The sequence below is a fragment of the Tachypleus tridentatus genome, chromosome 13 (genome assembly GCF_004210375.1).
Source record: "Tachypleus tridentatus isolate NWPU-2018 chromosome 13, ASM421037v1, whole genome shotgun sequence".
NCBI lineage: Eukaryota > Metazoa > Arthropoda > Merostomata > Xiphosura > Limulidae > Tachypleus > Tachypleus tridentatus.
The window spans coordinates 5,152,217-5,296,395 of NC_134837.1; the positions used below are offsets into that span (position 1 = coordinate 5,152,217).

The 144,179-nt window shown below is 31.6% G+C and overlaps 1 long non-coding RNA gene across 5 annotated transcripts; it reads left to right on the forward strand.

Annotated features, from left to right (window-relative positions):
- Positions 1-14,408: 14,408 nt before the first annotated feature.
- LOC143239191 (uncharacterized) lies at positions 14,409-80,053 on the forward strand. Of its 5 annotated transcripts, XR_013021050.1 has the most exons (4): positions 14,410-14,515; positions 17,455-17,577; positions 68,678-68,759; positions 79,811-80,053. It is a non-coding gene; the product is annotated as an uncharacterized LOC143239191 (long non-coding RNA). The 5 variants fall into 5 exon arrangements; XR_013021051.1 differs by lacking the exon at positions 17,455-17,577 and having other exon boundaries at positions 14,409-14,515; XR_013021049.1 differs by lacking the exon at positions 14,410-14,515 and having other exon boundaries at positions 17,340-17,577.
- Positions 80,054-144,179: the final 64,126 nt, after the last annotated feature.

Genomic DNA, 144,179 nt, shown 5'->3' on the forward strand with positions numbered 1-144,179 from the left:
ATCAGATATTTGCAATCTCTCGGAGAATTAGAACACCAATATTTGTAAGTTTAACTGTTATTATATATTAGATATTTGATATCTCTCGGAGAATTAGAACACCAATATTTGTAAGTTTAACTGTTAATATATATCAGATATTTGCTATTTCTCGGAGAATTAGAACACCAACATTTCTAAGTTCCAACTTTTAATATATATCAGATATTCGCTATCTTTAAAACAATGAGAACACCAACATTTCTAAGTTCTAACTTTTAATATATATCAGATATTTGCAATCTCTCGGAGAATTAGAACACCAACATTTGTAAGTTTAACTGTTAATATATATCAGATATTTGCTATCTCTCGGAGAAATAGAACACCAACATTTGTAAGCTCCAACAGTTAATATATGTATGATACTTGCTATCTATCAGACAGTTAGAACACTAACATTTGTAGGTTGTGACTGTTAATATATATATATATTCGTTCTGCCAGACAGTTAGAACACCAATATCTGTAACTTTCAACTGTTAATATAGGTAAGATACTTGCTATCTATCAGACAGTTAGAACACCAACATTTCTAAGTTCCAACTTTTAATATATATCAGATATTCGCTATCTTTAAAACAATGAGAACACCAACATTTCTAAGTTCTAACTTTTAATATATATCAGATATTTGCAATCTCTCGGAGAATTAGAACACCAATATTTGTAAGTTTAACTGTTAATATATATCAGATATTTGCTATCTCTCGGAGAATTAGAACACCAATATTTGTAAGTTTAACTGTTAATATATATCAGATATCTGCTATCTCTCGGAGAATTAGAACACCAACATTTGTAAGTTTAACTGTTAATATATATCAGATATTTGCTATCTCTCGGAGAATTAGAACACCAATATTTGTAAGTTTAACTGTTAATATATATCAGATATCTGCTATCTCTCGGAGAATTAGAACACCAATATTTGTAAGTTTAACTGTTAATATATATCAGATATCTGCTATCTCTCGGAGAATTAGAACACCAACATTTGTAAGTTTAACTGTTAATATATATCAGATATTTGCTATCTCTCGGAGAATTAGAACACCAATATTTGTAAGTTTAACTGTTAATATATATCAGATATTCGCTATCTTTAAAACAATGAGAACACCAACATTTCTAAGTTCTAACTTTTAATATATATCAGATATTTGCAATCTCTCGGAGAATTAGAACACCAATATTTGTAAGTTTAACTGTTATTATATATTAGATATTTGATATCTCTCGGAGAATTAGAACACCAATATTTGTAAGTTTAACTGTTAATATATATCAGATATTTGCTATTTCTCGGAGAATTAGAACACCAACATTTCTAAGTTCCAACTTTTAATATATATCAGATATTCGCTATCTTTAAAACAATGAGAACACCAACATTTCTAAGTTCTAACTTTTAATATATATCAGATATTTGCAATCTCTCGGAGAATTAGAACACCAACATTTGTAAGTTTAACTGTTAATATATATCAGATATTTGCTATCTCTCGGAGAAATAGAACACCAACATTTGTAAGCTCCAACAGTTAATATATGTATGATACTTGCTATCTATCAGACAGTTAGAACACTAACATTTGTAGGTTGTGACTGTTAATATATATATATATTCGTTCTGCCAGACAGTTAGAACACCAATATCTGTAACTTTCAACTGTTAATATAGGTAAGATACTTGCTATCTATCAGACAGTTAGAACACTAACATTTGTAGGTTGTAGCTGTTAATATATATATATATTCGTTCTGTCAGACAGTTAGAACACCAATATCTGTAACTTCCAACTGTTAATATAGGTAAGATACTTGCTATCTATCAGACAGTTAGAACACTAACATTTGTAGGTTGTAGCTGTTAATATATATATATATTCGTTCTGTCAGACAGTTAGAACACCAATATCTGTAACTTCCAACTGTTAATATAGGTAAGATACTTGCTATCTATCAGACAGTTAGAACACTAATATTTGTAGGTTGTAACTGTTAATATATATATATATATATTTGTTCTGTCAGACAGTTAGAACACCACGATTTGTAAGTTGAACTGTTAATATCTGTAGGATACTTGCGATTTGTCAGACAGTTAGAAAACCAATATTTCTAAGTTTCAGTGTTAATATATGTAAGATACTCGCTGTCTGTTAGAACGTAAAATGTTCTAATTATTTCAGTGAAATCAGATGAATTAAAAGGTGATTATTTTCTATAACTTAGTAAGTCAAATCCATCTAACAATCAAAGTATTAATTATTATGCAATGTTTTTTTCAGTATATTATACAATCTATGTATTAATTAGCACATACAATAATTACAGTATATACTGCAATCTAAGTATTAATCAGCATATACCATATTCTCAGTTTTCATTATAATCTAAGTATTAATTAATGTACACTATATTTCAGTATATACTATAATATAAGTGTGAATTACTATACACTATATTCTCAGTATATATTATAATTTAGGTATTAATTAGTATATACTACAATCTAAGTATTAAATTATAAACTATATTCTAGTATATACTATAATCTAAGTATGAATTAACATACACTATATTCTCAGTATATACTACATTTTAAGTATTAATCAGCATATACTATATACTCAGTATCTGCTACAATCCAAGTACTAATTTCTAAACTATATTCTCAGTATATAATGTAAAATTAGAACGAATTAGTATACACTATATTCTCCGTATATACTGTAATCTAAGTATTAATTGGTATATGCTATATTCTTAGTATATACTAGCATCTAATTTTAATCAGCATATATCATATTCTCAGTATACACTATAATATAAGTATCAATAAGCATATACTATATTGGGAGAACATACTATAAGCTAAGTATTATTTGGTATATACTATATTTTCAAAATATGTTATAATCAAAGTATTAATTAGTATATACTATATTTTCACTATATACAAAAATCTGTGTATTAATAAGTATATACTATATTCTCAATATATACAATAATCTAAGAATTAATTAGAAAAAACATATTCTAAGTGAAAACTATAATCTAAGTATTAATTGCTATATACTATATACTATATTCTCAATATATACCATAACCTAAGTATTAATTAGCATACAGTCATGTGAAAAAGTTAGGACACCCTATGAAAGCCTGTGTATTTTTGTAACATTTGTGGATATACAGATATTTAATCTCAATTTTAACAATACTGAGAGATTATAGGAATATAACTAAACAATTAAAACTGAAGAAAAGACTTTTCAAGATCTTCTGTAAATGTCATGCAACAAAAATGCACATTCTAGCTGAGGAAAAAGTTAGGACACCCCACCCCCTAATAACTAGTGTTACCCCCTTTGGCTGAAATAACTGCAGTGAGACGCTTCTTGTAGCCATCTACCAGTCTCTGATATCGGTCTGAAGAAAGTTTGCCCCACTCTTCAATGCAGAATTCTGTCAGCTGTGAGATGTTTGAGGGGTTTCTTGCATGTACAGCCCGTTTCAAGTCACCCCACAGCATCCTTGGTGGATTTACTGGTATGTTTTGGGCCATTGTCGTGTGGCAGGGTCCAGTTCCGCTTCAGCTTTAATTTTCGTACAGATGGTCTCACATGATTCTCAAGCACTCTCTGATACACAGTAGAATTCATGGTGGATTCTACGATTCTATGAGCAAAGGTTTCCTCCTTGCACACCTCCCATGCAAGTTAAACTTGTGCAGTCTCTTTCTGATTGTAGAGGCATGCACTTTCACATCAACAGTAGCCAGAGACTGCTATAGGTCCCGTGATGACATGTTAGGGTGTATGGAGACCTCTGTTAGCGTGTTGCGGTCTGCTCTCGGGGTGAACTTGCTTGGACGACCAGATTTGAGCATGTTGGCAGTTGTTTTGAAAGCCCTACACTTGTTTCTCGGACAGTGGAATGGCTGATTTCAAAATATTTTGAGATCTTTTTAAATCCCTTACAAGACTCGTAAGCTGCTACAATTTTCTTTCTGAAGGCCTTAGACAGCTCTTTTGCTCTCACCATGGTGCTCACTCTCACTTCAACAATCAGTAACATGCCAAACTAAATGTCTGAGGTTTAAATAGGGCAAGCCTCATTCAAAATGCTGAGTAACGAACTTCTAATCATGTGCACCTGGCGTGATACACCTGTGTGTGAGTTGAGCCATTTTAAGTGGGAATAAATGTGGGGGTGTCCTAACTTTTTTCTCAGTTAGAATATGCATTTTTTCAGAATTATATATACAGAAGATCTTCAAAATTATTTTCTTCAGTTTTAATTATTTATTTATATTCCTATAATCTCTCAGTATTGTTAAAATTGAGATTAAATATCTATATATCCAAAAATGTTACAAAAATACACAGGTTTTCAGAGGTATCCTAACTTTTTCACATGAGTGTATACACTTTATTCTCAATATATTCTACAATTTAAGTATCAATTAGTATATATTAGTTTCTCAGTACATTATATAATCTAAGTATTAATTAATATATACTATAATTTAAGTATTAATTAGTATATTATATAATCTGAGTATCAATTAGTATGTATTATATTCTCAGTATGGTGTATAATCTAAGAATTTATTAGCAAATACAACATACTCAGTATATACTATAATCTTAGTATTAATTTATAAACTATTTTCTCAGTATATACTATAAACTAAGTATGAATTAACATACACTATATTCTTAATATAAACTGTAATCTAAGAGTTAATTTGCATATACCATATTCTCAGTGTACACTATAATCGAACTATCAATTAGCATGTAATATATTCTCAGCACATACTATTATCTAAGCTTTAATTGATATATAAATTATTCTCCGTATATGCTACGATCTATGTATTAATTAGTATACACCATATTCTCAGCTGATTATTTAAACTAAGTATTAATTAGTATAATCCCTGTTATCAGTATGTTAAATAATCTAAGTGTTAATTGGTATATGCTTTATCCAGGCAATGTGAAATAATCTATTTATTAATTATAATATATACTATAACCCAAAATTAATGAGTGTATACTATATTTTTAGTGTATTATATAATTTAAGTATTAATTAGCATATACTATATTATCAGTATATTATATATTCTAAGTATTAATTAGTATATGTTAAATTCTCAGTATATACTATAACCCAGGTATTAAATAGTATATACTATAATCTCCGTATATGCTTTTATCTAATTGTGTATTATTTAGTATTTGCTATATTCTCAGTATACACTATAGTCCAAGTATTAATTAGTATATATTGTTTTCTCGGTATATACTATAATCTTAGTATTAATTAGTATATATTGTTTTCTCGGTATATACTATAATCTTAGTATTAATTAGTATATATTGTTTTCTCGGTATATACTATAATCTTAGTATTAATTAGTATATATTGTTTTCTCGGTATATACTATAATCTTAGTATTAATTTATAAACTATATTCTTTTTGCAATGCCTTTTCAAGTTGACCCTCATGAATAATGGTGAATACCCCTTTTAATAGTTAGTACTTTTAGGGTTAGTTTGTTATAATATAATATGATTGACCTTTGGGACACATATAATATTATAACATTAACCTTTAGCTTCCCTATAACACTATAACATGAACCCTTAGATGTCATATAACACCCTATAAAAGCTATGTTTTTAATAATAATATAATCTCTTTTTAATTTTCTTGAATCAGAACGTGTGAACCACGTTGGTAATTTACTCAATATGTAACTGAAATGTGTCGACAGAAAAGCTTTACGACAAATGTTATAAATTTATTTTACAAACTCATAGAATTAAAATATTATTTAGTCAGAAATTATAGTAACTGTTAAGTGGGAGTTGAAGTTTGAACACGTGGTTAATGAACGTGTGAGGAATGTTTAACGTGTTCTGTGCAATTAAGAAATATATATATATATTTAAGAATATATTATAAATTATTTAACGAGGTGATAAAGCTCAGAGTAAGCTACACTTAAGTTCTCTATTTGTTTGTGATTAAGGGTAAAGATAGAGAATGATAATAAATACATAACTTATTGTATAACACTTGAAATATTTTAACATATAGTTGGATAACAAACATAGATCTCATGAGGCTTATACGTGATCATAAGACACTTTTCGGAACATGAGTCTACATTCCAAAGCGTATAAAACGATTCATTTCTTTAAACTATCATTGTCTGTAAGTATACTGACCAAGAACGTTAAATTAAAAAAATGTGTTTTTATGTTAAATTAACAAAGATAAATATAATAATGTGTCTGTAAGTATGCCAGTTAAGAAATTTAAACATAATAATATGTCTGTAAGAATGCTAATTAAGAAGGTTAAATGTCAAAATGTGTTTTTATGTTAAATTAACAAAACTAAATATGGTAATGTTAAATTGCCAAAATCAAATGTAAAAAAGTATTGTAAATGTTTTAATATGCCAACATTTTCTCAGAGATAATAATAATTAACTTTTAGTTTTCTATTATAAGTTTTAAAAAGCTATATTATATTTCTAGTATACCATCTTCTTGCCCGAAATACTTCAAAAGTTATTTTATTAAAGTTACACCTTTTACATTAAGGAAATATATTTATAAAACATATGACGTTTCAATCAGAAATGTCATTATTGTCATTGTCAAGCACGCGAGTTTCAGAATTTAATCTAAGGTTCATCAATATAACAATATACTTAAATTTTAATTAAATACGAGTTACATGTGCCTTATGCCTTATTTAATAAGGTAGAAAACAATAGTAATGATATTGTTAACTGGAGAATGATGAAAACCTCATAATGATATTGTTACTTGAACAATGAAGAAATATCCTTAGCAATGATATTGTTAACTGAACAAAGATGATAAAAGTAGGCAATGTTATTGTAAACTGGAAAATTAAGAGAAATGATAACAATGATATTGTTAACTGGATAATGATGAGAAAATTTAGCAATGATATTGTTAACTGGAGAATGTTGAAACATTTCTGTAATGATACTGTTAACTGAACAATGACGATGAACCTCAGTAATGATATTGTAAATTGAACAATGACGAAAACCCTTAGCAATCACATTGTTAACTAGAAAAGATGAGAAACATTAGTAATGATATTGTTAACTGAACAATGCTGAAAAATTTGATTAATGACACTGTTAACTGCACAATGATTAAATACCTTAGCAACAATATTGTTAACTGGACAATGTTCAAAAACCTCAGTAACAATGATGAAAAACATCAGTAATGATATTGTTAACTGAACAAACAACAACAACCTTAGCAATAATATTGTTTACTGGAGAATGATGAAAACCTGAGTAATGATATTGTTAGCTAAACAATGATGAAACACTTTAGCAATAATATTGTTACATTTACAATGATAAGAATCCTCAGTAATGGTATTGCTAACTGAACAATGATGAAAAATTTTAATATTTATATTGTTAAGTGGACAATGATAAAAAACTGTACTGAGGATATTTTAATTCTACAATAATAATAAGCATGGTGACAATATTTTTAACTAGATAGCGATGAAAAACCTTAGTAACTATATTGTTAACTCAACAATAATGAGAAACCTTTGCAATGATATTGTTAACAGGACAATATTGAAAATTCTCAGTAATGATATTGTTAAATGAAAAATAAAGAAAACCTTAGCAATAAAACTGTTAACTATACAATGATGAGAAACCTTAGCAATGATATTGTTAACTGGATAATGACGAAAAACTCATTAATTATATTGTTAACTGAGCAATGATAAAACACCTCAGCAATGATATCGTTAACTGGATAAAAATAAAAACCCTTGGCAATGATATTGTGAAATGTACAATGATGAGAAACCTCAGCAATATGTTGTTAACTAGACAATGATGGGAAACCTTAGCAATGATATTGATAACTGGATAATGATGAGATACATGAGCAATATTGTTAACTGGACACTGATGAACAAGCTTAGTAACTATATTGTTAAGTGGACAGTGATAAAAAAGCTTCGTAACTATATTGTTAAGTGGACAAAGATGAACAAGCTTAGTAACTATATTGTTAAGTGGACAAAGATGAACAAGCTTAGTAACTATATTGTTAAGTGGACAAAGATGAACAAGCTTAGTAACTATATTGTTAACTGGACAGTGATGAAAAAGCTTAGTAACTATATTGTTAAGTGGACAGTGATGAAAAAGCTTAGTAACTATATTGTTAAGTGGACAAAGATGAACAAGCTTAGTAACTATATTGTTAAGTGGACAGTGATGAAAAAGCTTAGTAATTATATTGTTAAGTGGACAATGATGAGAAAACGTGAGTGGAAATACTTAGGTACATTTAATTTAGTAATAACTATGTAACATTACCTCTTTCAGAATGATATTACCATGAAAAATAAATCATAATAGAGAGTGTCTTGTTATGTCAACCTAGATCCATTTACCACGACAATTTATCCTTTATTTTTAACTTTTTACTAAAGTTCAAGTGAAATCTCAGATACTGTATCCCCAACGTTTGGGTTAGATACATATATGTCCCCCAACTTACCAGTTGAAAATTTGAGACAGTGAATGAAAATAACCGCTGTGTTGTTTTACATAATGAAAATAACCGCTGTGTTGTTTTACATAATGAAAATAACCGCTGTGTTGTTTTACATAATGAAAATAACCGCTGTGTTGTTTTACATAATGAAAATAACCGCTGTGTTGTTTTACATAATGAAAATAACCGCTGTGTTGTTTTACATAATGAAAATAACCGCTGTGTTGTTTTACATAATGAAAATAACCGCTGTGTAGTTTTACATACATATTCGAAATGGAAACTGAATAAAAGTAACAATAATTTATAAACAACGGCCCCCAATGGCACAGTGGTATGTCTGCGGCTATTTGTACAGGAAACTTGGTATATATATATGATCTATAAGAACTTTCTCTCGTGCAGAGTTTACTGAAGACCTAGTATATATATGTAGTTTATATGGTGCTGTGTTTACTGAAGACCTTATATATATGTTCTATAAGTAGTTTCTCTGGTGCTGGGTTGACTAAATCTCTAGTATATGTGTTCTATTAGTAGTTTCTCTGGTGCTGGGTTGACTAAAGACTTAGGATATGTGTACTGTAAGTAGCTCCTTAGGTACTGTGTGTATGAAGACTTAGTATAAATGTTCTAAAAGTAGTTTCACTGGTCCTGTGTTTAATAAAGACTTAGGATATGTGTACTGTAAGTAGTTCCTCAGGTACTGTGTGTATGATGACTTAGTATAAATGTTCTAAAAGTAGTTTCACTGGTCCTGTGTTTACTAAAGACTTAGGATATGTGTACTGTAAGTAGTTCCTCAGGTACTGTGTGTATGATGACTTAGTATAAATGTTCTATATGTAGATTCTCTGGTCCTGTGTTTACTAAAGACTTAGGATATGTGTACTGTAAGTAGTTCCTCAGGTACTGTGTGTATGAAGACTTAGTATAAATGTTCTAAAAGTAGTTTCACTGGTCCTGTGTTTACTAAAGACTTAGGATATGTGTACTGTAAGTAGTTCCTCAGGTACTGTGTGTATGATGACTTAGTATAAATGTTCTAAAAGTAGTTTCACTGGTCCTGTGTTTACTAAAGACTTAGGATATGTGTACTGTAAGTAGTTCCTCAGGTACTGTGTGTATGATGACTTAGTATAAATGTTCTATATGTAGATTCTCTGGTCCTGTGTTTACTAAAGACTTAGGATATGTGTACTGTAAGTAGTTCCTCAGGTACTGTGTGTATGATGACTTAGTATAAATGTTCTAAAAGTAGTTTCACTGGTCCTGTGTTTACTAAAGACTTGGGATATGTGTACTGTAAGTAGTTCCTCAGGTACTGTGTGTATGAAGACTTAGTATAAATGTTCTAAAAGTAGTTTCACTGGTCCTGTGTTTACTAAAGACTTAGAATATGTGTACTGCAAGTAGTTCCTCAGGTACTGTGTGTATGATGACTTAGTATAAATGTTCTATATGTAGATTCTCTGGTCCTGTGTTTACTAAAGACTTAGGATAGGTGTACTGTAAGTAGTTCCTCAGGTACTGTGTGTATGATGACTTAGTATAAATGTTCTATATGTAGATTCTCTGGTCCTGTGTTTACTAAAGACTTAAGATATGTGTACTGTAAGTAGTTCCTCAGGTACTGTGTGTATGATGACTTAGTATATATGTTCTATATGTAGATTCTCTGGTCCTGTGTTTACTAAAGACTTAAGATATGTGTACTGTAAGTAGTTCCTCAGGTACTGTGTGTATGATGACTTAGTATAAATGTTCTATATGTAGATTCTCTGGTCCTGTGTTTACTAAAGACTTAGAATAAGTGTACTGTAAGTAGTTCCTCAGGTACTGTGTGTATGATGACTTAGTATAAATGTTCTAAAAGTAGTTTCACTGGTCCTGTGTTGACTAAAGACTTAGGATATGTGTACTGTAAGTAGTTCCTCAGGTACTGTGTGTATGATGACTTAGTATAAATGTTCTATATGTAGATTCTCTGGTCCTGTGTTTACTAAAGACTTAGGATATGTGTACTGTAAGTAGTTCCTCAGGTACTGTGTGTATGAAGACTTAGTATATATGTTCTATATGTAGATTCTCTGGTCCTGTGTTTACAAAAGACTTAGGATATGTGTACTTTAAGTAGTTCCTCAGGTACTGTGTGTATGATGACTTAGTATAAATGTTCTATATGTAGATTCTCTGGTCCTGTGTTTACTACAGACTTAGGATATGTGTACTGTAAGTAGTACCTCAGGTACTGTGTGTATGATGACTTAGTATAAATGTTCTATATGTAGATTCTCTGGTCCTGTGTTTACTAAAGACTTAGGATATGTGTACTGTAAGTAGTTCCTCAGGTACTGTGTGTATGATGACTTAGTATAAATGTTCTATATGTAGATTCTCTGGTCCTGTGTTTACTAAAGACTTAGGATATGTGTACTGTAAGTAGTTCCTCAGGTACTGTGTGTATGATGACTTAGTATAAATGTTCTATATGTAGATTCTCTGGTCCTGTGTTTACTACAGACTTAGGATATGTGTACTGTAAGTAGTTCCTCAGGTACTGTGTGTATGAATGACTTAGTATAAATGTTCTATATGTAGATTCTCTGGTCCTGTGTTTACTAAAGACTTAGGATATGTGTACTGTAAGTAGTTCCTCAGGTACTGTGTGTATGATGACTTAGTATATATGTTCTAAAAGTAGTTTCACTGGTCCTGTGTTTACTAAAGACTTAGGATATGTGTACTGTAAGTAGTTCCTCAGATACTGTGTGTATGATGACTTAGTATAAATGTTCTATATGTAGATTCTCTGGTCCTCTGTTTACTAAAGACTTAGGATACGTGTACTGTAAGTAGTTCCTCAGGTACTGTGTGTATGATGACTTAGTATAAATGTTCTATATGTAGATTCTCTGGTCCTGTGTTTACTAAAGACTTAGGATATGTGTACTGTAAGTAGTTCCTCAGGTACTGTGTGTATGAAGACTTAGTATAAATGTTCTAAAAGTAGTTTCACTGGTCCTGTGTTTACTAAAGACTTAGAATATGTGTACTGTAAGTAGTTCCTCAGGTACTGTGTGTATGATGACTTAGTATAAATGTTCTAAAAGTAGTTTCACTGGTCCTGTGTTTACTAAAGACTTAGAATATGTGTACTGCAAGTAGTTCCTCAGGTACTGTGTGTATGATGACTTAGTATAAATGTTCTAAAAGTAGTTTCAATGGTGGTTTGTTTACTGAACACCCTGTATATATCCGTATCTTATAAGTAGTTTTTCTAAAGTGGTGTTTTCCAAAGTCATAGTATTTATGTTCTATAGGTAGTGAGTATGGTGCTGTGTTTACTGAAGACCATATTTATATTTTGTGTAATGTGTTTCTTTGTTCCTATGTTTACTGTAGACCTTGTATATATGTTCTATAAGTAGTTTCTCTAGTGCTTTGTTTACTGAAGACCTAGTATATATGTACTATAATTAGTTTCTTTTTGGCTATGTTTATAAGAAGCGTAGTATAGATGTTCGATAGGTAGTTTCTTTGTGGGTGTGTTTATACGAAACATAGCATATATGTTACATAAGTAGTTCTCTGTGCCTGAATTAAGAGGAAGCCTAGAATATATATGTTCTAAATGTAGTTCTCGGTATCTGTTTTTATAGGAAACTAATATATATAATCCACAAGAAGTTTTTCTCTGGCTGCGTTTATAAGAAACCTATATAAATGTTGTATAGGTAGTTTCTCCGTGGCTTTGTTTAGTGAAGACCTAGTATATATGTTCTGTAAGTAGTTTATCTGGTTCTGTGTTTACTGAAGACCTAAAGTATAGTTCTCTAAGTAGTTTCTTTGTTGCTGTCTTTGCTGAAGAAGTTGTATATATATATGTTCCATACCTAGTGTATAGTTCTCTAAGTAGTTTTTATGGTACTGTGTTTACTGAAGACCTAGGGTGTATGCTCTATAGGAAGTTTCTCTGTGGCTGTGTTTATACGAACCTTGTATATGTGTTGTATAAGTAGTTTCTCTGGTGCTCTGTTCACTGAAGACCTAGTATATGTGTTCAAAAGTAGTTTCTCTGAAGATGTGTTTACTAAAGATAAAGTATATATATTATATACCTAGTTTCTCTGGTGCTATATGTACTGAAGACCTATTATATATGTACTATAAATAGATTCTCTTTGACTATGTTTATAAGAAACCTAGTATATATGTTCTATAGGTAGTTTCTCTGCGGCTGTGCTTATACAAAACCAGTATATTCGTTTTATTGTTAGCTCCTATTAAGCTGTATTTATACGAAACCTAGTATATTCGTTTTATTGTTAGCTTCTATTAAGCTGTATTTATACAAAACCAGTATATTCGTTTTATTGTTAGCTTCTATTAAGCTGTATTTATACGAAACCTAGTATATTCGTTTTATTGTTAGCTTCTATTAAGCTGTATTTATACGAAACCTAGTATATTCGTTTTATTGTTAGCTTCTATTAAGCTGTATTTATACAAAACCAGTATATTCGTTTTATTGTTAGCTTCTATTAAGCTGTATTTATACGAAACCTAGTATAAGTAAGTAGTTTATCTGGATGTGTTTATTGAAGATCTAGTATCTATATACATGTTCTATAAGTAGTTACTCTGGTGCTGTGTTTACTAAAGACCTTGTACATATGTTTTATAATTAGTTTCTCTGGTCCCGTATTTACGGAAGACTTAGTATATATGTTCTATAAGTAGATTCTTTGGTGGTTTTTTTACTGGTGGAGTGCTAACAACGTGCTTTCTGGAAACATTACATAAAGCCCAAAATTTCAAAACACTAACTCAGTATATGTTCGATGTAATAAAGCTTGTAAATAAATTAACTAATGATAAATAAAGTTTATTTTCCAAGAAGCTTCAAGATTTCTATTTCTTTCAATACGATATCTTTATTTGAAGCCTGTATTTTTCTTAATGTTACAGTGGAAGGATTTCTTGGGTTTGAACAGTGTGATTACAAGAAACCTTTCAGTTTCCTAGAAAATCAGGAAATAAAAGAAATAATTCCACTCACAAAACTATGAATCAAATATAAAGAATGATATTAACTAATGAGTTAAAACCTAAAACAAATGATTAGTTAATCCTACCGACGTTAATAGAACTAACATATAATGTACCTAAGGTAATCCTACTGAAGTTAATAGAACTAAAATATAACGTACCTACAAAGCGCCATAGAAACTAGGGATACTTCAGAGTAAAGATACATAAAGATAAGTCCAGGGAACTGTTTGGTTGCATGTCTTCCCACGACCCCAAACTTCCGGGGCTAGAAGGGTTGAGACACGCCCACAGGGTTACGCAAGCAGATGGTGGTAGTGACGGTGAAAGGGTTAAAGTTTTTCTTACCGTCACCTGAAGTGAGAAGAAAGGAAGAAAAGAGTTACAAAAGGACAACCAGGCAGGAAGTTATGTTACAAAAGGACAACCAGGCAGGAAGTTATGTTACACAGACTCTAGAAGTCTAGCCATAAATATAGGTGTGTGTATATGTGTGTGTGGCAGTCGCTTATCATAATGACCGCAGTTCGTGATGTCACTACGGCCTCCTGGCTGGGCCAGAAGCCCGCCACTAATGAAAGGTTTGCATGGACGTTGGTTAGTAGCTTCAGGAAAAAAAAAAAAACACACAAACGCGAAAACAGTTAGAGATGAAGCTTCCCTGAGAAATATTGGTTCAGTTGTTTTGCTTGTTTGAGGCGTCCAACAACTATAAACTAAGTGATGAAGTTGTAAGAGAAATTTTGTTAATATGCAAACAGCCATCTTGATGAGATGACGTCATATTGAGAAGGAAGAGCTGGTATCATGGGTAAGTTAATATCAATCCACTTATATTTCTTACACTAACACTGATAAGCTAATAAAACATTATTTAGCTGTCTTCTCCTTACTAAACGTGATTAACGGGTGGAGACATAAGTCAGAGCAGAAGAAAAAAGTGTGGCTAAAGTATCCAATGTATGTAATGGTAGTAACTTTTAATATTTAGACTTACATTCAGTTTACATTCTAATAACTTTTAATATCGAGACTTACATTCAGTTTGCATTGTAGTAACTTTTAATATCGAGACTTACATTCAGTTTACATTGTAGTAACTTTTAATATCGAGACTTACATTCAGTTTACATTGTAGTAACTTTTAATATCGAGACTTACATTCAGTTTACATTCTAATAACTTTTAATATCGAGACTTACATTCAGTTTATATTCTAATAACTTTTAATATCGAGACTTACATTCAGTTTGCATTGTAGTAACTTTTAATATCAAGACTTACATTCAGTTTACATTCTAATAACTTTTAATATCGAGACTTACATTCAGTTTGCATTGTAGTAACTTTTAATATCGAGACTTAAATTCAGTTTACATTGTAGTAACTTTTAATATCGAGACTTACATTCAGTTTACATTGTAAAACTCGTTTTCTTAGTAGCTGTGTAGTTGTTATTGTTTTTCGAGATTATTACCAAATGTTATAAAGTTTACGGATATAAAAAAATATCTACTCGAAGTAAAACCAGCACGTGGATGACCATTTTTAATCACCATACTTTAAAACACCAATACCACGAAGTTAATGTTTCGAAACGAAGGTGGTTATTGCATGGTAGCATTTGAATAGTTCTATATCCATCAACAGAGTCTGATGGAAGTGAAGTTGCAACAGATTTCCAGCTGTAATATCTTACATGGTAAAGGAAGAAGCCATGAACAACAAAAAGAATAATTTTTATCACAAAGCTAAACTAACACGAACGTCACCATTGTATTTTTTGAACGATTTAAGACAAGGCTATCTCTACGGCAGTAAAAGCTTATTACTAAGACAGGACAATAATAGGTACATTAGGTATATTAAGTACTATGGTGTAATGTTTGTCTTAACTAAACGTACCAGGATGTAAAATTTGTCTTAACTAAACATACTATGGTGTAAAGTTTTTCTTAGCTAAACATACCAAGGTGTGTAGTTCGTCTTAACAAAACGTACCATGTTGTTTAGTTTGTCTTAACTAAACATACCATTGTGTAAACTTTGTCTTAACTAAACGTACCATAGTGAAGAGTTTGTTTTAACTAAACGTACCATAGTGTAGAGTTTGTCTTAACTAAACGTACCATAGTGAAGAGTTTGTCTTAACTAAACGTACCATAGTGAAGAGTTTGTCTTAACTAAACGTACCATAGTGTAAAGTTTGTCTTAGCTAAACGTACCATAGTGTAGAGTTTGTCTTAACTAAACGTACCATGGTGTCAAGTTTGTCTTAACTAAACGTACCATGGTGTCAAGTTTGTCTTAGCGAAACGTACCATGGTGTCAAGTTTGTCTTAGCGAAACGTACCATAGTGAAGAGTTTGTCTTAACTAAACGTACCATAGTGAAGAGTTTGTCTTAACTAAACGTACCATAATAAAGAGTTTGTCTTAACTAAACGTACCAGAGTGAAGAGTTTGTCTTAACTAAACGTACCATAGTGTAGAGTTTGTCTTAACTAAACGTACCAGAGTGAAGAGTTTGTCTTAACTAAACGTACCATAGTAAAGAGTTTGTCTTAACTAAACGTACCATAGTGTAGAGTTTGTCTTAACTAAACGTACCATGGTGTCAAGTTTGTCTTAGCGAAACGTACCATAGTGAAGAGTTTGTCTTAACTAAACGTACCATAGTGAAGAGTTTGTCTTAACTAAACGTACCATAGTGAAGAGTTTGTCTTAACTAAACGTACCATAGTAAAGAGTTTGTCTTAACTAAACGTAGCATAGTGTAGAGTTTGTCTTAACTAAACGTACCATAGTGAAGAGTTTGTCTTAATTAAACGTACCATGGTGTAGAGTTTGTTTTAACTAAACGTACCATAGTGAAGAGTTTGTTTTAACTAAACGTAGCATAGTGTAGAGTTTGTCTTAGCGAAACGTACCAAGATGTAATGTTTGTCTTAGTTACATGAGTGGTCCATAGTTTATCAACAAGACCTAGTTTACATGTGTGGTCCATAGTTTTCCAAAAAGTCCTAGTTTACAAGTGCGGTCCATAGTTTATCAAAAGGTCCTAGTTTACATATGTGGTCAATAGTTTATCAAAAAGTCCTAGCTTACATGTGTGGTCCATTGTTTATCAGGTGAACCTCATGTTATCCCCAGCGTGTCTAACAACATCCAGAGAACGTAACATGATCCTTCAAAACGGTATTAGGGAAAAAAAAAATATTTCAGAGAAACAATATTAATAAAACAACGCGAATTTTGAAAGTTCCATTGTACTAAGCAACTGATAATAAATGTAACAGTATTTTCCTTTATTAATAAAACAACGCGAATTTTGAAAGTTCTATTGTACTAAGCAACTGATAATAAATGTAACAGTATTTTCCTTTATTAATAAAACAACGCGAATTTTGAAAGTTCCATTGTACTAAGCAACTGATAATAAATGTAACAGTATTTTTCTTAACGTATGTTACTAATATCAAACATTCCTAAATGCTACACGTGTTGTTTCTGTTCTATAAAATAGATGGCTTTACCTAATTTCCAAATCCACTTATGTAGCTAGGACTAGTTACTTACACATTTTTATACAGGAAATACAATGATAGCACTGTATTATCGTTTTGTTCTATAAACTGTAGTAAAGCAGTCACATGTATAAATGTATATATATCACGTAGCAAGATTAGTTCTTTCCGAATATAGAACTATTTGGCTTCACTAAAAACTAACTAATTTTCTCACTTTCTAGTAGAATATCGATTTTGTCTTGCACCAAGTTTCGTGAAGTACATTGATTACAAGTTTCCCGTTAAAATCTGTTAATATGTCCGCCATACGGCTTTTCCGTGGAGCTAAGCCTAGCAACGAACGGGTAAGCATACAGAGTACAATATTCTACATTCGTGGTTTACATGTAAGCGAATTAGACCGGTTTTATGTGTTTATATTAAAAATTGTAAAATGAGTAATATAGGTTTTACAATTCAGATGAATGTTAGGTATTTTTGTGTTGTGAAAAACTGCTCAATATAAATATATGACCTCGAAATAACATTTAGTAATAGCTTTCACAACACAGTAAGTCGATACAATACACTGAACATTATAACATATTATGTCTTCCAAACAGACTAAACAACACAACACATTATGTTGACACAACAGACTGATCGTTACAACATATTAAGTCCACAAATTGAATAACACAACACATTACGTCCACATACCGAACATTACATTAATGTTTTCACACTATGACAAAGTTCACACATTGTTTATATTTTAATGTTTTTCACACTATGACAAAGTTCACGCATTGTTTATGTTTTACTGTTTTTCACACTGTCACAAAGTTCACAGTGTTTATATTTTACTTTTTACACAATCACAAAGTTCACATATTGTTTACATTTTACTTTTTTCACACTATGACAAACTCCACACATTGTTTACATTTACTTTTCACACTGTGACAAAGTTCGCACATTGTTTATATTTCACTGTTTTTCACACTATCACAAAGTTCACACGTTGTTTATATTTTGCTTTCTCATACATTGTTTATATTTTACTGTTTTTCATACAATCACAATGTTCACACATTGTTTACATTTTACTTTTTTGACACTATCACAAACTTCACACACTGTTTATTGCTGTAAAAAGTTAATTTTTATTTTATGTTAATCCAGTCTTTGCATCTTTTGCTCACGTGTTAATTTAAAACATTAACTACTTTACGCAGGCCCGGCATGGCCAGGTGGGTTAAGTGCTCGACTCATAATCCGACGGTCGCGGCTTTGAATCCCGGTCACACCAAACATGCTCGCCATTTCAGTCGTAGGGTCGTTATAATGAGCTGGCGGTGGGTGGTGATGACTAGCTGACTTCGTTCTAGTCTTACATTAGTAACAGATAGAGCAAACAGCCTTCTAGTCTTACACTGCTAAATTAGTGATAGAGCAAACAGCCGTCTAGTCTTACACTGCTAAATTAGTAACAGATAGAGCAAACAGCCTTCTAGTCTTACACTGCTAAATTAGTGATAGAGCAAACAGCCTTCTAGTCTTACACTGCTAAATTAATGATAGAGCAAACAGCCTTCTAGTCTTATACTGCTAAATTAGTAACAGATAGAGCAAACAGCCTTCTAGTCTTACACTGCTAAATTAGTAACAGATAGAGCAAACAGCCTTCTAGTCTTATACTGCTAAATTAGTAACAGATTGAGCAAACAGCCTCCTAGTCTTACACTGCTAAATCAGTAACAGATAGAGCAAACAGCCTTCTAGTCTTACACTGCTAAATTAGTGATAGAGCAAACAGCCTTCTAGTCTTACACTGCTAAATTAGTAACAGATAGAGCAAACAGCCTTCTAGTCTTATACTGCTAAATTAGTAACAGATAGAGCAAACAGCCTTCTAGTCTTACACTGCTAAATTAGTAACAGATAGAGCAAACAGCCTTCTAGTCTTACACTGCTAAATTAGTAACAGATAGAGCAAACAGCCTTCTAGTCTTACACTGCTGAATTAGTAACAGTTAGACCAAACAGCCTTCGAGTAGCTTTGCGCGAAATTCAAAACAAACTATTTAAGTACAGTTGTTGAGAGTATATATCACTGGAACGAATTTTTAATAGCGTTCCTTTACACATAAAGTAAGCCTTCTTTATAGTTCTTATTTCTAGATATATATCAAATAAAATAAGTTGTATAATTGTCAAACAAACAAAACCCAGTGTAGGTTTCACGTGCTATTTGAATCTATACAGATTCCTAACATTTGCGACTGTTGTGTAATCTACTTTAGAAGTATTTAAAAATAAACGTTTAAAACACGACAACCATTTAACAAGATATACAAAATGGAGTAGAGGCAACTCGGAAGAGAAAGCTGGAACATCTTTGATTTGTGAGTTTGTAATTTATTTTCCTTATTCTACAACAACTGATTCTTTTAGTTAAAACGTAAACTTAGTTCTAAAGCTTCGTAGTTTAAAACTTATTATGATACGTTATTGAAAATACGGAAGTGTGTTGATAAGACGATATATTAAGTGGCAATTTTGAAATTTATGATTTTATGATGGTTATTATTTTACAACATTTGTCACAGAACAATAACAACTACTTTAGGATTATGTTTTGAAATTTGAATTAATAGGTTACTCTGTTCGATTGTTTTCTGTTGGTTACTTACATAAAAAATAATACATTTTCCAAGTACCTCTGAAGAATATCATTTTATAACGTATCCCAGATAAAAGTTACGATAAGCCACAATAAACACATCTTTCATGTGGGTTTTTCTCGAAAACAAATTTTCATAACTTGAAGTTGTTAATAATATTTACTTACTCGAAAAACTTTCGAAAACTAAATTACAAGTTACACCGTTAGGTGGAGGATTTCATGTTTTGTTAACAACCTTCTATTCAATCAAATCGTAATCTTTTCAGGTCAGTTTTTATCTCAATTACAAGACTCTCTTCTTTGAAATATAAATTACTGTTTTCTGAAATGCATAGTTAGCCTATTTAAGGTTTCAAACATTTATTGAGATGTATATAGCTGATGAACAAACCTACGATAACGAAAACTGGTTCGAGCCTCGGACTTCTCTTTATTGTTCCTATCTCTGACACAGAGGTAAGGTTCAGAGCTTATAATTCTAAATCTGGGTCTGACGTTAACCACAGAGTGTCATAGTTCAACTTTTTGCTTAATAACAAACGTTTATTTATCTCAGTATCGATAAGTTCGTGTTCAGGAAATAACTATTACTTCATTATCACTGCAAAAGTTTTATACTAATAACACTTGGTAAGGATAATTGAAAGGTTTTGAATAGTAAGCTGTGAGTTATGCAATGGTAAATCTAACAAATCAAAATGGACATTAGGTTTCAAGCTCAAAAAGAGAACGATAGTTAAAAACACCTTTCTACAGTACTTCCATGTATGTGACGTTATAATAATATTCAGTAATCCTCTGTAACGTTACAATCCTATTCATAGAGTTATTATGTTACATAATAAATTATCCCATTCTTCACGAACAAATATTTTTTTTCTAAAAAGCTAGAAATATTATAAACGAAAAACCACGCATGACTAGAATATTATATCACGTTATTTATATATTCTAAAATATTATATTAGTTTGCTTTGTTTTGAATTTCACGCAAAGCTACTCGAGGGCTATCTGCACTAGCCGTCCCTAATTTAGCAGTGTAAGACTAGAGGGAAGGCAGCTAGTCAGTACCACTCACGGTCAGATCATGGGCTTAACTTTTACCGACGAATAGTAGGACTGAACGTCACAATATATCGCCTCCACGGCTGAAAAGGCGAGCATATTTTATGTGACGGGGATTCGAACCCACGACCCTCGGATAACGAGTAAGTCAGTGCCTTAACCATCTGGCCTTGCCGGCACCGAATACAGTTGGAATATGAAACAACGAAAACAACAACAACAAAAAGGAAATAAAACGGATTTGTTTTATCAAAAGTAAAAACGGACAGAGTATAACAATGATTATGTGACTATAATACATCTAGAGAAGTCGTGTTTATAAACGTATTATAGATATAGAAACAAGAAAATCGCGTGTTTACAAAAAGGTAAACACTACTAACATAACTTATTATATAAAAACGTTGTTGCTTAGATTCAAAAAAACTTTTCTGTCCAATGTTTTGATTTTATGTTTAAAATTTAACGATGTAACATTACTCTCATAACACTAGGATCCAGCTGGTATAATTCTGTGTTTGAATGTTGTTGAACACTTTTGTTTTTATAACACTAAGATCTAGCTGGTATAATTCTGTGTTTGAATGTTGTTGAACAGTTTTGTTTTTTTATAACACTAAGATCTAGCTGGTATAATTCTGTGTTTGAATGTTGTTGAACAGTTTTGTTTTTTTATAACACTAGGATCTAGCTATATAATTCTGTGTTTGAACGTTGTTAAACAGTATTGTTTTTTTAAAACACTAGGATCCAGCTGGTATAGTTCTGAGTTTGAATGTTGTTGAACATTTTTTTTATAACACTAGGATCTAGCTGGTATTTTTTTTTTTGAATGTTGTTGAACAGTTTTGTTTTTATAACACAAGGATATAGCTGTTATAGTTCTGTGTTTGAATGTTGTTGAACAGTTTTGTTTTTTTATAACACTAGGATTTAGCTGGTATAATTCTATGTTTGAATGCTGTTGAACAGTTTTGTTTTTTTATAACACTAGGATCTTGCTGTTATAGTTCTGTGTTAGAATGTTGTTGAACAGTTTTGTTTTTTTATAACACTAGGATCTAGCTGGTATAATTCTGTGTTTGAATTTTGTTGAACAGTTTTGTTTTTTTATAACACTAGGATCTAGCTAGTATAATTCTGTGTTTGAATGTTGTTGAACAGTTTTGTTGTTTAAATAACACTAGGATCTAGCTGTTACAGTTCTGTGTTTGAATGTTGTTGAACAGTTTTGTTTTTTTATAACACTAGGATCTAGCTGGTGTAATTCTATGTTTGAATGTTGTTTAACAGTTTTGTTGTTTAAATAACACTAGGATCTAGCTGGTATAATACTGTGTGTGAATGTTGTTGAACAGTTTTGTTTATTTATAACACTAGGATCTAGTTGGTATAATTCTCTGTTTGAATGATGTTGAACAGTTTTGTTTTTTTATAACACTAGGATCTAGGTGGTATAATTCTGTGTTTGAATGTTGTTGAACGGTTTTGTTTTTTTAATTCTGTGTTTGATAACACTAGGATCTAGCTGGTATAATTCTGTGTTTGAATGTTGTTGAACAGTTTTGTTGTTTTAATAACACTAGTATCTATCTGGTATAATTCTGTGTTTGAATGTTGTTGAACAGTTTGTTTTTTTTTATAACACTAGGATCTAGCTGGTATAATTCTGTGTTTGAATGTTGTTGAACAGTTTTGTTGTTTTAATAACACTAGGATCTAGCTGGTATAATTCTGTGTTTGAATGTTGTTGAACAGTTTTGTTTTTTTATAACACTAAGATCTAGCTGGTATAGTTCTGTGTTTGAATGTTGTTGAACAGTTTTGTTTTTTTTAAACCTAGTTAGTGCTACGTTTTTAAGTTCTCTTATCTTTTTAATCTTGTTTTAGATTAAAGTTTTTAAGTAATACCGACATTGTGAGGTCCCTTAAATAAATGTAAACTTACTGATCGCTGACATAAGTTTTTACATATTTTTTTCGCAATATTTCTTCAGTTTGAGTTTGTTAGCAATGTAATCAGCGAGCGAATACATAAATTAGCCATATATATATATAAATTACATATTTACATAACCATATGTTACATCTCTAGTTTTATCTGAAGTATATATGTATATATACAATATTTTATGCTTTAAAATATATTATACAATATTTGTTTAAAGCTTACACGTTCATAGAATCCTGCATGTTATGTTTTCAATTGGCAACTCAAAGAACGGCGGGTTTATAATTATTTCTAAGGAAGTATTTATAGTAAATACTGAAGTATAGAGTTCACTGTGAAAAATATAATCTTTATGAAGCAAAAGTAACTGTTAACTTTCGTTAAATATACGATTTCCTTAGTATTTATAACTATAAAACCTTTCTATTATAAACACATAAAGTAAGACATTTGATGACACTTTAGTTTGTTATTCATTCAGTTAGTTTAGTCTTAACAAGTAATTAAAACCTATGAATATGTAAGGCTTTAGTTTATTATTCATTCAGTTAGTTTAGTCTTAACATGTAATTAAATCCTATGAATATGTACCGCTTTAGTTTATTATTCATTCAGTTAGCTTAGTCTTAACACGTAATTAAAACCTATGAATATGTACCGCTTTAGTTTATTATTCATTCAGTTAGTTAAGACTTAACACGTAATTAAAACATATCAATTTGCACAATTTTCACAGTTTCCTTACCACTGATACCCTTCGTCTGTAAATGTATTAAAGATATACTGAACCATATTTAAATATAGATTGTTCAGGCAGAGTATTCATGATGAAACTTTGTAGAATGGACGGCAAATGCCTGTTGAGGAAACACAAGTGCAGAGGACGAAAGGCAGAAGACTTTCGAAACGTCGTCCTCTACGCTTGTCTCTCCACAACAGGAAGTTGCCGTCTATTCTACAAATTTTCATCAGGTATATCACATTGTCACATCTAACATGTTTTATTACTTGTATAATAAGACATGAAGAATGGTATATCACACTGACACATCTAACATGGTTTAGACTGTCAAAATAATCTCTTTGCCTCTTTACAGTCATTGTTATGTTATTTTATAGACACTGTAGTGTGACTTTATGTACATTGTTATGTCACTTTATAGACACTGTTGTGTTACTTTATAGACATTGCGATGTTAATTTATAGACATTGTTGTGCTACTTTATATACATTGTTGTGTAACTTTATAGACATTGTTATGTTACTTATAGACATTGTTATGTTACTTTATAGACATTGCTATGTTACTTTATAGACATTGCTATGTTAATTTATAGACATTGTTGTGTTACTTTATAGACATTGCTGTGTTACTTTATATACATTGTAGTGTGACTTTATAAGTATTGTTGTGTTACTTTATAGACATTATGTTACTTTATATACATTGTGGTGTTGTATTATAGACATTGTTATGTTACTTTATAGACATTGCTATGTTACTTTATAGACATTGCTATGTTAATTTATAGACATTGTTATGTTACTTTATAGACATTGCTGTGTTACTTTATATACATTGTAGTGTGACTTTATAAATATTGTTGTGTTACTTTATAGACATTATGTTACTTTATATACATTGTGGTGTTGTGTTATAGACACTGTTGTGTTGCTTTATAGACATTGTTGTGTTACTTTATGGACATTGTGGTTTGACTTTATGTACATTGTTATGTTACTTTATAGACACTGTTATGTTATTTTATATATATTGTGTTGTGACTCTATAGACATTGTTATTTTACTTTGTAGACATTGTTGTGTTACTTTATAAACACTGTTGTGTTATTTTTGATTATCTTGACGTGTTTAGGGTAAATCTGTTGCTTTCTTTCTTTTATGAAAGTATTATATTATACAAAGTATGGTCACCCTTATCCGTTATATTGTAATATTTGTCAATCATATCATAGGACTCCCGATGTAACAGCGGTACGTTTAGTGACTCAGAACTCTAAAATCAGGTGTTCGATTCCTTCCATTGACATACTAGCTAGATAATAACTTAGAATAAATTGGTCAGTCCTCTAGTTTCTTATGTTAGAATGACTAATGCGATAGTTGTTATTAATAACATAAACATGGCAATTGGTAAAAACAGCCTTTCGAATATTCTTCTGATTAATGTGATAATGTCTCTGATAATTTAGTAACTTCCTACCTATTACTGTAATAATGGCTGTGATAATCCGATAATGTCCTTCTGATTACCGTAGGAAAAATCTTTGAGAATCTGATAACGTCCTTCCGATTAATGTAGAAACATCTTTGAGAATCTGATAACGTCCTTCTGATTAATATAATAACATCTGTCATAATCTGATAACATCCTTCTAATTAATGTAAAAACATAATATTGTAACGTGCTGGTAAAGTTTTAACATTAACATTCTCATTCTGAAAGGGTATAAATAATAAGAATATAACGTAATGTATATCTTTTTATTGTTTTAACATTAACATTCTCATTCTGAAAGGGTATAAATAATAAGAATATAACGTAATGTATATCTTTTTATTGTTTTAACATTAACATTCTCACACGAACTTATGGTTCTCTTTATGGTAATTAAAGCAGCCGTTAATTACCAAGTTGGTAATATATATATTGAAGTGAGTAGTAGTTACACTTATGTGTGTTATTTTTCAAACAAAACTATCCTTGGTTTACATAACATACCCTCTGGATTCTTCGGATTCTCAGTATTCCAGACAACTAAAGGAGCAGCATAGTTTACTGGATATAACTAAAGGATATATTTACTGTTTACTAGATATATCTAAAGGATATATTTACTGTTTACTAGATATATCTAAAGGATATATTTACTGTTTACTAGATATATCTAAAGGATGTATTTACTATTTACTAGATATAACTAAAGGATATATTTACTGTTTACTAGATATATCTAAAGGGTATATTTACAGTTTACTGGATATATCCAAAGGGTATATTTACAGTTTGCTGAACATGTCTAAATGATATATTTACAACATACTGGATATGTATAAAGGATACATCTACTGTTTATTAGATATATCTAAATCACGTATTTATAGAAAGTAGTAAAACATGGTTTAATATTAAATAAGGTTCATATATAAATATGAATATTACTGTCTGTTGAACGTCCATGTAAATACTTCGTAGGGTGTGGATGAATCTTCATCAAACTTTGTATGAAGGTTCATTAGGTCAATGGGGGGAGTATCTACAAAATTTCAGTTTTGCGTTTTCGTGTGTTTTGTGTTGTTTTTGGCACGAATACTTGTTGGGTTCATGCGGAGATACATGAATATTTGCATTACCACATTTTGTGTTTTGCTGTTTTACTGGTTTTTTTTTGCGCTTTCTACAATTAGTTATAAGAGAAGCAACACTTCATTCCCTAAGATAACCTTTCATTAATCAAGAAGATGCATAACCCCCGTCCAGGGTAAAGGTTCTCCAGGTTGTTTCAAATATTTCAAGTTTCTCAATAACTCCATACAGCCGTTTTAGTTCTCACTTCAGTTTTCAGTTTCTCCAGTGAGGAGACTTAGGCTTACCAGTAAAATGTGGCAACATGGGATAGATAATTATGTCAATATTTGAGTGACTATTTAGTACAGGAGATGGTTAACTTATGTAATTGATACTAACAATTCTGTTAGTTATTCTGTGTCTGAGCCATTCTGCTGAGAGAATATGTCTCTAAGATTCGACAATTTATTTAATAGCATTAAATATACATAGAACTGTCCTTTGGACAGTCTATGTGATTGTGGTATACCAAAGGTTATTAATCTTACCTGAACCGTCCTTTGGACAGTCTACGTGATTCTGGTATACCAAAAATTATTAATCTTACCTGAACCGTCCTTTGGACAGTCTACGTGATTCTGGTATACCAAAGGTTATTAATCTTACCTGAACCGTCCTTTGGACAGTCTACGTGATTGTGGTATACCAAAGGTTATTAATCTTACTTGAACCGTCCTTTGGACAGTATATGTGATTCTGGTATACCAAAGGTTATTAATCTTACCTGAACCGTCCTTTGGACAGTCTATGTGATTCTGGTATACCAAAGGTTATTAATCTTATCTGAACCGTCCTTTGGACAGTCTATGTGATTGTGGTATACCAAAGGTTATTAATCTTACCTGAACCGTCCTTTGGACAGTCTATGTGATTGTGGTATACCAAAGGTTATTAATCTTACCTGAACCGTCCTTTGGTCAGTTTATGTGATTCTGGTATACCAAAGGTTATTAATCTTACCTGAACCGCCTTTTGGACAGTCTATGTCATTGTGGTATACCAAAGGTTATTAATCTTACCTGAACCGTCCTTTGGACAGTCTATGTGATTGTGGTATACCAAAGGTTATTAATCTTACCTGAACCGTCCTTTGGTCAGTTTATGTGATTCTGGTATACCAAAGGTTATTAATCTTACCTGAACCGTTCTTTGGAATATATTAATTGGCCAAGTGATATAATTTGGATAATGGAGGCATACTAAAGGTCATTCATCTATACTAATCAAATTTTCCGGTGGTAAGAGTATTCCTCTGGACTTCGGTCTATACTGTTTAACTTTCCTTTTGGCTTATAATTACATTACCAGTGCTGCACATCTTGAGAGAAAACATTGTTTTCTGAAGCTATTACAAACAGTTATTCATACACCCAGATGGTGTAATATGATCTATGTTTACTTGTTTATATAAGTGGAATCACATTTCTCAACGTAACAAGTTTTCTTTTTCGAACAGTATATTACTGTGTCCAACATGCTTTATCTACTACGTTTATTCACTACATAAATAAAGCAAACGAACTATTTTTCTTTTTTTCTGAATTATTCAAAGCTTACTCCTGCCCAGGTTTTCGTGAACAGCCGAACTTTGTTTCATTACCTCGGCTGAAGACTTCAGCGATCAATCTTCGTATATCCGGGACGTTAATGGCACGTGTTTGTCACGTGCACATCTGTACAACTCACTTCATTAACTCATTAGACTAAACGTACAGGCTCGTTAGACTTTGCACAACTTTAAGTACAGTTACTACATTTGGTATCAACTGCCGCAAATTCTCTTTATAACTTACAAGTTGTGTTGTAATAACACTTTACACTTCGTTACGACAAACACATTTGCGTTTAAAGAGCAGAACAAGTTTCTATGTATATCACTGTAAGAATTTTGACACCTGAGTTTAATATAAACAATTATCTCTCATTTGATGTAAGTTCGATTTCATGTATACTAATGTATACTAGTAGTAAAACATGTTTGATGTCACAGAGTGATAAACAATTCTTTTAGTTTCATTATACTAGTAATAAAACGTGTTGCATGTGACAGTGTGATATACCATTATTGAAGTTTTATTATGATAGTAATAAAACATGTTGGATGTGACACTATGATATACCATTCTTCAGGTTTTATTATACTAGTTATAAAACATGTTTGATGTGACAGTGTGATATACCATTTTTCAGTTTTTATTATACTAGTTATAAAATATGTTTGATGTGACAGTGTGGTATACCATTCTTCAACGTTTATTATACTGGTAATAAAACATGTGGATGTAACAGTGTAATATGCCATTATTCAGGTTTTATTATACTAGTAATTAGACATGTTGGATGTGACAATGTGATATACCATTGGGTTTATTATACTAGTAATAAAACATGTTGGATGTGACAGTGTGATATGCCATTATTCAGGTTTTATTATACTAGTAATAAAACATGTTGGATGTGACAATGTGATATACCATTGGGTTTATTATACTAGTAATAAAACATGTTGGATGTGACACTATGATATACCATTCATCAGGTTTTATTATACTAGTAATAAAACATGTGGATGTAACAGTGTGATATGCTATTATTCAAGATTTATTATACTAGTAATAAAACATGTTGGATATGACACTATGATATACCATTCATCAGGTTTTATTACACTTGTAATAAAACATGTTGGATGTGACAATGTGATATACCATTGGGTTTATTATACTAGTAATAAAACGTGCTGGATGTGACAGTGTGATGTACCATTCTTCAGTTTTTATTATACCACTTATAAAACATGTTGCATGTGATCGTTTGATATACCATTTTTCAGGGTTTATTATATCAGTAATAAAAGATGTTGAATGTCACAATCTGATATACCATATAGACTTCACTACATAATACATGGTTTATGGTAACATATCGATATTTTGCTGTATTATTGACTTCGTGGTATATGTATGTACGGTAGCACATGAAGACGCCAAGTACATTTCTGAAACCCGATCAGTATATAAAAATAAAACGTTTATTTTTAATATTTATAATAATAAACCGTTTCAATTCCAATGAGTACTCTACAATCAAAGGCTAACAGGTAAAGGAGGTTTTAGTGAAATTGTTTTATACATCTCCAGTTGGTACAGCTGTAAGTCTACGGATTTACAATGGTTTGATTCCCCTTGACAGAACCACCATATCGCCTCATGTGACTTTGCTCTGAGAAAACACACACACATTTTAGCTCTAAGAGATGGATGAGGTCTGATGAGGGTTGTACAAACCTTGGTTTTTGAGTCCTAAATGACTGGTTTCTATGCTTGACGTCCTAAATGACTGGTTTCTATGGTTGACGTCCGAAATGACTGGTTCTATGGTTGACGTCCGAAATGACTGGTTCTATGGTTGACGTCCTGTTGCTATAAGAATGAGATTAACGAAACTAAATTAACTCGTTTTATTTATAAACAATATCTATTTATAAACAATATCTATTTATAAACAATATCTATTTATAAACAATATATATTTATAAACAATATCTATTTATAAACAATATATATTTATAAACAATATCTATTTATAAACAATATATATTTATAAGCAATATATATTTATAAACAATATCTATTTATAAACAATATCTATTTATAAACAATATCTATTTATAAACAATATTTATTTTATATGTCAATTTTTCTTCTAAATTCACAAAGTTATATCATATGTTTAAGACCCATATAGATTCATATCAACACTTCCATATCAACATTACATATAATGTTAATGGTGTTCACGTTGAAGCCACACTTTTGATGATGAAAGAAACAAACCGGTCTCAAACTGTTGGTGAGTCCTTTGTTTGTACTGTAAATCAAAGAAATGACTGGTTTCTATGCTTGACGTCCTAAATGACTCGTTTCTATGCTTGACATCCTGTTGCTTTTAGAATGAGATTAACGAAACTAAATTAACTCGTTTTATTTATAAACAATATCTATTTATAAACAATATCTATTTATAAACAATATCTATTCATAAACAATATTTATTGAAAAACAATATCTATTTATAAACAATATATATTTGTAAACAATATCTATTTATAAACAATATTTATTTATAAACAATATCTATTTATAAACAATATTTATTTATATTTATTCTACTTAAACTAAGATATAACACAATGAATCTTTGTGTTTCGTTTAATAAAATCATATTTTACAAATAAGAGTAACCTACAGGGAAAGAGAAATATAACAGGTGTTGTGTAGGGTGTTACACCTTAATTAAGGGTGTTAAACCTTAATTATAGGAATCAATTAGTTGTTTTCATGATTCTTAGATAAGAAAAACCTTTTGAATTTTTTAATTTGTCTCAAGAACCAGAGTGCTTTTACAATTTCAACATTAAATTCTGCCTATGTTTGTTTGTCCTCCTCTGGTACAGCGGCAAGTCTTTAAAACGCTAAAACCAGGGGATTCGATCCCCTTGTTGGACTTAGCAGATACCCCAATGTAGCTTTGGTATATGAAAACACACACACGTCTATGTTTGAATGAATGTTAGCTTCATCTGAGCAATATGTGCACATTGAAGGAAACTAAAAATCAACCCGGATCAGTTACAAGATTTTAAATATTGGTCGTAATAAAACATAAGGTTTTTCACTCCTATCCAGCCGTCCGGGAAATTATAGACTCGAATATTTATTAATTTACATTGTTAATCTCAACAGCAAAATAATATATTTTAAAAACAGAGAAAATGAAAGCAGAGAGTTTTAACAAGTTTCTATATACTTGACTTGTCCCAGATACGTGAAAATCAAGAGAGGTCGCTGCGAAGTGATGTGGCAGTTGGTCACGGACTGGTACACAGAACGATCAATCCACCAATATATTTTAGTTTACCGGTTTAAAGATAACAAAGACTAGCAATCACCAATGAATTGTATCATTCTTTCACCACAGCTTCCATGACGTGTATCAAATAAATACATGTATAAAATACTGGAAAACTATTCAGAAATTCTATAAAACTCTAAAAATTTATCCACAATATTTCTTTTAAAACCAAATTATTTTAGCTGAAATAAAGTAGCATTGTTTTTCAATTTCGCGCAAAGCTACTCGAGGGCTATCTGCGCTAGCCGTCCCTAATTTAGCATTGTAAGACTAGAGGGAAGGTACCTAGTCATCACCACCCACCGCCAACTCTTGGGCTACTCTTTTACCAACGCATAGTGAGACTGACAGTGACTTTATAACAACCCCACGGCTGAAAGGGCGAGCATGTTTGATATGACTGGGACTCGAACTTGCGATCCTCAGATTATGAGTCGAGCGCCTTAACCACCTAGCCATGTTGGGCCCTGAAAACAGTAACCAAAGAATAGACAGTGGTTGGTGTTGACTAGCTGTTTTTACTCTTGGTCTATCACATAAACAGTGGTTACTGTTGACAAGCTGTCTTCTCTTTTGGTCAATCACATAAACAGTGGTTGGTGTTGACAGGCTGTCTTCCCTCTTGGTTTATAACATCAACAGTGGTTGGTGTCAACTGGCTGTCTTCCCTTTTGTCTATCATTTCAAAAGTACCAACAGTTAGCGGAGATAGCCCTCTTACAGCTTTGGGCGAAATTCAATAATAAAAAAAAATCACCAACAAGTATTTAAACCTACCTATATAAATAATATAATATAATATAATATAATATAATATAATATAATATAATATAATATAATATAATATAATATAATATAATATAATATAATATAATATAATATAATGAATAATATAATATAATAGTATAAATAATAATATAATAGTATAAATAATAATATAATAGTATAAATAATAATATAATAGTATAAATAATATATAAGACAGGATGTATTTCTTGAGACGATAGGGCGTGGCTTAGAAACAGGTGTGCCAGATGATAGATCCAAAAGTTCGGGTTCGATCACGTTTTCGTCAAATAGCACTCAACACATTAAGACGAGAGGTTCGTTATAATGTATTGTAATAAAAACTACTGTGTGTTTCTGGTGTCTTTCTCTGTTCGATTCTGAATAAGATAATAAATGGTTTAGTTTTTCTTTGTTTGTTTGTGTCTATGGTAACCAGGACTACTTGTTGTTATGGTAATTAAGGCTTCCCACGGTGTAATGGATGGATGAACAAACTGCTTTCCATAATGACACTTATCTATCATGGCGTTTCGTTTCGAAATCCTGTGTGATGTATATCCATATTTTATCACGCAACTAGAATTTTCTTAAAGACTAAACTTAATAAACGATTTTAAGAATTGTAATTATAATCCACAAATAAAAAGATAAGTTTGTGGTAATTAACACTTCAAGCCGTCTGTTCGGTGTGTAATTCAATAATTATAGAACGGAACAAAACAAAGACAGTTCGTAAAGCCACCATTGTTGTAATAAACGAAATATTTGTGAAACGGTTTTGCTTGTAATAAAGCGTCAAGTTACACAATGGATGTTCTGCTCTCCACGCGTATCGGAATACGGTTTGTCGGGTTGTATGCCTGCAGACATATTGCTGTGCCACGAGTTTATATTTGTTAAAAAAAACAAAGCTACGATGCGTTACCTGCAGTATCGTGTGGGATCGAACCATAGGTTTTATCTGTCTCACTAGGGGAACATAACATTGTCTATATTTTCCTAGATTCGATAATAAGTAATTTATAATTATTACATTACTGTAGAGCTACGTACTGTGATAGTTATAAGAACGTGGATTGGCTACCAACTAGAGGACCGGCATAGCTAGGTGATTAATGCGCTCGACTCATAATCCGAGGGTCGCGGATTCGAGAGCCCGTCACAAAAACATACACACCCTTTCAGTCGTGGGAGCGTTAAAATGAGACAGTCAATCCCACTATTTGTTGATAAAAGAGTAGCCCAAGAGTTAGCTGTGGGTTGTGATGACTAGCTGTCTTCCCTCTGGTCTTACACTGCTAAATTAGGAACGGATAGCGCAGATAGCCCTCGAGTAGCTTTGCGCGAAATTAAAACAAACAAACAAACAAACAGCTACCAACTAGTAAACACTGGAAAACTAGGTTAGAAATTATCTTTCACACCATCTGGTGGTCGGGGTGTAAAACTGAATAAAATATAAACAAACAGATCTTGAAATTAAACGGATTCGTTGAATAGTTTAGGTGCTTGAATTCAGTTTGAAAAATAATAACCACTTACTTTAATATAATAAGAAAAGAGAAATTCCAGAGAAATGAACGAAAAAAATACTCACAAGACAAACATTCAAAGAACTAAACAAAAATTCGAATTGTTTTTGTTTGTTAACACAGCATTATCTGTGGTGTGTCCATCGTATGGTTATAAATTTTCACTAACCTTGCGGGTTACAATGGTTACCTGTATCGTTAAGTATGATCCGGTACGATGGACAATACTATGAGCTTTGTGTGTACGTTTCACATATTAAAACAAACCTACACAACACGTTCAGGTATAATATTAACACACAACACGTTCAGGTATAATATTAAGTCTGTGTTTAAGGAAAAGTTCATTTAGCAAAGTAAGAAAAACACAAAACCAGCAGTTCAGGTTTAAAATCTGTTATTACAAGGTATCGTTGGGTTCAAAATGACACTCTATAGCCGATTGGAGAGATATCGTTCGGTTCAAAATGACACTCTGTAGCCGATTGAAGAGATATCGTTGGGTTCAAAATTACACTTTGTAGCCGATTGAAGAGATATCGTTGGGTTCAAAATGACATTCTGTAGCCGATTCCAGTTAGTTCTATATATATATTCTATAATGCTAGTTGTATGATGTTTGGCAGGTAAAGTGCTGTTAGCTCTACACAGTGGTATGTAACTAGTTTATTACGGTCTACAAGCTGAAACTCTTGTGATTGATGGCTTGTACTAACGCATGTATGTAGCAGTGGATCTGTGAAGCACAGATAATTCAAGTTCCTTGTTTACTTTCCTTCTTTAGTGTCCTATAACCTCTGAACCTTTGTTTATACACCTCACGGGCTTGGACTGTATTATTTATTATCAATCAGCACATTACTTACGGGTGATATTTTATATCTGTGTGTATCCTAATTACTTGTAAGTTTTTAATTACTTAGAAATCCAGCGAATGACAAAGTGGGATATTTAAACTCAGACGATATTCAATCACATATTACACGGACAGTTCTCCGCAAATGAAATCACTTGTTTTTTTCCTTTCATTTCCCGTTTCCATGCCAACCTTCAACATTTCTGCTGCAAGTATTTAAATAAAAAACATAGTTGTAGAAACTACGCATGACGGATCAATAGCACGAGGGCTGAATCAGAATTCCATTACAGGCTGTGAAACAAGAAAACAGAGAAACGTCTTTAGTGTCATGAAGTGTCGTTAGGACATTTGTAGCATTATATATATATATATATAATTAATCTTTAAAATAACCAGAAATATTACTTCTAACTAAATATGGAAGTTTTCACAAAGCTTTCTACACCAACCAGTGAATTAAAGTTTCGTCGGTTTTGAAAACCTTAAAACTGGCGACTGTTCTACCCATATTCTCGCCATATGTGATTATTCTAGCGCTCTCTGTTGTTGCTGAAACGAATCTTTGCTCGTTACATCTCAACGACTTCTGAGACTTTGTTTATTAAAACAAAAGCTCTATATATGTTTATTATAATATGTAGAATATTGTTATGACACTTTCTTCTGTATATTTTAATGATATAAACTATAAATTAAAACCAATTAACAACTAGCTGGAGTACCCGTACTATAGAAGGAAATTATGTTAAATTCTTGGTTAATGACAGGTTATATTAAGATATTTAATTGGAAAAAAAAGTCCATAAAAACTGCAAAGCACAAATCTGTGAAATCTCAATGGACCTAACAAACCTTCATGTGAAATTTGGTGAAGGTCCTTCGACAGATGACGAAGTAGTCGTATAAAACACGAAAACGCAAGGCTTAAAAAATGTGTCTTATATAAATTATACCTTATATTGAAATGTGTCATTTTTTCTGATGATTAGTCGTATTTATTTAAAGTTATACAAAAACAACTCATTTTATAGAAATTCCCCCACACCTTTTCCCTGTTTTCGTAATGAAACTATTAAAACTATTGACGTTTGTTATGCCATATCTCTAGTGATAAACATCTGAAACTAGAATCAGACTTTGTCATTACAAATCACAAGTTAGGGTTAGAATCAGACTTTGTCATTATAAATCACAAGTTAGGGTTACTGTTCACAGTCAAACAGCTTATCGAAACGTCATCTTTACGAAGTAGATCTAGATAAGTTGGCAACCTGTGGATGGACAAGATGTATCATAGTTTATGTTACAGGTAGTTAGAGGTACATGTTGGAAACTGGATAGTAAATAACATCAGGAATTCGATTTCTATAATGTACAGACCCCAGATACCCTATTATATGGCTGTTTGCTAAAACAACTTCCAATTTATAACATGTACCTGAAACTGGAAATCCTGTTCAGTTATTATCATTTTAAATATATAACACATTGTATACTTATATATATAACACATTGTATACTTAGATATATAAGACATTGTATACTTAGATATATAACACATTGTATACTTAGATATATAAGACATTGTATACTTAAATATATAACACATTGTATACGTAGATATATAACATATTATATAATTAGATATATAGCACATTGTATACTTATATATACAGCATATTATATAATTAGATATATAGCATATTGTATACTTAGATATATAGCATATTATATAATTAGATATAAGCATATTGTATACTTATATATACAGCATATTATATAATTAGATATATAACACATTGTATACTTATATAAACAGCATATTATATAATTAGATATATAGCATATTGTATACTTAGATATATAGCATATTATATACTTAGATATATAACACATTGTATACTTAGATATATAGCATATTGTATACTTAGATATATAACACATTGTATACTTAGATACATAAGACATTGTATACTTAGATATATAACATATTCTATACTTAGATATATAGCATATTGTATACTTAGATATATAAGACATTGTATACTTAGAGACATAAGACATTGTATACTTAGAGATATAACATATTGTATACTTAGATATATAGCATATTGTATAGTTAGATATATAACATATTGTATAGTTAGATGTATAGTATATTGTATACTTAGATATATAACATATTGTATAGTTAGATATATAACATATTGTATACTTGTATATATAACAAATTGTATATAAGTAACATTCGACTTTCTCGATAGAACGTTTTAGTTGATTGTTAAGGTTCTGTCAGGAACTCTTGTCTCACGAGAAATCTGGTATAAAACAAATTTATAAAAAAGGTTTCTTGTTCGAGTTAAGTTTATAAATAAGGTTTCTTGTTGGTGTTAAGTTTATAAAAAAGGTTTGTTCTTGGTGTTAAGTTTATAAAAAAGGTTTCTTGTTGGTGTTAAGTTTATAAAAAAGGTTTGTTATTGGTGTTAAGTTTATAAAAAAGGTTTGTTGTTGGTGTTAAGTTTATAAATAAGGTTTGTTGTTGGTGTTAAATTTATAAATAAGGTTTGTTGTTGGTGTTAAGTTTATAAAAAAGGTTTCTTGTTGGTGTTAAGTTTATAAAAAAGGTTTCTTGTTGGTGTTAAGTTTATAAATAAGGTTTCTTGTTAGTGTTAAGTTTAGAAAAAAGGTGCGTTGTTAGTGTTAATATTCTGCATGATATGTGATTTCAGTAGATATTTATTATTTTTAATGTAATTAGTTACTTACAACTCAATTATTTATTAAAATAAATAAACTTATAGAAGTTGAACATGTTCCCTTTTTATTATTGAAAAGTCACAAAAAATCGATTACGTTATTTTTAAAGTATTATATCAAGCCTTGCTTGGCTGCTGAATTTAAAATATTTTCTGTGCAAAATTTCTGCCGGCAGGTTACTGTAAAAACAAAACACGACGAGGGAATATTGAACAACATTGGAAATGCCAGTAATCACACTTCGCTCGAGGTCTCTATTTCTCTATTGTGTGTATAGAAGGTGGTGACACGAACAAACAACAACTCTCATGAACATTAAAACCGTCATTTGTAGGTGCGTTTGTTATACCTTCAAAAAGATATTTTTATTAAATATAATTATTATTGAATCCTTTACAATATTATCAGAGGCGTTTTCTTCTTCATTGGTATTCAACGTAATGAATTCTATTATGAAATCCTCCAATTTAGATTTCTTCCATATTTATGGAAATACCACTGTTAATTAGTATGAAACGAATGTGTCACAGTTTTTCTTATTATGTTAGGTTGTTTATCGACCAGTTGTTGTTATACGAAAAACACAATGATTAGGTATCGAAACATGATTATAACTGTTATAAATCTTCAAACTGGTTCACTTGGAGAGACCAGTGTTGTAGAAGAGTTTGGAGTGTCAACAATTATTCACCAGCCTTTTGTAAGTACAAATGGATTATTATTCCATAAGACATCAATAAATGCAGTTACAACTTTGTGTTGAGAACTCTCTATTCTAATAAGCTAATGGTTTAAACTTTGTGGTTTCTTGCAAGATGGACGTTCCAAACACTTCCAACTAAAATAACTTGCATAATTCACTTGGCAAGGTCATTGAAGCTCTTTTGGTTTAGAAAACTACTGAAACGTGGTTACAAGGTGATAAATAGTTATAGTTTTAACGGGAGCTTGCTAGTTAATAAAACACGTAATGACCTTCCTTTCTAGGTGAACAGGTCATCTATAAGTTCATGTTCATTTACTTTATTATCATATGATTTAAGATTTGTTCTAAGAGTTTATAGTAGTTCACTATTCAAGTTCTGTTTGATACATGTTTCTTAAAGTCTCGCTTCGAATAAATTTACAAATCAACAATAACTTAAATAAGTATTTACATATTAGGTAAATAATACATGTTTAGATAAATAAAACATAGTAGGTAAAAAATACATATTTAAATAAGTGATACATATTAGGTAAATAATACATGTTTAGATAAATAAAACATAGTAGGTAAAAATTACATATTTAAATAAGTAATACATATTAGGTAAATAATACATGTTTAGATAAATAAAACATAGTAGGTAAAAATACATATTTAAATAAGTAATACATATTAGGTAAATAATACATGTTTAGATAAATAAAACATAGTAGGTAAAAATACATATTTATATAAGTAATACATATCAGGGAAATAATAAATGTTCAAATAAGTAATACATATTAGGTAAATAATAAATGTTTAAATAAATAATACAAATTGGGTAAATAAGATATGTTTAAATAAGTAATACATATTAGATAAATAATACATTTAAATAATTGATACATATTAGATAAATAATACATTTAAATAATTGATACATATTAGGTAAATAATACAAATTTAAATATGTAATACATATTAGTTAGATTATACATGCTTAAAAGACCAATACATACTAGTTAACTAATACGTATTTAGATAAGTAATAGATATTTGGTGAATAATACATGTTTAAATAAGTTATACATATTAGTTAAATAATACACGTTTAATTAAGTAATACGCATTAGGTAAATAATACGTGTTTAAATAAGTAATACATGTTTAAAAAAGTAATATATAATAGTAAAATAATACATGTTTAAATAAGTAATACATATTAAGTAAACAATGCGTTTAAATAAGTAATACATATTAGGTAAATATTACATGTGTAAATAAATAACACATATTAGTTAAATAACACGTTTAAATAAGTATTACATATTAGGTAAATAATCATATTAGTTAAATAATACATACTTAAATAAGCAATACATGCTAGTTACGTAATACATGTTCAAATAAGTAATCCGTATTAATAATTAGTATATGTTTAAGTAAGTAATCCGTATTAATAATTAGTATATGTTTAAGTAAGTAATAGATATTAGTTAAATAACACGTTTAAATAAGTATTACATATTAGGTAAATAATCATATTAGTTAAATAATACATACTTAAATGAGCAATACATGTTAGTTACGTAATACATGTTTAAATAAGTAATCCGTATTAATAATTAGTATATGTTTAAGTAAGTAATAGATATTAGTTAAATAATACGTTTAAATAAGTATTACATATTAGGTAAATAATACATGTAAATAAGTAATACATAATAGTTAAATAATACATGACTAAATAAGTAATATACATTAGGGGAATAATACATGTTTTAAATGTATCGAAGTGAGAATCATATTTTATACAACGTGTACACTAAAGATTAATAGTAATCACCAGTATCCAGTGTGACGTAGTCTTGGACATGTGGTTTTTCTTCGCAATGTTATACCACATTATATCATTGTAACAATGATCTTCCCCTACATAATCAAATCGGAAGTTTTGAACTAACAATGTGCTGTTGAACGCGCTGCTATTATTATTATTATTCGTTTCACTTTATTAATGTAGATTTCGTGTTGTTCGTTCTACCTGTGGTCAGCAGTTCTAAACTAGAGAAAGCTATGCCTAAAGATTGAGGTCTCAGACCTGGCTGGCTTGCTTATGTGTGGCCTAAAGGACCCTACAATCAGTAACTAGCTGGTTTAAACTAAAAAAAAATATGAGAAGAAAATATATTATTTGAATCAGTGTTTTGGAGCTGACGAGGATCTTATGGTATCCATTGTTGAATATGGATAGACGATTAAGTAATTTCTCTAGTGTTAGAATATATCAAAGAATATCATAATAATTCAACATTGGTCATAACTTTTTCTAATAAATAATGTGACTTCTGTATTGTTTAAAATCATTGTTATTTCTTTATTGTTGTCGGCGCTTATTTAAAATGAAAATATGCTATTGTTGATTATAGCATTCGTTATCTACTTTGTAACAACGTTAAAAACAACATTAAATAGGGAAAATATGTGTCAGACATACCCGAATAGAAGTATAGAAGTATATTTATATATATATTCAACATTTGTTCTCTTGTTTATTAGGACTGTATTAGATATTTAAGCAGCTGTTTTGTAGCAAGATCGAATTTGTAAAAATTAGGGAAGCTAAGGTAAACAACCAGTACATAATTTGGAAATATACATGTTACATAGTGATTGGCATTAATGTTATAATGGACAAGACTGCTTTTTGCTCCTCTTGAATTGTAATTTTCCGTATCTGAGCATGTAACGTTGTAAACATTGCACATGTCCGCCACTGTCCCATCCTCATCGAGTATCCTTTCCATCTCTAGGCGCTTGTTTGTTCTCTAATAGAATTCGGGATTTCGGAGCTGGCGACCCGAGTTTATGTACTGTATATTCCACATTTTAAGTTGTACGTGCAAGAGGTGATTAATTCTTAATGGTAAGGTGTTAAAAACAACCGAGTATAGAGATAACAGAGGAGAATAACGACAGACTGGATAACCTAGTATAGAGATAACTGAGGAGATTAACGACAGACTGGACAACCTAATATAGAGATAAATGAGGAGATTAACAACAGACTGGACAACCTAGTATAGAGATAACTGAGGAGATTAACGACAGACTGGACAACCTAATATAGAGATAAATGAGGAGATTAACAACAGACTGGACAACCTAGTATAGAGATAACTGAGGAGATAAACGACAAACTGGACAACCTAGTATAGAGATAACAGAGGAGATTAACGACAAACTGGATAACCTAGTATAGAGATAACTCAGGAGATTAACAACACATTGGATAACCTAGTATAGAAATAACTGAGGAGATTAACGACACACTAGATAACCTAGTATAGAGATAACTGAGAAGATTAACAACAGACTGGATAACCTAGTAAAGAGATAACTGAGGAGATTAACGACAAACTGGACAACCTAGTATACAGATACCTGAGGAGATTAACGACACACTGGATAACCTAGTATAGAAATAACTGAAAAGATTAACGACACACTAGATAACCTAGTATAGAGATAACTGAGGAGATTAACAACAGACTGGATAACCTAGTAAAGAGATAACTGAGGAGATTAACGACAAACTGGACAACCTAGTATAGAGATAACAGAGGAGATTAACGACAAACTGGATACCCTAGTATAGAGATAACTGAGGAGATTAACGACAGACTGGACAACCTAATATAGAGATAAATGAGGAGATTAACAACAGACTGGACAACCTAGTATAGAGATAACTGAGGAGATAAACGACAAACTGGACAACCTAGTATAAAGATAACTGGGGAGATTAACAACACACAGGATAACCTAGTATAGAAATAACTGAGAAGATTAACAACAGACTGGACAACCTAGTATAGAGATAACTGAGGAGATAAACGACAAACTGGACAACCTAGTATAAAGATAACTGGGGAGATTAACAACACACAGGATAAACTAGTATAGAAATAACTGAGAAGATTAACGACACACTAGATAACCTAGTATAGAGATAACTGAGGAGATTAACGACAGACTGGACAACCTAGTGTAGAAATAACTGAGGAAATTAAAGACAGACTGGAAATCCTAGTACAGAGATAACTGAGGAGATTATCGACAGACTGGATACCCAAGTATAGAGATAACTGAAAAGATTAACGACAGACTGGATGACCTAGTATAGAGATAACTGAGGATATTAACGACAGACTGGACAACCTAGTATAGAGATAACTGAGGAGATTAAAGACAAACTGGATAACCTAGTATAAAGATAACTGAAGAGATTAACGAAACACTGGATAACCTAGTATAGACATAATTGAGAAGATTAACGACACACTAAATAACCTAGTATACAGATACCTGAGGAGATTAACGACACACTGGATAACCTAGTATAGAGATAACTGAGGAGATTAACGACACACTGGATAACCTAGTATAGAGATTACTGAGAAGATTAAGGAAAGACTGGATAACCTAGTATAGAGATAACTGAGGAGAATAACGGCAAACTGGATAACCTAGTATAGAGATAACTGAAGAGAATAAGGAAATACTGGATAACCTAGTATAGAGATAACTGGGGAGATTAACGACAGACAGGATAACCTAGCATAGAGATAACTGAGAAGATTAACGACAGATTGGACAATCTACTATAAAGATAACTGAAAAGATTAACGACAAACTAAATAACCTAATATAGAGATAACTGAGGAGATTAACGACAGACTGGATAACCTAGTATACAGATAACTGAGGAGATTAACGATAGACTGGATAACCTAGAATACACATAACTGCGGAGATTAACGACACAATGGATAATTTAGTATAGAGATAACTGAGGAGATTAACGACAAACTGGATAACCTAGTATAGATATAAGTGAGGAGATTAACGACAGACTGGATGACGTGGTATAGAGATAACTCAGGAGATTAACGACAAACTGGATAACCTAGTATAGAGATAACTGAGGAGATTAACGACAGACTGGATAACCTAGTATAGAAATAACTTAGGAGATTAACGAGGAACTGGATGACCTATTATAGAGATAACTGAGGAGATTAACGACAGACTGGAAAACCTGGTATAGAAATAAGTGAAGAGATTAACCACAAACTGGATAATCTAGTACAGAGATAACGGAGAAGATTAACGAAAGACTGGATAACCTAGTATAGAGTTAACTGAGGAGATTAACCACAAACTGGATAACCTAGTATAGATATAAATGAAGAGATTAACCACAAACTGGATAATCTAGTACAGAGATAACTGAGAAGATTAACGACAGAATGACTAACCTAGTATAGAGATAAGTGAGGAGATTAACGACAGACTGGATAACGTGGTATAGAGATAACTCAGGAGATTAACGACAAACTGGATAACCTAGTATAGAGATAACTGAGGAGATTAACGACAGACTGGATAACCTAGTATAGAGATAACTTAGGAGATTAACGAGGAACTGGATAACCTATTATAGAGATAACTGAGGAGATTAACGACAGACTGGAAAACCTAGTATAGAGATAAGTGAAGAGATTAACCACAAACTGGATAATCTAGTACAGAGATAACGGAGAAGATTAACGAAAGACTGGATAACCTAGTATAGAGTTAACTGAGGAGATTAACCACAAACTGGATAATCTAGTTCAGAGATAACTGAGGAGATTAACGACAGACTAAATACCCTAGTATAGAGATAACTGAGGAGAATAACGACAGACTGGAGAACCTAGTATAGAGATAACTGAGGAGATTAACGACAAACTGGATAACCTAGTATAGAGATAACTGAGGAGATTAACAAACAGACTGGATAACCTAGTAAAGAGATAACTGAGGAGATTAACGACAAACTGGAGAACCTAGTATACAAATACCTGAGGAGATTAACGACACACTGGATAACCTAGTATAGAAATAACTGAAAAGATTAACGACACACTAGATAACCTAGTATAGAGAAAACTGAAGAGAATAAGGAAAGACTGGATAACCTAGTATAGAGATAACTCAGGAAATTAACGACAGACTGGATAACCTAGCATAGAGATAACTGAGAAGATTAACGTCAGATTGGACAATCTACTATATAGATAACTGAAAAGTTTAACGACAAACTGGATAACCTAATATAGAGATAACTGAGGAGATTAACGACAGACTGGATAACCTAGTATACAGATAACTGTAAAGATTAATGATAGACTGGATAACCTAGTATACAGATAACTGCGAAGATTAACGACACACTGGATAATTTAGTATAGAGATAACTGAGGAGATTAACGACAAACTGGATAACCTAGTATAGAGATAACTGAAGAGATTAACCACAAACTGGATAATCTAGTACAGAGTTAACTGAGGAGATTAACCACAAACTGGATAATCTAGTTCAGAGATAACTGATGAGATTAACGACAGACTGAATACCCTAGTATACAGATAACTGAGGAGAATAACGACAGACAGGAGAACCTAGTTGAGAGATAACTGAGGATATTAACGACAGACTGGACAACCTAGTATAGAGATAACTGAGAATATTAAAGACAAACTCGATAACATAGTATAAAGATAACTGAAGAGATTAACGAAACACTGGATAACCTAGTATAGACATAATTGAAAAGATTAACGACAGATTGGACAATCAAGGATAGAGATAACTGAGGAGATTAACGACAAACTGGATAACCTAGTATAGAGATAATTGAGGAGATTAACGACACACTAAATAACCTAGTATACAGATACCTGAGGAGATTAACGACACACTGGATAACCTAGTATAGAGATAAATGAGGATATTAACGACAGACTGGATAATCTAGAATAGAAATAACTTAGGAGATTAACGATAAACTGGATGACCTATTATAGAGATAACTGAGGAGATTAACGACAGACTGGAAAACCTAGTATAGAGATAACTGAGGATATTAACGACAAACTGGATAACCTAGTATAGAAATAACTGAGAAGATTAACGACACACTAGATAACCTAGTATAGAGATAACTGAGGAGATTAACGACAGACTGGACAACCTAGTATAGAAATAACTGAGTAAATTAAAGACAGACTGGAAATCCTAGTACAGAGATAACTGAGGAGATTATCGACAGACTGGATACCCAAGTATAGAGATAACTGAAAAGATTAACGACAGACTGGATGACCTAGTATGGAGATAACTGAGGATATTAACGACAGACTGGATAACCTAGTATAAAGATAACTGAAGAGATTAACGAAACACTGGATAACCTAGTATAGACATAATTGAGAAGATTAACGACAGATTGGACAATCTAGGATAGAGATAACTGAGGAGATTAACGACAAACTGGATAACCTAGTATAGAGATAACTGAGGAGATTAACGACACACTAAATAACCTAGTATACAGATACCTGAGGAGATTAACGACACACTGGATAACCTAGTATAGAGATAACTGAGGAGATTAACGACACACTGGATAACCTAGTATAGAGATTACTGAGAGAGATTAACGAAAGACTGGATAACCTAGTATAGAGATAACTGAGGAGAATAACGGCAAACTGGATAACCTAGTATAGAGATAACTGAAGAGAATAAGGAAATACTGGATAACCTAGTATAGAGATAACTGAGGAGATTAACGACAGACTGGATAACCTAGCATAGAGATAACTGAGAAGATTAACGACAAACTAAATAACCTAATATAGAGATAACTGAGGAGATTAACGACAGACTGGATAACCTAGAATACAGATAACTGCGGAGATTAACGACACAATGGATAATTATGTATAGAGATAACTGAGGAGATTAACGACAAACTGGATAACCTAGTATAGAGATAACTGAGGAGATTAACGACAGACTGGATAACCTAGTATAGAGATAACTGAGGAGATTAACGACAAACTGGATAACCTAGTATAGAGATAACTGAGGAGATTAACGACAGACTGGATAACCTAGTATAGAGATAACTGAGGAGATTAACCACAGACTGGATAATCTAGTACAGAGATAACTGAGGAGATTAACGAAAGACTGGATAACCTAGTATAGAGATAACTGAGGAGATTAACGACAAACTGGATAACCTAGTATAGAGATAACTGAGGAGATTAACGACAGACTGGATAACCTAGTATAGAGATAACTGAGGAGAATAACGACAGACTGGATAACCTAGTATAGAGATAACTGAGGAGATTAACGACAAACTGGATAACCTAGTATAGAGATAACTGAGGAGATTAACAAACAGACTGGATAACCTAGTATAGAGATAACTGAGGAGATTAACGACAGACTGGATAACCTAGTATAGAGATAACTGAGGAGATTAACGACACACTGGATAACCTAGTATAGAAATAACTGAAAAGATTAACGACACACTAGATAACCTAGTATAGAGGAAAACTGAAGAGAATAAGGAAAGACTGGATAACCTAGTATAGAGATAACTGAGGAAATTAACGACAGACTGGATAACCTAGCATAGAGATAACTGAGAAGATTAACGTCAGATTGGACAATATACTATATAGATAACTGAAAAGATTAACGACAAACTGGATAACCTAATATAGAGATAACTGAGGAGATTAACGACAGACTGGATAACCTAGTATACAGATAACTGTGGAGATTAATGATAGACTGGATAACCTAGTATACAGATAACTGCGAAGATTAACGACACACTGGATAATTTAGTATAGAGATAACTGAGGAGATTAACGACAAACTGGATAACCTAGTATAGAGATAACTGAAGAGATTAACGACAAACTGGATAATCTAGTATAGAGATAACTGAGGAGATTAACGACAGACTGGATAACCTAGTATAGAGATAACTGAGGAGATTAACGACAGACTGGATAACCTAGTATAGAGATAACTGAGGAGATTAACGACAGACTGGATAACCTAGTATGAGAGATAACTGTGGATATTAACGACAGACTGGACAACCTAGTATAGAGATAACTGAGAAGATTAAAGACAAACTGGATAACCTAGTATAAAGATAACTGAAGAGATTAACGAAACACTGGATAACCTAGTATAGACATAACTGAAAAGATTAACGACAGATTGGACAATCTAGGATAGAGATAACTGAGGAGATTAACGACAAACTGGATAACCTAGTATAGAGATAACTGAGGAGATTAACGACACACTAAATAACCTAGTATACAGATACCTGAGGAGATTAACGACACACTGGATAACCTAGTATAGAGATAACTGAGGAGATTAACGACAGACTGGATAACCTAGTATAGAAAAAACTGAGGAGATTAACGACAAACTGGATAACCTAGTATAGAGATAACTGAGGAGATTAACGACAGACTGGATAACCTAGTATAGAGATAACTGAGGAGATTAACGACAAACTGGATAACCTAGTATAGAGATAACTGAGGAGATTAACAAACAGACTGGATAACCTAGTAAAGAGATAACTGAGGAGATTAACGACAAACTGGACAACCTAGTATACAGATACCTGAGGAGATTAACGACACACTGGATAACCTAGTATAGAAATAACTGAAAAGATTAACGACACACTAGATAACCTAGTATAGAGAAAACTGAAGAGAATAAGGAAAGACTGGATAACCTAGTATAGAGATAACTGAGGAGATTAACGACAGACTGGATAACCTAGCATAGAGATAACTGAGAAGATTAACGTCAGATTGGACAATATACTATATAGATAACTGAAAAGATTAACGACAAACTGGATAACCTAATATAGAGATAACTGAGGAGATTAACGACAGACTGGATAACCTAGTATACAGATAACTGTGGAGATTAATGATAGACTGGATAACCTAGTATACAGATAACTGCGAAGATTAACGACACACTGGATAATTTAGTATAGAGATAACTGAGGAGATTAACGACAAACTGGATAACCTAGTATAGAGATAACTGAAGAGATTAACCACAAACTGGATAATCTAGTACAGAGATAACTGAGGAGATTAACGACAAACTGGATAATCTAGTTCAGAGATAACTGAGGAGATTAACGACAGACTGAATACCCTAGTATACAGATAACTGAGGAGAATAACGACAGACTGGAGAACCTAGTATAGAGATAACTGAGGAGATTAACGACAGACTGGACAACCTAGTATAGAGATAACTGAGAAGATTAAAGACAAACTGGATAACCTAGATAAAGATAACTGAAGAGATTAACGAAACACTGGATAACCTAGTATAGACATAACTGAAAAGATTAACGACAGATTGGACAATCTAGGATAGAGATAACTGAGGAGATTAACGACAAACTGGATAACCTAGTATAGAGATAACTGAGGAGATTAACGACAGACTGGATAACCTAGTATACAGATAACTGAGGAGATTAACGACACACTGGATAACCTAGTATAGAGATAACTGAGGAGATTAACGACAGACTGGATAATCTAGTATAGAGATAACTGAGGAGATTAACGACAAACTGGATAACCTAGTATAGAGATAACTGAGGAGATTAACGACAGACTGGATAACCTAGTATAGAGATAACTGAGGAGATTAACGACAAACTGGATAACCTAGTATAGAAATAACTGAGAAGATTAACGACACACTGGATAACCTAGTATAGAGATAACTGAGGAGATTAACGACAGACTGGACAACCTAGTATAGAGATAACTGAGGAGATTAACGACAGACTGGAAAACCTAGTACAGAGATAACTGAGGAGATTAACGACAGACTGGACAACCTAGTATAGAGATAACTGAAAAGATTAACGACAGACTGGATAACCTAGTATAGATATAACTGAGGAGATTAACGACAGACTGGATAACCTAGTATAAAGATAACTGAAGAGATTAACGACACACTGGATAACCTAGTATAGAGATAACTGAGAAGATTAACGACAGACTGGACAATCTAGTATAGAGATAACTGAGGAGATTAACGACAAACTGGATAACCTAGTATAGAGATAACTGAGGAGATTAACGACAGACTGGATAACCTAGTATAGAGATAACTGAGGAGATTAACGACAGACTGGATAACCTAGTATAGAGATAACTGAGGAGATTAACGACACACTGGATAACCTAGTATAGAGATAACTGAGGAGATTAACGACAGACTGGATAACCTAGTATAGAGATAACTGAGGAGATTAACGACAAACTGGATAACCTAGTATAGAGATAACTGAAGAGAATAACGAAAGACTGGATAACCTAGTATAGAGATAACTGAGGAGATTAACGACAGACTGGATAACCTAGTATAGAGATAACTGAGAAGATTAACGACAAACTGGATAACCTAGTATAGAGATAACTGAGGAGATTAACGACAGACTGGATAACCTAGTATAGAGATAACTGAGGAGATTAACGACACACTGGATAACCTAGTATAGAGATAACTGAGGAGATTAACGACAAACTGGATAACCTAGTATAGAGATAACTGAGGAGATTAACGACAGACTGGATAACCTAGTATAGAGATAACTGAGGAGATTAACGACAAACTGGATAACCTAGTATAGAGATAACTGAGGAGATTAACGACAGACTGGATAACCTAGTATAGAGATAACTGAGGAGATTAACGACAAACTGGATAACCTAGTATAGAGATAACTGAGGAGATTAACGACAGACTGGATAACCTAGTATAGAGATAACTGAGGAGATTAACGACAAACTGGATAACCTAGTATAGAGATAACTGAGGAGATTAACGACAAACTGGATAACCTAGTATAGAGATAACTGAGGAGATTAACGACAGACTGGATAACCTAGTATAGAGATAACTGAGGAGATTAACGACAGACTGGATAACCTAGTATAGAGATAACTGAGGAGATTAACGACAGACTGGATAACCTAGTATAGAGATAACTTAGGAGATTAACGAGGAACTGGATAACCTATTATAGAGATAACTGAGGAGATTAACGACAGACTGGAAAACCTAGTATAGAGATAACTGAAGAGATTAACGACAAACTGGATAATCTAGTATAGAGATAACGGAGAAGATTAACGAAAGACTGGATAACCTAGTATAGAGTTAACTGAGGAGATTAACCACAAACTGGATAATCTAGTTCAGAGATAACTGAGGAGATTAACGACAGACTGGAGAACCTAGTATAGAGATAACTGAGGAGATTAACGACAAACTGGATAACCTAGTATAGAGATAACTGAGGAGATTAACAAACAGACTGGATAACCTAGTAAAGAGATAACTGAGGAGATTAACGACAAACTGGACAACCTAGTATAGAGATAACTGAGGAGATTAACGACACACTGGATAACCTAGTATAGAGATAACTGAAAAGATTAACGACACACTGGATAACCTAGTATAGAGAAAACTGAAGAGAATAAGGAAAGACTGGATAACCTAGTATAGAGATAACTGAGGAAATTAACGACAGACTGGATAACCTAGCATAGAGATAACTGAGAAGATTAACGTCAGATTGGACAATCTACTATATAGATAACTGAAAAGATTAACGACAAACTGGATAACCTAATATAGAGATAACTGAGGAGATTAACGACAGACTGGATAACCTAGTATACAGATAACTGTGGAGATTAATGATAGACTGGATAACCTAGTATACAGATAACTGCGGAGATTAACGACACACTGGATAATTTAGTATAGAGATAACTGAGGAGATTAACGACAGACTGGATAACCTAGTATAGAGATAACTGAAGAGATTAACGACAAACTGGATAATCTAGTACAGAGATAACTGAGGAGATTAACGACAGACTGGATAATCTAGTTCAGAGATAACTGAGAGATTAACGACAGACTGGATAACCTAGTATAGAGATAACTGAGGAGATTAACGACACACTGGATAACCTAGTATAGAGATAACTGAGGAGATTAACGACAAACTGGATAACCTAGTATAGAGATAACTGAGGAGATTAACGACAGACTGGATAACCTAGTATAGAGATAACTGAGGAGATTAACGACAAACTGGATAACCTAGTATAGAGATAACTGAGGAGATTAACGACAGACTGGATAACCTAGTATAGAGATAACTTAGGAGATTAACGAGGGACTGGATAACCTATTATAGAGATAACTGAGGAGATTAACGACAGACTGGATAACCTAGTATAGAGATAACTGAGGAGATTAACGACATACTGGATAACCTAGTATAGAGATAACTGGAGAAGATTAACGAAAGACTGGATAACCTAGTATAGAGATAACTGAGGAGATTAACGACAAACTGGATAACCTAGTATAGAGATAACTGAGAGATTAACGACAGACTGGATAACCTAGTATAGAGATAACTGAGGAGATTAACGACAAACTGGATAACCTAGTATAGAGATAACTGAGGAGATTAACGACAAACTGGATAACCTAGTATAGAGATAACTGAGGAGATTAACGACAGACTGGATAACCTAGTATAGAGATAACTGAGGAGATTAACGACAGACAGGATAATCTAGTATAGAGATAACTGAGTAGATTAACGACAAACTGGATAACCTAGTATAGAGATAACTGAGGAGATTAACAACAACCTGGACAACCTAGTATAGAGATAACTGAGGAGATTAACCACAAACTGGATAATGTAGTTCAGAGATAACTGATGAGATTAACGACAAACTGAATAACCTAGTATAGAGATAACTGAGGAGATTAACGACAGACTGGATAACCTAGTTGAGAGATAACTGAGGAGATTAACGACAGACTGGACAACCTAGTATAGAGATAACTGAGAAGATTAAAGACAAACTGGATAACCTAGTATAGAGATAACTGAAGAGAGATTAACGAAACACTGGATAACCTAGTATAGAGATAACTGAAAAGATTAACGACAGATTGGACAATCTAGTATAGAGATAACTGAGGAGATTAACGACAAACTGGATAACCTAGTATAGAGATAACTGAGGAGATTAACGACACACTGGATAACCTAGTATAGAGATAACTGAGGAGATTAACGACACACTGGATAACCTAGTATAGAGATAACTGAGGAGATTAACGACAGACTGGATAACCTAGTATAGAGATAACTGAGGAGATTAACGACGAACTGGATAACCTAGTATAGAGATAACTGAGGAGATTAACGACAGACTGGATAACCTAGTATAGAGATAACTGAGGAGATTAACGACAGACTGGATAACCTAGTATAGAGATAACTGAGGAGATTAACGACAGATTGGACAATCTACTATAGAGATAACTGAAGAGATTAACGACAAACTGGATAACCTAGTATAGAGATAACTGAGGAGATTAACGACAGACTGGATAACCTAGTATAGAGATAACTGAGGAGATTAACGATAGACTGGATAACCTAGTATACAGATAACTGCGGAGATTAACGACACACTGGATAACCTAGTATAGAGATAACTGAGGAGATTAACGACAAACTGGATAACCTAGTATAGAGATAACTGAGGAGATTAACGACAGACTGGATAACCTAGTATAGAGATAACTGAGGAGATTAACGACAAACTGGATAACCTAGTATAGAGATAACTGAGGAGATTAACGACAGACTGGATAACCTAGTATAGAGATAACTGAGGAGATTAACGAGGAACTGGATAACCTAGTATAGAGATAACTGAGGAGATTAACGACAGACTGGATAACCTAGTATAGAGATAACTGAAGAGATTAACGACAAACCGGATAACATAGTATAGAGATAACTGATAAGATTAACGACAGACTGGATAACCTAGTATAGAGATAACTGAGGAGATTAACCACAAACTGGATAACCTAGTATAGAGATAACTGAGGAGATTAACGACAGACTGGATAACCTAGTATAGAGATAACTGAGGAGATTAACGACAAACTGGATAACCTAGTATAGAGATAACTGAGGAGATTAACGACAAACTGGATAACCTAGTATAGAGATAACTGAGGAGATTAACGACAGACTGGATAACCTAGTATAGAGATAACTGAGGAGATTAACGACAGACTGGATAACCTAGTATAGAGATAACTGAGGAGATTAACGACAGACTGGATAACCTAGTATAGAGATAACTGAGGAGATTAACGACAGACTGGAAAACCTAGTATAGAGATAACTGAGGAGATTAACGACAGACTGGACAACCTAGTATAGAGATAACTGAGGAGATTAACGACAGACTGGACAACCTAGTATAGAGATAACTGAGGAGATTAAAGACAGACTGGAAATCCTAGTATAGAGATAACTGAGGAGATTAACGACAGACTTCTCAACCTAGTAATGAGATAACTGAGGAGATTAACCACAGACTGGATAATCTAGTACAAGATAACTGAGGAGATAATCGACAGACTGGACAACCTAGTATAGAGATAACTGAGGAGATTAAAGACAAACTGGATAACCTAGTATAAAGATAACTGAGGAGATTAACGACACACTGGACAACCTAGTATAGACATAAATGAGAAGATAAACGACAGATTGGACAATCTAGGATAGAGATAACTGAGGAGATTAACGACAAACTGGATAACCTAGTATAGAGATAACTGAGGAGATTAACGACACACTGGATAACCTAGTATAGAGATAACTGAGGAGATTAACGACAGACTGGATAACCTAGTATAGAGATAACTGAGGAGATTAACGACAGACTGGATAAGCTAGTATACAGATAACTGAGGAGATTAACGACACACTGGATAACCTAGTATAGAGATAACTGAGAAGATTAACGACACACTGGATAACCTAGTATAGAGATTACTGAGGAGATTAACGAAAGACTGGATAACCTAGTATTGAGATAACTGAGGAGAATAACGGCAAACTGGATAACCTAGTATAGAGAAAACTGAAGAGAATAAGGAAAGACTGGATAACCTAGTATAGAGATAACTGAGGAAATTAACGACAGACTGGATAACCTAGCATAGAGATAACTGAGAAGATTAACGACAGATTGGACAATCTACTATATAGATAACTGAAAAGATTAACGACAAACTGGATAACCTAGTATAGAGATAACTGAGGAGATTAACGACAGACTGGATAACCTAGTATAGAGATAACTGAGGAGATTAACGACAGACTGGATAACCTAGTATACAGATAACTGCGGAGATTAACGACACACTGGATAATTTAGTATAGAGATAACTGAGGAGATTAACGACAAACTGGATAACCTAGTATAGAGATAACTGAGGAGATTAACGACAAACTGGATAACCTAGTATAGAGATAACTGAGGAGATTAACGACAGACTGGATAACCTAGTATAGAGATAACTGAGGAGATTAACGACAGACTGGATAACCTAGTATAGAGATAACTGAGGAGATTAACGACAGACTGGATAACCTAGTATAGAGATAACTGAGGAGATTAACGATAGACTGGATAACCTAGTATAGAGATAACTGAGGAGATTAACGACAGACTGGATAACCTAGTATAGAGATAACTGAGGAGATTAACGACAGACTGGATAACCTAGTATAGAGATAACTGAGGAGATTAACGACAGACTGGATAACCTAGTATAGAGATAACTGAGGAGATTAACGACAGACTGGATAACCTAGTATAGAGATAACTGAGGAGATTAACGACAAACTGGATAACCTAGTATAGAGATAACTGAGGAGATTAACGACAGACTGGATAACCTAGTATAGAGATAACTGAGGAGATTAACGACAGACTGGATAACCTAGTATAGAGATAACTGAGGAGATTAACGACAGACTGGATAACCTAGTATAGAGATAACTGATAGAGATTAACGACAGACTAACCTAGTATAGAGATAACTGAGGAGATTAACGACAGACTGGATAACCTAGTATAGAGATAACTGAGGAGATTAACGACAGACTGGATAACCTAGTATAGAGATAACTGAGGAGATTAACGACAGACTGGATAACCTAGTATAGAGATAACTGAGGAGATTAACGACAGACTGGATAACCTAGTATAGAGATAACTGAGGAGATTAACGACAGACTGGATAACCTAGTATAGAGATAACTGAGGAGATTAACGACAGACTGGATAACCTAGTATAGAGATAACTGAGGAGATTAACGACAGACTGGATAACCTAGTATAGAGATAACTGAGGAGATTAACGACAGACTGGATAACCTAGTATAGAGATAACTGAGGAGATTAACGACAGACTGGATAACCTAGTATAGAGATAACTGAGGAGATTAACGACAAACTGGATAACCTAGTATAGAGATAACTGAGGAGATTAACGACACACTGGATAACCTAGTATAGAGATAACTGAGGAGATTAGCGACAGACTGAGGAGATTAACGACAGACTGGATAACCTAGTATAGAGATAACTGAGGAGATTAACGACAAACTGGATAACCTAGTATAGAGATAACTGAGGAGATTAACGACAGACTGGATAACCTAGTATAGAGATAACTGAGGAGATTAACGACAGACTGGATAACCTAGTATAGAGATAACTGAGGAGATTAACGACACACTGGATAACCTAGTATAGAGATAACTGAGGAGATTAACGACAGACTGGATAACCTAGTATAGAGATAACTGAGGAGATTAACGACAAACTGGATAACCTAGTATAGAGATAACTGAGGAGATTAACGACAGACTGGATAACCTAGTATAGAGATAACTGAGGAGATTAACGACAGACTGGATAACCTAGTATAGAGATAACTGAGGAGATTAACGACAGACTGGATAACCTAGTATAGAGATAACTGAGGAGATTAACGACAAACTGGATAACCTAGTATAGAGATAACTGAGGAGATTAACGACAGACTGGATAACCTAGTATACAGATAACTGAGGAGATTAACGACAGACTGGATAACCTAGTATAGAGATAACTGAGGAGATTAACGACAGACTGGATAACCTAGTATAGAGATAACTGAGGAGATTAAAGACAAACTGGATAACCTAGTATAGAGATAACTGAGTAGATTAACTGACACAGACTGGATAACCTAGTATAGAGATAACTGAGGAGATTAACGACAGACTGGATAACCTAGTATAGAGATAACTGAGGAGATTAACGACAGACTGGATAACCTAGTATAGAGATAACTGAGGAGATTAACGACAGACTGGATAACCTAGTATAGAGATAACTGAGGAGATTAACGACAGACTGGATAACCTAGTATAGAGATAACTGAGGAGATTAACGACAGACTGGATAACCTAGTATAGAGATAACTGAGGAGATTAACGACAGACTGGATAACCTAGTATAGAGATAACTGAGGAGATTAACGACAGACTGGATAACCTAGTATAGAGATAACTGAGGAGATTAACGACAGACTGGATAACCTAGTATAGAGATAACTGAGGAGATTAACGACAAACTGGATAACCTAGTATAGAGATAACTGAGGAGATTAACTGACAACCTAGTATAGAGATAACTGAGATTAACCTAGTGGATAACCTAGTATAGAGATAACTGAGGAGATTAACGACAGACTGGATAACCTAGTATAGAGATAACTGAGGAGATTAACGACAGACTGGATAACCTAGTATAGAGATAACTGAGGAGATTAACGACAGACTGGATAACCTAGTATAGAGATAACTGAGGAGATTAACGACAGACTGGATAACCTAGTATAGAGATAACTGAGGAGATTAACGACACACTGGATAACCTAGTATAGAGATAACTGAGGAGATTAACGACAGACTGGATAACCTAGTATAGAGATAACTGAGGAGATTAACGACAGACTGGATAACCTAGTATAGAGATAACTGAGGAGATTAACGACAGACTGGATAACCTAGTATAGAGATTAACGACAGACTGGATAACCTAGTATAGAGATAACTGAGGAGATTAACGACAGACTAAACTGAGAGAGATTAACGACAGACTGGATAACCTAGTATAGAGATAACTGAGGAGATTAACGACAGACTGGATAACCTAGTATAGAGATAACTGAGGAGATTAACGACAAACTGGATAACCTAGTATAGAGATAACTGGAGGAGATAACTGAGGAGATTAACGACAAACTGGATAACCTAGTATAGAGATAACTGAGGAGATTAACGACAGACTGGATAACCTAGTATAGAGATAACTGAGGAGATTAACGACAGACTGGATAACCTAGTATAGAGATAACTGAGGAGATTAACGACAGACTGGATAACCTAGTATAGAGATAACTGAGGAGATTAACGACAGACTGGATAACCTAGTATAGAGATAACTGAGGAGATTAACGACAGACTGGATAACCTAGTATAGAGATAACTGAGGAGATTAACGACAGACTGGATAACCTAGTATAGAGATAACTGAGGAGATTAACGACAGACTGGATAACCTAGTATAGAGATAACTGAGGAGATTAACGACATAACCTAGACTGGATAACCTAGTATAGAGATAACTGAGGAGATTAACGACAGACTGGATAACCTAGTATAGAGATAACTGAGGAGATTAACGACAGACTGGATAACCTAGTATAGAGATAACTGAGGAGATTAACGACAAACTGGATAACCTAGTATAGAGATAACTGAGGAGATTAACGACAGACTGGATAACCTAGTATAGAGATAACTGAGGAGATTAACGACAGACTGGATAACCTAGTATAGAGATAACTGAGGAGATTAACGACAGACTGGATAACCTAGTATAGAGATAACTGAGGAGATTAACGACAAACTGGATAACCTAGTATAGAGATAACTGAGGAGATTAACGACAGACTGGACTAGTATAGAGATAACTGAGGAGATTAACGACAGACTGGATAACCTAGTATAGAGATAACTGAGGAGATTAACGACAGACTGGATAACCTAGTATAGAGATAACTGAGGAGATTAACGACAGACTGGATAACCTAGTATAGAGATAACTGAGGAGATTAACGACAAACTGGATAACCTAGTATAGAGATAACTGAGGAGATTAACGACAGACTGGATAACCTAGTATAGAGATAACTGAGGAGATTAACGACAGACTGGATAACCTAGTATAGAGATAACTGAGGAGATTAACGACAGACTGGATAACCTAGTATAGAGATAACTGAGGAGATTAACGACAGACTGGATAACCTAGTATAGAGATAACTGAGGAGATTAACGACAGACTGGATAACCTAGTATAGAGATAACTGAGGAGATTAACGACAGACTGGATAACCTAGTATAGAGATAACTGAGGAGATTAACGACAGACTGGATAACCTAGTATAGAGATAACTGAGGAGATTAACGACAGACTGGATAACCTAGTATAGAGATAACTGAGGAGATTAACGACAAACTGGATAACCTAGTATAGAGATAACTGAGGAGATTAACGACAAACTGGATAACCTAGTATAGAGATAACTGAGGAGATTAACGACAGACTGGATAACCTAGTATAGAGATAACTGAGGAGATTAACGACAGACTGGATAACCTAGTATAGAGATAACTGAGGAGATTAACGACAGACTGGATAACCTAGTATAGAGATAACTGAGGAGATTAACGACAGACTGGATAACCTAGTATAGAGATAACTGAGGAGATTAACGACAGACTGGATAACCTAGTATAGAGATAACTGAGGAGATTAACGACAGACTGGATAACCTAGTATAGAGATAACTGAGGAGATTAACGACAGACTGGATAACCTAGTATAGAGATAACTGAGGAGATTAACGACAGACTGGATAACCTAGTATAGAGATAACTGAGGAGATTAACGACAGACTGGATAACCTAGTATAGAGATAACTGAGGAGATTAACGACAGACTGGATAACCTAGTATAGAGATAACTGAGGAGATTAACGACAAACTGGATAACCTAGTATAGAGATAACTGAGGAGATTAACGACAGACTGGACAACCTAGTATAGAGATAACTGAGGAGATTAACGACAAACTGGATAACCTAGTATAGAGATAACTGAGGAGATTAACGACAGACTGGATAACCTAGTATAGAGATAACTGAGGAGATTAACGACAGACTGGATAACCTAGTATAGAGATAACTGAGGAGATTAACGACAGACTGGATAACCTAGTATAGAGATAACTGAGGAGATTAACGACACACTGGATAACCTAGTATAGAGATAACTGAGGAGATTAACGACAGACTGGATAACCTAGTATAGAGATAACTGAGGAGATTAACGACAGACTGGATAACCTAGTATAGAGATAACTGAGGAGATTAACGACAGACTGGACAACCTAGTATAGAGATAACTGAGGAGATTAACGACAAACTGGATAACCTAGTATAGAGATAACTGAGGAGATTAACGACACACTGGATAACCTAGTATAGAGATAACTGAGGAGATTAACGACAGACTGGATAACCTAGTATAGAGATAACTGAGGAGATTAACGACAGACTGGATAACCTAGTATAGAGATAACTGAGGAGATTAACGATAACCTAGTATAGAGAAACTGGATAACCTAGTATAGAGATAACTGAGGAGATTAACGACAGACTGGACAACCTAGTATAGAGATAACTGAGGAGATTAACGACAAACTGGATAACCTAGTATAGAGATAACTGAGGAGATTAACGACACACTGGATAACCTAGTATAGAGATAACTGAGGAGATTAACGACAGATAGAGATGGATAACCTAGTATAGAGATAACTGAGGAGATTAACGACAGACTGGATAACCTAGTATAGAGATAACTGAGGAGATTAACGACAGACTGGATAACCTAGTATAGAGATAACTGAGGAGATTAACGACAGACTGGATAACCTAGTATAGAGATAACTGAGGAGATTAACGACAGACTGGATAACCTAGTATAGAGATAACTGAGGAGATTAACGACAGACTGGATAACCTAGTATAGAGATAACTGAGGAGATTAACGACAGACTGGATAACCTAGTATAGAGATAACTGAGGAGATTAACGACAGACTGGATAACCTAGTATAGAGATAACTGAGGAGATTAACGACAGACTGGATAACCTAGTATAGAGATAACTGAGGAGATTAACGACAGACTGGATAACCTAGTATAGAGATAACTGAGGAGATTAACGACAAACTGGATAACCTAGTATAGAGATAACTGAGATTAACGAGATTAACGAGTATGAGATAACCTAGTATAGAGATAAACTGAGGAGATTAACGACAGACTGGATAACCTAGTATAGAGATAACTGAGGAGATTAACGACAGACTGGATAACCTAGTATAGAGATAACTGAGGAGATTAACGACAGACTGGATAAGTATAGAGATATAGAGATAACTGAGAGAGATTAACGACAGACTGGATAACCTAGTATAGAGATAACTGAGGAGATTAACGACAGACTGGATAACCTAGTATAGAGATAACTGAGGAGATTAACGACAGACTGGATAACCTAGTATAGAGATAACTGAGGAGATTAACGACAGACTGGATAACCTAGTATAGAGATAACTGAGGAGATTAACGACAGACTGGATAACCTAGTATAGAGATAACTGAGGAGATTAACGACAGACTGGATAACCTAGTATAGAGATAACTGAGGAGATTAACGACAGACTGGATAACCTAGTATAGAGATAACTGAGGAGATTAACGACAGACTGGATAACCTAGTATAGAGATAACTGAGGAGATTAACGACAGACTGGATAACCTAGTATAGAGATAACTGAGGAGATTAACGACAGACTGGATAACCTAGTATAGAGATAACTGAGGAGATTAACGACAGACTGGATAACCTAGTATAGAGATAACTGAGGAGATTAACGACAGACTGGATAACCTAGTATAGAGATAACTGAGGAGATTAACGACAGACTGGATAACCTAGTAACTAGAGATAACTGAGGAGATTAACGACAGACTGGATAACCTAGTATAGAGATAACTGAGGAGATTAACGACAGACTGGATAACCTAGTATAGAGATAACTGAGGAGATTAACGACAGACTGGATAACCTAGTATAGAGATAACTGAGGAGATTAACGACAGACTGGATAACCTAGTATAGAGATAACTGAGAGATTAACGAACTGGATAACCTAGTATAGAGATAACTGATTAACGACAGACTGGATAACCTAGTATAGAGATAACTGAGGAGATTAACGACAGACTGGATAACCTAGTATAGAGATAACTGAGGAGATTAACGACAGACTGGATAACCTAGTATAGAGATAACTGAGGAGATTAACGACAGACTGGATAACCTAGTATAGAGATAACTGAGGAGATTAACGACAGACTGGATAACCTAGTATAGAGATAACTGAGGAGATTAACGACAAACTGGATAACCTAGTATAGAGATAACTGAGGAGATTAACGACAGACTGGATAACCTAGTATAGAGATAACTGAGGAGATTAACGACAGACTGGATAACCTAGTATAGAGATAACTGAGGAGATTAACGACAGACTGGATAACCTAGTATAGAGATAACTGAGGAGATTAACGACAGACTGGATAACCTAGTATAGAGAGATAACTGAGGAGATTAACGACAGACTGGATAACCTAGTATAGAGATAACTGAGGAGATTAACGACAGACTGGATAACCTAGTATAGAGATAACTGAGGAGATTAACGACAGACTGGATAACCTAGTATAGAGATAACTGAGGAGATTAACGACAGACTGGATAACCTAGTATAGAGATAACTGAGGAGATTAACGACAAACTGGATAACCTAGTATAGAGATAACTGAGGAGATTAACGACAGACTGGATAACCTAGTATAGAGATAACTGAGGAGATTAACGACAGACTGGATAACCTAGTATAGAGATAACTGAGGAGATTAACGACAGACTGGATAACCTAGTATAGAGATAACTGAGGAGATTAACGACAGATTTGATAACCTAGTACAGAGATAACTGAGGAGATTAACGACAAACTAGACAACCTAGTATATAGATAAGTGAAAAGATTAAAGACAGACTGGATAACATAGTATAGATATAACTCAGGAGATTGATAACAAACTGAATAACCTAGTATATAGATAACTGAGGAGATTTACGATAGACTTGATAACCTACTATAGAGATAACTGAGGAGATTAACGACAAACTTGACAACCTTATATAGAGATAACTTAGGAGACTAACGACAGACTGGATAACCTGGTATAGAAATAAGTGAGGAGAATAACAAAAAGGTTGGACAATCTAGTATAGAGATAACTGAGGAGATTAACGATAAACTGTATAACCTAGAATAGAGATAATTGAGGAGATTAACGACACACTGGATATCGTAGTATAGAGTTAACTGAGGAGATTAACGACAGACTGGCTAACCTGGTATAGAGATAACTGAAGAGATTAACAAAAGACTGGACAACCTAGTATAAAGATAACTGTGGAGATTAACGACACATTAGATAACCTAGTATAGAGATAACTGAGGAGATTAACGACAGACTGGATAACCTAGTATAGAGATAACTGAGGAGATTAACGACAGACTGGATAACCTAGTATAGAGATAACTGAGGAGATTAACGACAGACTGGATAACCTAGTATAGAGATAACTGAGGAGATTAACGACAGACTGGATAACCTAGTATAGAGATAACTGAGGAGATTAACGACAGACTGGATAACCTAGTATAGAGATAACTGAGGAGATTAACGACAAACTGGATAACCTAGTATAGAGATAACTGAGGAGATTAACGACAAACTGGATAACCTAGAATAGAGATAACTGAGGAGATTAACGACAGACTGGACAACCTAGTATAGAGATAACTGAGGAGATTAACGACAGACTGGATAACCTAGTATAGAGATAACTGATGAGATAAACGAAAGACTCGATAACCTAGTATAGAGATAACTGAGGAGAATAACGACAGACAGGACAACCTAGTGTAGAGATAACTGAGGAAATTAAAGACAGACTGGAAATCCTAGTATAGAGATAACTGCGGAGATTAACGACACACTGGATAATCTAGTACAGAGATTACTGAGGAGATTATCGACAGACTGGATAACCAAGTATAGAGATAACTGAGGAGATTAACGACAGACTGGATAACCTAGTATAGAGATAACTGAGGAATTTAACGACAGACTGGATAACCTAGTATAGAGATAACTGAGGAGATTAACGACAGACTGGATAATCTAGTATAGAGATAACTGAGGAGATTAACGACAAACTGAATAACCTAGTATAGAGATAACTGAGGAGATTAACGACAGACTGGATAACCTAGTATAGAGAATAACTGAGGAGATTAACGACAGACTGGATAACCTAGTATAGAGATAACTGAAGAGATTAACGAAAGACTGGATAACCTAGTATAGAGATAACTGAGGAGATTAACGACAGACAAGATAACCTAGTATAGAGATAACTGAGGAGATTAACGACAGACTGGATAACCTAGTATAGAGATAACTGAGGAGATTAACGAAAGACTTGATAACCTACTATAGATATAACTGAGGAGATTAACGACAAACTGGACAACCTAATATAGAGATAACTTAGGAGATTAACGACAGACTGGATAACCTAGTATAGAGATAAGTGAGGAGAATAACGACAGATTGGACAATCTAGTATAGAGATAACTGAGGAGATTAACGACAAACTGTATAACCTAGAATAGAGATAATTGAGGAGATTAACGACACACTGGATATCGTAGTATAGAGTTAACTGAGGAGATTAACGACAGACTGGATAACCTGGTATAGAGATAACTGAAGAGATTAACGAAAGACTGGATAACCTAGTATAGAGAGATAACTGAGGAGATTAACCACAGACTGGATATCCTAGTATAGAGATAACAGAGGAGATTAACGAAAGACTAGATAACCTAGTATAGAGATCACTGAGGAGATTAACGACTGATTGGACAATCTAGTATGGAGATAACTAAGGAGATTAAAGACAAACTGGATAACCTAATATAGAGATAACTGAGGAGATTAATTACAAACTTGACAACCTAGTATAGAGATAACTGAGGAGATTAACGACAGAGTGGATAAACATTTTGAATCAAAAATCTCGAAAAAAGTTAACAGCAGTAAAGTGACTAACAGTAAAGATTATAGTTGTGATATATTCTGTTCTTATTGTTCCGCCGTATCTTTAAGTACGCTAAGAAGTAATTTCACCTTATATTAGATTTATGTATTTGGTTTAATGTATTTCTAGTTACCTTACCCAACCTAATTAATTTTCCGTTATTCTTACATTTAAACAGTATTGATGTGTTTTTAGTTACCTTACCCAACCTAATTAATTTTCCGTTATTCTTACATTTAAACAGTATCGATGTATTTCTAGTTACTTTACCAAACCTAATTAATTTTCCGTTATTCTTTCATTTAATCAGTATTGATGTTTTTCTAGTTACTTTACCAAACCTAATTAATTTTCCGTTATTCCTACATTTAAACAGTATTGTTGTATTTCTAGTTACCTTACCAAACCTAATTAATTTTCCGTTATTCTTACATTTAATCAGTATTGATGTATTTCTAGTTACCTTACCAAACCTAATTAATTTTCCGTTATTCTTACATTTAAACAGTATTGTTGTATTTCTAGTTACCTTACCAAACCTAATTAATTTTCCGTTATTCTTACATTTAATCAGTATTGATGTATTTCTAGTTACTTTACCAAACCTAATTAATTTTTCGTTATTCTTACATTTAAACAGTATTGATGTATTTCTAGTTACTTTAACAAACTTAATTAATTTTCCGTTATTCTTACATTTAAACAGTATTGATGTATTTCTAGTTACTTTACCAAACCTAATTAATTTTCCGTTATTCTTACATTTAAACAGTATTGATGTATTTCTAGTTACTTTAACAAACCTAATTAATTTTCCGTTATTCTTACATTTAAACAGTATTGATGTATTTCTAGTTACTTTACCAAACCTAATTAATTTTCCATTATTCTTACATTTAAACAGTGTTGATGTATTTCTAGTTACTTTAACAAATTTAATTAATTTTTCGTTATTCTTATGCTTAAACAGTATTGTCTGTTCTTCTTAGTATTACATGTGTAGCTTTTAACTTTAAAAATATATTAAATAAACGAAAACGATGATACGTAAAGTCCCTTTCAAACGACAAATAAAACTATCTTTAACATGAAGCTTGTGGCTGTGTTTATGTAATGTTACAATATTGTAGAAACGTACACCTTAATTCAGAGTTCATGAATGTGATTTGCAGTCTAATTACTTTGTAACAAGTGTTACCTCAACTCTGATATCTTCATTACCTTCTTTAATATAAAGATTGTTTTCTTACCCTATTGTACTTCACTTTTGTAGAAGCCACGAAAACCTATTATACTTTGTTTAGTCTCACTCACGGCAGGTATGGATTTTCGGTTTCCCAAGCTGTTATGATGTTAATTACTATGACTGTATTTCTCCTTAGAGTTTTTATTTGTTGTTTCCCGTAACATCCTGCAGGTTAGTTGTAAAACAAAGTTCTCTGAATCAGACTTCCATTTTTCTTTACCGACGATGGAAATAGACAATGGGGGCACTACAAGAGAGAAATAGGGAGAATCCATTACTTGTTGAGACTACATTCGTCTGTGATTTGATCACTCAGAGAACCCATTACTTATTGAGACTACATTCGTCTGTGATTTGATCACTCAGAGAATTAATTACTTTGATTTCTTGTTACGAGGTTCACACATACATCAGCTTAGCACAAACATCTTAATAATACAACTGGTAACATCTAAACACTTTAATATGCACAAAGTGTCAGAGTGATGTTTAACACTTTTTAATATTTTTTTTTCAGGCCTAACCTGGCCAGGTAATTAGAGCGCTCGAATCGTAATCTGAGGGTCGTATGTTCGAATCCCCGTAATACCAAACATGCTCGGTCTTTCAGATGTGGATACGTTATAATGTGACGATCAACCCTACTAAACGTTGATAAAAGAGTATCCCTATAGTAGGCGGTGAATCGTGATGACTAGCTGCCTTCCCTCTAGTCTTACACTGCTAAATTAGGGACGGCTAGCAGAGATAGCCCCAGTGTAGCTCTGCGCGAATTCATAAAGAAACAAACGATCTATCGTTCTGTAATTTGTTTTGTAGAAATAAGCCACAAATCATTGAATCTGTGACTTTGAAGTAAACACTAGATACCTGTCACCCTGTGTCACTGTGAACACTACGTACCTGTTCTCTTGGGTGCTTAACTAAAACAAACACTTAATTAATGCAAACAAATCTACAAAGTTTGGTTTAAATTTGTAATATATTATTTATATTATATTATGTTATATTCTATTATTACCTTATATTTAATACACTTTTAGTTTATTATACATTTTTCAACTTTATAAAGATATATATGTATTTCTGTGTAACGTTATAAACATTCCAACATAAAGATATATATGTATTTTTGTGTAACGTTATAAACATTCCAACATAAAGATATATATGTATTTTTGTGTAACGTTATAAACATTCCAATATAAAGATATATATGTATTTTTGTGTAACGTTATAAACATTTCAACATAAAGATATATATGTATTTTTGTGTAACGTTATAAACATTTCAACATAAAGATATATATGTATTTTTGTGTAACGTTATAAACATTCCAATATAAAGATATATATGTATTTTTGTGTAACGCTATAAACATTCCAATATAAATATATATATGTATTTTTGTGTAACGTTATAAACATTCCAACATAAAGATATATATGTATTTTTGTGTAACGTTATAAACATTCCAATATAAATATATATGTGTATTTTTGTGTAACGTTATAAACATTCCAACATAAAGATATATATGTATTTTTATGTAACGTTATAAACATTCCAATATAAATATATATGTGTATTTTTGTGTAACGTTATAAACATTCCAACATAAAGATATATATGTATTTTTTGTAACGTTATAAACATTCCAATATAAATATATATGTGTATTTTTGTGTAACGTTATAAACATTCCAATATAAAGATATATATGTATTTTTGTGTAACGTTATAAACATTCCAATTCTATTGATATCGTGGACAATGTCAGTAACAAACTTTCTATATCACAAAACGACATAACATTAATGTACTCCTGTGTTACACTGCTAGATCGCTTTTCATAACATCACAGTATCCTGATACTAGTGTATCTTTGTTATTATATGTGGTTTAACTGCTTTTATAACATTACAGTAGCCTGATACTAGTGTATCTTTGTTATTATATGTGGTTTAACTGCTTTTATAACATTAGAGTAACGTGATACTAGTGTATCTTTGTTATTATATGTGGTTTAACTGCTTTTATAACATTAGAGTAACGTGATACTAGTGTATCTTTGTTATTATATGTGGTTTAACTGCTTTTATAACATTAGAGTAACGTGATACTAGTGTATCTTTGTTATTATATGTGGTTTAACTGCTTTTATAACATTAGAGTAACGTGATACTAGTGTATCTTTGTTATTATATGTGGTTTAACTGCTTTTATAACATTACAGTAGCCTGATACTAGTGTATCTTTGTTATTATATGTGGTTTAACTGCTTTCACAACATCACAGTAGCCTGAGGTTAGAATGTCACAGTTATTATATGTGGTTTAATCCCTTTCATAACTTAATACAGGATAGAAGTTTTCAGTTGCACGTAAAGAAAACTTGGGCTTAAGTTGAGTTAAACAGTTGTGTGTATACCTAACACAGGTTAGAGGTATTCAATCGAACGTGAAGCTTACATTATGCTTAGATTGGGTTTAACAGTGGATATCTACTACCGGATACATTAAAGGTCTCAGAGAGGCTAATATAACAAAGTTCAAAGTTCAAGGAAACTACATAGCTTCACCATAAAATAACAGTGATACACTAAGTTGCAATGGGTGTAACCAGTTACTCTTTTCACACCATCTTGTTCACTCCAAACAACTTCACAGAACACATGCCACGTGTAGGACAACTTGTGTAATTACATTATACGTTAAAGCAAAAATGAAACATGCAACGATAACTTATATAACTTGAGTAATGATTATTGGAACATACATCGTATTACGTGAAGCTTTAGAGATAAACATTAACTAAACTAATATTCAACCTTATTTATCTATAATAAACAAAAACATTTAAATTTTTGCTGAAATATATCTAAAGGACAAGATATGTCAACCACTAATATAATTTACAGTGAACCTATGGCAACCTGAGATAACAGAAAAACCACTTGGTCTTTTATATCGTTGTAGTAACTGTTGGAGCGTAAAGACGTACGTTAGAAACAGATTAGACTGTTTAATGTCCAGGTTTGATTTGTTTCTTTTTTAAAATATAAATATTTAAACTGGCTATCCGTGCCCTACTTATGCTGGGTATTGAAACTCGCATTATACGTGACTGAATAAACACCAGTTTCGACTATTTTCAATCTGTTATCTGCCATTGACAACAATGTAAGATGTAAGTAATATTTGTTAATATTTCAGCTTAAAGTGTGCATATTTAAATAGTAAATTATATAACATTACATAAACAGAAAACACCCATATATGTAGTAATGAATTACTTTATCTTTCATGTTCAGGTGTCAATTAGGCACATTGACAGATAGACAGTTCGAAACACTTCCCCACTCCCAACCACAGTGGGTCAAAGTGGGGATAAAGGTATGTATTATCTGTTTTTTCCTCTTTTCCTGATATTTCCCTGGTGCAGAATGATCCTTGCACGTTCTCCTGACTGTGTGCGATTGGATCATGTCTAGTGATGGGCGGGGCTTAGTAATACGTTGTTGATTTCATATATTAAATGTAACACATTTCTAGCACTGTGAAAATTATTACAAGGAGAAATTCAAAACATATTACATTCAGGTCGTTATATATATATATTTGTTTAGTAACACTGATCCTTGTTTTAAAGTTATCTTAAGCCGTTACCTGTTGTAGAAGACGTTATATTAGTGAAGTAAAAATAAAACCTTCCAATAATTCCACAGTTAACACTTTCTAGTATGTATTTATAAAAAAATAACAAGGTCACTGTTATATTTAATTAAACAAAATAGCAAGGTTACTGTTATATTAAACCAAAAATACTGTTTGATAGAAGGTTATTTTTGTTTGGAAGAAAATAGCAAGGTGAACCTTATATTTAATTAAACCATAAACACTGTTTGATAGAAGGTTGTCCTTGTTTGTAACAAACTAGCAAGGCCACTATTATAAACAAGTAATTTCGTCACACAGTTACACGCTCGCCATCTGATAACGTAGCATCTTACCATAGAGCTAATATATCAAATCTCCGGACTATATCAGCTATCACCCTATGTTTTGATGACATTTTCCAATTAAACATCTCTCCATAAACTGCTACACATTTTCAGTAACTTTAGTATTTCAATCAGAAAAAAAATTTTCTGGTTTTATAAGAACAGAATATCACAGTGTAATACATAAACCGTATATTGAAACAGTACTTATTAACTCTGCCATTATGATCGCCTTCTTGTTTTCTTTGAGACTGACCTATAGCAGAGTCTATATAAGATTCGGTATGATGTATTAAAGCGATAAGCATGTCACGTGACAACTACAGCCAACATGAAGTTTCGGTGGCACGAGGTGTATAAGAACAACATTTTAATATTATTGATGGTCATGTAGGTAGTGTTTTACTATCAACATTTTAATATTATTGATGGTCATGTAGGTAGTGTTTTACTATCAACATTTTAATATTATCGATGGTCATGTAGGTAGTGTTTTACTATCAACATTTTAATGTTATTGATGGTCATGTAGGTAGTGTTTTACTATCAACATTTTAATATTATTGATGGTCATGTAGGTAGTGTTTTACTATCAACATTTTAATATTATTGATGGTCATGTAGGTAGTGTTTTACTTTCAACATTTTAATATTATTGATGGTCATGTAGGTAGTGTTTTACTTTCAACATTTTAATATTATTGATGGTCATGTAGGTAGTGTTTTACTATCAACATTTTAATGTTATTGATGGTCATGTAGGTAGTGTTTTACTATCAACATTTTAATGTTATTGATGGTCATGTAGGTAGTGTTTTACTATCAACATTTTAATGTTATTGATGGTCATGTAGGTAGTGTTTTACTATCAACATTTTAATATTATTGATGGTCATGTAGGTGGTGTTTTACTATCAACATTTTAATATTATTGATGGTCATGTAGGTAGTGTTTTACTATCAACATTTTAATATTATTGATGGTCATGTAGGTAGTGTTTTAGTATCAACATTTTAATATTATTGATGGTCATGTAGGTAGTGTTTTACTATCAACATTTTAATATTATTGATGGTCATGTAGGTAGTGTTTTACTATCAACATTTTAATATTATTGATGGTCATGTAGGTAGTGTTTTACTATCAACATTTTAATATTATTGATGGTCATGTAGGTAGTGTTTTACTATCAACATTTTAATATTATCGATGGTCATGTAGGTAGTGTTTTACTATCAACATTTTACTGTTATTGATGGTCATGTAGGTAGTGTTTTACTATCAACATTTTAATGTTATTGATGGTCATGTAGGTAGTGTTTTACTATCAACATTTTAATATTATTGATGGTCATGTAGGTAGTGTTTTACTTTCAACATTTTAATATTATTGATGGTCATGTAGGTAGTGTTTTACTATCAACATTTTAATATTATTGATGGTCATGTAGGTAGTGTTTTACTATCAACATTTTAATGTTATTGATGGTCATGTAGGTAGTGTTTTACTATCAACATTTTAATATTATTGATGGTCATGTAGGTAGTGTTTTACTTTCAACATTTTAATATTATTGATGGTCATGTAGGTAGTGTTTTACTATCAACATTTTAATATTATTGATGGTCATGTAGGTAGTGTTTTACTATCAACATTTTAATATTATTGATGGTCATGTAGGTAGTGTTTTACTATCAACATTTTAATATTATTGATGGTCATGTAGGTAGTGTTTTACTATCAACATTTTAATATTATTGATGGTCATGTAGGTAGTGTTTTACTATCAAAATGATAAATTTTTGGAAGGTTGTGTAACATATATTTCCGACGCAAGATATTCCGTATCACAAAGATGTGTTTAGATCGGTCATTTATAATTTCCAAAACAAGGTATCCCTTGTATTTAATAGCGTTGGAGAACAAAATAATTTGTATTGGTTTGTGTGTTTAGAAACATCCAGAAATGTTCAAAGATTCCCTCGACAAATTATACCCCACCCGTGGCAGATAATGTGTGACAGGCGAGAACCCACTGTGGCAAAAGCCGTCCACGTGCCCCAAGTTACACTACCCAACATGTTGAAGAGTGTTCTGTCTGGAAACAGTATACATAAAGTACATTGTTATGCTATTATTGTAACATTCCCAACACATTAGTCTTATGTGTTTTTTTCTGTGTGAGTTCTCGTGATGAGAAAGTGTACGTGCTATCATGGTAGAGTGTAATGTCTTCAGTGAGCAATTGGATCAATAATACGTAACAAAGAGGTGGATAAAAGTAGAATCATGAAAGGTTAGAATTAAATCCTGTTTGCCTCAGGCCACAGGATGGTTAACAAATTAACGAAATGTGGAATTGTAATTAATTTTGGTAACTGGTGATTAAACGAAATGTTTTCAGGGAAAGATGAACATTTAGAACCGCATTATTACATTTAGTGTTTTGTTGATTTACAATATGATAGGCAGAGGTCGCTCATTATATTTTTATAGGGTAATGTAATCAGGGAAAACAGTCTTTTAATTTTCATTTAATAACCACGATAGATATCACCTTTTATTTAGTTTGGTTACGGTTAAGCTAAATCTGCACAATGTGCTGTCTGCTCTCTATCAACCACGTGTTTCAAAACCTATTTTGTAGTGTCAAAAACCTGCAAGTTTACCTCTGATCTAGTGGGAGCGTTTCGCATTGAAACATTATCAAAATTTCGTGAAAATTAATATTGTTGTGTGTCACTCAATGTCAGATTAAACATAAATATTGTTGTGTGTCACTCAATGTCAGATTAAACATAAATATTGTTGTGCATGTGTGTCATTTAATGTCATATTAAACATAAATTAAATATTATTGTAAGTCACTCAATGTCATCATCATGAATGATAAAGGTTTTGTTGTTGTTGTTTTATGATCAAAATTGCTCTTTGGACTAGCTGTGATGTTCCCCCCGAGGGAATTCAACCCTCTCCCCGAATTTCAGCATTGTAAATTATGAAGTTTACACCTGAAGAGAAATCGAAAGAAAAAGTTCAATATATCAAGTTATTTACCGTTATAAAACGTCCATTATATTTAACCTTTACTCCAAGTTTTTCTTGTCATTCCGCAGTATATAAGTTTTTTTAAAAGGTTATCTAAAGAAACGTGGGGTCAACGAAGGTATATCGGCGTAATTTCAAGTAAATCTTTTAGTGTGGCTTATGGATATAATATTCTACCTTTGGTTGGATCTATATAAGAGCTAAGCCTATTGTTAGCCAATCATAAGTATGAGCTGTTTTCATAAAGTGTCTCTAATTTACTCAAACATACTTTGAGGATTTAGAAAACAATAACAAAAACATGGAAATGTTTAACTGAATCTAAACATTAAAAATAAAACAGCTACTGTGTGCAGAAAACATAGGAAGATTTTACGAGATCGACAGATTAATGATCTATTCAATATCTCTGACGTGAATGAAGCATGAGGGACAAGTGATAAATTTCCACATTAGTGTGAGAGAAGCCGTTTTAAACCATTACGTCACTTGTTTGGTCCGAAAACTTCGATAAAAAAATTTCATACCATTTCTTCATTGTCTGAAGATAATTCATTACTGGAGTCGATCTTTGAGGGAGGAAGATTACATAGATGTTCGATTATTAATCACCAACGTTACTTTCCACAGTTGTTTGGACGTTCGTTGGATTTATTACCTTTATTTTACATTTCAGTGTGTTTTTTATGCATAAAACTACATAAAACGATATATGTGATCTGTCCATCGAAAGTCGGTTTCTAGCAGTTTTAGTCCGCAGCCATACAACTGTTCCACTTGGGGTTGGGGTTTTGAAAACAAACAAATATTACACATCTTTAAGTAGGATACTACAGAAATAAACGACACAGAACAAACCATGGAACAAACGCAGTTGATCTCAAGTGGCTTTTATATCGTGCTTGTTTATTACCAGCTTGTAATTTTAAAGGTAGATGAACAATATACAGGAGTTGAAATATCGTGGTAGTACTGAAACATTGAAATATAAGTTTGAACATAGGTTTTATGATGGTTGAATCACTCAAGCCACTAGAGTAATGATCTGGCCAGTTATGACCAAGTGGATTAGGGTGCTTGACTTGTAATCTAAGGTAGGTTCCAATCTTGTCACACCAAACACCCTTACCCTTTCATCCGTTGGACATAAGAACTAATAAATTAACATCATTTAGTTTTATGTTATTAATTCACCTGACCACGACAACTAATAATAAATATTCATTCAGATTCTAGGCTATAAAATTATCTGACTACAATAACTAATAATAAAACTTCATTGATATTCTAGGTTATTAATTTATCTCCCCACAATAACTAAAAATAGAACTTCATTGAGATTCTAGGTTATTAATTTATCTCCCCACAATAACTAATAATAGAACTTCATTGAGATTCTAGGTTATTAATTTATCTCCCCACAATAACTAATAATAGAACTTCATTGAGATTGTAAGCTATTAATTTATCTCACCACAATAACTAATAATAGAACTTCATTGAGATTCTAGGTTATTAATTTATCTGACCAGAAGAACTAATAATAAATCTCCATTCAAATTTTAGGCTGTAAAATTATCTGACCACAGGAATTAATAAAAGCTCATTCAGATTTCATATTATCAGTTTATCTGTATGTAATAACTATTATTAACAATGCATTCAGATTCTATGTTATTAATTTATCTGACCATAACAACTAATAAAAACTATTCAGATTTTATTATTAATTTATTTTACCTCAATAATTAATAAAAAATCTTCAATCACATTCTATGATATCAATTTATCTGACCATAAGAACTAAAAACAAAATTTAATTCAGATTCTATGCCATTCATTTATCAGACCATAAGAAGTCATAATAAAACTTTATCAAAATCTATGTTATTAATTTATCTTACCGTAAAAACTAAGGTTTTACCTTTTTAATTTATCTGACCACATCATCTAATGACATTTTATTCATATTTTATGTTAATAATTTATTTCACCCCAAGAACTAATAATAAAACTTCATTCATATTTTTTGTTATTAATTTATCTGACCATAAGAAGTAATAATAAAACTTTGTTCAGGTTTTATGTTATTACTTTATCTCACCAAGGAACTAATAATAAAACTTAATTCAGATTTTATGTCATTAATTTATCTGACCGAAATAACTCATACACAAATTCATAGAAATTATATGTTATTAACATTAACAAAACTTAATAAAAGTTTATTTAGATTCTATATTATTGACTTATCTGACCAATTGAACTAACAAAAAAACTTAATTCGGATTCTATGTTATTAATTTATCTGACCGCAAGAACCAACAAAAGAATTCATTAAGGCTTTATGGTATTAATTTACCTCACCACAAGAACTAGAAACAACTTTATTCCGATTCTGTGTTATTAATTTATCTAACCAGAAGAATTTACAACCAAACAAAATTTATTTGTACTTCTTGTGATCAGATAAATTAGTAACATATAATGTGAATAAATGTGTTTGATAGTTCTTTTAGTCACACAAATTAATGACATAATGTCTGAATGAAGTTATTTATTACTTCTTGTGGTGAGATAAGTTAAAAACATAGAATCTGAAATAAATTTTGTAGTTAGTTCTTTTGGTCGTATAAAATAATAATATAGAATATGAGTGAATTTTAATTACTAGTGCTTGAGGTCAGATAAATTAATAACATCTATTCTCAATGAATATGTTTGTTCTTTCGGAGAGATAAATGAATGACATAGAATTTGAAATAGGTTTTATTATTAGCTCTTGTTATCAGATAAAGTAATAAAAAAACCTGAATTAAGTGTTTTATTACCTTTTATGGTCAGATAAATTAATAACATAAAATCAGAATGAAATTTCTGTGTCAGCTCATGTGGTATATAAATTAATAATATAGAATCTGAAATAAGTTTGGTTATTAGTTCTTTTCATCAGATAAATTAATGACGTTGAATCTGAAAATTTATTACTACTTCTTGTGGTTAAATAAATTGATAACATAAAATTTAAATGAAGTTTTGTTATTAGTTCTTCTGTTCAGATAGGTTAATAAGATAGAATCTGAATGAAGTTTTTAATAGCTCTTGTAGTGAGATAAATTAATGACACAGAATTTGAATTAAATTTTATTATTAGTTTCTTGGTGAGATAAAGTGATAACATAGAACCTGAACAAAGTGCTATTATTACTTCTTATGGTCAGATAAATTAATAACATAGAATATGAATGAAGTTTTATTATTAGTTTTTATTTAGTTCTATGTTATTAATTTATGTGACAAAATGAACTGATAATGAATCTTTATTCAGAATTTATCTTATTAATTTATTTGACCATAAAAACTAATAATAAAACTCATTAAAACTTTACGTTATTACTTTATCTGACCACAAGAATTAGTAATAAAGCTTAATTCAGATTCTGTCTTTATATTATCTCATCGAAAGGACTAGCAAACTATATGTTATTAATCACAACAATTACTAATAAAATTTTATTCAGATTTCCTGTTATTAATTTATCTTACCATAAGAATTTATAATAAAATTTCATTCAATTTTACGTTATTAATTTATCTGACTATAAGAATTGTTAATAAGACTGCATTGAAATTCTATGTTGTTAATTTATCTGACCACAACAACTAATAAAAACTTCATTCAGATTTTGTTATTAATTTATTTGACCATAAGAACTAATAATAAAACCTCATTCACATTTTATGATATCAGTTTATCTGACTATAAGAACTAACAAACAAATTCATTCATTAAGACTGTATGTTATTAATTTTTCTTGCCACAAAAACTAATAATAAAACTTCATTCAGGTTTTACGTTATTAATGTATCTGACCACAATAAGTAGTAATAAAATTTCAATCAAATTCTACATCATTAATTTATCTGACGAAATGAACTAATAACCAAACTTCTTTCCTATTCTATGTTATTAATTTATGTGACCACATGAACTAAAAGAGAAACTTGATTGATATTTTATATTATTAATTTATTTATTCACAAGGACTAATAATAAAATTTGATTAAGATTCTATGTTATTAATTTATTCGACCAAAAGAGGTGATAATAAAACTTCATTCAGATTTCCTGTCATTAATTTATCTGACTTGAAGAACTAACAACCAAACTTCATTTAGATTCTATGTTATTAATTTATCTGGCCACAAGAACTAATAAAATTTCATTCGGATTCTATGTTATTAATTTATCTGATCACAACAATTACTAATAAAATTTTATTCAGATCTCTTGTAATAAATTTATCTGACCATAAGAACTTATAATAAAACTTCATTCAGATTTTACGTTATTAAGTTTTCTGACTATAAAAACTATTAATAAAACTGCATTCACTTTCTATGTTATTAATTTATCTAACCACAAGAAGTATTAATAAATCTTCTTCAAATGCTACGCTATTGATTTATCTGACCAAAAAACTAACAACCAAACTTCTTTTAGAGAAACATATATATGTAAAAACGGCTCGTTTGGATTGAGAAAAATTTTTACGTAGAGGAGCGAACAACGTTTCGATTTTCTTCGGTCATCGTCAGGTTCACAAAGTTACCTCTTTCTTTCTTTGACTCGTAACGTTAGTGATGTATACATATGCATGTTAAGATACTAGATATTGACTCGTAATGTTAGTGATAGACATATATATTCACATTAAGATATTAGATACTGTCTCGTAACGTTGTGATATATATATATACTGATTGGATTGCTACACTAAACACTGTTCAATCTTTTTGAATTAAATCTAGATCCAGGAATCAGTGATCTCCGGCCATTAGTTTCATATATGTCAAAATAATAACTTTATTCTTGACTTATTTTGTCATGAAATATGCAACCTAATTTTTTAAACATATCAGTATGAAAAGTCGTTTTTAATCTCTCTCCAGGTGTTATCTTTATTTTATGCATACCTTAAGATATTGGATATTGACTCATAACATGAATGATATTCTCGCCCTAGTCTATTAATTGATATCAGTGTTTATTAATGTTTACGTTCCACTTTCTAAACACCTAATAAAGTGTGTACAGGTTTTGGTTGTTATATTTTATCAGTGTATTTTGAAACTGTTCACAAGCTGAATCCTGTTTCCAAATAAATCCGTACAATCGATTGTCAATATATAGAAACATAAATATTTGTCTCACAACTTGTCTGTTGCTTCTAAATCAAAAAATGCATATTTTTTTCACTTTGTATAGTAACATAGATACGTTTAAAAGTGAAAGGTAAATTTTGTTTACTCTATATAGTACCACAGAAATAGTTCTATCACCTTATAACAAATATTCGAGACTGGCGGGTTAACGTCAACTTTTTCTTTCTATTTGTTAAACGCCAATAGATTAAAATAGAGAAAAACCTCTCGATAAATACAAATCATGATAATAAAACTATTATTTGGCTCACAATTTTCTCTACAGCTTCTTAAAAAATGGAAATATAAAGCATGAGTATTGGGATCAATGTTATTATATAGGATAACAAACCACATTTCTCATACTATGGTCATTTTATACTTGTATTGTACTAGTTATAACCAAGTGTTTACAGAAGATATTGGAAGCGAGATTTCTCGAGCAAACTGACACACTACACTATCTGATATATCTAGTAACCCTTAAACGACGGCTGATGCTACAACCAACAACATTCCCGCTGTTGACTGGGATTCTTAATTAGATAGTGAAGATGTAATATGTTGAAATTCAAGACATTTATCCTCCTTTTTAATCTTATGTATGTGTTGTTAAGCATAGACACACAGAAAGAAATACCTGTGCTGTGCCCATCATGTCACGCATCGAAACGTGACTTTTAGCGCCATTAGACTTACTGTTACGCCACTAGAGAGCGTCTTTTCTAATACCAAACTTGGATTTGAATAAACGTTTCAGAGCCTTTCAGTTTCAACAAAATTTCTATCTATCCAGCTGTCAGATTTTCGTACTACGCTTAAGTAATACATATTAAATAGAATCTAGTTAACTTGACCAGCTAGCACTAACTTCAGCCTTATAGAAATATTTTTGTGTCAAATAAGAAAACATTTTGTAAATTTGGTTATAAAAAGTATTTTGAATTTTAGGCTTAGCTTAATTTCGACTACTTAATATATTACATTAGAACTGCGAGTGTTATTGTCAGATCGATATTAATTTCACTCAGAAATAAAGTAAAAACAACAAAGACACTCTATAACTTCGTGTATAAAGATCAAGTTATTATCCTTTCTGAAATTACTAAGTTTGGAACAAAACCATCTTTATATAATCTTATGTTTATTTGGAAAGTGTATTTAATAACCCGTTTAGTGGTTCATATCACGATATAAATATGACATATTAAAATTTGCAAGCTTAATTACAAAGCTACGGTTTTTCTTTTGATTTATTAAAGTTCTTCATGTTAATATAAAAACGGTCGACTGTAACACAAGACTGAATAAAGAACTAAACGTTGTCTAATCCTAAAGAGATAAGTGTCATCTTAACACTTCGCTACTGAAAAATACTTAATAAAATGTCACCGATATTACTACAAACATATGGACGTGTCAACACTCTTTGATATTTAACAGTCGTTAACAAATCCTTTACGACATACTCTATTACAGATACCAGACATCACTTGACAAAATAACAATATGTACTTCTAAATTACACAATAACCTATAATAGTACCAGACGTCACTTGACAAAATAACAATATGTACTTCTAAATTACACAATAACCAACAATATTACCAGACATCACTTGGATAACAACAATATGTACTTCTAAATTATACAATAACCAACAATATTACCAGACATCACTTGGATAACAACAATATGTACTTCTAAATTATACAATAACCAACAATATTACCAGACATCACTTGGATAACAACAATATGTACTTCTAAATTGCAAGATATTCTATAACTGTGTTATATTTTGTTGATTATATCATAACACTAATAAAACATAAATGTTCGGAGATCTCACATTATGACTCACGTTACGTGAACTTGTTTTATTGCACTCAGAATTATATTAGCCTGTTCTTACTTTTAATAATTTTTTATTAACATCAGTGGATTTAAACATACGAAGGTTTAATTTCAAGAATAAAGACAAGTATCTCTTACATGTTGTTCGCCACACAGAAACATATTCATTGGGAAACACTGATAAGTAATTGACATAATTTATAACACTTTGTTAATTGTATTGTATTAAAAGATTTTAGAAACTTATGGAAAGATCTTTCATTAGCTACTAGATACGATTAATAATTTGTTTTCTATTGAGTGTCATATCTTTATGTTTTATTTGTTATAGAGTAAATCCACACGAGGCTATCTACTGGGTCCAGCTGGAAAAATCAAATCTCAGGTTTTAACTTTGTAAGTCTGTCAAATTCCCGATGTCTCACCGAGGACTCCAGTTGGTTCTCTTTATTACTTCTTCAATCATTATTTTATTTCTGTTAATTGAAAGTTTACAAATGAATTAAATCTGACGGTATATATGTAAAAACGGCTCGTTGGAATTGAAAATATTTTTTATGTAGAGGAGCGAACAACGTTTAGACTCTCTTCGGTTATCGTCAGGTTCACAAAGAAAGAAAAAGGTAACTGACCAGAAGCTGACCACATGTTTGAAGGGGGTTGTGTAATTGAGTGTAGGAATGTAGAGGGCGTGCTTAGATGTTTGATTATATTTATTAATATAGGTATAAATTGTTCCTTTGTATTGGTTTATTTTGGGCTTGAATTGTTCTATAAATAAGGCTTCTTTCATTTTGAGTTTGTTTATGTTTGTTTCTTTATTTAGTATTTGAGTGTTTTCTATGGTTATGTTGTGTTTATTTGACTTGCAGTGTTCGAAAACGTGTGAAGGTGACTTTTTATGTTCTTTGAATCTGGTTTCCATTTTTCTACTTGTTTCTCCAGTATAGAAGTCGTTGCAGTTATCACATTGTATTTTATAAATAATGTTGGTGTGGTGTTTGTCAGTGTAGTTTTTACATAGTATAGGCCTCAGTTTTGTGCCTGGTTTTTAAATAAATTTGGTAATAACTGGAATGTCATATTTTGTTACTAGTTTTTGCCAAATGTTGGTTATTTGTCTGCTGATGTCAGGAATGTTTGGTATACAGTAGTATATGGTTTCGTGATTTTTTAATTCGCGGGATATATTTACTTTTGTCAGTTCATTTTGTTTTCTGTCTAGGTGTGTGCATATAATGTTTTCTACGGTTTGTGGAGGAAACTTATTGATGTTGATGAAGTATTGCTTTATTTTGTCTAATTCATCGTTAATTTTATCTGGTGAGCATAGTTTTATGGCTGTGTTTATTTGGTTTCTTAGTATGTTGAGTTTCTGTTTTGTTTCATGTGCTGAGTCCCAAGGAATGTATAGTCCAGTATGGGTGATTTTTCGGTGGATTTCTGTTTTAAGTTGTGTGTCGGTTCTTGTAATTTTAAGGTTACGAAATGATATGTGATTCCTTTCTCCCTGTTCACATGTGAAGTTAATGTTGGGATGTATAGCGTTAATGTGGCTGTCATAAAAATATTGGCTAGAACTGGTGATACTGGGTTGTCCATGCTTAAGCCATTTGTTTTTATATAGTGGTGGTTGTTGAACATGAAGTTTGTTTTCATCATAGTGAATTCTGTGAGGGTTGCTAATTGGTTTTTGGAAATGTCTATTGATGAGATAGGGTCTCGGATATAGAGTTCTAAGGCTATCTTGCAGGCTTCACTCATACTGGACTATACATTCCTTGGGACTCAGCACATGAAACAAAACAAAATCTCAACATACTAAGAAACCAAATAAACACAGCCATAAAACTATGCTCACCAGATAAAATTAACGATGAATTGCACAAAATAAAACAATACTTCATCAACATCAATAAGTTTCCTCCACAAACCGTAGAAAACATTATACGCACACACCTAGACAGAAAGCAAAATCAACTTACAAAAGTAAATATATCTCACGAATCAAAAAATCACGAAACCATATAGTGCTGCATACCATATGTTTAACAAAATATGACATTCCAGTTACTACCAAATTTATTCAAAAACCAGGCACAAAACTGAGGTCTGTACTATGTAAAAAATACTCTGACAAACACCACACCAACATTATTTATAAAATACAATGTGATAACTGCCACGACTTCTATATTGGAGAAACAAGTAGAAAAATGGAAACCAGATTCAAAGAATTTAAAAAGTTATCTTCACACGTTTTCGAACACTGCAAATCAAATAAACACAACATAACCATAGAAAACACTCAAATACTAAATAAAGAAACAAACATAAACAAACGCAAAATTATATAAGCCTTACTTATACAACTATAGTCCAAAATAAACCAATACAAAGGAACACCTTTATACCTATATTAATAAATATAATCAAATATCCCTCTACATTCTTACACTCAATTACACAACCCCCTTCAAATATGTGGTCAGCTATCGGTCAGTTACCTCTTTCTTTATTTGCGAATCTGACGATGACCGAAGAAGGTCGAAACGTTCTTCGTTCTTCTACATAAATGTTTTCTCAACCCACACCACCCGTTTTAACAGATGTATTTTTCTCTACAAGTGGGTTTTCTCGTCATCACTGATTAAAACTGACGGATTTTTATACGTAATTTCAGATTCTGGTCCTAGTTGTAAACATTTAAAAACACTATACAACCAAATAATACTTCAAAGGTTTCTCGAATAAGAACAACTAGTAATTATCTTCCATTTCTTACCAATCTTTCTTCATTTAGAACATTATTCAGTCACTTCTTTCTCAACGAACACCTGGCTAAACATGATTAATATTGGAAGCTTGGGTACAACTGCATATCAACTAAGAATACATAACTGATTATGTTTTGTAATAATTGTTGATATTTGAAGTTTTGGTATAGTTACATATAAATTAGATTACATGACTAATGTATGTTTTGCAATTATTGTCAAAATATGATGTTTGAATATACATACAGATCAACTGAGATTGCATGACTGATGTATGTTTTGTAATTATTGCTAATATATGATGTTTGAGTACAGTTGCATATCAAGTTAGATTAAATCACAGTTGTAGGCTTTGTAATTATGTGTAATATTTGATCTTTGGGTGCAGTTTCATATAAAATCAAATTACGTGACTGATGCATGTCCCATAATTATTGTTAGTATTTGATTTTTGGACATAGTTACTGATGATTTTAGACTATCTGTCTGATAAATGTTTGTAACTGTACTTGAAATTTGATATCTGGGTATAGTTACACATCAACCAAGATTATACGACTGATGTGTGTTTTGTAAATATTGTTAATATTTGATAGTTGGATGTAGTTAAAATCATTTTAGGTTATATGACATATGTGTGTTTTGTAATTATTGTTATTGTTCGATGTTTGCCTACAGTTACATATTAATTTAGATTATATGACTGATAAATGTTTGTATTTGTTGTTCGCACTTGCTGTTTGGATATAGCTACAGATCAACTTAGATTACATGACTAATGTATGTTTTGCAATTATTGTCAAAATATGATGTTTGAATATACATACAGATCAACTGAGATTGCATGACTGATGTATGTTTTGTAATTATTGTTAATATTTGATGTTTGGGTAGAGTTACAGATCGTCGTAGATTACATGACTAATGTATGTCTTGTAATTATTGTTAATATTTGATGGTTGGATGTAGTTACAGACACACTCAAACTACATAACTGATGTATGTTTTGTAATTATTCTTATATTTAATGTTTAGTTATAGGTATTTATCAACTTTGATTACTTAACTCATTTTTTGAAATTATTTTTAACATTTCATCTTTAAGTATAGTTACACCTCAACTTAGATTACTGAGTGATTCATGTTTCGTAATTATTTTTAATATTTGATGGTTAGATATAGTTTCAGAACAACTTAAATTACATGACTGATGTATGTTTAGTAATTATTGTTAATATTAAACGTTTAGGTATAGTTACAGATCAACTTAGATTATATGTCTGATATATGTTTTGTAATTATTGTTAAAATGTGATGTTTGGGTATAGTTATAAATCAACTTATATTACATGACTAATGCATGTTTCTAATCATTGTTATCATTTTGGTTTGGGTACAGTTTCATATCAACTTAGATTACGTGATTCGTTTTTTTTTTTTTGTAATTATTCTTAATATTTGATGTTTAAGTATAGTTACACATCAACTTAGATTACATGACTGATTAATGTTTTTTAATTATTTTTAATATTTGATGGTTTGGTATAATTACAGAACAACTTACACGACTGATGTATGTTTTATAATTATTGTTAATGTTTGAAGTGTCGATATAGTTACAACTGAACTTAGATAACTCTACTGTTGTATGTTTTGTAATTATTATTAATATGTGATGTTTGGGTATAGTTACAAATAAACTTAGATTACGTGAATGATTTTTGTGTTGTAATTATTGTTAATATTTGATGTTTAGGTACTGTTAAAATCATATTAGATTACATGACACATGTATATTTTGTAATTATTGTTATTGTTCGATGTTTGCGTACAGTTACAGATCAACTTTTATCAACTGACTAATGTATGCTTTGTAATTATTGTTAATATTTGATGTTTGGGTACAGTTACATATCAACTTATATTACATGGCTGATGTATGTTTTATAATTATTGCTAATGTTTGATGTGGCAATATAGTTACAAATGAACTTAGATTACACTACTGATGTATGTCTTGTAATTATTATTAACATGTGATGTTTGAGTATAGTTACAGATCAACAAAGATTACATGACTGATGCATTTCTTGTAATTATTGTTAATATCTGATGGTTGCATAGAGTTACGGATCCACTTAGATTACATGACTAATGTACGTTTTATAATTATTATTAGTATTTGATTTTTGTGTATAGTTACAAAGAACATGACATTAGACGACTGATGTATGTTTTGTAATTATTGTTAATATTTGATGTTTGGGTATAGTTGCAGATCATCTTAGACTATCTGATTGATAAATGTTTGTAGTTGTTCTTAAAATTTGATGTGTGGATATAGTTACAACCCAGTTTAGATTACGTGACTGCTGTATGTTTTGTAATTATTATTAATATTTGATGTTTGAATATAGATATAGATCAACTTGGATTACATGAATGATTTATGTTTTGTGATTATTTTTAATATTTGAAGTTTGGATATAGCTACAGATCAACTTAAATTACGTGAGTGATGTATGTTTTGTAATTGTTCTTAATATTTGATGTTTTAAGTATACTTACAGATCAACGTAGGTTACATGATTGATGCATGTCTCATAATTATTGTTAGTATTTGATTTTTGGACATAGTTACAGATGATTTTAGACTATCTGTCTGATAAATGTTTGTAACTGTACTTGAAATTTGATATCTGGGTATAGTTACACATCAACCAAGATTATACGACTGATGTGTGTTTTGTAAATATTGTTAATATTTGATAGTTGGATGTAGTTAAAATCATTTTAGGTTATATGACATATGTGTGTTTTGTAATTATTGTTATTGTTCGATGTTTGCCTACAGTTACATATTAATTTAGATTATATGACTGATAAATGTTTGTATTTGTTGTTCACACTTGCTGTTTGGATATAGCTACAGATCAACTTAGATTACATGACTAATGTATGTTTTGTAATTATTGTTAATATTATATAATTGGATTTAGTTACAGATCAACTCAGATTACATGATTGATGTATATTTTGTAATTACTGTTAATTTATGATATTTTGGTATAAGTACAAATTAACTTAGGTTACATGACTGATTTATGTTTTTTCATTATTACCATTTAATATTTGGGTACAGTTGCAGATCACGCTAGATTACATAACAGATTTACGTTTAATTATTATTGTTAATATTTGTTGTTTCGGCATAATTACCTGTCAAATTAGGTTACATGACTGATGTACGTTTTTTAATTATTGTTAATATTTGATGTTTGGATTTAGTTACAGACAAACTTACATTTCATGACTAATGTATGTTTTATTATTATTGTAAATATTAGATTAAACTTTTACAGCATTGTTTAAAGTAAATCAAATACAGCCAACATGTCTATCTTATCTGAAATATAGCCAACATGTCCATCTTATCTGAAATATAGCCAACATGTCCATCTTATCTGAAATACAGCCAACATGTCTATCTTATCTGAAATATAGCCAACATGTCTATCTTATCTGAAATATAGCCAACATGTCTATCTTATCTGAAATATAGCCAACATGTCTATCTTATCTGAAATACAGCCAACATGTCTATCTTATCTGAAATACAGCCAACATGTCTATCTTATCTGAAATACAGCCAACATGTCTATCTTATCTGAAATATAGCCAACATGTCTATCTTATCTGAAATACAGCCAACATGTCTATCTTATCTGAAATATAGCCAACATGTCTATCTTATCTGAAATATAGCCAACATGTCTATCTTATCTGAAATATAGCCAACATGTCTATCTTATCTGAAATATAGCCAACATGTCTATCTTATCTGAAATGTGTCTATCTTATCTGAAATACAGCCAACATGTCTATCTTATCTGAAATACAGCCAACATGTCTATCTTATCTGAAATATAGCCAACATGTCCATCTTATCTGAAATATAGCCAACATGTCTATCTTATCTGAAATACAGCCAACATGTCTATCTTATCTGAAATACAGCCAACATGTCTATCTTATCTGAAATATAGCCAACATGTCTATCTTATCTGAAATATAGCCAACATGTCTATCTTATCTGAAATACAGCCAACATGTCTATCTTATCTGAAATACAGCCAACATGTCTATCTTATCTGAAATATAGCCAACATGTCTATCTTATCTGAAATATAGCCAACATGTCTATCTTATCTGAAATACAGCCAACATGTCTATCTTATCTGAAATACAGCCAACATGTCTATCTTATCTGAAATACAGCCAACATGTCTATCTTATCTGCTGTTTTTGAAATGTCGTATTGTGTTTTACCAGCAATATTTGTCGAGAAAGTTATGTTTTGAACACGTTTCTTGTCCGTTACTTATGTAGCTGTGTTTAAATTCCAACAACATATTTTCTTTTTACTTAAAGTTCGTATTATTTTACAGTAATTTTCTTTGTAGTAATATTGTAAATATGTCAAACTCTTACAATATGTCTTCTCTTCGGGTCGTAATAAGAACATTTTAAACTATAACACTATTTTCAACTATAACACATTTTAACATAAGAACTTTAGAATTGCTCACTAGTTTTTACAACGTTTTAAGTGTACACGTTGTAATAATAAAAGAGTGAAAATAGTTGGATAATTCTTCTACAGGACGAGAAGTTTTGATAGTGAAAACTAGCACGTTGATGTTTTGAACTTGTGACTGTTACATGTAACACCAGACTGGGTAACATAAACTAAATATGCAATTATATAAATAGTGGGAATATAACCTATTCACATGCCAATTTTTATTTTATTACTAAGAGAAAAAATTAGATATTTATCATTAGTCGTAACTTGTAAATAAAACAACAACACATACTTGTTTTCACCTTAAATCAATTTGCATCGTGTGCGTAAGTTAATTCTGCCTTGTATTGTTTTCAACGGTAAGTCTGAAGGCCTATAACGCTAGAAATTATTTTGATATTCAAGAACGGCAGAGTCCAGATTGCCCATTGTTTAGTTTTGTGCTGAAAAACAACTAAACAAACAAAATCATACAGTTGACTTACAAGATATGAATGTGACTCAGAGTTGTGACTGTAACAGTGACTCTGACCTTAGAGTTGTTACAATGTAAGTACTGAGTTCACGTACATGCAAGATATGAATATAACTTAGAGTTGCGACTGTAACAGTGACTCTGACTTTAGCGTTGTTACAATTTATATATTGAGTTCACTTTCAAGATATGGATGTGACTCAGAGTTGTGACTGTAACAGTAACTCTGACCTTAGAGTTGTTACAATGTATGATCACGTAACATTCAGTTAATCCGTGAACTTATATGCGGTTTTGTGGTATTTCAGAAAACCAGAAATAAATGTAAGTTGATATCTCGAAACGTTCTTAGACCTTTAGTATTAGAGCAAATTATATTCTATATAAGCTAGGGTAAACTATTTATGTGTTTGATTTTCACTTACGTTTTAAGAAATTGCATGTTCATCCATAACACAACCCGAAATATAGTTTGTTTAAGATATACAATCAAGTGTTTGTCTAATTATAGTATACTAATAAAATGTATTTTCACTTTGTGTTATCTCACAAATGTTAGCCGAACGTAAATGTTAGCTAACAATGGAAACCTTTACCAGTTCCGACACGAAAATGAACACAAGAGGTGGTCTTGTGAAGAAAGCCTCCTGACATTTTGCGGTGTCTCTCAGATTTTTTTTTTTTTTTTATTTCGCACAAAGTTACTCGAGGGCTATCTGTGCTAGCCGTCCCTAATTTAGCAGTGTAAGACTAGAGGGAAGGCAGCTAGTCATCACCACCCACCGCCAACTCTTGGGCTAGTCTTTTACAAACGAATAGTGGGATTGACCTTATTTTAATACCACACTAGTCATCTTGATATACATGTAAAGATGATATTAGAAGGTTGAAACTTTGTCTCTACCTTATTTTAATACCACACTAGTCGTCTTGATATACATGTAAAGATGATATTAGAAGGTTGAAACTTTGTCTCTACCTTATTTTAATACCACACTAGTTGTCTTGATATACATGTAAAGATGATCTAAGAAGGTTGAAACTTTGTCTCTACCTTATTTTAATACCACACTAGTCATCTTGATATACATGTAAAGATGATATTAGAAGGTTGAAACTTTGTCTCTACCTTATTTTAATACCACACTAGTCATCTTGATATACATGTAAAGATGATCTAAGAAGGTCGAAACTTTGTCTCTACCTTATTTTAATACCACACTAGTCGTCTTGATATACATGTAAAGATGATCTAAGAAGGTTGAAACTTTGTCTCTACCTTATTTTAATACCACACTAGTCGTCTTGATATACATGTAAAGATGATCTAAGAAGGTTGAAACTTTGTCTCTACCTTATTTTAATACCACACTAGTCATCTTGATATACATGTAAAGATGATCTAAGAAGGTCGAAACTTTGTCTCTACCTTATTTTAATACCACACTAGTCGTCTTGATATACATGTAAAGATGATCTAAGAAGGTTGAAACTTTGTCTCTACCTTATTTTAATACCACACTAGTCGTCTTGATATGCATGTATACTTCAAATTGACTTCTCGTCATCACAACTTTCAATGGGTCCAGTAAATTAATCAATTTATAATTACCTTTCAGTTAAGGACGTTCGTCAGGGTAATTATTTTTGTATACATTTTAGACAAATAAAAAGCATTACATACACAATTGTTTTAGACAAAAAACAATATTTAATCAGCATAACTGTTTTAGAGAGACAACAATATTCAAAGTACATTACTGTTTTAGATTCATAACAATTTTCAATCTACATAACTATTTAAGAGAGATAACAATATTCAACGTACATAACCATTTTAGATGGACAACGATATTTAGTCCACATAACCATTTCAGATGGAAAACTATATTTAGTCCACATAACCATTTTAGATGGAAAACAATATTTAGTCCACATAACCATTTTAGATGGACAACGATATTGAATCTACATAACTGTTTTAGATCGAAAACAGTATTCAATCTACATAAGGTTTTAGATCGAAAACAGTATTCAATCTACATAAGTTTTTAGATCGACAATAATATTCAATCTACATTATTATTTTAGATCGACAACAATATGGAATCAACATAACAATTTTACATCTGCAACAACAATCAATCTACATAACTGTTTTAGATCTACAACAATAACCAATCTACATAACTATATTCAATCTAAATAAGTGTTTTAGACATACAACAATATTCAATCAACATAATTATTTTATATCGACAACAATATTAAATCTATATAACTGTTTTTGATAGACAACATATTGAATCTACATATTCTGTCTTAGATCGACAACAATGTCAATCTACATAAAAGTTTTAGATATACAACAATATTCAACCTACATAACGATTTTAAATCGATAAGAACCTTTAATTCACATAACTATTTTCGATCGACAACAATATTCAACCTACATTTCTATTTTAGATCGACAACAATAATCAATCTTCATAACTGTTTCAGATTGACAACACAATTCAGTCAAGATAACTGTTTTTCATATACAACAGTATTCAATTTACATAACCATTTTATATCGAAAAGAATTTTCAATCTACATAACCGTTTTAGGTGAACAACTATATTGAATTTACATGTTCTGTTTTCCATTCACAACAATGTTCATTTTACATAACTATTTTAGATCGATATTAATTTTCAATCTATACAGATATTTTATATTGACAACAATTTTCAACCAACATAACTGTTTTAGATTGAAAACAATATTTAATCTAAATAAATATTTTAATTCGACAACAATATTCAATTTATATAGCTATTTTAGATTAACAGCGAATGTTAAAATACATAACGGTTTTAGATCGACTACAATATTCAACCTAACTAACTGTTTTAGATATCCGATAATATACAATCAACATAACTGCTTTAGATTGACAACAATATTCAATATAAATAACTATTTTAGATCAAAAAAGATATTCAATCTGCATAGCTCTTTTAGATGTACAACAATATTCAGTCTACTCCGTGATGACGAAAACATTCACTTGTAGAGAAAAATATATGTGTAGAAACGGCTGACGATGACCGAAGGTCGAAACGTTGTTCGCTCCTCTACAGAAAAAAAAAACAAACCTCAACCCATACAAGCCGTTTATACATAAATATTCAGTCTAGATAACTGTTTTTGACATACAACAGTATTCAATCCACAAAACCATTTCATACCGACAACAATTTTCAATCTACATAACTATTTTAGATCGACAATAATATTCAATGTACATACACTGCTGGCCAAAATCTTAAAGCCAATAAACATAAAGAAAAAATATGCATTTTGTGTTTTTAGACTCAACCACTTATTTGAGTAGAGCTTTGAAAGATGAAAATAAGAAAAGGGAAAAACCATACTGAAACAAAGCGTTAATCGGTAAACACGTAACGAAATTTAGTCATTTGTGTTCAAGTATTAGCGTTGTCAACATCTCCCACTGACATATCCTGTGTTATATTGAGTAAAAACATGGTAACGACTAAAAAGTTGACAGAGTTTGAACGTGGCAGAATTGTCGAGCTGCAAAAGTAAGGTCTCTCTCAACTATCGCTGGTGAAATTGGGCGTAGTAAAACTGGTGTTGTAAATTTCTTAAAAGACACTGAGGGATACGGAAGGAGAATTTCAAATGTTCGGCCCTAAAACATTTCGCCGGCGTTGAGCAGGAGGATTTGACGGGTTGTCCGGCAAGACATCAGCCGATCATCGAACCAGATTAAGGCCCTTACGAACGTAAAATGGAGCTCAAGAACAATAAGACGGCATTTACAAGAGAAAGGCTTTAAAAACCGTAGACGTCTTTAAAGGCCACGCCTCCTTCCACACCAGGAAACAGCTCGGTTAAACTTTACTGAGAAGCACCAAACATGGGACGTAGAAAAGTGGAAGAAAGTTTTGTTCTCTGATGAGAAAAAATTAACCTGGATGATCCAGGTGGCTTCCAATGTTACTGGCACGATAAGGATATCCCACCGAAGACATTTTCTACGCGACACAGTAGAGGAGGTTGCATCATGATCTGGGGTGTTTTCTTCTTCCATGGAACAATGGAGCTTCAGGTTATACAGGGGCGTCAAACAGCAGCTGGGTACATTGGCATGTTGGAGAGAGCATCCTTATTGAGTGAAGGCTTTCGCTTGTGTGGAAATGACTGGATCTTTCAGCAGCACAACGCTGCAATCCACAATGCCCGAAGGACAAAGGACTTTTTCATGGCAAATAACGTGATTCTTTTGGATCATCCAGCGTGTTCGCCCGAACTGAACCTCATTGAAAATGTTTGGGGTTGGATGGCAAGGGAAGTCTATAGAAATGGACGTCAATTCCAAACAGTGCATGATCTTCGTGAAGTCATCTTCACCACTTGGAATATCATTCCAGGCAGCCTTTTGCAAACGCTTATATCGACCATGCCAAAGTGAATGTTTGAAGTTATTCGCAATGACGGCCGTGCAACTCACTACTGAGACCTCTTGTTGAGCATTTCTTACCCTGTTTAGGACTTCTTTTTGGTATTGTCTTAAACTTTTGACCAGCTAGTATTTAGGCTAATTTCATATTGTTCACATTTTCCCTATTAAATGCTAAAAAAGTTTTTTTTTATTTCCCTTTTCTTATTTGCATCTTTCAAAGCTCTACTCAGATACGTGGTTGAGTCTAACAAGACAAACTACATATTGTTTTTTGTGTTCATTGGCCTTAAGATTTTGACCAGCAGTGTATTATCTTTTAGAGTTAAAACAATATTTAATCTGAATAAATATTTTAGATCGATAGACATATTCAATCTACATAACTGTTTTACACATATAACAATATTCAATCTACATGACTGGTTTAGATCGATAACAATATTATTCTCTATATCTGTTATAGATCGACAAGAATATATAATTTACATAACTGCCTTATATGGGCCACAATATTCAATCTACGTAACTGTTTTAGAGAAACAATAGTATTAAATCTTCATATTTGTTTTTGACAGACAAGACTATTTAATCTACATAACTGTTTTACCTCGACAACAATATTCAATCAATATTGCTTTTCTACCTCGACAACAATATTCAATCAACAATACTAGTTTAGATCGAGAACAATATTCAATCTCCAAAACTGTCTTAGACAGACAACAATATTTAAACCACATAACTGTTTAAGATCGACAACAGTTTTCAAACTACATAAAAAATTAAATCGATAACAATTATCAATCTACAAGAATATATAATTTAAATAACTGTTTTACATTGAAAACAATACTAAATCTACATAACTGTTTTAGACGGAGAACAATATATAAATTACATACCTGTTTCACATCGACATTTTTCAGTCTTTGTAACTCTTTTATATCGATAACAATAATCAATCCACATAACTGTTTTAGACAGGCAGCAATATTCAATATACATAACATTTTAGATAGACAACAATTTTTAATCTTCATAACTCTTTTATATCGGTAACAATAATCAATCCACATAACTGTTTTAGACAGGCAGCAATATTCAATATACATCACATTTTAGATAGACAACAATATTTAATCTTCATAACTCTTTTATATCAATAACAATAATCAATCTACATAACTGTTTTCAACTGTCAACAATATACAAACAACATAACTGTTTCACATCGACAACTATTTTCATTCTACATATCCATTTTACATCAATAACAATATTCAATCAATATAATCATTTTAGATCCACAACAATATTCACTCTACATAACTGTTTTAGCAAAACAACAATATGCAATCTAAATAACCATTTTAGATCGAGAACAGTGTTCAATCTAAATAACTATTTTATCATGACAACACTATTCAATATTTATAAATGTCTAGGCAGACAACAATATTTCATTTATGTAACTGTTTCGGAAAAGAATTAACATTCAATCTACAGAACTAATTTAAATCGACAACAATATTCAATCCAGATAACAATTTTACATCGGCATAAATATTTAATGTACATATCTGTTTTACATTGAAAACAATATTCAAACTACATAATTATGTTATACATACAAAAATATTTATTCTACACGATAAACACTTTAGATCGACAGCAGTATTTAATCTACTTAATAGTTTAGATTTACAACAATATTGGGTTGAGAAAATATTTTTATGTAGAGAAGTAAACAACGTTTCGACCTTCTTCAGTCATCGTCAGGTTCACAAAGAAAGAAAGAGGTAACTGACCGATATCAGACCATATGTTTGAAGGGGGTTGTGTACCTGAGTGTAGAAGGCGTGCTTAGATGTTTGAATATATATATATATTTCTTTTAATTTTAATATAGGTATAAAGGTGTTCCTTTGTATTGGTTTATTTTGGGTTTAAGTTGTTGTATAAGTAAGGCTTCTTTAATTTTGCGTTTGTTTATGTTTGTTTCTTTATTTAGTATTCGGGCGTTTTCTATGGTTATGCTGATTTGTAGTGTTCGAAAATGTGTGAAGATGACATTTTGTGTTCTCTAAATCTGGTTTCCATTTTTCTACTTGTTTCTCCAATATAGAAGTCGTGGCAGTTATCACATTGTATTTTATAAATAATGTTGGTGTGGTGTTTGTCAGTGTAGTTTTTACATAGTATAGACCTCAGTTTTGTGCCTGGTTTTTGAATAAATTTGGTATTAACTGAAATGTCATATTTTGTTACTAGTTTTTGCCAAATGTTGGTTATTTTTCTTCTGATGTCAAGAATACATGGTATGCAGCAGTATATGGTTTCGTGATTTTTTAATTCATGAGATATATTTACTTTTGTTGGTTGATTTTGCTTTATGTCTAGGTGTGTGCGTATAATGTTTTCTAAGGTTTGTGGATGAAACTTATTGATGTTGATGAAGTATTGTTTTATTTTGTCTAATTCATCGTTAATTTTATCTGTTGAGCATAGTTTTATGGCTGTGTTTATTTGGTTTCTTGGTATGTTGAGTTTTTCTTTTGTTTCATGTGCTGAGTCCCAAGGAATGTAGAGTCCAGTATGGGTGATTTTTCGGTGGATTTTTTGTTTTAAATTGTGTATCGGTTCTTGTAATTTTGAGGTTAAGAAATGATATTTGATTGCTTTCTTCTTGTTCACAGGTGATGTTAATGTTGGGATGTATAGAGTTAATGTGATTTTTAAAAAATTAAGTGTTTGTTCTGTAGATGTGAATCCCACAATCATGTCGTCTACATATCTGTACCAGCATGGTGGTGGATGTAATGCTGTGTTAATTGCTTGTGTTTCAACTTTTGTCATAAAAAATATTGGCTACAACTGGTGATATTGGGTTGCCCGTGCTTGGGCCATTTGTTTGTATATAGTTGTGGTTGTTGAACATGAAGTTTGTCTTCATCGTGGTGAATTCTATGAGGGTTGCTAATTGGTTGCTGGGAATGTCTATAGATGGGTTAGGGTCTCGGATATAGAGTTCTAAGGCTATCTTGCAGGCTTCAGTGGTTGGAACTTCTGTAAAGAGAGATATAACATCGAAACTGGCCATTAAGGCTTTATGATTAAGTTGATTTAGATTAGACTTGAAATTAAAAAAAGTCTTTGATGAATGAGCTGGCTGATGTTACATATTTGGAGAATGCCCATGCTATGTATTTACCAAGGTTGTAATTAAACGATTCATATGTGGACATTATTGGTCGTAATGGACAATCTGGTTTATGAGGTTTGGGGTTGCCGTATATTTGTGGTGTGCGTCAGTCGGTTTGACGTAGGTAGGAATAAAGTGTTTGTGAAATTGTGTTGGTTTTATTCATTTCTAGTAGTAATTTGTTTAGTTGCGTCTCGTGTGTCTTTGTTGGATTTGTGTGTATTGGTTTAAATTTGTTCGTGTCTGATAGGATGTTATTCATTTTTTGGATGTATTCATTCGTGTTCATTATGACTATAGCGTTACCTTTATCTGCTTTCAGAATTTTTATGTTTTTGTCTTGTTTTAGGTTTTTAATGGAATTAATGTCTCTTTTTGTAAGATTGTTTTTTAGCTTTCTTTTTTGTGAAATTATGTTGATGGTTTTGTGAGAAAATTCTTTGAAACAATCGTTTAAGATGTTGTTTTTAGGTGTTTTTGGAAAAAAAAATATTTTCCAGTTATGTATTCAATGACATAACAAAATATTTTCTCAATCCAAAACCAGCCGTTTTTACACACATATTTTTCTCTAGACGTGGGTTTTCTCGTCATCACTGATTCAACTTCATTAGTGTCCACAGTTTTCAATCAACATAACTGTCTTACATCGACAACTATATATAATATACATAACTGTTATGAACTGACAACAATATACAAACTACATCACTGTTTTAAATCGACAACAATATATAATGTACATAACTGATTTAGATAGTACAAAATATTCAATCTACACAACCATTTTAGATCGACAACAATGCTCAATCTACTTGAATATTTTGTATCGGCGTCGTTATTAAATATACATAAATCTTTTAGACAGACAACAATATTTAATCTATGTATCTATTATAGATCGACAAGAATATAAAATTTACATAACAATATTCAATTTCAAAAACTGTCTTAGACAGACAACAATATTTAAACTACACAACTGTTTTAGATCGACAAAAATATTCAATCTACATTAAAAAATTAAATCTATAACAATAATCAATCTACAAGAATATATAATTTACGTAACTGTTTTACATTGAAAACGATACTAAATCTACATAATTGTTTTAGACAGAAAGCAATATATAAACTACATACCTGTTTCACACCGACAACATTTTTCAATCTGCGTAAATCTTTTATATCGATAAAAATAATCAATCTATATAACTGTTTAAGACAGACAACAATATTCAATCTACATAACTGTTTTATACCGAAAATTATTCAAAATACATAAATGTTTCAGAGAGATAAAGGAATTCAATCTATGTATCTGTTTTAGTTTGAAAACATTATTGATTCTTCATAACTATTTTAGATCGACAAAATTATATAATTTATGTAACTTTTTTATCTCGTGAGTAATGTTCAATCACCATAAATGTTTTATATCGAGAACAATACTCAATCTACATAATATTTTAGATCGACAACAATATTCAATCTACATAACTGTTTTAGATCGGTAATGGTATTCAATGTACAAAACTGTTTTAGGTCGACAATATTATTCGGTCTACATAACTATTTCACAACAATAAGAATATTAAATCTACATAACTCTTTCAGATTGACAATAATATTCAATCTACATAGCTATTTTAGATTGTGAATAGTATTCAATCTACATAACTGTTTTATATCGACAACAATTTTCAATTTACATAACTCTTTTATATCCATAGCAATAATCAATCAACATAACTCTTAGATCAACAACAGTATTCAATCAACATTACCAATTTAGATCAAGAACAATACTGAATCTGCATAATATTTTAGATCGACAACAATTTTCAATCTACATAACTGTTTTACGTCAACAATAATATTCAATGTACATCACTGTTTAAGATCGACAACAATATTCAATATACATAACTATTTTATATCGACAGCAATTTTCAATTTTCATAGTTATTTTAGATCGACAACAATATTCAATCTAAATAATCGTATTAGATCGACAAAAATAATAAATATACATAACTGTTTCAGATCGATTACAATATTTAATCTACAAAATTATTTTAAATGAACAAAAATTTTCAATCTACATAACTGTTTTAGATAGATAACAATATTCCATCTTTATAACTATTTTAGACATACAACAATATTCAATTTATATGCCCATTTTAGATCGACTACAATATTCAATCTACATAACTGTTTTTGATCAATAACAGTATTCAATCTAAATAGTCATTTTAGATCGAGAACAATGTTCTGTCTACATAACTATTTTATATCGACAACATTACCCAATATGTGTAAATATTTTACACAGTCAACAATATATAATCCACACAACTGTTTCAGAGAGCCAAGGATATTCAATCGTTTTGATTGTTTTGCATATTTAATGTACATAACTGTTTTAGATCGTAAACAATATTCCATCTAAATAACTAATTTCTATAAATATCAATATTTAATCTACATAAAAGTTTTATTCATACAAAAATATTCAATCTGCATAAACACTTTAGGTCGATAACAGTATTCAAGGCACGACATGGCGAGGTGGGTTAAGGCATTCGAGTCGTAATCTGAGGGTCGTGGGTTCGAATTCCGGTCGCACCAAACATGCTCTCCCTTTCAACCGTGGGGACGTTATAATGTGACTGTCAATCCCACTATTTGTTGGTAAAAAATAGCCCAAGAGTTGGCGGTGGGTGGTGATGACTAGCTGCCTTTCGTCTAGTTTTACACTGCTAAATTAAAAACGACTACCGCAGATAGCCCTTGAGTAGCATTGCGCGAAATTCAAAAACAAACAATATTTAATCTACAAGCTATTAACTTGTAGTATTATTAATGCTACATAACTGTTTTAGATCATCAACAATATTCAGTCTAAATAACTGTTTTAAACCGATAACAGTCTTTAATCTACGTAACTGTTTTACATTGACAACTATGCTCAATCTACATGACCATTTTCGATCGGCAACAATACTCGATCTACTTAAGTGTTTTAGACTGAAAACAATATACAGACTACATAATTATTTTAGACTGACAACAATATACAGACTACATAACTATTTTAGATCAACAACAGTATTCAATCTACATAATTGTTTTAGATAGAACAAAGTATTTAATCTACATAACCATTTTGGATCGATAATGATATTCAATCTACCTAAGTATTTTATACAGACAAAATTATTCAATATACATAAATGTTTCAGATTGGCAATAATATTCAGTCTACAGACTCTACATAGATGTTTTAGATCGACAAAATTATTCAAATTACTTAACTGTTTTACACCGAAAAGAATTTTCAATGTAAACAACTTTATAAGAGTGAGAACAATATTCAATCTAAATAACTATTTTAGATTGAAAAAAATATTTTATCTATGTAAGTGTTTAAGACACACAATAATATTCAATCTACATATTACATGAAAAGTATTCACTCTTAATTGTTATGTTCTGAAGAATCCATATTTAATTAAATTAATAGCTTTCTTTGTTTAAACTGATGTTCTGAAGTATCCATCTTTACTTACGTGAAGAGTATTCACTATTTAAAGTTATATTCTGAAAAATCCATCTTTAATTATCTGAAGAGTATTCACTATTCAAAGATAATTTCTGAATTATCCATTTTTATTTACATGAAGAGTTTTCACTACATAAAATAACGTTGTGAAATATCGATCTTTATTTAAATTAATAGTTTTCACTGTTTAAAGTGGTGATCTCAAGTAATCATCTTTACTTAAATGAAGAGTTTTCACTAATTAATGTTATAATCTGAAATATATTCATCTATATTAATATGAGGAATATTCACTATTTAGAATAATATTCTGAAGTATCCATCTTCACTTACTTTGAAAGTATTAACTATTTAAAATAATATTCTGAAGTATCCATCTTCACTTACTTTGAAAGTATCAACTGTTTAAAGTTATGTTCTGAAGTATCCATCTTCACTTACTTTGAAAGTATCAACTATTTAAAGTTATATTCTGAAGTATCCATCTTCACTTACTTTGAAAGTATCAACTATTTAAAATAATATTCTGAAGTATCCATCTTCACTTACTTTGAAAGTATCAACTATTTAAAATAATATTCTGAAGTATCCATCTTCACTTACTTTGAAAGTATCAACTATTTAAAATAATATTCTGAAGTATCCATCTTCACTTACTTTGAAAGTATCAACTATTTAAAATAATATTCTGAAGTATCCATCTTCACTTACTTTGAAAGTATCAACTATTTAAAATAATATTCTGAAGTATCCATCTTCACTTACTTTGAAAGTATCAACTATTTAAAGTTATATTCTGCAGAGTTCACCTTTACTCACATGTATAGCTTTCTCTGTTTAATGTTATGTTCGGAAGTATCCATCTTTTTTCCTAATTAGTATTCAGTACTTAAAATTGTATTCTGAAGTATCCACCTTTACTTAAATCAATAACTATCACTGTTCAAAGTTATGCTATTTAGTATCCATCTATATTTACATGAAAGGTATTCACTATTTAATGTGATTTTTAAAATAAATATCCATCTTTACTTACATGAGGAGTATTCACTATTTAAAACTACGATCTCATATATCCATATTTACATATATGAAGGATGTTAACTGTCTAAAGTTGTGTTCTGAAGTATCCATGTTTACCTACATTAAAATTATTCACGGTTTAAAGATATATTCTGAAGTGTCCATCTTTATTTACATGAAGAGCTTTCACTGTTTAAAGTGATGATCTGAAGAATTCATATTCACTTGTATGTAGAGTATTCACAGATAAAACTGATCACCTGAAATATCCATCTTTACTTACACGAAGAGTAATCACGATTTGAAGTTGGATTCTGAAGTGTCCATCTTTATTTCAATGAATAAATTTCACTGTTTATAGTGATGTTCTGAAGTATCTATATTTACTTACATGAAGAGTAATCTCTATTTAAACATATGTTCTGAAGTGTCTATCTTTATTTCATTAAGAGTGCCCACTATTTAATGTTCTGATCTCAAATATCCATCTTTACTAACATGAAGCATATTCACTATTTAAAGTTATGTTCTGAAGTTTCAATAAATATTTTCAAGAATATTTATTATTTAAATTATGTTCTGTAGTATCTATCTTTACTTAAATTAAAAGTATTCACTATTTAAAGTTATGTTCTCAAGTATCCATCTTTATTAAAATAAATAGCTTTCCATCATAAAGTTTTGTTCTGAAATATCCATCTTTATTTAAATAAAAAGTATTTATTATTTAAAGCTTTGCTCTGAAGTATCCATTTTTAATTACATTGAAAATATTCACTATTTATACTTATATTCTGAAATAACCATCTTTACTTACATGAAGAGCATTTACTGTTTACTTCTATGTTCTGCAGGATCCATCTTTATTTATATGTATTCACTATTTAAAGTTATGTTCTGAAGTACATATCTTTACTTACATGAAGTGTTCACTATTTAAAGTTATGTTCTGAAGTACATATCTTTACTTACATGAAGTGTTCACTATTTAAAGTTATGTTAGACCCTCAACAGTTATATATATAGTGAAGAATATATCCTGATGAAACATATACAGATGATTTTTAAAAAGTACAGGTTCTATATTTTCACCAGTACAGTCATATATAAGTGAAGAATCTAGCCTGGACAAACATATACATATGATTTTTAAAAGTAAAGTTTCTACATTACACCAACTACACTTATATATATAGTGAACAATGTAGCCTGAAGAAGGAATGTAATTTGGAGAAACGTATACAGATGATTTTTAAAGGTAAACTTTCTCCATTAGACCCAGAACAGAATGTAGCGTGAAAACATATACAGACGATTTTAAAGATGAACTTTCTATGTTAGACCCGCTAAAGTTAAATATATAGGAAAGAATGTGGATTGAAGATACACATACAAATGATCTTTATGGTAACATTTCTATGATAGAATAACTTCAGTTACATATATATAGTGAAGAGTGTAGCCTCTAGATATATATATACAGACGATTTTCAAAGGTAACATTTCAATGTTAGACCCACGCCAGTCATATATGAACATAAATATGTAGCGTTAAAAAACCTACACAAATGATTTCTAAAGGTAAACTGTCCATGGTAGACCCAGTACAGTTACATATCTAATGAAAAACGTAACTTCAAGACATATACACATATGATTTGTAACGGTACGTTTTCCATATTAGTCTCACCATTTTCATATATATAGTGAAGAATGTAGGCTTAAGAAGCATGTACAAACGATTTTAAAGGTAAACTTTCCATGTTAGACCCACTAGAGTTATATATATAGTCAAGAATGCAACTTGATTAAACATATACAGACGATATTAAAGGTAAACATTCTATATTAGACCTTCTACAGTTACATACATAATAAATAATGTATATTTTAAAGGTAAACATTCTATATTAGACCCTCTACAGTTACATATATAATAAATAATATATATTTTAAAGGTAAACGTTCTATATTAGACCCTCTACAGTTACATATATAATAAATAATGTATATTGAGGAACACATATACATTATTCTTAAATATCAACTATTTATATTGGACCCACTAGCTTCAAGAAACATTTACAGATGGGTTTTAAAGGTAAAGTCTATAACAGAACCTGTAAGTTATATTTATGGTGGAGAATATAGCCTGAAGAAACATAAACAGATGATTTTAAAGGTAAAGTTTCTGTGTTAGACCCAGTACGTTTACGTATATATATAGTAAAGAATGTAGCTTCAACACACATACACAGGTGATTTGCAAATGCAAGTATTTTATATTAGTGTCCCTAGAGTTATAAATATAGTCAAACATGTAGCCTGAAGAATCATATACAGAGGATTTTAAAAGTAAAATTTCTACATCAGGACCACTACCTTCATATTTATATTCAAGAATGTAGCCTGAAGAATCATATACAGACGAATTTTAAAAGGTAAACTTTCAGTATTAGACCCACTACCTTCATATTTATATTCAAGAATGTAGCCTGAAGAATCATATACAGACGATTTTAAAGGTAATGTTTCTACATTAGACCCACTACCTTCATATTTATATTCAAGAATGTAGCCTGAAGAATCATATACAGGCGATTTTTAAAAGGTAAACTTTCAGTATTAAACCCACTACCTTCATATTTATATTCAAGAATGTAGCCTGAAGAATCATATACAGACGATTTTAAAGGTAAATTTTCTACATTAGAACCACTACTTTCATATTTATATTCAAGAATGTAACCTTAAGAATCATATACAGACGATTTTTAAAAGGTAAACCTTCTGTATTAGACCCACCACAGTCATATATATACATACCGAAGAATATATCTTGAAGAAACAATAGCAGGTGATTTTAAAAGGTAAACTTTCTGTTAGACCCACTACAGTCATATATATAGTGAAGAATGTATACTAAAAAAACACATACAAATTATTTTTAAAGTTTCTACATTAGACCCACTAATGTCACGTAGCTTGAAGAAACATAAAGAGGAGATTTTTAAAGGTAAACATTTATATATTTGAACCACTACAGGCATATATACAGTGAAGAATGTAGTTTGAAGAAACATATACAGATGATCTTTAAAGGTAAACTTTGTATGCTAGACCAATAACAGTTATATATGTATAATAATGTAGTGTGGGTAAACCTACACAGATGATTTTTAAAGGTAAACTTTGTATGCTAGACCAATAACAGTTATATATGTATAATAATGTAGTGTGGGTAAACCTACACAGATGATCTCTAAAGGTAAACTTTGTATGCTAGACCAATAACAGTTATATATGTATAATAATGTAGTGTGGGTAAACCTACACAGATGATTTTTAAAGGTAAACTTTGTATGCTAGACCAATAAGAGTTATATATGTATAATAATGTAGTGTGGGTAAACCTACACAGATGATTTTTAAAGGTAAACTTTGTATGCTAGACCAATAAGAGTTATATATGTATAATAATGTAGTGTGGGTAAACCTACACAGATGATTTTTAAAGGTAAACTGTCTATATTAGTCCCACTACAGTCATGTATATAGTGAAGAAGGTAGACTGAAGAAGTATAGAAGAGATTATTTTAAAAGTTAAACTTTCTATATTAGTAACATCACAGTTATATATATAGATAAAGAATGTAGCTTAAAGACATATATACAGATTATTTTGTACAGGTAAATGTTCTATATTAGTACCACTACAGTCGTATATATGGTGAGGAATGTAGGCTGTAGAATCATGTAATATAATATTCAAATGTAAACTTTCTATACCAGACTCACTTCAGTAATATACGTAGTGAAGAATGTTGCCTGAAGAAACATATAGATATTATTGTTAAATGTAAAGTTTCTACCTTACAACTACTACTGTCATATTCGTAATAAAGAATATAGTTAGGAGAAACGTATACAGCTCATTTTTAAAGGTAGTTTTTTCTCTTAGATACACCACAGACATATATGTATACTGAAGGCTGTATCTTGAGAAGCATATACAAATGATTTCCAATATAAAATTTCTATGCTAGACCCACAGCAATTATATATATCGTGAAAAATGTTGCCTCGAAATACAAATAAAGACGATTTTAAAGGTAAATGTCCTATCTTAGACCCAGTACAGTTATGTCTCTAGTGAAGAATGTAGCCTGAATAAACATATACAGATGATTTTTTAAGGTTAATGTTCTACATTAGACCAACAACAATTACATACGTACATAAGAAGGTAGCATTAAGCAACCTATAGAGATTATATTTAAAGATAAACTTTTTATGTTACACCCACTACAGTTATAGATTGAGTGAAGTATGTAGCTTCGAGACACGTACATATGATTTGTAAAAATACATTTTCTATATTAGTCCCACTACAGACATATATGAAGTGCAGAAAATAGGCTGAAGAAGCAAAACCAAATGATTTTGAATGATAAACTTTATATATTACACCCATTACAGTTATATATATATATATATCAAGAATTGAGCTTGCAGACATATATACAAATGATTTGTACAGGTAAATGTTCTATGTTAGTATCACTATAGTCATATATATATAGTGCAGAATGTAGTCTGAAGAGCATATTGAGTTGATTTTTAAAGGTAAATTTTCTATATTAGACCCGCTAGAGTAATATATATTGTGAATAATGTAGCATAAAGAAACATATACAGATGATTTTAAAAGGTAAAATTTCTACATTAGTCCCACAACAATCATACATATAGTGAAGAATGTAGGGTGAAGAAACAAATACAGATGATTTTAAAAGGTAAAATTTCTACATTAGTCCCACAACAATCATACATATAGTGAAGAATGTAGGGTGAAGAAGCATATACAGATGATTTTAAAAGGTAAAATTTCTACATTAGTCCCACAACAATCATACATATAGTGAAGAATGTAGGGTAAAGAAGCATATACAGATGATTTTAAAAGGTAAAATTTCTACATTAGTCCCACAACAATCATACATATAGTGAAGAAACATATACAGATGATTTTAAAAGGTAAAATTTCTACATTAGTCCCACAACAATCATACATATAGTGAAGAATGTAGGGTGAAGAAGCATATACAGATGATTTTAAAAGGTAAAATTTCTACATTAGTCCCACAACAATCATACATATAGTGAAGAAACATATACAGATGATTTTAAAAGGTAAAATTTCTACATTAGTCCCACAACAATCATACATATAGTGAAGAAACATATACAAATGATTTTTAAAGGTACAATTTCTACATTAGTCCCACTACAATCATACATATAGTGAAGAATGTAGGGTGAAGAAACAAATACAGATGATTTTAAAAGATAAACTTTCGATAACTGTAATGTCATATATAAATTATTGTACTTCACAGCACAGTATCATATTATACAGTGGTATCTCGGTTTTTGAACTTAATCCGTCTCAGAAGGCTGTTCGAAAACCGCATCCATTTTTACCATAAGAAATACTGTAAATTAAACTAATCCTATACAGAAGTAAAAATATTGCTTATTTATACCTGTATAATAATACTTACATGCATAAAGTCAACCACAAAAACTATAAACACAATAAAAAACAATAAATGAAAATTTAACTACACTTTAGCTGTGCTGAAGAGAGCTGATGGCGTAAGTGAAAGGTGGTGAGGAACGTGGAGAATAGGAGAGTTATTATTGTTTGGAAGGGGAGTCACCTTCCATAGAAACGTCAGGTAGCTCTCCTTCAGGGGTTCTTTCTCTTTTTTGTCTCTTTGTACCGCTACAACCTGCTTGAGACTCACTGGACCTATTTCTCACTAAAAACTTGTCTAATGAGGTTTGTTTCTGCCCGCATTTTAAAATGTTTCAGAAGTAAGACATGACATTGTCATTGAAATGGTTTATGTTTCGGTTTGCTACAGCTTTGTCAGGGTGAAATGTTTCCACAAAACTTTATAACTCTCCCCATTTTCCACACATTTTCTTGATTGGTGAACATCCTCCCTTCCCTCCTCCTCATCTGAAGACACTTCCTCAGTTGCCTTCTGTTGCTGCTCCTTCTGAAGGTCTTGGAGTTCTTCTGTGGTGAGCTCAGTGTTGTGGTCTTCCACCAACTCCTCCACATCATCACCACTCACATTCAAGCCCATACACTTGCCTAGTGAGACAATATTCTCGACAACAGGCTCAGCCTCAAAGCCTTCAAAGTCTCTATCTGCTACTAAGTCGGGCCACAATTTCTTCCAGGCTGAGTTCATGGTCCTCAAAGACACTTCTCTCCAGGCTTTGTCTATGATCCTCATGCAGTAGAGGATATTAAAGTGATATTTCCAGAACTCTCTGAGGGTTAACTTTGTGTCAGAGATCACTTAAAAGCACCTTTGAAACAGTGTTTTGGTGTAGAGTTTCTTAAAGTTCGATATGACCTGCTGGTCCATGGGCTGAATGAGAGGAGTCGTGTTAGGGGACAAGAGCTTCACCGTAATGAAACTGTACTCCTCCACCAACCCGTCCTCCAAGCCTGGTGGGTGAGCAGGTGCATTGTCCATCACAAGAAGGGCCTTGAGTGACAACTGTTTTTCCATGAGGTAATTCTTTACACTTGGGGCAAACACTTCTTGGACCCACGCCATAAAAAAACTGCCCGGTTACCCATGCTTTACTATTAGCTCTCCATATGACATTTATTTACTCTTCAGGACATTATTTTTCTAAAAACTCTCGGGTTCTCAGAATGATACACAAGTAGGGGCTTCAAACTTAAGCCTTTGCTTGTGTATCATTGACTTCTTCTCCTTGGTGATGTAGGTCCTCTTTGGCATTTTATTCCAAAAGAGGCCTGTCTCATCACAGTTGAACACTTGTTGGGGAATAAAACCCTCAGCTTCTACGTACTCCTTAAATTCCCTAACAAATTTATCAGCAGCGTCTTTGTTAGAACTGGCACCCTCCCCATGTCTCACCACACTATGTATGTCACTTCTCTTCCTAAATTTTTCAAACCACCCCCTACTAGCCTTAAAGGCATCACTGGTATCAGCACTCGTTCCAGGGGTGTTTTTCAGGAGGTCAGCATGCAACTGCTTTGCTTTATCACAAATGATGGTCTCAGAAATGCTATCACCAGCTAACTGTTTTTCGTTTACCCAAATCAACAACAGTTTTTCTACCTCTTCCACTCTTTGTGATCTTTGTTTCGTAAGAACTGTCATTCCTTTTGCAACATCAGCTCCTTTGATGACCTCTTTATTTTTCAGTATGGTGCAGACTGTATACTTCACCATACCAAACTGTGTAGCAAGGTCAGACACGTGAACACCACTCTCATACTTCGCTGTGAGATCTTTTTTCACCTCTATTGTGGCTTTAACAACTTTTCTTTTTGGTTTGCTGCTTTAATTATCCTTCTTTGACCCCATGGTGGTTTATTTAGTCAGAATATTTAGAAAAAAAAAAGAAACGAGAACGTTCACAGCAGATTTTAGCGGGGGTGTGGACTGAGCGACAGGTGAGGGTAAAATGTTTTGGGCAAGTTTCGCGTGGGCCGAAAATGGTCAAAGGGTCGTTCGGGTCATCAGTAGGGTTATTTCGGGGGTTCAAGCCACGACAGCTTAGTTCGGGAACCGAGACATTTTTTCTCAAACAATATGTTCGAAAAACCGAATTGTTTGAGAAGGGAGTCGTTCGAGAACCGAGGTACCACTGTATTCAGAACTGTTAGTAATTTCTTGTATTCCCATGTTTTATAATATCCTTCTTTAAAGCGTTGGTTTCAAGATTTACGCGACTTTATCAGGAATCGTATGTTTTAAAACTTTCAGCAAGATTTCAATAACTTTTTATTGAATTTATATCGTAAGTTGATTCAGATACTGAGTTCAAATGATGATGATTGGTAGATTCTTCAGTGAGTTATTTAAATGTTTCCATCTTAAATATGGTGTTTCTCCATATGCCCTATTAATCTTGACTGCCCTGAACTATTTTGTATCCTGTGTTATTGTTTGTTGCACGCTTCTCGTGCAGCTCAGTTTAATGTATGAAATTACACCGATACTTGTTTTTCATCGTTGTTGACTGAAAAATGATTTATGTGTTCCTGTGCGTGTGTTCCATGTTAAAATAAAATAATAAAAGTCATTTCTAGTGGCAAGCGGTAGCACGTTTTCGAGCCAGTGAAGGTCATTTCCATATCTACGGGGTACTTACTAGCTGGCAGAAATATTCTGTTCAACATTCAGGAGAGATGTATGTGTGTGTGGGTCATGTAGAAACATCTGTCACTGGGGAAGACAGGCTGGATTCTTCCGAACATCTAAATGTCGAATTAAAGCTTATTACAGTAGGGAAACTCAAATTAAACTGTTCATTGAATTGGAATCGCCAGAGTAAACTATTCTAAGCTTTACTGTAAACTTTAGAGAGTCATTGGATGACTTAATATGTTTCTAAACTACGATTATGTTTTTCACATAATGCCACCTATCTTGAAATAAGTTCAGTTAATATAAAGATAGTTTCAATTCTTTATTTTGCTGTTTTTTATATTCTGAACTTTAAATATTAATTAAACTTTATCATTTGATTCAGTACTGTGCTGTTTCAATTTGAGAACAAAGTTGTACAGTGGGCTATCTGTACACTGCCAACTATCAAAACACAATATGTAGCCATTCAAGGTCAGCTGACATACTGTTATGCCACTGGAAAGCTCGATTGAGTAAAAGTGCAAATTACTAGTATTATATGTAACACATAATGATTATAAAGAATTACTCAAACACTTCCGAGACATGACATTCATTTGTAATGTTAGCTACTTCAAAACAATAAGTGGTTTCACAATGTGTTATTACGTTATGAATCTTTTTAACTGCTGATTGGAAGGACAAAGAGGTAAAATACAGAAAATACTGTAAATAATATACTGAAACAAGTATTGTTATATACAAGTATTGTTATATATATATAAGTATTGTTATACACATGTGTTGTTACATGCAACTATTGTTATATATAAGTATTCTTATATACAAGTATTGCCATACACATGTATTGTTACATACAAATATTGTTATATATAAGTATTCTTATATACAAGTATTGTTACATATAAGTATTGCTACATACAAGTATTATTATATACCAGGATTGTTATACATAAGTATTGTTCTATACAAGATTTGTTATAAACAAGTATTTCTATATACAAGTATTGTAATGTATTGTTACATACAAGTATTGTTATACAGGAGTATTGTTCAATACAACTTTGTTATATACAAGTATTGTTACATAAAAATATTGTTATACACAAGTATTGTTATATACAACTATTGTTAAATACAAGTATTGTTATACACAAGTATTTTTATTCACATATATTCTTACAAACAAGTATTGTTACATACAAATATTTATATACACAACTATTCTTATTCACATGTATTCTTACAAACAAATATTGTTATGTACAAATATTGATATACACAACAATTTTTATTCACTTATATTCTTACAAACAAGTATTGTTACACACAAATATTGATATACACATATATTCTTATTCACAAATAGTTTGAAGCTAAATTATTCAACCAGAACATAATAACCAAGTTAACAAATGTTTTCTCTAATACAGTAATACTAAATTTTCCAACTATCACGTCATAACGAGGTGAGAAAATTTTCTCACTAATAGAGTGATGCTAAATTACCCAACTACTATATAATAACCGTGTTAAAAATGTTCTCAATCATACAGTGATGCTAAATTATACAACTACAGCATAATGACCGAGATAACAAATGTTCTCACTCATACACCGATGTTAAATTTTTCAAGTACAAAACAATCCAGATTAACAAATGTTCTCACTAATACAGCGATGCTAAATTATCCAACCACAACATAATAACCATGAAAGAAAATGTTCTCACTAATATATTTTTCCTAAATTATCCAACTACCACAAAATAAACAGATTAGCAAATATTCTCACTAAAACAGTGATGCTAAATCATCCAACGACAACATAATAACCATGTTGAAAATGTTCTCACTAATACAGTGTTGCTAAATTATCTAAATACACTATAATAACCGGGATAAGAAATGTTCTTACTAACACAGCGATGATAAGTTATCCAAGTACATCACAATAATCAAAATAACATTAATACTATGATGCTAAAGTATCCATTTACAATTTACTAACCAGGTTATCATATGTTTTCACTAACACAGTGATGCTAAATTATAAAACCACAACACAATAATGCTATTAAAAATATTTTCCACTGTACAGTGATGTTAATTTATCTAGCTCCCACATAATAGCCAAGTTAACAAATTTTCTCACCAACACTGTGTCGCTAAATTATCCAACTACAGCATGGTAACACAATTAACAAACATTCTCACTCATACTTTGATGCTAAATTATCTAAATTCAACACCATAACCAAGTTAACAAATGTTCTCACTATTACACAGATGCTAAATTATCCAACTGCAACATAATAACCAGGTTAGCAAATTTTCTCAGTAATACAGTGATGCTAAATTATCCAAATATTATATAATAACAAAGTTAACAAATGTTCTCACTCACACTGTGAAGCTAAATTACCCAAGCACAACATAATTACCATGAAAAAATGTTCGGTATTATACAGTGATTTTAAATTACCTAACTACACTATAATAGCAATGTTAACAAATGTTCTCACTAATACAGTTATTCTAAATTATGCAGCTACAACATAATAACCAGTTTATCAAATTACCTCACTAATACAGTGATGTGAAATTATCCAACTACGACATAATAACCAAGTTAGCAAATTTTCTCACTGATAGAGTGATGATGTTGTCGTTGTTGTTTTGAATTAAGCACAAAGCTACTCAAGGGGCTATCTGTGTTCTGTCCACCACGGGTATCGAAACCCGGTTTTTAGCGTTGGAAGTCCTCAGATATACCGCTGAGCCACTGGGGGGGGCGATACAGTGATGATAAATTAACCAACTACAACAAAATATCCATGTTAACAAACACTCTCTCTAACGCAATGATGCTAAATTATCCAACTAATGTATAATAACAAGAACAACAAATGTTCTCAATAATACAGTGATGCTAAGTTATCCAAACATAACATAATAACCATCTTAAAAATATTCTCAGTGAAACAGTTGTGTTAAATTATCAAACCACGACATAATAACCAGGTTAACAAATGTTCTTACGAATAATGTGATGATAAATTATTCAGCTTCAGTATAATAACAAGTTATCATATATTCTCTCGAATACTATGATCCTAAACTATCCAATTAAAGCATAATAACCAAAATAACATATATTCTCTGTAACTCACTTATGCTAAATTATCCAAATACAACATAATAACCAGGTTAATACATTTTCTGACTAATACACGGTTGCTAAATTACCCGAATGCAACATGATAACCGGGTTAATACATTTTCTGACTAATACACGGTTGCTAAATTACCCGAATGCAACATGATAACCGGGTTAATACATTTTCTGACTAATACACGGTTGCTAAATTACCCGAATGCAACATGATAACCAGGTTAATACATTTTCTGACTAATACACGGTTGCTAAATTACCCGAATACAACATGATAACCGGGTTAATACATTTTCTGACTAATACACGGTTGCTAAATTACCCAAATGCAACATGATAACAATGTTAAGAATTTTTCTCTCCAATACTGTGAAGCTAAATTATTCAACCACAAAATTATATCCATGCTACCAAATGTTCTCACTTTTACTGTGATGGAATATTTTTCAACTACAACATAATAACCACGTTAAAAATATTCTCAGTTATTTAGTGATGCTAAATTTTCCAACTACAACACAATAACCTGGATAACAAATATTCTCACTAACACAACGATGCTAAATTATCCAAGCACAATACAATAACCAAGTTATCATATGGTCTCGCTGATTCAGGGACGCTGAATTATCCAATTACAATATAACAACCAGGTTAACAAATGTTCTCACTGATACTGTGATTATAAATTACTCAACTAGAGCATAATATCTTGGTTAACAAATGTTCTATTTAATACAATGATGCTAAATTATCCAACTACAGCATAATTACCAAGTTAGCAAATGTTCTCACTAATTCAGCGATGCAAAAATATTCAACTACAACACAATAACCAGGTTATCAAATGTTCTCATTAATACCGTGATTATAAATTATCCAACTAGAGCATAATAGCCAGGTTAACGAATGCTACCTTTAATGCAATGATGCTAACTTATCCAACTATAACATAATTACCAGGTTAGTAAATGTTCTCATTTAAACTGTGATGATAAATCATCCAACTACAACATATTAACTAGATTAAGAAATTTTCTCACTTACATAGTGATGCTAACTTATCCAACTACATCATAAGAACCTGGATAAAACATTTTCTCACTAATTCAGCATTGCAAAATTATCCAAGTACAACACAATAACCAGGTTATCAAATGTCCTCACTAAATACTGTGATGTTAAATTATCCAACTACAACATAATAATCCTGTTAACAAATGTTTTCGCTAACAAAATGATGCTAATTTTTTCAACTACAGCATAGTAACCAGGTTAATAAATTTTCTAACTGAAAGTACATAAAAATAACCACTCGTAAATCAGTGCTAATACATGCCAGAACAATAAGAGTTTATGAGAAGAGATGCATTTTATTTGAATTACCATAATGTATGATGCGTTGGTTTTGTTAATAAAAATAAATATACACAACTGGCTATTTGTGATTTTCTGTTTGAGATGACCCATCCTCTGATCAAAATAAAATGATCCTAGGAATTCTTCAATTTTTAATTATACTAAAATTCTGAGATATAAGATTCAGTGTATGCAAATTATTTAAATATATAAATATATCGTTTTGGAACTGAGAAGCATCTCACAGCCAATCATATTTATTTAAACAGTATTCTAAAGATGGCTTGTATGGGTATCAAAACCTCATATAAAATAAAGTACAGAACAACACTCTACCTTACTCAAGTTAACAAGAAGAGTTTGGAAAGTGTTAAAAACTATTACAGCCGTCTTTTCACTTCCACAGTTGTGTTATTGTGTTATAATTACTCATACGAGTTGTAAGTATCTGCAAATATACTCATTTGTTCCTTTACACGAACTAAAATAAAAGCCCCCAGTTTTTTGGTAGTAAATCGAATTGCTTTTAACTCTGTAAATTGGGTTTCCACACCTACAATCAGGGGTTCGATTTACCTCGGAGGACTCACCAGACAGCTCGATGTGGTTTTGCTATAACACCGCACACACACACTTACACCTAAGGCGTACAACACAAATGTGGATGTTCGTACTTAGTAATAAACAAATCAATGTAAAATGAACAACACCGAGTTAAAAACCTCTAGTGAACATAGATTCAGTCAGTACACAGTCAGAATGGAGAAGAGACGTGAATCGAAGTAATTTATTCGTACGAAACGAGCTTGTCATTCGTATTTCATTACGTTCACACTTTCTGAAGGTAACTTAAACCCAAGATGAATGTTGCAATGTCATCTGCCGTCAAATGTGTGTACGTTATTCTATTCCACTCTGTAGGAATCCGTGACTATGAAGGCAATATTTCAAGCCTTAGGTTTATCTGCTGCCCACGTATCAGGCAGTTCTTTATGAGTTGTCTGACCTCAGAGGTAGAATGTTAAGTATAAGATTCTAATGATGAAACCTTGGAATACGTTCGTGATGACCAGCATACTGAGCACAAAACATTGGAACAGTCATAATTTTTTTTATTTCTGCCAACGTAAGGATAAGTCAGTTTTACTGAGGAATTCCTAGTGGTAATTTAATTAAACGTAAGGTACTAAGAATACCAGAACTTTCTAAAGATTTCTAAAAGAAAATAATTTTAAATTAAATTGTTCATATCTTCTTTCTTGTTACAAAAAATAAATTTTACCTGAAGCTATATAAAAAAAATATATAAATTTCTTTCTCTCTCGTTTCAGCAGTAGTGAACATTCGTACTCTGTACTCGTATAGCAGTGAACTTTCCAAATATCTGTTTATGTAGTAGTAGTGAACGTTCCAAATCTCTGTTAATGTAGTACTGCTGAATAATCTCACTTTCTGTTCCTGTAGTAATAGTGAACATACTTATTCTCTGTTCATGTTGTAGTTGTGAACATTCTTACTTTCTGCTTATATAGTAGTAAACGTTCCAAATCTCTGTTAATGTGGTAATAGTGAACATTCCTACTCTTTTTTCATGGTGTTGTGACCTTTCTTTCTCTCTGTTCATCTAGTAGTAGTGAATAATCCTACTTTCTTCATACAAGAGAAGTGAACATTCCTACTCTCTCTTTATGTTGTAAGAGTGAACATTCCTAGTTTGTTCATGTAGTTGCAGTGAACATTCCAAATCTCTGTTGATATAGCAGTAATAAACATTCCTACTCTGTGCTCCTATAATAATAAACTTCCCAAATATCTATTCATGTAGTAGTAATGAACATGCTTACTCTGTTCATGTAGTAGTAATGAACATGCTAACTCTGTCCATGTAGTAGTTGTGAATATTCCTATTCTGTTTATGTGGAAGAAGTGAACAATCCTAGTCTATGTTACTGAAGTAGCAGTGAACGTTTCTAAAATCTGCTGATATAGTAGTGAACGTTCCAAATTTCTGTGTCTGTAGTAGTAGTGACAATTCCGAGTATTTTCATGCAGAAGTGAACGTTCCAAATCTCTGTTAATGTAGTACTGCTGAAATGCTATTCCTAAAGTACTGAACATTCCTACACTCTGTTCATATAGTAGTGAACATTGATATTCTCTGCTAAGTTAATAGTGAACATTGCTATTCTCTGTTAATATAATAGTGAACATTGCTATTCATATAATAGTGAACATTGCTACTCTTTGTTAATATAATAGTGAACATTGCTATTATCTGTTCATATAATAGTGAACATTGCAATTCTCTGTTCATATCATAATGAACATTGCTATGCTCTGTTCTCATAATAGTGAACATTGCTATTCTCTGTTCATATAATAGTGAACATTGCTATTCTCTGTTCATATAACAGTGAACATTGCTATTCTCTGTTCATATAACAGTGAACATTGCTGTTCTCTGTTCATATAATAGTGAACATTGCTATTCTCTGTTCATATAATAGTGAACATTGCTATTCTCTGTTCTCATAATAGTGAACATTGCTATTCTCTGTTCATATAATAGTGAACATTGCTGTTCTCTGTTCATATAATAGTGAACATTGCAATTCTGTGTTCATATAAGAGTGAACATTGCTATTCTCTGTTAATATAACAGAGAACATTGCCATTCTCTGTTCTTATAATAGTGAACATTGCTATTCTCTGTTCATATAATAGTGAACATTGCTGTTCTCTGTTCATATAATAGTGAACATTGCTATTCTCTGTTCATATAATAGTGAACATTGCTATTCTCTGTTCATATAATAGTGAACATTCCTATTCTCTCTTCATATGATAGTGAACATTGCTGTTCTCTGTTCATATAATAGTGAACATTGCTATTCTCTGTTCTTATAATAGTGAACATTGCTATTCTCTGTTCATATAATAGTGAACATTGCTATTCTCTGTTCATATAATAGTGAACATTGCTGTTCTCTGTTCTTATAATAGTGAACATTGCTATTCTGTGTTCTTATAATAGTGAACATTGCTATTCTCTGTTCATATAATAGTGAAGATTGCTATTCTCTGTTCTTATAATAGTGAACATTGATATCCTCTGTTCTTATCATAGTGAACATTGCTATTCTCTGTTCATATAATAGTGAACATTACTATTATCTGTTCATATAATAGTGAACATTGCTATTCTCTGTTCTTATAATAGTGAACATTGCTATTCTCTGTTCATATAATAGTGAACATTGCTATTCTTTGTTCTTATAATAGTGAACATTGCTATTCTCTGTTCATATAAGAGTGAACATTTCTATTCTCTGTTCTTATAATAGTGAACATTGCTATTCTCTGTTCTTATAATAGTGAACATTGCTATTCTCTGTTTTTATAATAGTAAACATTGCTATTCTCTGTTCATATAATAGTGAACATTGCTGTTCTCTGTTCATATAATAGTGAACATTGCTATTCTCTGTTCTTATAATAGTGAACTTTGCTGTTCTCTGTTCTTATAATAGTGAACATTGTTATTCTCTGTTCATATAATAGTGAACATTGCTATTCTCTGTTAATATAATAGTGAACATTGCTATTCTCTGTTCATATAATATTGAACATTGCTGTTCTCTGTTCTTATAATAGTGAACATTGCTGTTCTCTGTTCTTATAATAGTGAACATTGCTATTCTCTGTTCATATAATAGTGAAGATTGCTATTCTCTGTTCTTATAATAGTGAACATTGATATCCTCTGTTCTTATCATAGTGAACATTGCTATTCTCTGTTCATATAATAGTGAACATTACTATTCTCTGTTCATATAATAGTGAACATTCCTATTCTCTGTTCTCATAATAGTGAACATTGCTATTCTCTGTTCATATAATAGTGAACATTGCTGTTCTCTGTTCATATAATAGTGAACATTGCTATTCTTTGTTCTTATAATAGTGAACATTGCTATTCTCTGTTCATATAAGAGTGAACATTTCTATTCTCTGTTCTTATAATAGTGAACATTGCTATTCTCTGTTCTTATAATAGTAAACATTGCTATTCTCTGTTCATATAATAGTGAACATTGCTGTTCTCTGTTCATATAATAGTGAACATTGCTATTCTCTGTTCTTATAATAGTGAACATTGTTATTCTCTGTTCATATAATAGTGAACATTGCTATTCTCTGTTAATATAATAGTGAACATTGCTATTCTCTGTTCATATAAGAGTGAACATTGCTATTCTCTGTTAATATAACAGAGAAACATTGCCATTCTCTGTTCATATAATATTGAACATTGCTGTTCTCTGTTCATATAATAGTGAAAATTGCTGTTCTTTTTTCATATAATAGTGAACATTGCTATTTTCTGTTCATATAAGAATGAACATTGCTATTCTCTGTTCTTATAATAGTGAACATTGCTATTCTCTGTTCATATAATAGTGAACATTGCTGTTCTCTGTTCTTATAATAGTGAACATTGCTATTCTCTGTTCATATAATAGTGAACATTGCTGTTCTCTGTTCATATAATAGTGAACATTGGTATTCTCTGTTCATATAATATTGAACATTGCTATTCTCTGTTTTTATAATAGCGAACATTGCTTCTACTCTCTTCATATAATAGTGAACATTGCTGTTCTCTGTTCATATAATAGTGAACATTACTATTCTCTGTTCTTATAATAGTGAACATTGCTATTCTCTGTTCTTATAATAGTCAACATTGCTATTCTCTATTCATATAATAGTGAACATTGTTATTCTCTGTTCATATAATAGTGAACATTGCTATTCTCTGTTAATATAATAGTGAACATTGCTATTCTCTGTTCATATAAGAGTGAACATTGCTATTCTCTGTTAATATAACAGAGAAACATTGCCATTCTCTGTTCATATAATATTGAACATTGCTGTTCTCTGTTCATATAATAGTGAAAATTGCTGTTCTTTTTTCATATAATAGTGAACATTGCTATTTTCTGTTCATATAAGAATGAACATTGCTATTCTCTGTTCTTATAATAGTGAACATTGCTATTCTCTGTTCATATAATAGTGAACATTGCTGTTCTCTGTTCTTATAATAGTGAACATTGCTATTCTCTGTTCATATAATAGTGAACATTGCTATGTTCTGTTCATATAATAGTGAACATTGCTATTCTCTGTTCATATAATAGTGAACATTGCTATTCTCTGTTCATATAATAGTGAACATTGCTGTTCTCTGTTCATATAATAGTGAACATTGCTATTCTTTGTTCTTATAATAGTGAACATTGCTATTCTCTGTTCATATAATAGTGAACATTTCTATTCTCTGTTCTTATAATAGTGAACATTGCTATTCTCTGTTCTTATAATAGTGAACATTGCTATTCTCTGTTCTTATAATAGTAAACATTGCTATTCTCTGTTCATATAATAGTGAACATTGCTATTCTCTGTTCTTATAATAGTGAACATTGCTGTTCTCTGTTCTTATAATAGTGAACATTGCCATTCTCTGTTCATATAATATTGAACATTGCTGTTCTCTGTTCATATAATAGTGAAAATTGCTGTTCTTTTTTCATATAATAGTGAACATTGCTATTTTCTGTTCATATAAGAATGAACATTGCTATTCTCTGTTCTTATAATAGTGAACATTGCTATTCTCTGTTCATATAATAGAGAACATTGCTGTTCTCTGTTCTTATAATAGTGAACATTGCTATTCTCTGTTCATATAATAGTGAACATTGCTGTTCTCTGTTCATATAATAGTGAACATTGGTATTCTCTGTTCATATAATATTGAACATTGCTATTCTCTGTTTTTATAATAGCGAACATTGCTTCTACTCTCTTCATATAATAGTGAACATTGCTGTTCTCTGTTCATATAATAGTGAACATTACTATTCTCTGTTCTTATAATAGTGAACATTGCTATTCTCTGTTCTTATAATAGTCAACATTGCTATTCTCTATTCATATAATAGTGAACATTGTTATTCTCTGTTCATATAATAGTGAACATTGCTATTCTCTGTTAATATAATAGTGAACATTGCTATTCTCTGTTCATATAAGAGTGAACATTGCTATTCTCTGTTAATATAACAGAGAAACATTGCCATTCTCTGTTCATATAATAGTGAAAATTGCTGTTCTTTTTTCATATAATAGTGAACATTGCTATTTTCTGTTCATATAAGAATGAACATTGCTATTCTCTGTTCTTATAATAGTGAACATTGCTATTCTCTGTTCATATAATATTGAACACTGCTGTTCTCTGTTCATATAATAGTGAAAATTGCTGTTCTTTTTTCATATAATAGTGAACATTGCTATTTTCTGTTCATATAAGAATGAACATTGCTATTCTCTGTTCTTATAATAGTGAACATTGCTATTCTCTGTTCATATAATAGTGAACATTGCTGTTCTCTGTTCTTATAATAGTGAACATTGCTATTCTCTGTTCATATAATAGTGAACATTGCTGTTCTCTGTTCATTTAATAGTGAACATTGGTATTCTCTGTTCATATAATATTGAACATTGCTATTCTCTGTTTTTATAATAGCGAACATTGCTTCTACTCTCTTCATATAATAGTGAACATTGCTGTTCTCTGTTCATATAATAGTGAACATTGCTATTCTCTGTTCTTATAATAGTGAACATTGCTATTCTCTGTTCTTATAATAGTGAACATTGCTATTCTCTGTTCATATAATAGTGAACATTGTTATTCTCTGTTCATATAATAGTGAACATTGCTATTCTCTGTTAATATAATAGTGAACATTGCTATTCTCTGTTCATATAAGAGTGAACATTGCTATTCTCTGTTAATATAACAGAGAAACATTGCCATTCTCTGTTCATATAATAGTGAAAATTGCTGTTCTTTTTTCATATAATAGTGAACATTGCTATTTTCTGTTCATATAAGAATGAACATTGCTATTCTCTGTTCTTATAATAGTGAACATTGCTATTCTCTGTTCATATAATAGTGAACATTGCTGTTCTCTGTTCTTATAATAGTGAACATTGCTATTCTCTGTTCATATAATAGTGAACATTGCTATGTTCTGTTCATATAATAGTGAACATTGCTATTCTCTGTTCATATAATAGTGAACATTGCTATTCTCTGTTCATATAATAGTGAACATTGCTGTTCTCTGTTCATATAATAGTGAACATTGCTATTCTTTGTTCTTATAATAGTGAACATTGCTATTCTCTGTTCATATAATAGTGAACATTTCTATTCTCTGTTCTTATAATAGTGAACATTGCTATTCTCTGTTCTTATAATAGTGAACATTGCTATTCTCTGTTCTTATAATAGTAAACATTGCTATTCTCTGTTCATATAATAGTGAACATTGCTATTCTCTGTTCTTATAATAGTGAACATTGCTGTTCTCTGTTCTTATAATAGTGAACATTGTTATTCTCTGTTCATATAATAGTGAATATTGCTATTCTCTGTTAATATAATAGTGAACATTGCTATTCTCTGTTCATATAATAGTGAACATTGCTGTTCTCTGTTCTTATAATAGTGAACATTGCTATTCTGTGTTCTTATAATAGTGAACATTGCTATTCTCTGTTCATATAATAGTGAAGATTGCTATTCTCTGTTCTTATAATAGTGAACATTGATATCCTCTGTTCTTATCATAGTGAACATTGCTATTCTCTGTTCATATAATAGTGAACATTACTATTCTCTGTTCATATAATAGTGATCATTCCTATTCTCTGTTCTCATAATAGTGAACATTGCTATTCTCTGTTCATATAATAGTGAACATTGCTGTTCTCTGTTCATATAATAGTGAACATTGCTATTCTTTGTTCTTATAATAGTGAACATTGCTATTCTCTCTTCATATAAGAGTGAACATTTCTATTCTCTGTTCTTATAATAGTGAACATTGCTATTCTCTGTTCTTATAATAGTGAACATTGCTATTCTCTGTTCTTATAATAGTAAACTTTGCTATTCTCTGTTCATATAATAGTGAACATTGCTGTTCTCTGTTCATATAATAGTGAACATTGCTATTCTCTGTTCTTATAATAGTGAACATTGTTATTCTCTGTTCATATAATAGTGAACATTGCTATTCTCTGTTCATATAATAGTGAACATTGCTGTTCTCTGTTCATATAATAGTGAACATTGCTATTCTCTGTTCTTATAATAGTGAACATTGTTATTCTCTGTTCATATAATAGTGAACATTGCTATTCTCTGTTAATATAATAGTGAACATTGCTATTCTCTGTTAATATAACAGATAAACATTGCCATTCTCTGTTCATATAATATTGAACATTGCTGTTCTCTGTTCATATAATAGTGAAAATTGCTGTTCTTTTTTCATATAATAGTGAACATTGCTATTTTCTGTTCATATAAGAATGAACATTGCTATTCTCTGTTCTTATAATAGTGAACATTGCTATTCTCTGTTCATATAATAGTGAACATTGCTGTTCTCTGTTCTTATAATAGTGAACATTGCTATTCTCTGTTCATATAATAGTGAACATTGCTGTTCTCTGTTCATATAATAGTGAACATTGGTATTCTCTGTTCATATAATATTGAACATTGCTGTTCTCTGTTTTTATAATAGCGAACATTGCTTCTACTCTCTTCATATAATAGTGAACATTGCTGTTCTCTGTTCATATAATAGTGAACATTACTATTCTCTGTTCTTATAATAGTGAACATTGCTATTCTCTGTTAATATAATAGTGAATATTGGTATTCTCTGTTCTTCTAATAGTGAACATTGCTATTCTCTGTTCTTATAATAGTCAACATTGCTATTCTCTATTCATATAATAGTGAACAATCTATTCTCTGTTCTTATATTAGTGAACATTGATATCTTCTGTTCTTATAATAGTGAACATTGCTATGTTCTGTTCATATAATAGTGAACATTGCTATTCTCTGTTCATATAATAGTGAACATTGCTATTCTCTGTTCATATAATAGTACACATTGCTATGTTCTGTTCATATAATAGTTAACATTGCTATTCTCTGTTCATATAATAGTGAACATTGCTATTTTTTGTTTTTATAATAGTTAACATTGCTATTCTCTGTTCATGTAATAGTGAACATTGCTATTCTCTGTTTTTATAATAGTTAGCATTGCTATTCTCTGTTCATGTAATAGTGAACATTGCTATTCTCTGTTTTTATAATAGTTAGCATTGCTATTTTCTGTTCATTTAGTAGTGAATATTGTTAGTTTCTGTTCGTTAGGAACAATAAATGCATCAAGTCGATGTAACTCTCTTGTTCTAGCTTGTGTTAGACGAAGTGAGATACGTGTCTCACTTGGTATCATTTTTTTCTTACTGATTTTTCTTTCTATGGTGAAATAAATATAATATTTATTATAATTTTAAAAAATTTCTACGTTGAGGAACACGTCTAGGAACGTGGAAAACAAGTGTCATCAAATTACATTATTAATTATACATCACTGACACGAGGGTCCGGCATGGCCAGGTGATTAAGGCACTCACTCGTAATCCGAGGATTTCGGTTTCGAATCTCCGTTACACCAAATATGCTCTCTCTTTTAGCCGTGTGGGCATTATAAAGTTACGGTCAATCCAGCTATTCGTTGGTTAAAGAGTGGCCCTAGAATTGTCGGTGAGTGGTGATGACTGTCTGCCTTCCCTCTAGTTTTTCACTGCTAAATTAGGGACGGTTAGCGCAGATAGCCCTCGTGTAGCTTTGCGGAAAATTCAAACCAAACTAAACCCTGACACGGCCAGTCTCAATACCAAAACAACACCATAAAACAACAAACAACACATGGAAACCCACCACAGAAATAATCAATCTAATCAAAAAACGAAGACAATTAAGAAGACAGTACATGATAACAAGAGACAGAGAAATCAAAACTCAAATAAATAACATTAGAAATCACATCAGAACACAAATAAAACTACAAAAACAAAATAAGTGGGACAATTACTGCAATAAACTAAATGATAAAACTGACCCGAAAAAATTCTGGTCACATCTTAAAAGACTCACCAATGAAAACACAAACACAAAGAAATATCCTACACTTGAACATAATAATACTATAGCACACACAAATAAAGAAATATCCTTCACTCGAACATAATAATACTATAGCACACACAAAAAGAAATAAAACATAATAATACTATAGACAATAAAGAAATATCCCTCTTGAACATAATAATACTTAGCACACATAATATCCTCCACTTGAACATAATAATACTATAGCACACACAAATAAAGAAATATCCTTCACTTGAACATAATAATACTATAGCACACACAAATAAAGAAATAGCCGAAGCTTTCAAAGATCAACTCCAAAATACATTTAAATCTCACACTGATCAAGATATGAATACATATTTCTACACTAAAGTCACTAATCACATAGTAAACAATAAACATCAATTTGAACCAATTTTTCCAGTAAACATAACTGGTACAAATACAACACAGATTATGCAAACACGTTACTAACAAATGAAATATCCCTTCAAGAACTACTCGAAGCAATAAAAAACACAAAAAACAAAGCTCCAGGTGAAGACGAAATACAAGCTATCCTTTTAAAAAAGGGCACTCCGAAGTTGTTTGACCACCTAAATTCACTTTTCAACCTATCTCTACCCTCAGGATACATCCCAGTTTCTTGGAAGCTTGCAAATATACTAATGTTCCATAAGGAAGGAAAGCCAGCGAATAAACCTAACAGCTACCGACCAATCAGCCTGACCAGCTGTGTAGGCAAAATTCTTGAAAGAAAAATCAGTAATAGACTCTCCACATTCTTGGAGATAACATCAAAATTACCAAAAGAACAAAATGGATTCAGGAAATTTAGACAAACGACAGACCACCTAATCAGATTAACCGAAACCATAATAGATAGCTTCAATAAAAAGAATGTACAGTCGCTTGCTTCCTTGATATGGAGAAAGCATTCGACACAGTTTGGCACGACGGTCAAAGGTTCCGAATGAATAAAATGGAACTACCGCGAGGAATTATTCGCTAGTTATCTAACTTTTTGGAAAACAGAAAATGTAGAGTAAATGTAGAAGAAACCAATTCTGAGTACTTTACTCCAGAAGCTGGTGTCCCTCAGGGAGGGGTGGTTAGCCCTATACTCTTCATCATGTATGTAAACAATATCCCACTGAGGGATCCGAATCATGGATTCTCTTCACAGTTCGCAGATGATGTGGCAGTCTGGAAAAGTGCCGCAACACCCACAATAACAGCCACGAACATACAACCACAACTAAATAGAATAAGTGAATACTGTCAAAAATATAGAATCAAAATAAACACAGCAAAAACACAACTCGTAGTCTTTACGAAATTAATAAAACACAAAAAACAACCAGAATTATATATATGAATGGCACTCTATTCCAGATTGCCCCATCGGCAAAATTTTTAGGTCTGACCTATGATTCAAAACTAACTTGGATCAATCATGTGAACGAAATTAAAAATAAAGTCTGGCGAAGAACTAACTATGCTAGGAGTCTAACTGGTAAAAAACAGTGGAGCATCTACAGATAACATTCTAAAAATCTATAAAACATGCATTAGACCTGTAATAGATTATGCAGTTCCAGCATGGATAACTTTAAGCAATAAAATAATTAAAACCAAACTACAAACAATCCAAAACACACTACTCACAACTGCATACAGAGTTCCAAGAACTATATTATCTCAGTTCATTCACAAATACTCGAACATACCAACCATACCAGATAGACTCCTACATATTACAATAATGTACTTTAATAAGAATTGGACGAAAAACGAATTACTATGCGAACTAGACAGGTACCTCATACATGATGAAGTTAGTTCTAAATATCTCTCCCCAGTCAACTTATATTTTAAATATAAAAATAAATAATAATAATAATATATACATACATATATATGTATTAAACAATAATAAAAATGCCACCAACAAACTTGACATTCTGCTGATAGAATAAAATAATCACTATAAATGAGCCACAATACATGGACAGGATCAAAATAATATTCAGTTTTACAATTATAAATACCCATCCGTCAAGAACATGAGTACGGGAGGAGGAAGAGGTCACAGTGAACCTGACCCTCCAGGGTATGAACTTTTCTTACCCAAACACAGACAGAGATTCACTTGAACCAGTCTACAGTTGATATTACTACATATTAATCAGTCAGTTCCAACAATGTAATGGAAGAGGTCTGGTGTACCTGACCCTCCTGGGTATAAATATATACCCAAACACCAGAGAGAGATAGCTACACTTAAATTTACTGTATGTAATGTACGTTTGTGTTTTCTATATACAAACACTAACATAATTAACATTTCTGGTTGCGCACTATCATGTCACGTACTAACTAACCAATGAGATATCATAATGTGGATTTTTTTATCTTCTAGTTGTTCTCTCCACTCTGTAAATGTCATAACAATTGAACACATGTTAATATTACAATTTAATGGTCGTGTCACCTGGTGATAACTTAAAGAAATAGGTTTCTATCTAATATACTTACATGTATCCTTGACCTTAGCATGACCTTAATTCTGAAAGTTTATCGTTTAAACAAACCAGTAGTATTATTTTTTGTTCAGGTTAGTTTATACACATGAGTTTGTCACAAGGTAACAATGTATAAAAAAACACGTTTTTTTATTTAAATAGATTAGGGAAAGTTCAGTTTAAAGTGTGAAGATATTGGAATAAATATTAATAAAAATATATTCCGAACACGTCTGATGAAATTCAGTTTCATAATGAAATGGTTTGTTTTAAAAAAATGAATATACAACAGAATAGGGGACAAAGATCATTAGATATTTCATTAACCAACGTGGATGCTTTCGACAAATTCCACGATTATTACGTAGACTCAGCTCTGTCACGTAACTTACTGACTCGAGCTCACTCCGGCAATTTTAGTCCGTTATGTGGCGCTAACTGACTCAAGAACTCTTCTCATTATAGTAGAACATAAAAACTTTTCCTTACGCAAGAAATACCGCTTCAGGGCCATTTTTCACGTTTGCGCATTTCAACAAAAAATTCTTTAGTTGGTTACCAATTCTACATGCAAGTTGTTGTACTGACGGTGACTGCTACGGCAGAGTTAGAAGTACGTCAACTGTAGACGCCGATCATTGGATGAAACCTCCTTTATAGCGCTCTCATTTGATGCCTAGGTTATGCAGAGGCGTCCCCAATGGGAATAAGTAGCCAATGAGAGGTGTCTACAAAAAAAAAAAAGTACCTTCAACAGAGCAGGTCAGAAAGAACCATCAAACGAAGGGCAGTTGCCTTAGTGCCAGAGCTTGGTAGAGTGGGATTTCTTTAACTGTCTAAAACGTAATATTTTTTTGTTTGTGTCGAAACCCTTCAGTGTCTGACAGCAACGCTCTTGGCAACTAGTTTCCTTTACAAAACATCAACATGGAAGGAAGCGAAAAAGGAGGTTCGGTGTCATAAAGCGCGAGTGGAAGCATCGTCGTAGAACAGAAAGTTCCTAATCCATGACTGTGCGCGCGCCGTTGTTTGTGATATTGAGTCTCGTAACCCTAACCGCCAAGCTCAGTGTGTGCAGATGGATTAGCAGCGTGGTTTCCGGTTGTGGCGGTTCTGTTCTTATTTCAACTGAAGAAGGAAAAAAAACGGTTTCCATTGAGCTGCACCTGATAGAAGTGAGACATTTCTATTAACCATCTTTAAGTGGAAAGAGCAGAATAAGAATGTTGGGTTTTTAATTTAAAACTTTATATTCAGAAATCGTGAAAGGACGATTTAATATTTCTTTGAGTCTGTGCTAATACCTTCACGAAATTATTGGATATAGACAAATAACACCGTAGTTTATTGACTGGAAACAAATTGACTACTGTAGTGAAGAGCGGCCGGATATAGATAACTCTTATCGTAAACGTTATTAAGACGTTTACAGACCTTACTATAAAGACAGTGGAGAAAGAAAGGTAGGCTAGAAAAACTGGTAGAAATGTAATCAAATAGAAAGAGCAAGAAACGTCGTATTCAGATGATGAAACTAAAATATCCAATGTAGAGTTTTCGCTTTGAAACAAACTGAGAACAAAACACTAGTTAAAGCTACACGGTTTTTAAAGATAAAATCTGAAAGAGTGACAATATATTTATTGACTGGACGATAAGTTTTGGTTTTTATTTTCAAGGATAAACGAAATTATTTTATATGAAAAGCCAAAAGTTTACTGGTAAAAAGATTTCTCTCAATTGTTTTTTTTAATTTTTTTTAATTACTTAAAAAATATTCGAAAAAACATTTTGTGTGTCGTAGTAAGTGCTTGTTTTTGAGAACAATCTATAGACAAAATTAGTTTTCTGTAGAAATAACTTAATGTTTCATTATTTCTATAGAAAACAGTTTTTTTTGTAGAAGTAATGAAATATTAAGTTATTTATGTTTAAAGTTTTCGTTAAAATTTTTTAACCTTTCATTTAAAGAAATCACTTCAAGAAATACGTCAGTTATTGGTAGTTCTAGATTTGTTGTTGTTGAGAAAAAATAAAAAACGGTAGGTGGCGTACTGCATGACGTTTCTTTACTAAACATGATGCACATGAAAAGAATATAGAAATTTGAAATTTTCTTTATTGCAAAACCAAAACTGCAGAATATTGTGGGAAGACTTAAACTTTAAGAGTTTCGTGGAAAAACCTTTTACTAAAATGAATTTGGCAGAGAGATGAAATATTAATTTTTAACTGTATAAACAATAAGTTCCTGTTAAAAAGACAGATGAGTTATTGTAAATATGTGAAGACTGCTTATGACAGCGAATGTAAATACACCAAACGAAAGAGTTTAATTATGAGAAGTTCATGAACATATTTCTTTTTCCTTGTAAACTGTCCTGAAGAGGTTGTGAATCATCCACAATAAACAGGGTGTTCGGAAAGTCACTGTGCACTTGTATATATATCAACAGACATGTTTCAATATAGAATACAGGAGTTAAATATGAATGACAATTATAAACAGTGTTGAAAGTGACCCCCGTTGGCATTAATACAGGCCTGGATCCTTATTTTGTTTCTAAACACTGCTATCAGTTGCTGGCTTGAAATAGACTGAATGAATGCTGTTATCACCGCTTTCAAAACTGCACAGTGACTTTCCGAACACCCTGTATAAAAGGATGTTTTAAAACACGAGAAAGGAAGATATTTTGTTTGACTGGAGGTTTCGAAAGTTTCTACAGTTCAGCCTTAAAACTAAATGTATTTAGTATTTTTAGAGTAAGATGCAAGCAATTTAGGGTATATGTTGTAAAGAATGAAATCCGTGAAAATGGACAGTGAAGAGACTTTGTTCCTTCCAGTATGTACCATCGAAGAAGAACACTGAACTTTATTATCAAATTGGAGACTGATTGGTTTACCTAGAGCGAGGTATAGAGTTCTTATCGTGGTAACAGAAGGTAGGAACTTCATACCATGCTCGTGGTAGCTCCTAACCTTTTCAACAGCAGCTAAGCCTACTTTCAGCGCTAGGAGACACTTTGCAACACTAGAAATCAGTAAATAGTTTGTTCACAACTAAGGTAAGTATTATGTGAAATAGTTGGTTCACAACTAAGGTAAGTATTATGTGAAATAGTTTGTTCACAACTAAGGTAAGTATTATGTGAAATAGTTTGTTCACAACTAAGGTAAGTATTATGTGAAATAGTTTGTTCACAACTAAGGTAAGTATTATGTGAAATAGTTTGTTCACAACTAAGATAAGTATTATGTGAAATAGTTGGTTCACAACTAAGGTAAGTATTATGTGAAATAGTTTGTTCCTAACTAAGGTAAGTATTATGTGAAATACTTTGTTCACAACTAAGATAAGTATTATGTGAAATACTTTGTTCACAACTAAGATAAGTATTATGTGAAATAGTTTGTTCACAACTAAGGTAAGTATTATGTGAAATAGTTTGCTCACAACTAAGGTAAGTATTATGTGAAATAGTTGGTTCACAACTAAGATAAGTATTATGTGAAATAGTTTGTTCACAACTAAGATAAGTATTATGTGAAATAGTTTGTTCACAACTAAGGTAAGTATTATGTGAAATAGTTGGTTCACAACTAAGGTAAGTATTATGTGAAATAGTTGGTTCACAACTAAGATAAGTATTATGTGAAATACTTTGTTCACAACTAAGGTAAGTATTATGTGAAATAGTTTGTTCACAACTAAGATAAGTATTATGTGAAATAGTTTGTTCACAACTAAGGTAAGTATTATGTGAAATAGTTTGTTCACAACTAAGGTAAGTATTATGTGAAATACTTTGTTCACAACTAAGATAAGTATTATGTGAAATACTTTGTTCACAACTAAGGTAAGTATTATGTGAAATAGTTGGTTCACAACTAAGGTAAGTATTATGTGAAATACTTTGTTCACAACTAAGATAAGTATTATGTGAAATAGTTTGTTCACAACTAAGATAAGTATTATGTGAAATAGTTTGTTCACAACTAAGATAAGTATTATGTGAAATAGTTTGTTCACAACTAAGGTAAGTATTATGTGAAATAGTTTGTTCACAACTAAGATAAGTATTATGTGAAATAGTTTGTTCACAACTAAGGTAAGTATTATGTGAAATAGTTTGTTCACAACTAAGGTAAGTATTATGTGAAATAGTTGGTTCACAACTAAGGTAAGTATTATGTGAAATAGTTTGTTCACAACTAAGATAAGTATTATGTGAAATAGTTTGTTCACAACTAAGATAAGTATTATGTGAAATAGTTTGTTCACAACTAAGGTAAGTATTATGTGAAATAGTTGGTTCACAACTAAGGTAAGTATTATGTGAAATAGTTGGTTCACAACTAAGATAAGTATTATGTGAAATACTTTGTTCACAACTAAGGTAAGTATTATGTGAAATAGTTTGTTCACAACTAAGATAGGTATTATGTGAAATAGTTTGTTCACAACTAAGGTAAGTATTATGTGAAATAGTTTGTTCACAACTAAGGTAAGTATTATGTGAAATACTTTGTTCACAACTAAGATAAGTATTATGTGAAATACTTTGTTCACAACTAAGGTAAGTATTATGTGAAATACTTTGTTCACAACTAAGATAAGTATTATGTGAAATAGTTTGTTCACAACTAAGATAAGTATTATGTGAAATAGTTTGTTCACAACTAAGGTAAGTATTATGTGAAATAGTTTGTTCACAACTAAGGTAAGTATTATGTGAAATAGTTTGTTCACAACTAAGGTAAGTATTATGTGAAATAGTTTGTTCACAACTAAGATAAGTATTATGTGAAATAGTTTGTTCACAACTAAGGTAAGTATTATGTGAAATAGTTTGTTCACAACTAAGGTAAGTATTATGTGAAATAGTTGGTTCACAACTAAGGTAAGTATTATGTGAAATAGTTTGTTCACAACTAAGATAAGTATTATGTGAAATAGTTTGTTCACAACTAAGATAAGTATTATGTGAAATAGTTTGTTCACAACTAAGATAAGTATTATGTGAAATAGTTTGTTCACAACTAAGGTAAGTATTATGTGAAATAGTTGGTTCACAACTAAGGTAAGTATTATGTGAAATAGTTGGTTCACAACTAAGGTAAGTATTATGTGAAATAGTTTGTTCACAACTAAGATAAGTATTATGTGAAATAGTTGGTTCACAACTAAGGTAAGTATTATGTGAAATAGTTGGTTCACAACTAAGATAAGTATTATGTGAAATAGTTGGTTCACAACTAAGGTAAGTATTATGTGAAATAGTTGGTTCACAACTAAGATAAGTATTATGTGAAATAGTTTGTTCACAACTAAGGTAAGTATTATGTGAAATAGTTTGTTCACAACTAAGGTAAGTATTATGTGAAATAGTTTGTTCACAACTAAGGTAAGTGTTATGCATGTAGTTAGAAGAACTGTAAAATTACGGTAATATTATCTAACCATAACAGTTTTAAAACGTTGTTTCTGTATATCGTATTTTTTCTCTTTTCATGCCATTTCTTTCATATCTATTAAAACCTTTTAAAACAACGATTATCTATAATTTCTAAACTATGTTATGTACTGGCGTTTGTGATTAATGACTCTTATGAATTCTAATGAGTACCACAGACCAATAAGCTGCCCGAAGTCTATAACCGATAATTTATTATAATTTATGTACTCTATGGATGTAAAGCATTGATAAATATTTAGAAACGTAGAAAAGGTATAGATTCCTGAGGCAACTTTTTACGTTAATGTATGAATCGTTTACGTTTTATATTTAGATAAACGATACAGTAACCAATAAATTAGAACTTGATTCTAATGTGGTAGTGGTGGATCTGAATGGTAACACTAAGATGGTTGTATAGCAGTGCTAATTATCAAACATGTTTACGGACTGGAACACTAAAATTCAGAGTTAGATTCCCTGAGATGGACAGGGCATAGATTTCTTCTTGGGCAACCTTGCGTTAAAATAAACAAACAATTACAAAAATCTACATTGTCGTAATAATAACGTAATTGCAATGTTGTATCAATAAAGTGAACACTGTTTATTACCAAACATCTAATAAACAAATGGTTTGTAACTTTCATCTCTGTTTCTTAACGCCCTCATGTTAACATGTTAACCATCTCCTCTCGAATTCTACATGAAAATCTGGTCCAAACAGTGGACGCGCATAAAGAACGTGTTTTACACTTAAATAACATATCATTGTTTTTCATCACTCCCAAGTTGTAATAAGTACACTCCATTATTTAATTTAGTTTTGTTCAGTTAGATGTCTTTAAAATGAACTAGCATATTTGTCATCTAGGTATCTTACAACAATTAATTACAAGCCGTCCAATCTGTATTGTCATGGAACTGTTTACATTTCTTGTAAAACTGTATGGGATATTACTTTCACTACAAAACTATCAAAACATATTCATGTTGTTTACCAACTTTTTGTGTTTCTAAAAACACTAGAACAATATAATGTTAGGATTAACAATGTCTATCATGTGACATTACTTAAAGCTTATTTTGAGTTTACATCAATATGAATATTACCGATAGAGTGTGGTTGTATTATTGTTATTAGTTAAAAATATTGAGAGACTGAATACAGATACGGTGTTCAAAATAAAACCAACTTAACACGAATACAGTAACACAACTACAACTAATTTTAATCATGTTTTGCCAACATACAAATAGTTATTATAATGTTATCAAATGTTATATTATTTGAAATTTCTTTTTCTTACCAAAACGTGAACATCAGTAAATGAAGCATGGCTTAGAAACTACTTAACATAGTTTTAAATTAATTTAATGTTTTTTTGCTGAATTTCACAAAAAAACTACTAAACAATAATTTGCGCTAATCAATCCTAATTTTAAAGGCATAAACTAGACAGATGGTAGCTAGTCGACACCATCCACTAACAGTTGTTAGGTAACGAATGATGAGATTGATCACAACTTTTATAAAGTTCTCAGGGAACGACCACGTACATGGACAGGGTTCGAACCCACTCTAGCAGTTTATGAGTCGAGTACACTATTAATTAATTTACTACTACCACTGAACGCCAAAATAAAAAAATCGAAAGAGCCTCATGTACTGATGGAATATAGTAGTGAAACATTTAGTAAATAAAGACAGCGTCATTTACTGAAGGAACGTAGAATTGTAACTTTTAGTAAATAAAGACAGCGTCATTTACTGAAGAAACGTAGAATTGTAACTTTTAGTAAATAAAGACAGCGTCATTTACTTAAGGAACGTAGAATTGTAACTTTTAGTAAATAAAAACAGCGTCATTTACTGAAGGAACGTAGAATTGTAACTTTCAGTAAATAAAGACAGCGTCATTTACTGAAGGAACGTAGAATTGTAACTTTTAGTAAATAAAGACAGCGTCATTTACTGAAGGAACGTAGAATTGTAACTTTTAGTAACTAAAGACAATTTCGTCTACCGATGGAATATAGTAGTGAAACTTTTAGTAAATAAACACAGCGTCATTTACTGAAGGAACGCAGAATTGTAACTTTTAGTAACTAAAGACAATTTCGTCTACCGATGGAATATAGAAGTGAAACTTTTAGTAAATAAACACAGCGTCATTTACTGAAGGAACGCAGAATTGTAACTTTTAGTAACTAAAGACAATTTCGTCTACCGATGGAATATAGAAGTGAAACTTTTAGTAAATAAAGACAGCGTCATTTACTGAAGGAACGCAGAATTGTAACTTTTAGTAAATAAAGACAGCGTCATTTACTGAAGGAACGCAGAATTGTAACTTTTAGTAGATATAGACAATTTCGTCTACTGATTGAATACAGTATTGTAACTTTTAGTAGATAAAAACAGTGTAATTTACTGGTGAAATGTAGTGTTGTATCATTTATCAAATAAAGATAAGTTCATGTACTGAAGGAAAGTATTGTTTTAACGTTTCGTAAATAAAGACAGCCTCATTTACTGATGGAATATATTACTGTGACGTTCAGCTAATAACGGCAGCTTCATCAATTTATGTAATGTATTATTCGAACTTTTAGTAAATAAATACAGATTCATCAACTGATTGAATATAGTATTGTAACGTGTACCAAATAAAGACAGCTTCATCAACTGATTGAATATAGTATTGTGACGTGTACCAAATAAAGACAGCCTCATCAACTGATTGAATATAGTATTGTGACGTGTACCAGATAAAGACAGCTTCATCAATTGATTGAATATAGTATTGTAACGTGTACCAAATAAAGACAGCTTCATCAACTGATTGAATATAGAATTGTGACGTGTACCAAATAAAGACAGCTTCATCAACTGATTGAATATAGTATTGTGACGTGTACCAAATAAAGACAGCTTCATTAATTGATTGAATATAGTATTGTGACGTGTACCAAATAAAGACAGCCTCATTTAGTTACTGAAGGTATTGTTTTAACTTTTAGTAAATAAATACAGCTTCATCATCTGATGGAATGTAGTATTGTAACTTCTGGTAACTAAAGACAGCTTCATCAACTAACAGAATGTAGTATTGTATCTGGTAAATAAAGACAGCTTCATCAACTGATAGAATGTAGTATTGTAAGTTCTGGTAGATAAAGACAGCTTCATCTAATGATTAAATGTAGTATTGTAACAATTCCTAAATAAAAAGAGCTTCATTTACTGATGGAATGGAGTATTGTATCATTCTATAAATAAACACCGTTTTATCTACTGATGGAATGGAGTATTGTAACGTTTAGTAAGTAAAGACAGCTTGATCTACTGATGGAATGATCATGGTAACATTTCGTAGATAAAGACAATTTCTTTTACTGATGTAATGTTGTATCGTAACTTTTAGTAAATAAGACAGCGTCTTCTAGTGACTGAATGTAGTGTTTTAACTTTTAGTAAATAAATACAGCTTCATCATCTGATGGAATGTAGTATTGTAACTTCTGGTAACTAAAGACAGCTTCATCAACTAACAGAATGTAGTATTGTATCTGGTAAATAAAGACAGCTTCATCAACTGATAGAATGTAGTATTGTAAGTTCTGGTAGATAAAGACAGCTTCATCTAATGATTAAATGTAGTATTGTAACAATTCCTAAATAAAAAGAGCTTCATTTACTGATGGAATGGAGTATTGTATCATTCTATAAATAAACACCGTTTTATCTACTGATGGAATGGAGTATTGTAACGTTTAGTAAGTAAAGACAGCTTGATCTACTGATGGAATGATCATGGTAACATTTCGTAGATAAAGACAATTTCTTTTACTGATGTAATGTTGTATCGTAACTTTTAGTAAATAAGACAGCGTCTTCTAGTGACTGAATGTAGTGTTTTAACTTTTAGTAAATAAAAACATCCTCATCTACAGATGGAATATAGTATTGTGACTTTTACTTAATAAACACAGCTTCATCTACTGATGGAATGTATAATTGTAATGTTTAGAACATAAAAACAGCCTGATCTACTGACGGAATATAGTATTGTGACTGTTAGTGATTGAAGCTAATTTCGTGTACTAATGGAATATACTTTTGTAACTTTTAGTGAATAAAAACAGCGTAATATACTTATGGAATGTAGTATTGTAACATATATTAAGAAAGATATCTTCATCTACTGATTGAATATAGTATTGTAACTTGTAGAAAATAAAGACAGCCTCGTCTACTGAAAAATGTAGTATTGTAACTTTTAGTAAATAAAAACACTTTCCTCTTTTGATGGAATGTAGTATTCTATAGTTTTGTAATTAAAACAGCTTCATGTACTTATGGAATGTAATATTGTAACTTTTAGTTAATAAAGACATCTTCATATACTGATTGAATGTAGTATTGTACGTTTCAGTAAATAAAGTTAGCTTTATCTACTGTTGGGTAATAGTTAGGTAATAGTGTTTTACAGAACCTTTCACTGATTATATATGTTTGTTTAGTTGTAGTGTTTTACAGAACCTTTCACTGATTATATATGTTTGTTTAGTTGTAGTGTTTTACAAAACCTTTCACTGATTATATATGTTTGTTTAGTAGTAGTGTTTTACAGAACCTTTCACTGATTATATATGTTTGTTTAGTTGTAGTGTTTTACAGAACCTTTCACTGATTATATATGTTTGTTTAGTAGTAGTGTTTTACAGAACCTTTCACTGATTATATATGTTTGTTTAGTAGTAGTGTTTTACAAAACCTCTCACTGATTATATGTGTTTGTTTAGTAGTAGTGTTTTACAGAACCTTTCACTGATTATATATGTGTGTTTTGTAGTAGTGTTTTACAAAACCTTTCACTGATTATATATGTTTGTTTAGTAGTAGTGTTTTACAGAACCTTTCACTGATTATATATGTTTGTTTAGTAGTAGTGTTTTACAGAACTTTTCACTGATTATATATGTTCGTTTAGTAGTAGTGTTTTACAGAACCTTTCACTGATTATATATGTGTGTTAAGCAATAGTCTTTCAAAGAAACATTCATTAATTATTTATGTTTTTTATGTGATGGTGTTTTAGTGAACCAGTCTTCGATTATGTAAGTTTGTTAAGTAAAAACGTTTTATAGAACCATTGATTGATTATATATATTTATAAGGTAATAGTGGTTTATAGAACCATTGATTGATTATATATATTTATAAGGTAATAGTGGTTTATAGAACCATTGATTGATTATATATATTTATAAGGTAATAGTGGTTTATAGAACCATTGATTGATTATGTAGGTTTGTTAGGTAATAGTGTTTCAGAGAACCATACATTGATTATGTAGGTTTGTTAGGTAATAGTGTTTTAGAGAACCATACATTGATTATGTAGGTTTGTTAGGTAATAGTGTTTCAGAGAACGATTCTTTGACTAAATATATTTATCTGATAATAGTGTTTTAGAGAACCATACATTGATTGTGTAGGTTTGTTAGGTAATAGTGTTTTACAGAACCATTCAATGATTGTATATGTTTTTTAAGCAGAAACATTCATTAATTATATATGTTTGTTAGGTAACAGTGTTTTATAGAACTTTTCATTAATTATAAATGATTGTTACGTAATAATGATTTACAGAATTATTTATTGATTATATATATATTTGTTTGGTAGTAGTGCTTTAGAGAACCATTCACTCATTATATAGGTGTGTTAGGCAATTGTTTCTCAGAGAACCATTCACCAATTATATGTCGTTGTTAGGTAATAGTGTTTAACAGAACGATTCATTATGTATGTTTGTTAGGTAACAGTGTTTCATAGAATAATTCTTTGGTTGTATATATTTGTTTGGTAATAGTGTTTTACAGAACCATTCACTGATTCTATATGTTTATTAGGTAATAGAGTTTTACAGAACCATTTGTTGGTTATAAATGATTGTTAGTAATAGTGTATTATAAAACAATCCATTGAATATGTATGTTTGTTTGGCCATACAGTTTCACTGATCATATATGTTATTAAGGTAATAGGCTTTCACAGAACGATTTATTCTTTATATATTTGTTTGGTAATAATGTTTTACAGAACCAGTCACTGATTACATATGTTTGATATATAGTAGCGTTTTATAGAAGCATTCACTGAATGTATATGTTTAATATGCAATATTGTCTTACAGCCCCATTCATTGATTATATACGTTTGTTAGGTAATAGTCTTTAAAGAAAGATTCACAGAGTATATATGTTTGTAACTCAAGAGTGTTTTACAGAACCATTCACTGACTATTTACGTTTGTCGGATAATTTTGTTTAGACAACCATTCATACTTTACCATTCATACATTATATATGTTTGTTAGGTAATAGTGTTTCATAGAACCTTTCGTTGAATATGTATGTTTGTTATGTAATTCTATTCTAGATAACTAGTGATTGATTATATATGTTTGTTATGTAATTCCATTCTAGAGAACTAGTGATTGATTATATATGTTTGTTATGTAATTCCATTCTAGAGAACTAGTGATTGATTATGTATGTTTGTTATGTAATTCTATTTTAGAGAACTAGTGATTGATTATATATGTTTGTTATGTAATTCTATTCTAGAGAACTAGTGGTTGATTCTGTATGCTCGTTAGGAAAAGTGTTTTACAGAAAATTCATTGATTATTTATCTTTGTTACTTAATAGTGTTTTACAGAACCGTTCATTGATTATTTATCTTTGTTACTTAATAGTGTTTTACAGAACCATTCATTGATTAAGTACGTTTGTTAGGTAATACTGTTATGCATAACCATTTGCTGATTATATGTTTCTTATGTGATAGTCTTTTAGAGTACCATTCATTGCTTATTTATCTTTGTTATGTAATAGTGTTTTACAGAACCATTCACTGATCTTACGTGTTTCTTCACCAATAGTGTATCAGAGAATCATACATTGATTATGTATGTTTGTTATGTAATAGTCTTTTAGAGAACCAGTTATTGGTTATATGTGTTTGTTAGGTAAAAGTGTTTTATAAAACTATTCAATTATTCTATATGTTTATTAAGCAATAGTGTTTTAAAGAAACATTCAAAGATTATATACGTTTGTCAGGTAATTGTGATTTAGACAACAATTCATACATTATATATATTTATTTGGTAATAGTGTTTTATAGAACCATTCACTGATTATATATGTTGTTTGGTTATAGTGTTTTAGATATCTATTCATTGTTTATATAGGTTTGTCAGACAATACTGTTTTACCCAACCATTCACTGAATATATATGTTTGTCAAGCAATAGTGTTTTGCAGAGCAATTCAGAGATAATACATGTTTAATATGTAATAGTATTTAATAGAACCATTTATTTAATATATATGTTTGTTTGTGTTCTACAGAACCTTTCATTGATTAAATATATGTATTAAATAATAGTGTTTCACAGGACGATTCTTTGATTAAATATACTTGTTTGGTAATAGTGTTTGAGAGAACCATTAACTGATTATCTAGGTTTGTTGAGCAATAGTGTTTCAAATAAACTTTCATTGGTTATATGGGTTTGTTTAGAGAACCATTCATTGAATATGTATGTTTTTAGCAATAGTGTTTTACGGAACCATTCACTGATTATATATGTTTGTTAGGTAATAGTGTTTTAAAGAACCATTCATTGATTATATACGTTTTTTAGGTAATGGTGATTTAGAAAACTGTTAACTGATTATATATATATTTGTTAAGTAATAGTGTTTTACAAAACTATTCATTGATTATATGTGTTTTCTAGGCAATACTGTTTTACAGTACCAGCCATTGATTATTATATGGGTTTTAGGTAGTAGTGTTTTACACAACCATTCACTGATTATATATACATATTAGGTAATAGTGTTTTACATTGATCATGTATGTTTGTTTCGTAATAGTGTTTCACAGAACCATTCACTGCTTATGTATGTTTCTGAGCTTATAGTGTGTGTGAGAACAATTTTCTGATTATATATTTATTTTTAATAGGTGATAATGGTTTTAAGAACCATTCTCTGACTTCTTAAGTTGAACTAACAAAAATCTCTCACTTTATCTTATGTTAGTTTTATAAGACTACATTTCACGTAATTTTGAATATATCTAGTATACAAGGCGACTTATCAAATGTGTTGTTGCCAACGAACTTCGTAACAACTAAGAGATAATTTAACCGGAATATTGTACATTAATCTGTTAATAAATTAACTGAAGTGGTAATCAAAGTATTACTTTAAAATAACGTTATGATAGAATTAAAAGGAAGCTTTAATGTTTTCATATATTTCAGTTTTATCTGATAATTTACTTAAAATGTTTAGAAATCAACAAATATTTTATTCTGTATTTAAATCGGTTAATAATACGAAAGATAACGTACAGTTGGGTGGAAATATTCACATTGGTTTGAGTAAATGGAAGTTTTAACATCCTTTAATGATTAATAAATACATGTATGGAGTAAACAAACTGAAGACTTAAACATACGATATTGTGGAAAAAACCGTAATCTTGACCAGCCTAAACGTACTATAGTTAATAATATATTCGAGAATCCTTGGAAATTGTTAAATATAAAAAAAAAAATCATAGATTATTAAACAGAGACGAATGTTCGGCAAATATTTATGTAAAAATCTAAGATTATCTCCTTTCAAATGTTCATGTGGAAATGCTAAAACTGTACGTAGGTGGTGTATTCTATTTGACCAAACGTATAAATAAGACACGTGTTACTCCTGAAGACGATTTTGGAACGTGGGCAAATATGGAGTCAACTTTCATGTACTGACCTTAATTAAAATGTTTTTAATTGTGTATCTATTTTAACGAGTGTTATTTATTATTTTAAAATTATACAGGGTATAACAAGAAATAACACTAAATTATAAATCTTCAAAGTACCTGATATTTAAAAAAAAAATTTAAATAAAATTTATTATCGTGGTTTCTAATACTGAATTAATATAAAACTAATTCTAGTGATTTTTATACAAAATTATTCGGAATTACAGTAAACTGTAGCCACCTTGATCATAATATAATAATGCAAGAAAAACGTATCAGTGAGTTAGTAAGATGTTTCTTAGGGCAGTACATGTACATGAGTTGAATATACAACTGTGTGGAATCTCCACATGTAAGCTGCCTTTCTATGGAATCTCCACATGTTAACTGTCTTTCTATAGAATTTCCACATGTTAGCTGTCTTTCTATAGAATCTCCAGATGTTAGCTGTCTCTCTGTGGAATCTCCACATGTTAGCTGTCTTTCTGTGGAATCTCCACATGTTAGCTGTCTTTCTATAGAATCTCCACATGTTAGCTGTCTTTCTATAGAATCTCCACATTTAGCAGTTTTTCTCTTTCAATTTTTCTGACATAAAATAAAATAAAATGTTTTTTCAGTACGAAGCAATTTAATGTAATTAAACATTAATTGAGATTTTGGTCTCTTCCTTTACTGGTCTGTTCCTCTACTGGTCTCTTCATCTACTGGTCTGTTCCTCTACTGGTCTCTTCATCTACTGGTCTGTTCCTCTACTGGTCTCTTCGTTTAATGGTCTGTTCCTCTACTGGTCTCTTCCTTTACTGGTCTGTTCCTCTACTGGTCTCTTCATCTACTGGTTTCTTCCTTTACTGGTCTCTTCCTCTACTGGTCTCTTCCTTTACTGGTCTCTTCCTTTACTGGCCTGTTCCTTTACTGGTCTCTTCATCTACTGGTGTCTTCCTTTACTGGTCTGTTCCTCTACTGGTCTCTTCATCTACTGGTCTCTTCGTTTACTGGTCTGTTCTTTTACTGGTCTGTTCCTCTTCTGGTCTCTTCGTTTACTGGTCTGTTCCTTTACTGGTCTGTTCCTCTACTAGTCTGTACCTTTACTGGTCTCTTCCTTTACTGGCCTGTTCCTCTACTGTCCTCTTCATCTACTGGTCTCTTCCTTTACTGGTCTGTTCCTCTACTGGTCTCTTCATCTACTGGTCTCTTCGTTTAATGGCCTGTTCCTTTACTGGTCTCTTCCTTTACTGGTCTGTTCCTTTACTGGTCTCTTCCTTTACTGGTATGTTCTTCTACTGGTCTCTTCGTTTACTGGTCTGTTCCTGTACTGGTCTCTTTCTCTACTGGTATGTTCCTTTACTGGTCTGTTCCTCTACTGGTCTCTTCGTTTACTGGTCTGTTCCTTCACTGGTATGTTCCTTTACTGGTTTCTTCCTTTACTGGTATGTTCTTCTACTGGTCTCTTTGTTTACTGGTCTGTTCCTCTACTGGTCTCTTCTCTTACTGGTCTCTTCGTTTACTGGTCTGTTCCTCTACTGGTCTCTTCATCTACTGGTCTCTTCCTTTACTGGTCTGTTCCTCTACTGGTCTGTTCTTTTATTGGTCTGTTCCTTCACTGGTCTGTTTCCTCTACTGGTCTCTTCTCTTACTGGTCTCTTCGTTTACTGGCCTCTTCGTTAACTGGCCTGTTCTTTTACTGGTCTGTTTCTCTACTGGTCTCTTCATCTACTGGTCTCTTCCTTTACTGGTCTGTTCCTCTACTGGTCTGTTCTTTTATTGGTCTGTTCCTTCACTGGTCTGTTTCCTCTACTGGTCTGTTCCTCTACTGGTCTGTACCTTTACTGGTCTTTTCCTTTACTGGCCTGTTCCTCTACTGGTCTCTTCATCTACTGGTCTGTTCCTCTACTGGTCTCTTCGTTTACTGGTCTGTACCTTTACTGGTCTGTTCTTTTACTGGTCTCTTCCTCTACTGGTATCTTCGTTTACTGGTCTGTTCCTCTACTGGTCTGTTCCTTTACTGGTCTGTTTCTCTACTGGTAACCAGTAAATCAGCTTAGTGTGGTTAGTACAAACCGCTTGTTCCCGATACTGACACTATTTCTTAATAAACAAGGAAATATTTTCTCTCAATTTCTTGTCATCAAAATGTTCTGTCTTCTGGCGGATTTTCCGTAAATATGGTTTATGCAGAGCTAATCAGAAAAATATTTACAGGAGTAGTGAATCCGATAATTAAATTTAACAGATCGAATTTAGTGAATGTATTGCTTACATGGTTTTCAATTCTACGTCTTTGGGCTATGAAGAAGTAAACCAGGTTGTGTTTAATAATATGCAGTAATGAGCTTAAAATTTTTCTAGATGATTCTTTCTTGTTTAGATTATTAAAATGTTCAATCAATGAACTGTTTGGTTACTGTAGAAGTTTATTTGTTAATAGTGTATCTTTTTGTTTTGTATCAAATGTATTCTACGTAAATAGTGATTAAATATTTTTAGTTAATAAACATTACGGTTAAATATTGCTTTCCATTAAATGTTCCATTTCTATTAAGTGAAACCTAACTAAGTGTTTAAACTAAATGTATTTGTCACAAAAGACAAAAATTTTTAATAGAGGGACCAAAACCTGAAATACATGGACCTGTAATATAAGGTTAAAAACAAACATTTTTAATAGAGGGACCAAAACCTGAAATACATGGACCTGTAATATAAGGTTAAAAACAAACATTTTTAATAGAGGGACCAAAACCTCAAATACATGGACCTGTAACATAAGGTTAAAAACAAACATTTTTAATAGAGGGACCAAAACCTCAAATACATGGACCTGTAATATAAAGTTAAAAACAAACATTTTTAATAGAGGGACAAAAACCTGAAATACATGGACCTGTAATATAAGGTTAAAAACAAACATTTTTAATAGAGGGACCAAAACCTCAAATACATGGACCTGTAATATAAGGCTAAAAACAAACATTTTTAATAGAGGGACCAAAACCTCAAATACATGGACCTGTAATATAAAGTTAAAAACAAACATTTTTAATATATTTTAATATAAGGTTCGTGTTTATTGTAAGCCAGTCTTCTAAATCCTCTTTCCTTATTAGAATTTTTAAAACGGACACACAGTACGTTATTTGTTTTCGTGATATACAAGGTTTGGTTCAGTTTGAATTTTCGGGCAAAGATACATGAGGGCTATCTGCGCTAGTAGTCCCTAATTTAGCAGCGTAAGACTAGAAGGAAGGCAGCTAGTCACCACCGCCAACTCTTGGGCTGCTCTTTTACCAACGAATAGTGGGATTGGCCGACACCTTATAACGCTCCCTCGGCTGAAAGGGCGAGCATGTTTGGTGTGACGGGGATTCGAACCTGTGACCCTCGGATTAAGAGTTGAGTGCCTTAACTATCTGGCCATGCCGGGCCTGGTATACAAGGTAAAAGCATTTTACTCTGAAATATGGCAATGGATTTGACATTCAAACCTTAAATGTTTCCAGATAATGTGTACCAGAATGTTTAGATAATGTGTACCAGAATGTTTAGATAATGTGTACCAGAATGTTTAGATAATGTGTACCAGAATGTTCAGATAATGTGTACCAGAATGTTTAGATAATGTGTACCAGAATGTTTAGATAATGTGTACCAGAATGTTTAGATAATGTGTACCAGAATGTTCAGATAATGTGTACCAGAATGTTCAGATAATGTGTACCAGAATGTTTAGATAATGTGTACCAGAATGTTCAGATAATGTGTACCAGAATGTTTAGATAATGTGTACCAGAATGTTCAGATAATGTGTACCAGAATGTTTAGATAATGTGTACCAGAATGTTTAGATAATGTGTACCAGAATGTTTCCAGATAATGTGTACCAGAATGTTTGGATAATGTGTACCAGAATGTTTAGATAATGTGTACCAGAATGTTTAGATAATGTGTACCAGAATGTTTAGATTTTTAATTTTTAGGAATGTAGAAAACAATTCTTCAAAATTACAATATTAACAACTGAAATTACGATATAAACAACTGAAATTACGATATTAACAACTGAAATTAGAATATTAACAACTGAAATTCTCTTCAACAGTTGAATTTACAAAGCGACAGTCACATCAAGAATTAACTACAGAACGTACAACATTTCCAAAGAATACCTTTTCAAAACCAAATCCAACAGCTTCTTCATGGACAAGGTCTAACAGCTTCTTCATGGATAAGGTCTAACAGCTTCTTCATGGATAAGGTCCAACAGCTTCTTCATGGATAAGGTCCAAAAGCTTCTTTATGGATAAGGTCCAACAGCTTCTTCATGGATAAGGTCCAACAGCTTCTTCATGGATAAGGTCTAACAGCTTCTTCATGGATAAGGTCTAACAGCTTCTTCATGGATAAGGTCCAACAGCTTCTTCATGGATAAGGTCTAACAGCTTCTTCATGGATAAGGTCTAACAGCTTCTTCATGGATAAGGTCCAACAGCTTCTTCATGGATAAGGTCTAACAGCTTCTTCATGGATAAGGTCCAACAGCTTCTTCATGGATAAGGTCTAACAGCTTCTTCATGGATACGGTCCAACAGCTTCTTCATGGATACGGTCCAACAGCTTCTTCATGGATACGGTCCAACAGCTTCTTCATGGATAAGGTCTAACAGCTTCTTCATGGATAAGGTCCAACAGCTTTTTCATGGATACGGTCCAACAGCTTCTTCATGGATAAGGTCTAACAGCTTCTTCACGGATAAGGTCCAACAGCTTCTACATGGATAAGGTCCAACAGCTTCTTCATGGATAAAGTCCAACAGCTTTTTCATGGATAAGGTCCAACAGCTCCTTCATGGATAAAGTCCAACAGCTTCTTCATGGATAAGGTATTAGGA